General features: G+C 58.8%; 5 protein-coding genes across 6 annotated transcripts; 3 read left to right on the forward strand and 2 right to left on the reverse strand.

Annotated features, from left to right (window-relative positions):
- The first annotated feature begins 37,288 nt into the window (after positions 1-37,288).
- UTS2R (urotensin 2 receptor) lies at positions 37,289-38,661 on the forward strand. The gene has a single exon (XM_055303103.1). The coding sequence runs from the start codon at positions 37,289-37,291 to the stop codon at positions 38,441-38,443; it is 1,155 nt and encodes a 384-aa protein (XP_055159078.1). The 3' UTR covers positions 38,444-38,661.
- Positions 38,662-46,899: 8,238 nt separating this feature from the next.
- OGFOD3 (2-oxoglutarate and iron dependent oxygenase domain containing 3) lies at positions 46,900-66,345 on the reverse strand. The gene is made up of 9 exons (XM_055321400.1): positions 66,181-66,345; positions 64,388-64,605; positions 60,817-60,892; positions 59,461-59,503; positions 57,223-57,287; positions 56,705-56,761; positions 51,802-51,955; positions 48,409-48,532; positions 46,900-47,117 (listed from the first exon to the last, which is right to left on the reverse strand). Exons 1-9 carry the CDS (start codon positions 66,252-66,254, stop codon positions 46,981-46,983), a joined length of 948 nt encoding a protein of 315 aa, XP_055177375.1. The 5' UTR covers positions 66,255-66,345; the 3' UTR covers positions 46,900-46,980.
- Positions 66,346-66,425: 80 nt separating this feature from the next.
- HEXD (hexosaminidase D) lies at positions 66,426-84,915 on the forward strand. Its single transcript, XM_055321389.1, has 14 exons — positions 66,426-66,573; positions 66,813-66,857; positions 68,946-69,081; positions 73,256-73,365; positions 77,888-77,975; positions 79,627-79,791; positions 80,210-80,393; positions 81,180-81,251; positions 81,613-81,808; positions 82,397-82,479; positions 83,277-83,355; positions 83,432-83,533; positions 83,737-83,826; positions 84,364-84,915. The coding sequence occupies exons 3-14, from the start codon at positions 68,998-69,000 to the stop codon at positions 84,560-84,562; spliced, it is 1,452 nt and encodes a 483-aa protein (XP_055177364.1). The 5' UTR covers positions 66,426-66,573; positions 66,813-66,857; positions 68,946-68,997; the 3' UTR covers positions 84,563-84,915.
- Positions 84,870-89,853, reverse strand: LOC129507155 (cytochrome b-245 chaperone 1). 2 transcript variants are annotated; one of them, XM_055321420.1, is made up of 7 exons: positions 89,773-89,853; positions 89,135-89,256; positions 88,144-88,185; positions 87,503-87,576; positions 86,802-86,898; positions 86,201-86,345; positions 84,870-85,835 (listed from the first exon to the last, which is right to left on the reverse strand). In XM_055321420.1, the coding sequence occupies exons 2-7, from the start codon at positions 89,217-89,219 to the stop codon at positions 85,715-85,717; spliced, it is 564 nt and encodes a 187-aa protein (XP_055177395.1). In that variant the 5' UTR covers positions 89,220-89,256; positions 89,773-89,853; the 3' UTR covers positions 84,870-85,714. The 2 variants fall into 2 exon arrangements, with proteins under 2 accessions (XP_055177395.1, XP_055177387.1); XM_055321412.1 differs by lacking the exon at positions 89,773-89,853 and having other exon boundaries at positions 89,135-89,447.
- A 6,426-nt stretch (positions 89,854-96,279) lies between these two features.
- On the forward strand, positions 96,280-113,834 carry NARF (nuclear prelamin A recognition factor). The gene is made up of 11 exons (XM_055334527.1): positions 96,280-96,405; positions 97,777-97,857; positions 100,092-100,235; positions 102,387-102,519; positions 105,310-105,444; positions 107,491-107,609; positions 108,622-108,751; positions 109,841-109,904; positions 110,702-110,839; positions 111,084-111,241; positions 112,587-113,834. The coding sequence occupies exons 1-11, from the start codon at positions 96,379-96,381 to the stop codon at positions 112,826-112,828; spliced, it is 1,371 nt and encodes a 456-aa protein (XP_055190502.1). The 5' UTR covers positions 96,280-96,378; the 3' UTR covers positions 112,829-113,834.
- The last annotated feature ends 647 nt before the right edge of the window (positions 113,835-114,481 follow it).

Here is a 114,481-nt window from a genome sequence, read left to right on the forward strand (position 1 = left end):
CGAAGGGCCGAGCACCGCGTCCAGCTGTCGCCCCCTGCTTGGCTTCCGGCTGGTCCCCAAGTAGCAAGATGCCCTGTGTTCCAGCGCCTCCGAGCTCACGTGGCATCCTGTCCAGACTGGGTCCAGCCAGGCGGGCAGCAGTGAGCACTCGCCCCCGTCACTCCCGGGGTGGCCGTGGGGCGTGGGGGCCGCAAGGGGCAGGCACAGGTCCTCGGGGAGTCCGGCCCCGGGCGGCGCACCCCGAGGCAGCCTGCCCTCTGCCCACACGGGGGAAGCAGGGGGATGGGGCCCTGGCCTAGCTGTGCCCCCAGACCCAGGCGAGCCCTCCACCGCCCTGCCAGGGTGCAGGGGAGGCAGACTGGGGCCACCAGCCCCGCCCCTCAGGACCCCACCCTGCGGGCAGCGCCCCGCTGGCAGCATCGCATCCCGCGCTGTCCTCAATGTTCGCTGCCCTAACCGCTCTGTTCCCGCGATTCGCATCCTCCCTCAGATCCGTTGTTTGCGGCTGTCGAGGGCTGAGCAGGGGCGGCCCAGGGGCCCCCGCCTGAACACCAACCCCAGGAAATCCGGCGGGACCATCGCGAGGGATTTCCCGCACATCAGGGTCCAAGCCTTCGGGGTGGCGCTTTCCCTCCGAGGCCGGCTGGCCCGCCCCTGGGCCAGTCCGGGTGCTCCAGACGGGCCGGAGCTGGCAGGACGACCCCACACGCACCTCGTCCTCTCCCTGAGGCTGCCCCCCCTGAGTCCTAGAATTACTCCAGGATCAGGACACTTCCCTGGGGAGGCTCCAACCCCAACCTAACCAGAGGGCGGGCCAGGGCCGGTGTCCCTGGGGCCCCTGAGCCAGGAGGAGGGACCAGAGCTCTTTTGGAGCCACAGCCAGTCCCGGGGGGGGGGGGGGGCCCTCCATGAGCCCCGGGGGGAAGAGGGGAGGTGGCAGGAGGCTCTCTGGACGCGGTGCTGACAAAGGGGAGCTCTGTAGCTGGGGACCACACAGATGGACCTTCTCCAGGGGCTGCATGGAGGCGGGGGTCCCAGGGGGAGCCCCAGGGCACACCACTGGAAGGGACGGGGGCTGGAGACTTCTCCAGGGACCCGTGGGCTTGACCCATAGAGGCAGCTCTTGGACCATCCGAGGGTCTGGGGAGAAACAGGATCTCAACGTTGGTTACAAGAGCGCCGCACAAAGGCGTGTGGCATAGGACCTGGGGGCAGCATCAGAGCCGGGGTACCCACGGATGGTGCCTGGGGTTGGCGGCACCAGGCGGCCAGACTCCAGACTGTGCAGACAGCGTGGGCCCCATTTCATTTCATTTCATTTCATTTCATTTCATTTCATTTCATTTCATTTCATTTCATTCCCTTTCATTTAGTTATTTATTTATGAGGGGCAGAGGGAGGAGAGAGAGAATCTTAAGCAGACCCCCTCATTGAGCACGGAGCCTGACGGTGGGACTCGATCCCGGGATCCTGAGATCATGACATGAGTGGAAATCAAGAGTCAGACGCTCGACAGACGGCACCGCCCAGGTGCCCTGGCCCAATTTCATTTTAAAAACACACACACAGGGATCCCTGGGTGGCGCAGCGGTTTGGCGCCTGCCTTTGGCCCAGGGCGATCCTGGAGACCCGGGATCGAATCCCATGTTGGGCTCCCGATGCATGGAGCCTGCTTCTCCCTCTGCCTGTGTCTCTGCCTCTCTCTCTCTCTCACTGTGTGCCTATCATAAATAAATAAAACATTTAAAAAAAAAACACACACACACATAAAAATAAGTCAGTAAGTAAGTGAATAAATAAACAAAAATGAAAACACTCAAACATGTACTTCCAGAAAAGCTAGAAAGGGATGAAATGCTGTCAGACATTAAGTCTGAGTCAGGGAACTACAGGTTTTTGCAATTTTTTTTAAATCTTTTTTTTCTTTTTAAGATTTTACTTACTTATTCATCAGAGAGACAGAGAGAGAGGGAGAGGCAGGCTCCATGCAGGGAGCCAGACATGGGACTTGATCCCAAGCCCCCAGGATCACGCCCTGGGCTGAAGGCGGCGCTAAACCGCTGAGCCACCCGGGCTGCCTGGTTTTTGCAATCTTTTATAGCTTTTCTTCGTCCTCTAAAATTTCTATGATTGACATGTACTTAATCAGGGGGAACCATGTTCTTTAAGAATAAACTGTAGGGATGCCTGGGGGGCTCAGGGCGTGACCCCGGGGTCCTGGGATCAAGTCCCTCATTGGGCTCCCCACGGGGCACCCGCTTCTCCCTCTGCCTGTGTCTCTGCCTCCCCCTCTGTGTCTGTAATGAATAAATAGAAAAAAAATTTTTTTAAAAAAGAGAAGAAACTGTAATTTTTATTCCATCAGAGAGTGGTTTGTTGACCCCCTCCCTCCGTCCCCAGGCCCACTAGGCCTCCCCGGGACAGGCTGGGATGCCCTGGGCTTGTCCTTGAAGGTCGTCCTTACCTTCCTCAGGGGAGGGCCGTGGGCCTGGCTCACAGCACCGCCTCTCCTGGGGGACACGGGCCCTCAAGGCCACCCGGACGGGTAGGGGTGCCTCCCTGGGCTCACCCAGGCCAGGAGGCCCTCCCGCTGCTCGGTTAGGCTCCCCTTGGAGGCTCACTCGGCCTTACATGGGTGCCACGGGGTCCGGGGGGGCAATTTGACCACCTTGGCCTGATGGGGTGAACCCGCAGCTCCAGGACATGTCAGGAACCAGGGAGCACCTCCTGGCCTTTCCCTGCCTGTCCGCCCCACAGGTCGTTCGTTCTGTACCTGACCCCCGAGCTCCCCTCCTGGCCCAGGGCTGGGCCAAACAGCCCTGAGGCCACTGGGCTTGAGGCGCCCGGGCGGGTGTCCAGACCAGGGAGTGCCCCCAAGGCCAGAAGGTCAGGAGGGCCCCAGGGGAGGGCTCCGAGCAGAAGGCCGAGGCAGGTCGTGAGGGCGCCCTGAGCCACGTGGGCAGACCCCGGCCGGGCCGCGGGGGCGGGTTCGGGTTGCCCCGGGCTCACCCAGCGGTCGCAGGTCCCACGGGGCTGGAGGGCAGAGCTGAGGGAGCAGCGGCAGCATCATGGGCTGTGGTGGCCGGGAGGCGGGGAGGGGGGGGGGCAGGCAGCAGGGCAGCTGCAGAGCTGCAGGCCTGCACGTCCCTCCCCCAGGGCGCTTCCGTCCTGCCCACCTTGTCGCTCTTGCAGGTGGACAACGCCTGCCCTCCCCACACACTCGGAGCTCACACTCGGTGCTCCGCGGTGGGTTGTCAGCCCCTTGCCCTGTGGGCAGGGCAGGCTGATGGGCGGGCGACCTCCCACAGCCCATGCCCCCCCCCCCCCCCTCCAGGCGCCAGGCATGCGCCAGGCACGGGCTGCACCAACCCCAGGACCTGACAGGCGTGGTTTTCCTTTCTGACTGATGAGCTCCTGGATGGGCCAGCATGAGTCATGAGTTCCTGAGTCAGGAAACCACAGGAAATCAGGGCCCGCAAGATAACAAGCCCCAGGGGGGTATTCTCGATCCCCCATACAAGATCCATTTGGCTGGTCAGAAGCAGCCCCGCCCTCGTCCCCAGATCCACAGGGGTTTTTCTTCTTTTCTTCTTCTAAATCTTGGTCGCGGAACCACCCCCCCCCCCAGCTGGATGTGTTTCTGATCACCCGGGAGTCAGGGCTCCCCCACTTGCGTCCCGGAGGATCCCCCGCGCCCCAGTAAAGGCCCGTGATCTTCATCATTTTTGCTTCCATTTCTCTCTTAACAGAGGCAAGCACATTCTCTGGAGAATTCAGAGTCAGGTCTGCTCCATAAAACACGGGCCCTTCCCGGAATTTGGTGTGTTGTGTTTGTCGGGGACTCTCGGGACCGTCGGTCGGGGGTTGGGGTCCGTTGGTGCAGAGCCCAGGGCCCCCTTGGGCGCTCACCCTCGGGGCTACCACACGGCTCCCCCCGCTGCCGTGATACCCGTTGCTACGTTTTAAGTGAATCTGATATTTGTGACCATTATCTCTGTTTTCGTTTAAATGTGCTTCTTGGCGATGGTGCATAGCAGATTTTTATTTGTGCGATTTATTTTTTTTTTAATTTTTTTTTTAATTTTTATTCATTTATGATAGTCACAGAGAGAGAGAGAGAGAGGCGCAGAGACATAGGCAGAGGGAGAAGCAGGCTCCATGCACCGGGAGCCCGATGTGGGATTCGATCCTGGATCTCCAGGATCGCGCCCTGGGCCAAAGGCAGGCGCCAAACCGCTGCGCCACCCAGGGATCCCTGTGCGATTTATTTTTTTAGCCTGACTATAAGGACATCCCGTATAATTATAAGGAAATTTGGGGATCCCTGAGTGGCTCAGCGGTTTAGCGTCTCCCTTTGGCCCATGGTGTGATCCTGGAGTCCCGCGTCGGGCTCCCTGCGTAGAGCCTGCTTCTCCCTCTGCCTCTCTCTCTCTCTCTCTCATGAATGAATAAATAAAATCTTTTTTAAAAATTATAAGGAAATTCGTTTCATCACGTGGTCACCTTGATTTGTATGTTGCTGTTTCTAGACTTCTAGCAGATACTCTTTTAACAAAGGACAATCTATAGTATCTAGAAAATATTTGGATGTGTTGGCAACATGACCGCTTTGAGCCTGGCAGGTCGGAGTCTGGTCCGAGGCAACGAGGGGCCCGCGGTGACAGGTGCTTGGCAGCGCCCGCGACACCGAATGCCCCGTATTAGGACATTCGCCTTTCTGGGGCTGTGCAGGCTCAATCGGGGTTTCTATCTCTGCTTGCATCAAGGTGGGGTCCTAACGCGTGTCTCCCTCCAACCCCGTCCCCTGTGGGGTGCCTGCCACTTAGATCCAATTTTGCTGCTGGACTTTCTGAGCACCTGGCGTGCTGTGTGGGCGCTGCGCCCGATCACCGATGGAGGGTTTGACAGATTCAGAGTCCAGAGCGACACGAGAGAGAGGCCTGGCCAGGGTGGAGGAGTCACTGGGACGGAATCCTCTGCCCCTGCCCCCCTGGCTGGTATGCAGGGCGGGGAGCGGGGGTCCTAGGTGGGGAGGCCGAGCTGGCAATGGGTGGAGGGCCTTGGGCAGAGTGACCGGCCCCAGGGAGCCCAGCCTTCTGCCCCACACACCCCGAAACGCCTCTGGCAGGTGGGCGAGGCCGTCAGGGGTGGCGGGGCGGTGGGCACAGGGCGGTCTGCACTGCTCTCCTTTCCCGGGTCAGGCCTTTCCTTGCGGGTTCCGAGGGAGCGGCACCTCAGCAGTTGTGCCCAGAGGACAGTCAGCCTGGCCACCTGCCCTGTGCCATCTCCTCTGTCCCACTGGCCTGTCACACGTCCCCAATGACCCCACAGCTTTCTGGGAGCCCAAGGCTGCTGGTCCAACAGACGGCTGTGTGTTCATCAGGATGTCTGTGACCCTCACTCCTTAAGTCAGTAGGATTTGCATCCTCTGCAGGGGGATGCAGGCGCTGGGTGTGAGGTGGGGGCCATGACAGGGAGCAGGTGGTTGGGGGGGTCCCACCATCGGGGGGGAGCCCATTTTGCACATGGCCCTTGTTGGCAGAGCTGCATCCGCAGGCTCAGGGTGTCGGCCCCGGGGGCTGGCTTGCGCTGACCAGGCCCCCAGCACCAGGGGACAGAGCGCAGCGAGCCAGGCTGGGACAAGGTGTGCAGCTACAGGCTCACGGTGCAGGCCCCAGTGTGGGGAGACCTGCGGGGCCCGCGGGCCTCTGCCCAGAGGGCAGCTGTGTCACGGCCTCGGCAGGGACCTCGCTGCTCAGGGCCCGGGACCCAGGCCGGCCGAGACCCCTCCCTGTGGGACGGCGCCATCTGGGCCCCGAAGCCGCCCTGGGGAGCCTCCCCTGGGCGTCCTTCCGGTCACAGTGTGCAGGTGGGCGCGCGTGTCCCCTGCTGCCTGGGTCCAGACGCTTCGTGCTCCCCGCGGCATCGGCCGGACCCTGTCTGTGTCTCTGCGGACGGGCGGCCGCTTCCCCCCGAGGCCAGCGAGCCGGGCGGCCTCCCCTGGACGGGACGAGAGCCACTGAAGCTCCCGGGGGCCGCGGGCCGGGCCGCGCGGGGTGATCGCAGGGGTGCTGCGGGCAGGATGGACGGACGGCTGCCCATCCAGCAGGACGGGGAGGACGTTCTCACCAACGACGTGCTGCTCCTACTTTTAAGGGGAACAGGAGCATCCTGCCCCCGCCCCCCGCCCCCCGCAGCCACGCACTGACCACCGCCCACGGCCAGCACTTCTTCACCAGCAAATAACTGTCCCCAATTTCCTCCTCACACTTAATCAAGCAGACCTTCCCTTTCTCTTCAGACTTCCTGTAGTTCCTCCTCACGTGCACATCCCGAATTGCACTTTCTCTGATGTTCCTGAAAAAACTCATTTTGCTGGTAGATAACTGGCTGTTTTATTTTTAAGGTTGACAAAACCCCTTCAGGAAAGGACCTCTTTGCCTTCCCCCGGGACCACCGACCTCTCCCGGGCCCCTCCCAGCTGCACGCCAGGCCCAGACTCGCCTGTCCCTCCTGACTGTCCCTCTAGGACCGGGAAGGGGGGACACAGCCCACCTTAGGGGGCCTCTGGGGACCTTGCGGGCCCTGGGCCGTCCGACTAGGTTGCGTTAGGGGCCACAGGGGAGACTTTCATTGTTTTCAGAATGGGGCTTGGACCAGAGATCAGGTGGTGGGGGCAGGAACGCGGTCACGTTCGCCCGTTGTGTTCCTCTGGGCCCTTTCAGACCTTGATGCAAAGGAAATCAAAGAAAAATACGTGTTCTTGTCCACCTCCAGCCCCACGTTGATGAAGGCAGCCTGAATCCCGCGTGGGGAGCTGAGCGCCGTGGGCTCTCCCAGAGACCCGAGAGGCCCCGCGCAGCTGGGGTGCGCCCTCCCCCGTGGCCTGTCCCCCTTCCTCATCACGAGCCAGCTGGCACAGACACGCTGCTTCCAGTTCCTTGTTTCTGGAGTCACGAGGGCGACTTTGGGACAGAAGCCCAAGCGGGGCGGCCGACCGCCTCCTCCCAGGGGCGCAGCGGAGGTGACAGGCGTGTGCGCCCTCTGGACATTGGCTGCACCGGGTTGGCTCCTGGGGGCCGGAGAACAAGCCTACGGCCTCCCCCTTGGCCCGTTGCTGTCCCTTCCCTCCATCGTCGCCTCGTTCCCACCAGCTGCCAGCTGTCCGCACGCTTGCCGGGCACGCCCCTTGGGGCCCCCGAGCGCGGGGGTGCTTTCCCCCGGGGGTCCCCCCCTGTCACACAGGGCCCGCTTGCTGCACATCGGGTGGAACGGGGCGCCCCCAGGCCCCCAAGGTTTGAGCTGCGATGAACATGTAGTGGCCAGTTGGTCCAGCCTGAATATTGGTGTCCCTCACAAATGGGCCCCACCGGGCCCCAATTTAATACTCGAAGCCTCGGCCCACACCGTCCGGGGTGGCTTTTTCCCCCTGGTTGGCAGCAGCGCTTGGCCGTAGCCCCGCCCATAGCACGGTGCCCCAAGCCCCCGTCCCGTGTCCCTCTACGTGGTCACCCCCACGGGTGTGTGGGAACCGCCTTCTTTACCCCATGACCCCAATAAGTTTAACCCCATCAACCCTGAATATAATCCAGTGAGATTATTAATGGTCCAAGCTCATGCCTGAGTGGTGTTTACATGTTTGGTTCGATGTTCATTTTGTATTTTTAGGTAGGTGATTAGGGGAAATGATGAGGTAAGAAAATTGTTGGTTTGACTAGGTTTCTGAGGTGAAATGAGCATAAGGGTATGAAAATGCGGACCCAAGAGTTTTTGACGTGAAATAGCGGGATTGGCCCTGAAAAATAATGGACCCCCCTGGGCCCCCCAACGAAGCCCCACGGAGCCCCACGGTGCCCCCCCCAACGCCCGGGCGCCAGGCCCCCCCCCGACTGCGGGTGAGGCGGGGGGCCCCTTCCCCAGAAACGGGTGACCCCCAAGAAGCACAGGCCCTGATTGTGAGGAAGCCCCCGTAGACCCGGGCAAAGGGCTGGTGACGTCCCCCTCTGGGTGAGGCCCCCTGCCCTTCACCCATCCTGGCCGTGTGGCGTGCCAGGTGTGAGTGTGCAGAGGCGCGAGTGAGCGGGCCGGACCCGGGGGTGGGACACCCGTCCCCCGCGGAAGGGGCTCTGAATGCGACAGGAAAGGGTGGAAACTCCTGACCTGAGAAGACGGCAGGAAGCGTGGGCCGGGGGGGGGGGGGGGGGGGGCGGCTCCTCAGGCCCTCCGCCCCGGGGCGGCAGAGCCCCAGCCCCACGGGCCCAAGGGTAGGAATGGGGTGGCCGCCCCAGGGTACGTCACCCCCTCCACGACAGGCCTGGCCTGGGACACATCACAGCCTGCTCTTTTACCCTTTGAAGAAAACCCATTTTTCTCCGCTTTCCCGAGCTTAGTCGCTCCGACACCCAGTCTGCCGGCTGGAGGAGACGGAGCCTGGGGTCGGGGTCCGAGCGTTCCGGGTCCCCCGCCCCCCAGATGGAAATTCAGCGAGACTCTGAGTCATTCGCACGGTCGCCCCCGACCAACTGGCGCCGCGGTACCTCGCCTGTCTCTGTGGGTCCGCAGCCATCACCTGGGTGAGCCCTGCACGAGTGTCACCAATGCTGGAGTTTTGTGACAAAGACCAGGTCACGGGGGACTCGGAGCCCCAGGCAGTGTCACCTGTGCCCACGGGGGCTGCCGCCGAGTCCACGCGGCCAGCCACGTGCTGTTTACTGGAGAGCCTCCGTCGTCACAGGCGAAGTGAGCCCGGGGAGACCGGGCCCCGAAGTGACACGCGGGGGTGGCGCTCACGTTGCCCCGGGGACTGGCGCCTGCGCCCAGGGTTTCCGTCTGTGAGGGAAGGTGGCACCGGTCACCTCCACGGCTGGTTCCCGCCTCTCCGTGGCTCGGCCCCGCCTGCCCTGCGGGCCGCGCGGGAACCTGTGGCTCTTTGGTCGCCTTGTAGTTTAAGCTCATTTCAGAACCAGCAGAAGTATCAGTGTCCCGTGTCGTCCCCCGCAACGGTGACCTTTGCCAACACCCGGGTCTCAGCCCTGACGTTGCGGCGCTGTTTGCGGCCAGGCCGTCCCCACCCACGGTCCTGTGGTCCTCAGTTGGCTCTTCCTCCAGACGGGGCCTGGCAGGGACGCGGCCCGGAACCGAGAAAGCTGCTCCGGCCCGGGAGGATGTGCCCACCCCGCGCACACTCACAGGTGTGTGGGCGCAGGGCACACTCACAGCGCTCACGTGTGCTCCCACGCTCACCGGTGCACGCTCGCCGCAGGTCTGGGGCGGAGAGCGGCGCGGGCTGGGGGACGACGGAGCTGGCTGGGGGGGCTTGGGCAGGCCTCCTGTCGCCCCAGCCCAGCAGCCAGGGGCTCTGCCAGAGGGGACCCCGGACCCCGATCCAGGGTCAGGTGTCCTGACCTCACAGATCCGAATGGAGGCCGGAGCAGAGGGCAGCTGCTGGCCCGGGCTCCCCCGCAGGCGCGAGGCTGGGGACGCCACCCGCCGGACGACCGCCAGGGGGTGCCACCGGCGCGGCGGTCTGCAGGGTCCTTCGCCACCTCAGCGCTGCGCGTGTGTGGCTCGTTTTCCCCAGTTGCGGATCTTTAGACACAAGGCGCCGAGCGGGCAGGGACAGGGGCTCGTGAGGACGATGCGCAGGGCCGCGGGGGGCTGTCAGGCCCAGGCCCGGGCCCCCCTCCTCCGCGCGGCTTCGGCCGGGGGCAAGCGGTGGGCGCGGCGCCGCGCATCCCCTTGGTGGCCGGGCGGAGCGCAGCCTGCGACAGGACCTCAGGAGCCCCCCACAGGAGCTGGGTCCCGCCAGAGGGTGGCCCCGCTGCCTCTGCCTGCCTGGCGGTGTCCCCCCCCCCGCCGGCGCCCCCGCAGGCCCAGCTGCGGGTCCGCGGACCGCGAGGCCCCTGGGATGACCTGAGCGTCGCCGCGGGGCTGGGCGGTGCGGGCCTGGGTGCGGGCCGAGCGGCTGCGCCCTACAGTCCGCTCGCGCTCGCCGCACATCAGCAGGTTAAACCGAAGTAGAGCGACTTGAAGCACAAAGAATGTTCTTCAGTAAGCACAGGAGAGACGGGGAGGCCGTGGGCCACCGCCGGGGGAGGCGGCTGCAAAACCACTGCATTCACCCGCCGGCTTTTTCTTTCTTTCTTTCTTTCTTTCTTTCTTCTTTCTTTTTCTTTCTTTCTTTCTTTCTTTCTTTCTTTCTTTCTTTCTTTCTTTCTTTCTTCTTTCTTTCTTTCTTTCTTTCTTTCTTTCTTTCTTCTTTCTTTTTCTTTCTTTCTTTCTTTCTTTCTTTCTTTCTTTCTTTCTTTCTTTCTTCTTTCTTTCTTTCTTTCTTTCTTTCTTTCTTTCTTTCTTTCTTCTTTCTTCTTTTTTTTTTAAATATTTTATCTACTTATTCCTGAGGCCCACGGAGAGAGGCGGAGACCCAGGCGGAGGGAGGAGCAGGCTCCCTGCAGGGACCCCGATGCGGGACTGGATCCAGGACGGGGTCACACCCTGAGCCGGAAGCAGCCGCTCCACCGCTGAGCCCCCGGGGGCCCTCACCGTAAAAGAAAATTTCAAACAAAAAAATTCTAATTATCCACGGAAAAAAGAACACACTGCGCGCCAGCTAGGACCGCACCCCCTCCGAGGGTCGGGTTACCGACCCCTAATTTCTGAATCGTAGACACTGCACGTGCATCACTGTGACATGAGCAAACAAGGGGCAGTGGCTTCTGGAAGGGCCTCCAAGTGCCCTAGGGCCGGAGAACAGGGCTGGGCTCTGGCCTCACACAGCACCGCGCGGCTGCAGCTTCCCGCCCGCAGGGCGCCCACGGCCCGCAGCTCAGTAGCTGGTGCAAGAGGACGAGGCTGGGCGGAGGCTGGGCGGTATTTTCGCGAGGCCCCCCTCCTTCGGTCCCCCTCCGCTGCTCCCCCCAACACTCCGCATCTGCTACCACATCTTTACCGTCCCCTCCTTCCTGGAGTGGAAGCTGCACCCCTGCAGCCCGAGGGCGCGTGACCTCCGTTTCGGGCTCCGTTTTGTACGTTGACATATCCAGACGCCTGGACACCGCGTGGTGCACAGTAGGCGCTCAATAAATGTTTAGTGATTGATGGTTCCCAGCGCTAATCACAGAAGGGCCATCGCACGGTTACTGCCGCTCCGTATCGGGGCGCTGGGCGACGAGCACCTGTCACAGCGGGTCCTGGCGGGAGGGAATGGCAGTGGGTGTTTGCACCTTAGGTCCCGGGTCCCGTAAACCGTGCTGGGACTTCCACTGGATGTTTATTGGATTATTGGGGGGTCTCAAAAGTCGGAGGGGGGAGCGGGAAACACGTGGCCTGGTACTGCGTCCCGGTCCTTCCGGACACTTTCCCGAGCCCAATCCTGCAACCTTCCCAGCAGTACAATAGGAAGGGCCGACGGGTCACCCTCGTGCTTCCCATCGTCCCTAACTCAGAAGTTAGACTTCACCTGTGACTGGAGAAGCTGGTGTTGCCAGGAGGCACCTGTCCCCCGAAACGGAGAAGCTGAAAGATGACTCAGCCCAGGCCCGCGCACACTCTGCTGACCTTACCAGGTTCACAGCCAGCTCATGACCCAGCGCGTACTCGGGGCCACGCTGCAGACAACAGGCGCCACTTGAGAGACCCTGAGCTATCCTCACAAATCCTAAGAGAATCTGAGGGGTCCTGACCAAACCTGAGGGAAGCTGACAGAACCTAAGGGATCCTCACAGAACCTGAGGGAAGCTGCAGACCCTGAGGGATCCTCAAAGAACCTGAGAGAAGCTGACAGAAACTGAGGGATCCTCACAGAATCTGAGGGAAGCTGATAGGATCTGAGGGATCCTGATAGAATCCAGGGAAGCTGACGGATCTGAGGATCATCAAGAAATCTGAGGGAAGCTGACAGAACCTGAGGCATCCTAAAAGAACCTGAGAGAACCTGAGGGATCCTCACAGATCCTGAGAGAACCTGAGGGATCCTCACGGAACCTGAGGGAAACTGATGGCATCTGAGGGAATATGACGGGTCAGAGGGACCCTGAAAACCTGAGGGAAGCTGATTGGATCTGAGGGATCTTGACCAAACCTGAAGGAAGCTGACAGAACCTGACGTTCCTCACAGATCCTGAGAGAACCTGAGGGATCCTCAGAGATCCTGAGAGAACCTGAGGGATCTCATTGAACCCGAGGGAAAGTAACAAACCCTGAAGGATCCTCACAGAATCTCAAAGAAGCTGACAGAACCTGAGAATTCCTGACAGAAACTGAGGGAAGCTGGCTGAACCTGAAGGATCCTCACAGATCCTGAGAGAACCTGAGGGATCGTCACGGAACCAGAGAGAGGGTGACAGACCCTGAGGGATCTTCACAGAATCTCAAGGAAGCTGACAGAACCTGAGGATTCCTGACAGAACCTGAGTGGACTGACATAAACCTGAGGGATCCTCACCGATCCTGAGGGAAGCTGACAGGATCTGAGGGATCCTCACGGAACCTGAGAGGACCTGAGGGATCCTCACAGATCCTGAGAGAACCTGAGGGATCTCATGGAACCTGAGGGAAGGTGACTGACTCTGAGGGATCCTCACAGAATCTCAAGGAAGCTGGTAGAACCTGAGGATTCCTGACCAAACCTGAGGGAGGCTGACAGACCCTGAGGGACTCTCACAGATCCTGAGGGAAGACGACAGGAGCTGTCAGATCCTAACAGACCCCGAGGGTTCCGTAAAGATCCTGAGGGAAGCTGACAGGATCTGAGGGATGTTCAACAACCTGAGTGGAATCTGACAGAACCTGAAGGAAATGGATGGGATCTGAGGGAAGCTGACAGGATCTGAGTGATCCTCATGGAACCTGAGAGAGCTCACAGAACATGAGGGATCCTCACAGATCCTGAGAGAACCTGAGGGATCCTCATGGAACCTGAGGGAAGATGACAGAACCTGAGGATCCTTACAGACCTGAGGGAAACTGAAGGCATCTGAGGAAAGCTGATGGGATCTGAGGGATCCTGACAGAACCTGAGGTGACCTGAGGGACCCTCATGGAACCTGAGGGTAGCCGACATATTGGGGATCCTCACAGAACGTCAAGGAAGCTGACAGAACCTGAGGATTCCTGACACTCCATGAGGCAGCTGACAGACCCTGAGGGATCCTCACTGATCCTGAGAGAAGCTGATGGGATCTGAGAGATCCTGATGGAACCTGAGGGAAGCTGACAGAACCTGAGGCATCCTCGCAGAACCCGAGAGAACCTGAGGGATCTTTACCGATTCTGAGGGAAACTGACTGGATCTGACGGATCCTCACAGAATCTCAAGGAAGCTGACAGACACTGAGGATTCCTGACAGAACCTGAGGGATCCTTACCGATCCTGAGGGAAGCTGACGGGATCTGAGGAATCCTGACCAAACCTGAGGGAAGCTGACAGAACCTGAGGCATCCTCACAGAACCTGACAGACCCTGAGGGATCCTCACGGACCTGACAGACCCTGAGAGATCCTCACAGAACACGAGGGAAGCTGACAGAACCTGAGGGATCCTCACAGAACCTGAGAGAGCCTGAGGGATCCTCACAGATCCTGACAGACCCTGAGGGATCCTCACAGAACCCGAGGGAAGATGACAGAACCTGAGGGATCCTCACAGAACCTGAGGGAAGGTGACAGACCCTGAGGGATTCTCACAGATCCTGAGAGAACCTGAGAGATCCTCATGGAACCTGAGGGAAGATGACAGAACCTGAGGATCCTTAGACCTGAGGGAAACTGATGGCATCTGAGGGAAGCTGACGGGATCTGAAGGATCCTGACAGAAACTGAGGCATCTGCACAGAACCTGAGGCATCTGTACAGAACCTGAGGCGACCTGAGGGACCCTCACAGAAGCTGAGGGAAGCTGACAGATCCTTAGGGATCCTCACAGAACCTCAAGGAAGCTGACAGAACCTAAGGCATCCTCACAGAATCTGAGAGACCCTGAGGGATCCTCACAGAGCCCGAGAAAAGATGACAGAACCTAAGGGATCCTTACAGCCCTTAGGGAAATGGATGGTATCTGAGGGAAGCTGACGGGATCCGAGGGATCCTCACGGAACCTAGAGAAACTGAGGATCTCACAGACCTGACCCTGAGGGATCCTCATAGAACCCGCGGGAAGCTGACATAACCTGAGGGATCCTCACGGAATCTGAGGGATGATGACAGAACCTAAGGGATCCTTACAGTCCTGAGGGAAATGGATGGAATCTGAGGGAAGCTGACGGGATCTGAGGGATCCTCACGGAACCTGAGAGAACCTGACAGACCTTGAGGGATCCTCAGAGAACCCGAGGGAAGCTGACAGAACCTGAAGGATTCACAGAATCTGAGGGAAGCTGACGGATTTTGAGGGATCCTAACCAAACCTGAGGGAAGCTGACAGAACATGAGGCATCGTCACAGAACCTGAGAGACCCTGAGGGATCCTCACAGAACCTGAGAGAACCTGAGGTATCTCATGGAACCCGAGGGAAGGTGACAGACCCTGAGGGATTCTCACAGATCCTGAGGGAAACTGATGGCATCTGAGGGAAGCTGACGGGATCTGAAGGATCCTGACAGAACCTGAAGGAAACTGACAGAACCTGAGGAATCTGCACAGAACCTGAGGCGACCTGAGGGACCCTCATGGTTCCTCAGGGAAGCTGACAGGTCCTTAGGGATCCTCACGGAACCTGAGTGAGCTGACAGAACCTGAGGGATCCTCACCGATCCTGAGGGAAGCTGACAGGATCTGAGGGATCCTCACCGAACCTGAGAGAAGCTGATGGATCCACACAGAACCTGACAGAACCTGAGGGATCCTCACGGAATCTGAGGGATGACAGAATCTAAGGGATCCTTACTCTCCTGAGGGAAATGGATGGGATCTGAGGGAAGCTGACGGGATCTGAGGGATCCTCACGGAACCTGAGAGAAGCTGAGGGATCCTCACAGATCCTGACAGACCCTGAGAGATCCTCACAGAACACGAGGGAAGCTGACAGAACCTGAGGGATCCTCACAGAACCTGACAAAACCTGAGGGATCCTCATGATATCTGAGGGAAGATGACAAAACCTAAAGGATCCTTACAGTCCTGAGGGAAAAGGATGGGATCTGAGGGAAGCTGACAAGATCTGAGGGATCCTCACGGAACCTGAGAGTGATGACATCTGAGGATCTCACAGATCTGAGGGATCTGTCACAGAACCTGAGGGAAGCTGACGAACCTGAGGGATCCTCACAAAATCTGAGGGACGATGACAGAACCTAAGGGATCCTTGCAGTCCTGAGGGAATGGATGGATCTGAGGGAAGCTGATGGGATCTGAGAGATCCTCGTGGAACCTGAGAGAGGTGACAGAACCTGAGGGATCCTCACAGATCCTGAGGGAAACTGACGGGATCTGACAGAACCTGAGAGAGCTGACAGAACCTGAGGGATCCTCACGGAATCTGAGGGATGATGACAGAACCTAAGGGATCCTTACAGTCCTGAGGGAAATGGATGGATCTGAGGGAAGCTGACGGGATCTGAGGGATCCTGACAGAACCTGAGGAAACTGACAGAACCTGAGGAATCTGCACAGAACCTGAGGCGACCTGAGGATCGCTCACAGAACCTGAGGGAAGCTGACATCCTTAGGGATCCTCACAGAACCTAAGGAAGCTGACAGAACCTGAGGATTCCTGACAAAACTGAGGAGCTGACAGACCTGAGGATCCTCACGATCCTGAGAGAAGCTGACGGATCTGAGGATCCTCACAGAACCTGACAGAACCTGAGGGATCCTACCGATCTGAGGGAAACTGAGGATCTGAGGGATCCTCACAGAACCTCAAGGAAGCTGACAGAAACTGAGGATTCCTGACAGAACCTGAGGGACTGACAGAACCTGAGGATCCTCACTGATCCTGAGGGAAGCTGACGGATCTGAGGATCCTGACAGAACCTGAGGGAAGCTGACAGAACCTGAGGATTCTCACAGAACCTGAGAGAGCCTGAGGATCCTCACAGAACCTGAGGAGCCTGAGGGATCCTCAAGATCCTGACAGACCCTGAGGGATCCTCACGGAACTGAGTGAGCTGACAGAACCTGAGGATCCTCACCGATCCTGAGGGAAGCTGACAGGATCTGAGGGATCCTCACCGAACCTGAGAGGGATGATCACACGAACCTGACAGAACCTGAGGGATCCTCACGGAATCTGAGGGATGACAGAATCTAAGGGATCCTTACTCTCCTGAGGAAATGGATGGGATCTGAGGGAAGCTGACGGATCTGAGGATCCTCACGAACTGAGAAGCTGGATCTCACAGATCTGACAGCCTGAGAGATCCTCACAGAACACGAGGAGCTGACAGAACTGAGGGATCCTCACAGAACCTGACAAAACCTGAGGGATCCTCATGATATCTGAGGGAAGATGACAAAACCTAAAGGATCCTTACAGTCCTGAGGGAAAAGGATGGGATCTGAGGGAAGCTGACAAGATCTGAGGGATCCTCACGGAACCTGAGAGTGATGACACAATCTGAGGGATCTTCACAGATCCTGAGGGAAGCTGACGGGATCTGAGGGATCCTCACAAAATCTGAGGGACGATGACAGAACCTAAGGGATCCTTGCAGTCCTGAGGGAATGGATGGGATCTGAGGGAAGCTGATGGGATCTGAGAGATCCTCGTGGAACCTGAGAGAGGTGACAGAACCTGAGGGATCCTCACAGATCCTGAGGGAAACTGACGGGATCTGATCCTCACGGAACCTGAGAGAGCTGACAGAACCTGAGGGATCCTCACGGAATCTGAGGGATGATGACAGAATGTAAGGGATCCTTACAAGTCCTGAGGGAAATGGATGGGATCTGAGGGAAGCAGACAGGATCTGAGGGATCATCAAGGAATCTGAGGGAAGCTGACAGAACCTGAGGCATTCTTAAAGTACCTGAGAGAAACTGAGGGATTGTCACAGATCCTGAGAGAACCTGAGGGATCCTCACAGAACCTAAGGGAAAATGATGGCATCTGAGGGATCTTGACCGAACCTGAAGGAAGCTGACAGAACCTGAGGTTCCTCACAGATCCTGAGAGAACCTGAGGGATCCTCAGAGATCCTGAGAGAACCTGAGGGATCTCATGGAACCCAAGGGAAGGTAACAAACCCTGAGGGATCCTCACAGAATCTCAAGGAAGCTGACAGAACCTGAGAATTCCTGACAGAACCTGAGGGAAGCTGACTGACCCTGAAGGATCCTCACAGATCCTTAGAGAATCTGAGGGATCCTCACAGAACCCGAGGGAAGCTGACAGAAACTGAAGGATCCTCATGGAATCTCTGGGATCCTCATGAAATCTGAGGGACAATGACAGAACCTAAGGGATCCTTGCAGTCCTGAGGGAAATGGATGGGATCTGAGGGAAGCTGATGGGATCTGAGAGATCCTCAGGGAACCTGAGAGAGGTCACAGGACCTGAGGGATCCTCACAGATCCTGAGGGAAACTGACAGAACCTGAGAAATCTGCACAGAACTTGAGGCGACCTGAGGAACGCTCACGGAACCTGAGGGAAGCTGACACATCCTTAGGGACCCTCACAGAACCTCAAGGAAGCTGACAGAACCTGAGGATTCCTGACAGAACCTGAGTGGACTGAGAATACCTAAGGGATCCTCACCAATCCGGAGGGAAGCTGACGGGGTCTGAGGGGTCCTCACAGAACCTGAGAGAACCTGAGGGATCCTCACCAAACCTGAGGGAAGCTGACAGAGCCTGAGGGATCCTCACAGAATCTGAGAAAACCTGACAGAATCTAGGGAACCTAGGGAAACTCACGGAACCCCCGCTAGGTGACCTCTGTCCCAAGGCAACACTGGCCCCCCAGGCGCCTCAGCTCACCCCACCCCTCCCCGGCAGCCCGGGGCCCCCAGGCCCTCTGCTCAGCCCGAGGGGTGCTCACCCTGCCTGCGGCCTCCCTCCTGGGGGCGCCCCCCAGAAAGGAGGGGAAGCAGCCCACCTGGCACTACCACTACAAAGGGGCTTTCCCATGGAGCTCTGGGCTCATCTGCATGTGTCCCACGAGCCCGGCCCACCAGGCAGTGGAGCTGCTGAGTCACCCCCTCCCTCCCAGGAGAGCCCTGGGGCCTCTCATCGCCCCCAGCAGCACCCTCATGCCTCCGCTGAGTTCCTCCGCTGCCCACGAAGGGGTGCTGGCCGCCCTTTCCGCCTGCAGGCCTCTGCGACTGTGCAGGGCGCGCCTCTGGCGCGGTGCTTGTGCCTTGGTGGGTGACCTGCTCTCGAGTCCTGGCCTGGGCTTGAGGGGGGGGTCCCTTCTGACCCCAGGGTCCTGGGATCAAATCCCGCGTCGGGCTCCCCGCTGGGAACCTGGTTCTCCCTCTGCCTGTGTCTCTGCCTCTGTCTCTCATAAATAATTTTAATAATTAATAATAATGATAAAATATATACTTATATTAAGAATATAAATATTTATGCATACCTAATATATATAAATATAATAAAAATAATAAAAATTTAAAATCTAAAAAACCCTTGAGCCACCCGGGCATCCCCGAATTATTTAGATTTTTTTAAAAAATTTTTTTAATTTTTATTTATTTATGATAGTCACACAGAGAGAGAGAGAGGCAGAGACACAGGCAGAGGGAGAAGCAGGCTCCATGCACCGGGAGCCCGACGTGGGATTCGATCCCGGGTCTCCAGGATCGCGCCCCGGGCCAAAGGCAGGTGCCAAACCGCTGCGCCACCCGGGGATCCCCGAATTATTTAGATTTTAAACACATTCCTCCCTCTTTGGCTCTTCTTTTCACTTTCAAAAAAAAGACTATTTGAACACTTTTTTGAACGTAGACTTTTCTTTTAGGGCCTTTTGGGCGCCCAGCAGCGCCGAGCAGAACGCGCAGGGTTCCAGCGTGCACCTGCCCCCGCGTGTAGCGTCCCCACTGTCAACGTCTGCGCCCTGACACCTTCGTCCTGACGGTGAGGTGGGCTGACCGGGGCCTGGGAGAAGGCAAGGCTGGTGGGGACGGATGAGGGCCAGGTGGTTCCATCCGTGGTTCTTAAATTTTGCTGCACAGTAACATTCTCTTGGGAGCCCTGGAGAGTCCCGCGCGCGCCACAGCAAGGACAGACACGCCCGGGGCCACCTCCAGGGGCCATGCCCTCCCTGTGCTTGGAGGTGGAGCCTGCGACTTGCTTGGTAACGGCGGACGCTACTGCACAAAGTCACATTATGTGGACAAGGGGTGTCCCTCGTGCAGTGACGTTACCGTGAATACACGTGAGACCCCACGGCAGGTCTGGCTGTCCCCTCCCGGCCTCGGGGGTCCCAGCCATGCCCTGAACCACGGGAGCTGCGGCCAGCCCCGGGGCCTGAGGTGCTCCCAGCTGACAGCCAGTGCGGCGGCGGCCCTGGTGCTGAGCCCAGGGACAGGCGTGCTGTCAGCCCAGAGCTCGCTCCACCCACCACCAAGGGAGCAACTGCGCAGAGCCCGAGCGAGGGGCCCAGCGAGGGGCCCGGCCAAGGCATAGCCCAATCCCGAATCCACGGAAACCAGGAGAAAATAAACGTGTGTTGTTTTAAGCCTAAATTTGGTCATTTGTTATTAAATGACAGAAAACTAACGTTTGCCGTCCCAGTTGTGTCAGAATTCTCACGCGGGATCCAGGCGTCCCTCGGTGTCCTTCAAATCCTGCAGGTGGTTCCAATATGCTGTACATTCTAGAACCAGTGCCTGGACCCCTGGGTGAGCCTTAGATGTTCTCACAGATACTGAGCTATGAATCCTTCACCACCACCCACGCCACCCCCCCAGTCTCGGCCTACCTGATACTCGAGCCAGGCTCTGCAGGGACCCCAAATAGCCACGGTCCACGCAGCCACCCAGCCACAGCCCCTGGGACTTGCAAGTCCTCCTACAAAGTGGCAAGTATGTGAGCAGACCCGCGTCACGGCCCTTACGGGGCCGCAGCCATGACCTGGAGGCCACCGGGGACCAGAACCCGGCGCCCACACCTGCCCGCATTCCAAAGCCCCATCTCCGCCGGCCCAGGACGTACGAGCTCTCGCAGCGGAGAAGGGCGAAGGGGGAGAAGCCCAAGCAGGGACTGTGGCCAAGTCTTGTCAGAATTACGAGAGGACCCGGATGCCCGTGCTGGCCAAGGCCAGGGGCCCGCACTGCCCCAAGGGCTGTGACCCTCCAGGTGAAACAGGCCGACGTCCCTGGGGAGCCTTTGAGCTTGGTAGTGTTTATCTTTGTCTTGTCCGTGAGGCCTGTGGGGCTCCTGAGGTTTAGAGAACATTCCAGAGATGTTTGTGGTGTGGATGCATTCCCGCTTCTTGGCTGGCTTAGTGACCCCCGTCCTTGGGACGGCCACCAGAGCGTTCCCAGGCACAGCCTCTGCGTCCCCCGGACGAGTCGAGGGCCAAGCTGGGGCTGGCGCCTCTCCCGGGCACAGGCCCCGCCAGCGTGTCCTGGAATCTGACCCGAGCCCGGCCAGCTGTGCCCACAGGCGCCACCTGACCCACAAAGCCTCTGGGCCCAGCAGGCCTGAAGCTTTGGGCAGGTGACCCAGTTGGAGTCAAGTCCTAATAAGAGAGAAAAGTGCGTTTAAATAATCAGGTGATTCACCAAAGAAAATCTTTTTTGGTTTTAAGACGTTTATCTTTTTATTCCTGAGAGAGAGAGAGGCCGAGACCCAGGCAGAGGGAGCAGCAGGCCCCCTGCGGGGAACCCAACGGGGGCCGATCCCGGGACCCCGGGGTCACGCCCTGGGCCGAAGGCAGACGCTCAACTGCTGGGCCCCCGGGGCCCCCAAAGAGAACCTCCTTGAAGGCTGTGGTCGTCGCTGAGAGGATGGCTGCGCGTTGGGGGAGTCCGGGTGCTGGAGTTTAAAGGAACGTGCCCGCGGCTGCAGGGTTCCCACGGACTTGCCCTTCCTTCCCCTTCCTTCCCCTTCCTTCCCCTTCCTTCCCCTCACAGGGGATGCCCCAGGAGAAGAGCAGCCTGACGCGTCTTGCACACGTTCGCTACCGGGGCTCCAGAGGGAACGGCCGGCGGCGCGAGGGAGGGCCCACGCCGCAAGGACCCCGGGCCCGAGGAGGTCAGCCGAGCTTCACCGTTGCCTGCCTGTCGATTTCCCTTTTTTTTTACTGACTCACCCTATAGCTACAGTTGTGTTTGTCAAAAGAACAGAAAGGCACAGAGACAGGGACAAGTAATATTTCTGTCACCAAAGGAGCCTAATGAGCCATGAAAACGAGCAAGGGTCCTGAGTTCACCGTAGAATGACTTTCAGAGCCACCGTCCCCCGGGCCGACGACGGGTCACACCGAGTCTGCAGCACCACAGCCCTATCTCCCTGAGCGGCACGCACGGGGACACTGCACTTTGAGTGCTGGGGTCACTCAGGTGACATGTTCACGTCGTGTGCACACGCTGTGTACACGCAATCGTCTGTGTGTGGCGTCACCTCATCGTCCAGAGTTTATAGAACCAAATAGTTCGGGGCGCCTGGGGCTCAGCGGGGGAGCGTCTCCCTCGGCCCAGGGCGTGACCCCAGGGTCCCGGGATCGAGTCCCGCGTCGGGCTCCCTGCAGGGACCTGCCTCTCCCTCTGCCTGGGTCTCCGTCTCTCTCTCTCTCTCTCTGTGTCTCATGAATAAATAAAATCTTAAAAGAAAGAAAAAAAAGACCCAGTAGGTCGCTGCCTCTGTGCGCGGCCTGTCTGAAGGCCCTCCTCGCGGCCCGGTTCCCACCCAGGCCCTCCTGTCAGGCCGCAGCGCCCTCGCCTCCCGCCGCCCTCCCTAGAGGTCTGACCGCGCAGGACAGTCGTCCCAAAACGGCCGGTGTCCCCTCCGCGGTCCGGGCAGCGCGAGGCGGGGTGGCCACAGGGGCCCCCACCGTGCAGGTGGCTCCTCAGCGTGGGCGGCGCGGCCTCTGCCACCAGGGCACGGCCCGGGCCCTTTTGCGCAGTGACTTTGCTGAGTAGCGGCCGCGAGCACATGTGGCCGGCGCCCGGGGCAGGAAGGACGCGGCAGGCAGCGCCGGTGGCCAAGGCTCTGTGCGTCACCGGAACGAAGTGACACGCGGTTAAATGCTGCTGCCGGCCGCGTCTCCACGGGCCTCCTGCGTGGCCGCCCAGGCGGTCGGGGCCGCAGCCAGGTGGAGGACGGGGCCTGGCGTCCAGGGGCCGGAGACCCCCCCGCAGGCCCGGCCTGCCCGCTCGGCAGGTGTGCACCGACCGTCCCCCTGGGGCGCGGCTGCGGTTGGTTCACTCGCTTCCTCCCAAGAAGCCCTTAGAGACGCGGCTGCTTTGTGGGGAGAAGCTGCTGCTTCCCTGCGGGGTCAGCGCTTGGCTCCCCTGCTGTTGAAGGGAAATCTGGGGGGGGGGGGTGAAAAAGTGAGAACGGGGTGGGGGCGGCCCAGTCGGCCAAGCGTCTGCCTTCGGCTCAGGTCATGATCCCGGGGTCCTGGGATCGAGCCCCGCGTCGGGCTCCCCGCTCGGAGGGACTCGTGCTCTCTCGCTCTATCAAATACATAAATAAAATCTAAAAAAAGAAGAGAGAGAGAGAGAGAGCGGGAGAGGAAGGAAACACCTGAGCTTGCGTGACTCTCTTAGCCCCTCGAGGACGTGGCTCTAGGACGCGTCCCCCGGGAGCAGCCCTGACCGAGAGGCCCCGAGGCCCACTCCGGACTCAACAGGCTGTGGCCCGCGAGCCTGGCCCCTGCCCCGCGCGCTCTCCGGGGGCGGCCAAGCCTCCTCGCAGCCCCTACGTGGGAGCCTAACTTGCTGGCTTTCAGGGGAGCAAACGTGCTGTGGACACAGGGCTGCCATTCCGGGGACGGAAACCGTGTCCACGTCTGTCTCCCGAGACGCCCGTGGTCACCACCCACGTGTGACTCGACAGAGATGGCGCGTCAGCCCGAGATCGGGGCCGTGGCCGCCCTCCTTGCCCTTCGTGCCCTCCCGGCGCCCCATCCCCTGGTCAGGACGTCCCTCAGAGCCGCCGGCCACGCAGTCCACGGCCCAGTCTCCGTTTGCGACACGAGGGAAGGACAAGTGTGCATCGAGGATCTGAGGAGCCGGCTCCGGTGAATGCCCCCAGAGGGCCTCGTCCCCCGAGTAGCAGGTTGTCAGCAGGTGCGGGGGGGCCCTGGACCCCCACCTGGAGGGGACATGGCCTCGTCCAGAGCAAGGGCCCTGCCATCCGGCTGCTTCCCTTCCACACGCGTGACAGCGCCGCTGCCGGAGCGGATGGTCGCCCTTGCCCCCGCTGCCCCCGCTGCCGCCCTCGCCCCCACTGCCCCGCTGCCGCCCTCGCCCCCGCTGCCCCCGCTGCCGCCCTCGCCCCCGCTGCCCCGCTGCCGCCCTTGCCCCCGCTGCCGCCCTTGCCCCCGCTGCCCCCGCTGCCGCCCTTGCCCCCGCTGCCGCCCTTGCCCCCGCTGCCCCCGCTGCCCCCGCTGCCGCCCTTGCCCCCGCTGCCCCCGCTGCCCCCGCTGCCGCCCTTGCCCCCGCTGCCCCTGCTGCCCCCGCTGCCGCCCTCGCCCCCGCTGCCCCGCTGCCGCCCTCGCCCCCGCTGCCCCGCTGCCGCCCTCGCCCCCGCTGCCCCCGCTGCCGCCCTCGCCCCCGCTGCCCCGCTGCCACCCTTGCCCCCGCTGTCGCCCTTGCCCCCGCTGCCCCGCTGCCGCCCTTGCCCCCGCTGCCGCCCTTGCCCCCGCTGCCGCCCTTGCCCCCGCTGCCCCCGGGGCCCAGCTCCCACCCGCCAGCGCTGTGCTCACGCGCAGCCGCCCCGGGCAGGCCTCCGCCCCGAGGGTGCCCACACGTCCTCCAGCTCCGTCCTGTCGTTTCCTTCCTTTCTCTCCGATCTGCTGCCGAGGATCTTCGGAGTCACCCGGTGCGCCTTCCGCCGCGACCGCTCTTGGACTCTCAGGCCCCGAGCGCGGCGGCTCCAGACCAGCCGTTTCAGTTCTCGCAGGTTCTTCCTAATGCGCGTGCAGCTCTTGTCTTCGTCCCGCGTCGTGATCATCTGGAAGGTCCCCCAGCGACCCGAGGCCAGGAGGCCGCCTTGCTCGGAGAGGAAGGGTAGGAGAGAGTTTTTCACGAAGTGAAGTTTAACCCGTTTAAAATCCTTCTGTCAGGATGGACTTTCTACCTCCAGGGGGAGAAAACGTCCCTACGGAGGGACGCCTTGGTTGGAGAAGTAAGCTGTTGGCAACCCCCCCGTTCCCCCAATTTTATTTCTCTGTCCAGAAATTCAAAAAGCCTGGGAAGGTCAGACCCGGCGCTGGGCTCAGGCCCCAAGAGCAGGACGGTTTAGACCCCGCGGCCGCCCACCGAGCGCTCCGGGGCTTTCACTGGCTTCCGAGGGGGTGGCCGCAGCACGTGTCTATTCTAGAGAATTCAGCGAGTGTGGAAATCTATAAAGGAAGTTCAGTAACTGCTGGTGCTACCACCAGGGGCGGGCCCCGCCGCGGGTGCTCCTGTCCTCACCCATTCTGTGTAGGCTCGCAGACGCGTGACGCCCAACACGGGTGCGAAGGGCACGGACGGGCACAGACACGTGACACCTGCCGCGCACGCGGGACAGGAGCCCGGACGCAGGCATCGCACCCGACATTTGCATACGCGGCCACAGACTTTTTCTTCCACAAAATCAAAGCAATACTGTGCGCACGAACTCACAACCTGCTTTTCCTCTTGTCACGTAACCGAGGCTGAGGATGCTGCACCAGGTCTCCGGTGGGGACGTGTTTCCACGGCTGGGCGGCCGGCCGCGGCGTGGCCACACCTAATGAGATCCCCATCAGGCGCTGCTCCCCTTCCAGCTCCTTCTCGTCATTCCAGAACGCACAGCCTGTTTTGCAATTTCAAGCTTATCCTGCTGCTCGCCGGGGCCTGGGTGACCTCCCCAAGGCTCCGGTCGCCGCCGTCCTGTCCTGTAATGCGTCATGCCTCTGCTCTGGCGGACTCACACATCCACTTACCACTGTCTTCGCCCCTGGGCTACCACCGGCATTTGTGAAGGGGCTGAGGTCTAGGCTGCCCCGAGTTGTCATAAGTTCTAGATCTTTCCTCTCATGACTCACTTGAGCATCCTGACGGGTGCACGGAGGTTGGGAAGCCTGTGCCCATGTCCCGCCCGCCCCGGGAGGAGCCAGAAAGGGGGACATTGTGTCCCCGCAGGTCCTCAACACCCCCCCCCCGGGGAAGGTGGCCACCCCCCTTGCAGCCACTGACCGGAGGCTCCCAGCTGTAAGCACAGCACACAGCGTGGGTGTCCCCTCGTCCAGGGCAGAGGGAGAGTAAGGGTGAGTCGGCTGGGAGTGGGCGTGTGGGTGCAGACAGGGGCGCGCCCACATGCCTCATGGACACGTGCATGACATACGTCAGTGTGTCGTAGTGCACCGTAGTGCACGTATATAAATCATGAGGTAACTAAAATACGGACCATGAAAGCAACAACGTGCATCCGCACAAAAAATGTAATCAAGGGGTGACATCCACCGACTTCGCCACTTTGCTTGGTAAGAAACAAGTCACAGCTTCCGCCTTCAATCACAGGGAGTGCTCGACTGACTGGGAGTCACCTCGGGTGTCTGCCACATGGTGACACACACACCGGGACTTTTCGAATGCCCTAGAAAATTTGAATTGCAGAAAAATTTGAGAAACAATTTTTTGACCCAAAGAACTCCGCTGTGGGCTAATGACAGAAGCAGCTTGTGTCTCCTGCGGGCGCGGCCCAGTCCAGGCCCAGCTGCGGACTCGCTCATCGGGGGCCGCATCAGATGTCCTGGGGCAGACGTGCCAGGTGCAGTTGGTGCACGGGCTGCAGGTGTGGAAGGAAGGGCCGAATAATCCGATTGGTTTAGTAAATTATTTAAAAAGCCATCTATCTGTGCTCTTGTATCGTACATACGTATTTTTACAAAAGGAACCTATGTTTAAATCAAAAATGATGACGTACAAGAAACAAGCAAAACGGCGGAAGAATAAGGTAAAAATATAGAAGAAACACACATCACGGTCTCAGGGAGCTGAAATGCTCTGGCCGCAGGCCAAAAAGACCCCTTCTCAGGACCGACTGACGCATTAGACTCCACTTATGGAGTTTATTTTTTTTTTGATTTATTTATTTATGATAGTCACAGAGAGAGAGAGAGAGAGAGGCAGAGACCCAGGCAGAGGGAGAAGCAGGCTCCATGCACCGGGAGCCCGATGTGAGATTCGATCCCGGGTCTCCAGGATCGCGCCCTGGGCCAAAGGCAGGCGCCAAACCGCTGCGCCACCCAGGGATCCCCATCTATGGAGTTTAAACAAAGTGTGACGAGCCACCAAAGGCAGGAATGTTTAAATGCAAAGAAGTGAGACTTGATCGGCTTCTGGAATCCGTGAACCTTGAATCAAGAGGCCACGGAAGGGACCCCCTCAAGCCCGGGAGCACGTCACCCACCAAGGCACAAGCACCGCGCCAGAGGCGCGCCCTGCACAGTCGCAGAGGCCTGCAGGCGGAAAGGGCGGCCAGCACCCCTTCGTGGGCAGCGGAGGAACTCAGCGGAGGCATGAGGGTGCTGCTGGGGGCGATGAGAGGCCCCAGGGCTCTCCTGGGAGGGAGGGGGTGACTCAGCAGCTCCACTGCTGGTGGGCCGGGCTCATGGGACACATGCAGATGAGCCCAGAGCTCCATGGGAAAGCCCCTTTGTAGTGCCTGGTGGGCTGCTTCCCCTCCTTTCTGGGGGGCGCCCCCAGGAGGGAGGCCGCAGGCAGGGTGAGCACCCCTCAGGCTGAGCAGAGGGCCTGGGGGCTCCGGGCGCGGGTGGGGGTGAGCTGAGGCGCCTGGGGGGCCAGTGTTGCCTTGGGACAGAGGTCACCTAGCAGGGGGTTCTGTGAGTTTCCCTAGGTTCCCTAGATTCTGTCAGGTTTTCTCAGATTCTGTGAGGATCCCTCAGGCTCTGTCAGCTTCCCTCAGGTTTGGTGAGGATCCCTCAGGTCCCGTCAGCTTCCCTCAGATCCCATCCATTTCCCTCAGGACTGTAAGGATCCTTTAGGTTCTGTCATCATCCCTCAGATTCCGTGAGGATCCCTCAGATCCCGTCAGCTTCCCTCAGATCCCATCCATTTTCCCTCAGGACTGTAAGGATCCTTTAGGTTCTGGTCCATCTTCCCTCAGATTCCGTGAGGATCCCTCAGGTTCTGTCAGGTTCTGTGAGGATCCCTCAGTTCTGTCAGGTTCTGTGATGATCCCTCAGGTTCTGTCAGGTCTGTGAGGATCCCTCAGGCTCTCTCAGGTTCTGTGAGGATGCCTCAGGTTCTGTCAGCTTCCTTCAGGTTTGGTCAGGATTCCTCAGATCCCGTCAGCTTCCTTCAGGATCAGTGAGGATCTCTCAGGTTTTGTCAGTCCACTCATGTTCTGTCAGGAATCCTCAGTGTCTGTCAGCTTCCTTGAGATTCTGTGAGGATCCCTCAGATCCCATCAGTTTCCCTCAGAATCAGTAAGGATCCCTCAGGTTCTCTCAGGTTCTGTGAGGGTCCTGCAGGTTCTGTCAGCTTCCCTCAGGTTCAGTCAGGATCCTCAGATCCTGTCAGCTTCCCTCAGGATCGGTGAGGATCCCTCAGGGTCTGTCAGCCGCCTCATGTTCTGTCAGGAATCCTCAGGTTCTGTCAGCTTCCTTGAGGTTCTGTGAGGATCCCTGATGATCTGTCAGCTTCCCTCAGGTTCCGTGAGGGTCCCTCAGGTCACCTCAGGTTCTGTGCAGATTCCTCGGGTTCTGTCAGTTTCCCTCAGGTTCTGTCAGGATCCCTCAGATCCCGTCAGCTTCCCTCAGATACCATACATCTCCCTCAGGACCGTAAGGATCCCTTAGGTTCTGTCATCATCCCTCAGGTTCCATGAGGATCCCTCAGGTTCTTTCAGAATCTGAGGATTCCCTCAGGGTCTGTCAGCCTCCCTCAGGTTCGGTAAGGATCCCTCAGTTTCTATCATCTTCCTTGAGATTCTGTGAGGATCCCTCAGGGTCTGTCACCTTCCTTCGGGTTCCATGAAATCTCTCAGTTTCTCTCAGGATCTGTGAGGAACCTCAGGTTCTGTCAGCTTCCTTCAGGTTCTGTCAATGTCCCTCAGATCCCATCAGTTTCCCTAAGGTCTGTGAGGATCCCTCAGGGTCTGTCAGGAATCCTCAGGTTCTGTCAGCTTCCTTGAGGTTCTGTGAGGATCCCTCAGGTTCCCTCAGGATCTGTGAGGATCCGTCAGTTTCTCTTAGGTTCTGTCAGGAATCCTCAGGTTCTGTAGGCTTCCTTGAGGTATTGTGAGGATCCCTCAGATCCCATCAGCGTCCCTCAGGATCCGTGAGGATCCCTCAGGGTCTGTCAGCAGCCTCAGGAAGGGACCAGGTGCCGGGGACCGGAACCGGGGGGAAGGGCCCTCCCTCCACGCTGCGGAGCTGGGACCCACCGCCTCAGGCCCCAGCACGTGGTCTCGGGTGGGCGCGGGCTCCCGGAGCAGCGGGGGTGCTCCCCCAGCCGGCAGGTGTCTGGGGCTCCCCGGGGCCCTGCCAGCGGTGCTGGGGCCGCTCTGCTCGGAGAGACCTGGTCTCACGGTGCCTCTTGTATGCAGCGTGGCCCTGAGTACCCGCTGCGCTGTGAGCTGGCTGTGAACTAGGTAGGGTCAGCAGCAGTTGCGTGGGGCCTGTGCTGTCATCTCTCCCCTGGTCCTTGTGTGGCCTGGTCCCCTCGGGCAGTAGAGGCGCCACCTTGACAGGTTTACATCTCGTAGGAGCGGGAGACAGAGTGGGGGCAGCTCGGGGCAGGTGAGTCAGGGTTTTGGCTCGTGGGCTGAGCTGCTTCACGGTGTTCATCACGTTGCTTATACACAAACACACGCTCCAGGCGCCGTGTTGTGAACAATCACGAGTGACCCTCAAGCACAGATTTTAATGAGTCTAAATCTGTGTCCCCGTTAAAAACAGCTTTGCAGGCAGGCCACGAGTGAAGCCTGCTGACATTCAGGATCAGCGGCGGGGCCGGGACCCGGCCCGGTTGCGGGAGATACCCTGATCAGAGAAGATGCTCTCAGCAGGTTTTCCTTCTTGTAAATGAGTGATCTGGAGGTTTCTCTAGTCCTCCGTGGGGTCTCTGGCTGACACAGCCTTCCAGGGATCCAAGGATGGGCTGTTTCCATGTCAGGGACAGACACCGGGGAGGAGGGGGATGACTGTGCCTTAGGTTCCGTCCCATCGCCAGTCTTGAGGGCGGTCTTCACCCCATGTGTCTTGTAGAAGAAGTTCTGGTCTTAAATCCTGAAGACTTCTGCCGCTTCCTGAGAAAACACACTGATGCAGCAGCAGCTCGGAACACGGCCCTGCTCCGCCTCCTGATAATGGTCCCAGCATTTGGTGAGGGGGAGTCTGGCTCAGACTTCGCACCTGCAGGGGCGCCTGGGGGCTCAGCGGGTGAAGCTCTGCCTTTGGCCCAGGTCATGATCCCAGGGTCCTGGAATCTAGCCCTGGGTCGGGCTCCCTGCTCCCTCTTTCCCCCATTGGTGCTCTCCCACTCTCCCTCTCCCACTCTCTCGAATAAATAAATATATTTTTTTTTAAATAAAATGCACCTGACTTCTCTCCCGAGCAAACCCAGCCTGGTCTCACCTTCATCCCTTTCTTTCTCCATCCCTCCAGATTAAACAGTCCATTTATTCATTATTCCAGCAAACTCTTGTTTGGGGCAACCTTTTTTTCCTTAATGACCAGGCTTCTTTGCAGCCTGGGAGCCGAGGGACTGCAGGCCAGGAGCAGTCAGTCCTGCAGGAGGGCCCAGGTGGAAGCTCCAGCTCCATACAGGAAGACTGCAGATGGCTCCTCAGATCTTCTCTTGTGAAAATAGAGAAAACAGCAACTAATGAGATTACGGTGAAAATGAAAAAAAGATAAAATACATCCTCGAAAAGTCAACTATATAATTGCCATATGAGTCATGTACCCAAATGAGTTAAAAACCTGCAGGTACACGCCTGTAACAGCACTGTCCGCAATCCACGCGGTCAGATGAAGGGCTAAGTGACATGTGGCGCGTCCATACGGCGCAGAGTATTGCTCGCCATGCACGGGAGTGAAGCTCCCACACGTGCCACGCTGTGGATGAACTTTGAAACCAGCCGCTCCGTGAAGGAAGCCTCACTGTTGTAGGATTCCACTCGCGTGAAATGTCTGGAACAGGCAACTCCATAGAGACAGCGCTGGTAAGTGGTTGCCAGGGACTGAGGGAAAGGGGGAGTGGGAAGTACCTGCTTAATGAGTGTAGGGTCTCCTTGGAGGCAATGGTAATGTTCTGGAACTGCGTAGAGCTGACCACTGCACAATAGTGAATTTTACGTTATGTGAATTTCACCTTAAATTTTAAAAACCAAATGTGAAAGTTGCAGCACATTGGTCCAGCGTAGGAATAACCGTGTGTTTTCTTCCCGGAGGACGTGTGAACACCCCCACCCCCGGCACAGCTGCAATGTGAATTATCCCATTCTGCGTAAAACCACCGCAGTTCTGGCGCTTAATGGAAGTGAGCTGGGGTGTTCGCAGGGGGATGTCACGAGCCTTTCAGAGGCGTGGATGAGCTCTTATGGTTCAGATGCCACCTGCCCCTGAATTCCTGTTTCCTGCTTTCAGATTGAGAGAAAACAGAAAACTGCGAAAGGTTAGGTACAGTACAGTCCCACCTACGAAGATTTTACAGTGAATATTAATCGTACATGGAAAATACAAGCTCAAAAAAAAGCTTGGGAGTTGCCCCAAAGTCGGGGCAGGGACGCCTCTAGGCAGGGAAGAGAATGGGAATGAGGACTAGGGACGTTCTGCTTCTTAACAACACTCTGAAACATGTTAAAAATGCTGTCACTGGATCTAGATGGTGGTACCCAGGCGTGTTACACACTGAGAGTGTAAAACTGATGGTGGCCATGGTGCTGCTGGTGGAGGTGCTGGTGGTGCTCGTGGTCACAGCGCTCCCGGTGATGGTGAAGGTGATGGTGAAGGACGTCCCCAGGAGAGACCTGCGGGACAGGACTCCCACCCCCTGAGGTTTGGCTGCTGCAGAGCCCCCTTGGTTAGCTCTGAGGGCCCCCCCACCCGCCGCTCTTTGTGGATGGGGCTGAGGGCTTCAGGAGGGAGGTGGGGCTCCTGACCCCTGCGCTTCCCAGGGACAGAGGGAGCAGTCGGCTAGGACACTGTCAGGCGTTGCGCTCCCGGGACGCGGGACGCGGTGAGCACGGTGGCCTTGCGGGAGGGCCCGCTGGGGACGTCCGAGGGCGCAGGTCCACCCTCCCTGCGCACCGACTCCTCTGCAGACCGTGGAGCGGCCCTCGGGGCTCTGTCAGCAGCCCCTTCACTCAGAACGTGGGGTTTCGCAGCCCTGGAATCAGACCCTTTCCCTCGGGTCACCGAGCCCGAGCGGTCCCACTGGGACAGCCTCCCCCACGGCGCCGCCCCAGGAGGCGGCCCACCGGCCTTCCCCAGGGGCCCGCAGGGGCCTTTCCGAGAGAAGACAGTGTTTTGTGTTCTCGAAGTATCTCCCGCCTCGCTCACTTCAGCTTTCCGGGCTTGCACACTCCGCCAGGGGAGCGCGGATGCCAGAGGGGGGGGGGGGGGCAGCTGGAGGCCTGTGTATGTTTTAGTTGTTTGGAACCAGGACTGGGGAGACCGCAGCTTCTGACACGGAAAGCAAGGAATGACGTTAGCAGGAGCACCAGGGGAAGGGTCTCCCAGGAAAATGCAGGGGCCCTTGCCTCTGTAGACGGGTCCTGGGGAGGTGGCAGGGCGGCCAGGGAGGGGTGGCCCTGCTGGGACCTTCCTCCCAGGCACGTGCCGTGCCCTTAGCTGCGGGCAGTGCCCGGAGCCCATGGGCCTGACTGAGTTCTGGGGGGGCCTGCAGCCGTTTCTGCCCGAGGGGGGCTCCTCAGGCAGCCTTGGCCTGGACTCTGTCGGGGCTCGCTTCCTCCATCCCCTTGTCCTGCTCACCCCTTTATCTTTCTCATGCAGGATTGGGGGGGCCGTGATAGAATGTGCCTCTTTGACAGGTCTGTGGCCCAGCTGGATGGACACCTGTAAAGAGTCTCATGAAGCCAGATTTCTGTCCGTGGAACCTCGTTTTCCATGCAGTTTAGTCATGCAACTGGAAGTGAGTTCTTACAGGAAAACTGTTATTTCAAAACACGACGAACCCAAAAGCAAAACTTTGAAGTCACATTAGTGGAAAGTGGGGATTTTATAATTATAATTTATGATTTAATGGTCCACCAAGTGAATCACAGGCGGCAGAGTCACTCTGCACGGAACACAGTAGGTTCTAGGGGTGGAGTCCCCACAACCCCTGAGGACGGAAGCAGCCCCTGAATCCCCGTTTCCTGCAGGAGCCCTGGCCCCACGCGCCCTCCCCCGGCTCTGGACTGAGCAGTAAGCCCCCCTCTGTGCACGCCCAGGTGCTCTCAGGGTCACCATGTAGAAGAGGAAGGTTCTCGGTGTCCCCCACCTACAAGGGGCCGTCTCTGGCCACCAGCATCTCCAGGCCTCTCCCTACCTCCCTCTCCCCACGCTTGACCCCTGTTGCCCACACTCAGGACAGCCCAGCCCCTTCCCCACTGTCTGTAGGGTTCCCCAGCATGCACACTGGATGCCCACTTGCCCTTCCCTCATGGTGCGGATGGAGAGAGGGCCGTGGACTGTGCGGCCAATGGCTCTGCAGGACGTCCTGATGGGTCCAAGGGTGCTCAGAGGAGGGCAGGGAGCCGACCTGTGCTTGGTGATGACTGTCCTTGGTCATTTGTACATCCCAGTCTGTGGCCGTGGGGCCTCAGGGCGCAGGGCTCAGGCCTCAGGCCCACCAGCTGGCCAAGGGCTGTGTTCCTGGAGGCTTCCTTCTGTGACCCAGACATGCGTGGGGTTCCAGGGTTACGGGGATGTGTGGACCAAGGCAGCAGATAAGGCCAAACATGACGAGGCCCATCAGACTGAGTCACCTGCTCATGGAGGTGAGATAAGACGCGTCTGTGAGTCCCCTTGGCCAAGAGATGCGGTGGGGTGACACAGATGCTCCTGTACCATGACCCGCGGGTTAAGGGTCTCCATCTCTCAGTGAGAAGTGGGGAGTGCTGCTCAGAGGGGCCCGGCTCCCTGAAAATGATGGAGCCATCTGGAAAACACCTGACAAGGATGGTTAGGACTTCTCAGAGATAAAGGAAAGGATAGCACCCATAGAAGGAGCAGGAAATCATTAAACCAGACACAGTCCCATTCCAAGAGGTGGCACAGCCGGAGGGTCACAGATGGACGGAGCGTGGCACGTACACACGAGAGAATGTTATTCGGGGGTGAAAAGGGGGGCGATTCAGAGCGAACCACACGGCGGATGAACCTTGAGGCCGTTACACTGAAGGGAAAGAAGCCGGACGCTGAAGGACACGGTCTGTATGACAGCGGGGGCGCGAGGTCCCTGGGGCGCAACACCTCAGAGACAGGAGATGCGGGGTGGAGAGGATTTGAGGGACAGGATTTCAGTTTGGGAAGAGAAGAAACTTCCGGAGATGGTGACGTTGCACAGTGTGAGTCATTAGTGGCACCAGCTCCTCGCCCCTCAGTCGCCCCCACTGTCCCCCGCATCACGTGCACCCGGACTCGGAGGGCGACGCTCAGGGACGAGGCAGGAAACGGTGCCTCATCCTGCCCCGACAGAGCACCGGGGGCTCCCACTCTCCTGCGCCGACCTGCCCTGCCCCGACCCGCGCCCCGACGGGGCCCCGCGGCCCCAAGGCCTGGCGTCCAGCGCCGGCTTTCTGCCCCCGCTGACCCCCGCTCCCCGCCCCCTCCCTCCAGCACCGCCCCCACCTCCCAGCTGTCTAGCGCCTTCCCCTCCCTCCCCCCCGCCCCCCACGGCGCCCCCCACTCCCGCCCCTCCCTCCCCCCCCCCACTCTCGTCCCTCCCTCTCCCGCCCCTCCCTCCCCCGCCCCCACTTCCTACGTCTCCGTCCTCTGCCCCCCACACCTCCCCCCTCCAGCACCTCCCCCTCCCCCGCCCCCACCTCCCTCCCCCGCCCCCACTCCCGCCCCTCCCTCCCCCGCCCCCACCTCCCTCCCCTCCCTCCCCCGCCCCCACTTCCTACCTCTCCGTCCTCTGCCCCCCACACCTCCCCCCTCCAGCACCGCCCCCTCCCCCGCCCCACCTCCCTCCCCGCCCCCACTCCCGCCCCTCCCTCCCCCGCCCCCACTTCCTACGTCTCCGTCCTCTGCCCCTCACACCTCCCCCCTCCAGCACCGCCCCCTCCCCCGCCCCACCTCCCTCCCCGCCCCCACCTCCCTCCCCTCCCTCCCCCGCCCCCACTTCCTACCTCTCCGTCCTCTGCCCCCCACACCTCCCCCCTCCAGCACCGCCCCCTCCCCCGCCCCACCTCCCTCCCCGCCCCCACTCCCGCCCCTCCCTCCCCCGCCCCCACTTCCTACATCTCCGTCCTCTGCCCCTCACACCTCCCCCCTCCAGCACCGCCCCCTCCCCCGCCCCCACCTCCCTCCCCCGCCCCCACTCCCGCCCCTTCCTCCCCCCGTCCCCCACGCCGCCCCCCTCCAGCACCGCCCCCACTCCCGCCCCCACCTTCCCCGCCCCCACGCCGCCCCCTCCAGCGCCCCCTCTGCCCCGGGTTATTAATACCCGCCCCGCGCATTCTCAGCTGGCGGCGGGGCAGGTGGCGGCGGCGACGCGGAGCGGGGAGCGGGGAGCGCAGCCCTCCTGGCGGGACCGCGGGCGGGCGCCCCTCCGCCGACCAGGAGCCCCCACGCCCCGCCCAGCGCTCGGGGACCGCACGGCGACCCGGGGCTCAGGGTGGACCCCACGCCGCTGAGTCCGGTGAGCGCGGCGCCGTGGCGGGTGCGGCGGCCGGGGCTGGGGCGGGAGTGTCCTGGGGTGACAGGGCGTTGGCGCATCGGGGTGTCCAGGCATCGAGGGGTCAGGGCGCTGGGGTGTCGCGGCGCCGTCCCGCTCGCCCCTTGGAAGCCGCAGGTGGCAGGGGACTCCGCGGGGCTCCGCGTGTCCCTGGTGGTCACCCCCCCCCCCCCCGCCCGCAGCCGTCGGGAGCCCCAGGGGACCCCTGGCCGGGCACCTGACCGGAGGCTGGGCCGGGTCCCCTCTGCACGCGGGCTGGGTCCGCAGGGTGGGACCTGTTACTACAGACACTGGACGTGCAGAGCGAGAAAACCCGAAGCCGTCAGAGTCCCTGGACGCTGGGAGGTGGGGGGACACAGGCGCCTCTCCTCTGTGGTTCGGTACCCCACGTTTGGGGGCTTTTTTCCCTACTTGTGAGGATAATCTTCATCCAGGAAGCACAGACCCTAAGTACAGTGTCCGTGCCCGGGAACCTCAACCCAGGTCAGGACGTGCTTTGGTCCCCTCCCGAGGGCCCCCCAGCGCCCCAAGCCCTGCTCTGACACCAGGCGCCTGCTGCTGTTGTCCTGCTGGGCGGCAGCCCCGTCTCCAGGACCACCCGGCGGTGTCCTCGGGGTTCCTCGGTCTGCGTGATCATCCAAGTCAGGGACTGAAGCGACACTTCCCATTGTGACCTGTCTTTGTGGAGACCTCTGTTTATCCGTGCGGCTATTTACAGACATTTGGGTTGTCCCAGCTCCCAGATACCAGGACTAGGCTGCCTGTCAACCTTCAGGCTGCTGACTTCGGGGACAGTCGCACTCGATCTCTTGGGGGCCCAGCGGGAACGTGCGGGGAAGGGGGCTGTCCCACCGAGGCCGGCGCCACGCTGCTTTCCGAAGGGGCTGCTCGGTGTCACACTCCCACCCGCCGCTGCAGGGGCCTGGCACAGGCATCTGCCCTTCTGGCTCTGCCGCCGCCGCGGTGGTCTTCACCTAGTGACCCTGATGACTAACGATCCGAGCTGCTCTCGGTGCGCCGCTCAGACCTTCGGATCTCCTGTTTTGAGAAGTTCTGTCCAGGTCTCCCCGCCCACAAGTGGTTAGACTGAGTTAATGTACTGCTCTTTCCTATATTTTGGTTACCAGTTCTTTGTCCTCCAGTAATCTTTTCCCCGGGGCGTGATTTACATTTTTACTCTCCCTGCGAGGCCCCTAATTTTAACAAAGTCTGTTTGGCCTTTACCTTTTTGGCAAGCGTTTCCTGTTCTTTTGTGAGAAACCTTTGCCTGTTCGTGGTCTTGCAGGTATTCTGTGTTTCTTCCGGAAGCTTGACTGATGGATTGATTTAACCTTATTATATGCAGATCCACAGTCCACCTCAAATTGTTTTTGTGTATGGCACGGCCAAGGCTTGTGTCCCCATGTGAATAGAGAGAGATTACACTTTCCCTTTTTCACCACACTTTTTTTTCTATTTGAATTTTAAAAATCGGTGGATATTACTTCTGCAGTCTAAACAAAACATTTGTGCAGCCCGGGTGGCTCAGCGGTTTAGCGCTGCCTTCAGCCCAGGGTGTGATCCTGGAGGCCTGGGATTGAGTCCCGCGTCGGGCTCCCTGCATGGAGCCTGCTTCTCCCTCGGCCTGTGTCTCTGCCTCTGTCTCTTTCTCTCTCTCTGTCTCTCATGAATAAATAAATAAAATCTTAAAAAAAAAAACACGCACTTTTTTTTTTTAACATGCAGAAGAAATAATTGGGAGAAAGGACGCTGGGGTCAGTATGGCCCTCTGCAGGTCCCCCAGCCCAGTTGGGACTGTGCCCTCACACAGCCTCCTGGGAGTGGGAGGGGGTGTCTGAGCTGATCCTTATTTATTTTTTATTTTTTTAAAAAATATTTTAGGGTAGCCAGGGTGGCTCAGCAGTTTAGCGCTGCCTTCAGCCCAGGGCGTGATCCTGGGGACCCAGGATCGAGTCCCACTTCGGGCTCCAGCATGGAGCCTGCTTCTCCCTCTGCCTGTGTCTCTGCTTGTCTCTCTCTCCTCTCTGTATATTCTCATGAATAAATAAATAAAATCTTTTAAAATTTTTATTTATTTATTTATTCTTGAGAGACACAGACAGAGGCAGAGACACAGGCACAGGAAGAAGCAGGCTCCATGCGGGGAGCCCGATGTGGGACTCGATCCCGGACCCCGGGGTCACAGCCTGGGCTGGAGGCAGACGCCCCACCGCTGAGGCCCCCGGGCATCCCTGAGCTGATCTTTAAAGCGCATGTTCTTCTGTTGCCCGCAGATGCCACCGCCCCATCCAGAGGAGCAGCACGCCCAGCACCAAGCCCAGCGTGAGGCGGCACAGATGGCGCTGAGCCCCGAGCCAGCGAGCGGGTTCCCCGTGCTGGCTGCGACGGGCAGCACCGTCCCCGAGCTGTCGGGCGCCCCCGACGCCTCCCCCAACGGCTCATGGGCCAGCCCGACGGAGCCCAGCTCCCTGGAGGACCTGGTGGCCACCGGTGCCATCGGGGCAGTGCTCTCAGCCATGGGCGTGGTGGGCGTGGCAGGCAACGCGTACACGCTGGTGGTCATGTGCCGCTTCCTGCACGCCTCGGCCTCCATGTACGTGTACGTCATCAACCTGGCGCTGGCTGACCTCCTGTACCTGCTCAGCATCCCCTTCATCGTGGCCACCTACGTCACCAAGGAGTGGCACTTTGGCGACGTGGGCTGCCGCGTCCTCTTCAGCCTGGACTTCCTGACCATGCACGCCAGCATCTTCACGCTGACCGTCATGAGCAGTGAGCGCTACGCCGCGGTGCTGAGGCCGCTGGACACGGCGCAGCGCTCCAAGGGCTACCGCAAGGTCCTAGCGCTGGGCACGTGGCTGCTGGCGCTGCTGCTGGCGCTGCCCATGATGCTGGCCATCCGGCTGGTCCACAGGGGCCACAAGAGCCTCTGCCTGCCGGTCTGGGGCCAGCGTGCCCACCGCGCCTACCTGACGCTGCTCTTCGGGACCAGCATCGTGGGGCCCGGCGTGGTCATCGGGCTGCTGTACGTGCGCCTGGCGCGGGCCTACTGGCTGTCCCAGCGGGCCTCCTTCGCTCAGACGCGGCGGCTGCCCAACCCCAGGGTGCTCTACCTCATCCTGGGCATCGTGCTGCTCTTCTGGGCCTGCTTCCTGCCCTTCTGGCTGTGGCAGCTCCTCGCCCAGTACCGGGGGGCCCAGCCGCTCACGCCCCGCACGGCGCGCATCGTCAACTACCTGACCACCTGCCTCACCTACGGCAACAGCTGCGTCAACCCCTTCCTCTACACGCTGCTCACCAAGAACTACCGCGAGTACCGCCAGCGCTCGCTGCGCGCCAGGGCCGCCCGTGGGCCCGTGCGCGCCGGCCACTTCCCGCGGTGCCGTGTCCGCTTCCACCGGGGCTCCGGCCACTCGCTGTCCTCCAGTGGCCAGCAGGCCACGGAGACCGCCGCCGCGTCCCAGGCGGCCCCGACAGTGCTGTGCGCCTGAGGGGCCCGGGCCCCACGTGACACTGGGGTCCGAGGTCCGAGGTGGCTGGAGTCCCGCAGTGAAGGGCCCCAGAATGCAGGCTGCCCTTCGAGCCCCTCCTAGCCCATCAGCCCCGTTACTTAGTCTTCTTCCAGAAACTTTCCTGCTCTCCTTTCTGCATCAAAAGGAGCATCAGCCTCAGCAGCCCGGAAGCCCCACTGCCGGGCCCTTGAGGAGGGTCCGTGGGAGGCTCAGGCCCAGAACCAGCTCCTGAAGATCACGGCACACACAGTCTTCACCGCCCACAGCAGTAGCCGTGCGTGCCTGCTGCCACCCGTGGCGGCACGCTCCCCTCCTGGCTGTGGCACCCATAACCGCCCCTGCTCCTGACCTCCCCAGCTCCCCCCGTGGCTCTTCTGTTCTGGGCGGCATCAGCATTAGAACAATAAAGCCTGAGCTCTGCACCCCTGTCCTGCCTCAGCAGTGGGGATGGGATGTCGAGGGGTGGGGAGACGAGGAAGGGCACAAGGAGGCAAAAGGAGGAGCATTGGGTGGCTGGGAGGACGCGAATAACCTTGGAGGCTGGTCCAACTGTCCTGACCTGGTGGGCAGGTGCCATCCAGCCTGCACCAGGCCCTACGGTGTGGGGCCTCAAACCTTGTGGGCAAGGTAGGGGAAGACCAGCCCCACCTTGCTCGGGGAGGAGGGGGCAACTGGGCGATGGTGCAGTGGGGCAGGAACTGGGGGCGGTGGGATCACACCCCTTCATGGCACAGGACTTTGTCTCATGTCTCCTGGGCACACGGTGGCCACCAGACTCTGCCCTCAGCCCCGGAGAAGGGTTTTTAGGCCTCTCCCCGCCCCAGCAGCCTGCGCACTCTGTACTGGGGCCCGGCCCCCACCCCTAGGCCGGTCTTAGCCTCGGCTGCAAGTCAGACTGAGAACCATCCAGGCCCCACCAGGATCCTAATGCGTGGGCCCATAGAGAACTGCTGCCCCTGCCAGTGGCCCCTAAACGTGGGGTCTGGGGCTGTCGGTCCCGCTTAAGACCCCAAACGCTTTTGGAAGGGAATGGCCTGAAGTGTGTACCTTGACCCACACCTGGGGACTCTGCTTCCCACATCCTAATTTTAGGATGTGCTAAAAAGCCCCCAGCTTTGAAGACCAGAACCCCCCCCAAAGTGTCCCTGCAGCCCCTGTTCATCCGCACATGAGAATGTTTTTTGCACCGTATTTTGGAATGATACTAAGGAAGTTACATTTTAAAAATATTTTTAAATTGAAAAAGATTTTTTTAAAGATTTTATTTAGGGATCCCTGGGTGGCGCAGCAGTTTGGCGCCTGCCTTTGGCCCAGGGTGCGATCCTGGAGACCCAGGATTGAATCCCACGTCAGGCTCCCGGTGCATGGAGCCTGCTTCTCTCTCTGCCTGTGTCTCTGCATCTCTCTCTCTCTCTCTCTGTGACTATCATAAATAAAAATTAAAATTAAAAAAAATAAAGATTTTATTTATTTATTCATGAGAGACACAGAGAGAGGCTGAGGTAGAAGTAGGCTCCTTGTGGGGAGCCTGATGTGGAACTTTATCCTCAGACTCCGAGGTCACGCCCTCAGTGGAAGGCAGATGCTCAACCACTGAGCCACCCAGGCGTCCCTTTCTTTTCTTCTTCTTTTTTTTTTTTTAATATTTTACTTATTTATTCATGAGAGACAGAGAGAGAGGCAGAGGGAGAAGCAGGCTCCATGCAGGGAGTCCGATGTGGGACTTTGTCTCAGGTCCCCAGGATCACGCCCTGGGCCCAAGGCAGCACTAAACCACTGAGCCACCAGAGCTCCCCGTCCCTTTTTTTTTTTTAAAGATTTGAGAGGGAGAGCACAAGTAGGGGAGGGTCAGAAGAAGCAGACTTTCCACTGAGCAGGGAGCCTGAAGCCAGACTCGATCCCAGGACTGACCTGAGCTGGAGGCAGATGCTTCACCGGGGGAGCCACCCAGGCTCTCTGAAATTTAAAATTTTTTTTTCTAAGTAGCGTCCACACCCAGCACAGAGCCCAACACGGGCTTGAACCCACGACCCTGAAATCGAGACCTGAAGTGAGAGGGTGAGTCAGACGCCCAACCACCCGAGCCACCCAGAAGCTCCAGGGAGTTACTTTGCCAAGGTGAGGGCAGCAGCAGGGGCATCTGGGGTGGCCCGACTCCCCGCGGGCGGCAGGGCACAGGTAGGTGCAGGGCAGCAAGTTTCGGGGGCCACAGCCCCAGGGCGCCCCCACTGCCTTCCCGACTGGCCTTACCTGCAGCGTCATCGTCATCCTGCCCCAGTCCCAGGTGACCCGCCCTGGCCCACCCCTCCCCCGTCCCCCCTGTCCCCCCCACTGCACCCCAGCCCCGTCCTGGCCGACCCCCTCCCCTGTGCTTCAGAGCCGGAGCTGTTAGGCCCGGGGCACACACAGACGCCCTCCTCTCACACATCGTGGGGGCTCCTGTAGGGCGCAGTCAGCCCCACGCGGGTGCAGCCCCCCCTCCCTGGCCCCACTCACAGCCTCGCCCCAGGGCCCCTCCGTGGAGGCCGGGAGATCCATGGAGGCCTCGTCTGGCCCAAGACCCACAACCTGTGGGGCACAGTCGGGCTTCCGGGCCCCCCCAGGCCGCCCTGCCTGCTCCGAGGCCAGGCTGGTTCCTGCAAGGGGACCCCTGCCTGCAGCCCCCCACCCCCCCCAAGGTCCTGAGGCCCCTGAGGGTTCCAGGAGGCCTGAGCCGGGGCAGGAGCTGGAGGGGGCTCGAAGGGCCTGGACCAGAGTGGGCGGGCTGCAGGTGGGGGGTGTCCCAGGGCAAGGGGTCGCCCAGCCGGAGGGTGGGGGGGTCCCGGGTGTGAGGGGGGAGTCCCAGGGAGAGGGGTCGCCCAGCTGGAATGTGCAGGGGCCAGAACTGAGCTCCGAGCCCTCAGGGCCGTCCTTGCTCAGGGACACAGGCACCCACCTGTCAGTTCACAGGGCGGTGCAACCATCACCAACCCAGCCGCCAGCAGGGGTGCCCCAGGGAAGCCAAACCAATAGGCCACCGAGGACACGGGATTTCTTTTCAGGACTGACTGTGCAATCAGGGAGCCCAGGCTGGAGGCTGGGGTGTTCGCGCTGCAGCCTCGGGGGTGGAAGCCCTGCTTTCCTGGGAAACCGCCGTGTTTCGCTCTAAGGCTTTCAGCCAAGTGGACGAGGCCACCCCGTGAGGAGTCAGTGGGCCACAGAGGTCCACTCACCCACGTTGTACTGGGGTCAGCACCCTGTTCCTACTTAGAGCGGAGTCCTCATTGTGGGGCCACCCGACTGCGGGTGTGCCCATGGGTCACAGGCTGTGAGCCGCGGCCGCCTCTTCCCGAACCGGGCAGAGCTGCTCTGGACACTCGTGCACGTGTCCCCTGCAGAGCCAGAGGGCTCCCGACCCCGCAGCCTCCCCGCACGTGCTCCCCCTGGGCATGTGCCGTTTCATAATAAAAGAGCAGCTGCTCCGGTGCCCTGGCCACTCGTGACCTCGACTGCCTCTCAGAGGCAAGTGTCTGTGAGGCGGGGCAGGCCGTGTGCACACCAGCTGAGGTTGGCGTCAGGACGGGGCTGCTCAGGGAGGGCTGGGCGGCCGCGGCTGGAGCCTCCCCCCCCGGGCCATGGCGCCTTGGCTTCTGAGCACAGGGAGCCCAGGGGGGTGGGTGAGAAGGGGCCCCGCAGGGCCCTCGGGAGGCGGACGGCGCCGCCGTGGCCATCATCCCCATGGATCAACTGGACGGGCCAGTTCCCCTGTCCCCTGACCAGGACAGACTCTGGCCAGGCACGTCCATGGGCCTAGTGTGCCTCAGATCGGGCCAGGAGGCTGTTCAACAGTTCCCAGGGAGGGAGGGCCTTCTCTGTGACCCCTCATGGTATCTGGAGCCCAAGGTCACAGGGCTTTGGTTGGGGGCTCAGGGACCCAGGCCAGGCCTGCCTCTGCAGGCTCTAGGGCCCATCTGCTGGCTCCTCACCTGGGCTCTGGGGACACAGGGAACTGTGCCCTTTCAGGTGGGGGAAGGTTGGCAATTGTCAGTTGAAATGTGGCATGTTTCCCTTTTCTGGGGAAATTTGATCTAGAGACAAGGCTTCTGGTCACGGGAGCCTCAGGGGTGACCTCCTCCCTGGACAGAAAGGGAGAGCAGGGGGGAGGGGGAGGGATGGGAGCAGCAGGTGCTCTGAGGCCACAGCACTGGCTGCCGGGAACCCAGCGGACCCTCCGTGTGGGTCCAGCCCCAGCCTCCAGAGCAGCAGGGTCAGCAGTGGAGATGGGGGAGCTGGACACAGGCTGATGGGCACAGGGCGGCCAAGAGGCACCCAGGGTGACGACAGGCTCCCTAGCAGTTTAAATGCTGTCCACTCCACACCTGATCTGCACAGGAGGAAGAACACCAAGGCCAGGCCATCCATGCGGGTGCTCCGGGCTGCTCCTGGGTCTCTAGAAGCTTCCAGGACAGTTTGCAATGTTCATTTTCCTTCTGGACATGCTGAGCCACCCCACCTGCTCTCACCACCCCATCTGGAAAGGAGGGTCTCTGTTCATGGGGGGCTCAGGGTGCCTGTGCTCTGGGCCCTGGGGTTTGGGGACAATAGGAGGACTCTCCTCTGCACTTCACGTAGAGGAGTGATGACCACAGCCAGGGGGTTTCTTCCGAGGCATGAAACTGTCCCCCGAGGTCTTGACCGCTCACACAGGGTGGCGCAGGCTCAGAAATGGAACAGCCCAGAGTCCGGGGTCCCCCAGAAAGCGAGGTGTCCAGCACAGGAGGGAGGTTAAGTTCCAGCAGGGGGACCGTGGGCTGCGTCCAGGCAAAGTAAGATCCAGATGGATTCTATGGCAGCTGTGAGTCATAACGTCATTAAAACAAGAAAAACACAACGAATCTTTTTCTTTCTTTCTTTCTTTCTTTTTCTTTCTTTCTTAAGCAAGCTCCATGCCCAGCACAGAGCCCAACAGGGCTGGAAACTCAGGATGGTGAGACCAAGAGTGGGATGCTCAATGGATGGAAGCGTCCAGGTGCTCCTCCCTAGAATATGCTAGAATATATTTCCAGCATAAGGAATTGGAAGGCTTTTGTAAGTGTGACTTAGAACCCAGAACCCCCGTCCCCGCTCCCGATGGGGCCCTGCCCCCCAGAACTGCGCAGACCCTCCTCGCAGGGCCCCAGAAGCCGTGTCCTCGCCACTCGCCTTGACAGGTTTTGCTGCTCTCAGGACTTACCGGCGGGGTCTGGCCGCCGGCCGGTCGTCTGTGTGCTTTCCAGGTTTCCATGCTGTGGTCATCGCTACTTTGTTCCTGTCACTGGGGAGCTGGTGGCTGCACTGCCCCCCCCCCCGTTACCCACTGATGGCTTGTGGGCCCTGTGTCGGCCCATCGTCCACAAAGTGACTAGGAGCACTGGCGTGGGGGTCTCTGTGCTCATTTCCCTGCGTACACGCAGGCGTGGAACAGCAGGTGCGAGGGGTCCTGTGTCTGTGTCCCCCTGGAGTGGATGGCATTTGGGGCACATGTGGGCAACGGATTTCTTTTCCCAGAAGGTGACTGGAATCGCTGTGTGAAGCACGGGCTGCCTTCCATTGAACACACCATGAATTCAGACTTCGGTCTGTGGGGCTGGTGGGGCAGGGGGCCGGGGCGGGGGGCCAGGGCGGGGGAGGCCTTTGCAGGTGGGGCATGAGCCCCTCTGGAAGACCCTGGGCAGCAGAGCCACCGGGACAGGGAGCAGCTGGGACCGGGCGGTGCCAGGCCTCCAGGCACGTGGCCTACCGGGTGTCACACCCCTGGACGCCCAGCCCCCACCCCCTCACCCTACCTAGTCCCGGAGACAGGCTGTGGGGCCCAATAGGATAGTGGGGAATGAATGAGTGAATGAAGTGTGTTCTTGACGGGGACCCGCTGCCTGTCCTCATTTCCTTTGTCCTCTGTACTCCGGGAGGCGGTGGAGGGGCTGTGGGACGGTGGGGACGGTTCAAAGCCCAGCAGAGGTCTCACTCCCTGGCGGCGGGCTGGCGTGGGCCGGAAGCCGTGGGATGATGGGTTTACCAGGGATGCGGGCCTGTTCCTGCCCCAGGCTCCAGGCGGCTCCGGCTTGGAGGGACCGGCCCCCCATCACGGATCACCGCCCTGGTGGGGCTGTTTTAGGGGCCCCCACCCCCCAGAGGGTGGCCTGCAGGGGGCTCAGGCCCGGGGACTCCGTGGCACGCCGGGACAGCTGCACTCTGGAGGTCATTTATCAACGAGAAACCCACACTTGCGTTCCCCACACTCCTTGTCTTTGCAGGAACCCGTTCTTTGGGAAGGGAGCTGCACCTGAAGCAGTAGACACCACTGTTCACCTGCCGGGGAGGCTGTGCTCCCCACGCGCACCTCAGCGGGATGGGGAGTGTTGGCATTCGTGTGGGTGGCAGCACAGCGCCTGTGGGGCAATGCGTGGCCCTGTCCGGGAGGGCAGCCTGAACTCACCTCCTTCCACACCTGCACACACTCAGCTGGCCGGGCTTCCTGATCCTGATCCCCTGAAGGGCCAGCCTTGGGGGACAGGACTCTGGGGCTCCCTTATCCCCGGAAGAAAGCGCCCAGGGCTCGTCCCCAGCTGTGGGGCTACATTCCTCAACCACCAGCCAGGCATGAGAAAGGAGGGGACTTTCTTTCTCAGAAAGTCAGAGGTGGGCCAGCAGAGGTGGGCGCCCGCATCCCCGTGCAAGGGGGACGGGGGACCAGAGTCCAGCCTGGGCCCCCAAATACCCACTAACCACCAAACCAGGAATCCAAGAGCCCCAGCGCCAGGGCAGATTTTTCCATTGGAATTCCAGACAGATGACGCGCAGGCAGGGAGCGAGGCTGCCAGCAGCCAGCGCCCCAGACTTGCTCCTTCCAGGCTGGCCGAGGGCCCACCCCACGCGGGGAGAGGGGCCAGTTCTCCCGGGATCGGCCGTCCCGAGCTGCCCGGGGCAGGCCCGTAGGCTGGCAGCTCCGACCTGTCCACCCCCCACCCGCCCCTGCTGCGGAAACCCAGGGCTGGATACGGAGTGGGGTCGGTGGTCTGTGGCCTGGGGTCCAGCCCCTCCCTGCCCTCCTTCCACGCGTGTCCCCCTGGTCCCCGTGGCCTCCTCGGCCAGCGCACCACTGGGCCCTCTTTCATTACGTGCTTATTCCTGTTCCACAGCGGGGAAACCCGGACGCGGGGGTTCCAGGTGGGGGCTGAGCCAGGAGCCCCTGCCCCTCAGCTGCCCTTTGCCCCGGGGGGGCCCCAGACGCCCCGCAGCTGGGCCGAAAGCCCAGAGCCCGTGTCTCCCCCCAAACCCAGGTGTTAGCGTGCAACTCTGAGGCCGCCCCGAGCCTGGGGCCTGACTGCAGCAGGGACCTCCGGGTCTGCCCTCGGCCTCCTCAAGCCCAGGGCCATGGGGGAGCAGAGGTGGACAGTGTGCGTCCCCTACGTGCCAGGCTGGGCAGTCGGCGCCTGGCAGCCGGGAGGCGGCCCTGGGGGTGATTTTAGGGGAGTGAGCAGTGTGCTCACCAGTGTTGGGCTGCGAGGGAGGGGTGCCTGAGCTGCCAGGGAGGGAGGGGTACCAGCTGGGGTCTCAGGGGCCCCGATCCAGGCGTGGGGTCTGGCGTCCCCTCTGAGGGGTTATTTGCTCCAAGCCCCTGAACCTGTCTGAGGCGAGGCCAGCACGCCCTGGACGTGAGACCTCAGCAGGGCTCTGAGCGAGCGAGGGGGGCAGGAGGGTGGGGGGCAGAGGCGGGGCCCCGAAACAGGGACTCAGGGCTGGCTGTCTACACCTGCTTCTCCTGGACTCAAGATCAAGTAGGAAACTAGCATTTACAGCGTCAATCAGCCCAAAAGGGACAGGCCGTGCCATGGAGCACGCCCCCTCCTCCCCGAGCCTCCAGGCTAGGCCGCCGGGAGGCAACTGCCCGTGGCCTGGTGGTGCCCGCTGCTCGGCCTCCGTCTGCTACGCTGCGCGTCTGTCCCCCTTCGTCGTTTGCCCCCCGTGTTATAAATACAGCCCGCCCCCCCTTATATGTACAGTCCGTCCGCCCCGTTATACATACGGTCTGCCCGCCCCCCCTTATATGTACGGTCCCCCCCTCCCCACACAGACCTCGCAGGGCTCGTGCAGGGCCTGCGTGGGGTGTGACCCGTGTGGCGTCGGGGATGCCGGGTCAGGCGGGACCCCACGCTGCTGTCAGCGTCGTGGCCCACGGCCCCGCCCAGAGCTGCCCACGCACGGGACCTCCACGGGACCTCCACGCCGCGCGGCGTCCACATTCCAAAGTCGGCGCGGCCCGGGGCGACCGACTCTCCTCACAAACGGGGATTTCCGCTCCGGGGCAGGAGCGCACGTGGCCGCGGCCGGGGTGCTTCCCCGGGGCCTTGGGAGGCGGGGGGCCGGCCCCCTAATTCGCTTACGGACGAGAAATGACCGACGCGGCAGCAAACCAGTCGGGGGGATTCCTAAGGCACCTTGTTGGAGGAAACGGGCCGAAAGGGCGGGAGGGGCACTGTCCTGTGGCTGCTCCGCGGCTACGTGAACACCGGGTCTGCGATGCCGTGGTCGGGGTTGCAGGTGAAGGCGATGGTGACGGCGTAGCGGGTGCCCCACTGGACCTTCTCCACACGGTGCAGGTTCTCCGACCCCGAGGTGAAGAAGGACACCCGACCTGGGGCAGAGGAGAGAAGTGACCGCACAGCCAAAGGCACGGCGGGCCCACCGCCTCGGAGCGGCGGCAAGCAGGCCCCCTCTGGGGTGGGCAGGCCCGGACTTGGGGGGACAGAGGCCCTGCTACCACCCAGGGCACCATGTGACCGCCCCAGGCCTGCCCCCCGTGGCCTCGCAGGCCTGACGCCTAGGATATTTTTTTTTTTCAGATTTTATTTATTTATTCATGAGAAACACAGAGAGGAGAGAGAGAGAGAGAGAGGCAGAGACCCAGGCAGAGGGAGAAGCAGGCTCCATGCAGGGAGCCCGACGTGGGACTCGATCCTGGGACCCTGGCGCCTGCGGTCTGGGGGCCTTGGGACCACACGAAGGTCCCACCGTTCATGCTGCCAGAGCCTCGGGACAAAGAACATTGGGGCAGAAAAGGAGGACTTGAGTTAACGACCCAAACTTCTGTCGTGACCCGACGTGAGGAACACCGCTGGCTTTTAATCCAATGAGTGCAGCAAACTCCAAGTGGGAAAATACAAAGAAGTCCACACTGAGGCCCAAGACAAGTCAAATGGGTGAAATGAAAGATTTGGGAAAATCTTGGCAGCAGCAGAGACAACAGGCAGTGACCCGCTGACGGCAACTCTCTCAGCAAAAAGTGATTCCGAATAAAGCAATGATGTTTATGATGAGAAAGGAAAACTCTATCAACCCCGAGTTTCACAGCCCGTGAAAATATCTGTGAGGAAAGGTGAGGTCAAGGATCCCTGGGTGGCGCAGCGGTTTGGCGCCTGCCTTTGGCCCAGGGCGCGATCCTGGAGACCCGGGATCGAATCCCACATCGGGCTCCCGGTGCATGGAGCCTGCTTCTCCCTCTGCCTATGTCTCTGCCTCTCTCTCTCTCTGTATGACTATCGTAAATAAAAAAAATAAAAATTAAAAAAAAAAACATTAAAAAAAAAAAGAAAGGTGAGGTCAAGATGTTCTCAGAAGAAGCGCTGCCAGCGGAGCGTGGCCACCTGCTCGGCACGCGCTCACAGGGCGGCTCTGAGCACCCACGCTGTGCTGGCCCGGGGGCCCCAGGACCACCCCGTGCTCGGTGCCGTTCTCAACGTTCTCAGGTCAGGACGATTACGTCCCTGGAGCCGCCGCGTCCCTCTGGGGGAGAGCAGGGCCACGCCGCAGGGCAGGGAGGACAGGCTCTGGGGGCCGCTGCGCTGTGGGCAGGGGGCCTGGGGGCCGCGGACCCGCAAACGGATCCGGGCAAACATCGTCGCGAGGCCGCCGCCGGGGGCTCCTACCTGCTCTGGGCTCCACCGTCCTGTTGGCCCCCTCCTCCATGAACACAAATCTGCCCCCGCCGAAGTCGTCCAGGTAGTCAGACAGGTAGAGCAGCGAGGTGTAGTCGAAGGAGCCGTAGGTCACCTGCGGGCACAGCGTGAGGGGGCAAGTCACCGTCTGGAGGCCAGCGGGGCTCATGGGCCCAGGACGGTCAGCAGACGGCACATGTCCACCTCTCAACGGGGCTGCTCGCTGCCCCCCGCAGCGTCACAGACGGCCCCGAAGCCCATAGTCATGCATTTTTGCCTGGGACTTGCACACAGCTCAGGGAGGCCGTCTCCCGGCAGGATGCACGCAGACAAGCCCACGCCGCGGCGATTCCACTCGCTAACCAGCAGGTCCAGTCTCCCACATCCACACGGAACAAGTGTGGTGACAAGGGTTTTGCTCTTTCTTCCGTGTGGGGCTAGTCTAACCTTTGTTTTTATTTTATTTTATTTACTTATTAAAGATTTGATTTATTCATGAGAGAGACAGAGAGAGAGGCAGAGACACAGGCAGAGGGAGAAGCAGGCTCCCTGCGGGGAGCCCGACGTGGGACTCGATCCTGGGTCTCCAGGATCATACCCCAGGCTGAAGGCGGCGCTAAACCACTAAGCCACTGGAGCTGCCCCAACCTTTGTTTTTAACTGTAGTAAAACACACACGTGAATTTGCCATTTTGACCACCCTCGTGTCCTGCCCGGGAGCATGAAGCCTAGTCCTGGTGTCGGGACCATCTCCCCGTCTGTCTCTAGAAGTCCACCGGCATCTTCCCACGCTGAAGCTGTCCCAACCACACACTCACCCCACCCCCTGGCACCCACCCTTCTGTCTGTCTCTGACCCGGACGACCCCAGGGACCTCACACTGGCAGAGACCTGAAGCTTCTGCCCTTCGGTGTGTGTAGACGCTCTTCGGAAAGCCGGCTCGGGCAGCGCAAAGCAGGCTATGTGGGACGAGGTCTGGGCCGGCGGCTCATCTGAGCACGGACCCTCTGACCATCGGCCCCCACCCCAAGCCTGGACAAAGGGATGTAACAGGAGGCAGCTGTCATTTGTTTCCTCAGATGCCCCGAAGTCAGATACAAGGCCCTGTTCGCAGCCAGGCAGACAAGGGGTGCCACGTGGAGACGTTGTTTTCAGTGTGACATTTGCAGGGTTTGGTTAAAAACCTCAGGCTGCTGAGGAGGAGCTAACTGCCTGCGACACGCACGGGAGGTGTTGTTTCCAAGAACCCACTCACACGAGTCAGGATCTGGCTGATAAAGGGGATTACTGAGTCTGCATCTTTTTTTTGTGCAAAGATAATGATGCACACCAAATGACAGATGTTAATTCCTTAATGACATTTTCCAGGCTGATGAATCGTTCATTAGCAAGTTTGGGGTAAGAGAAAAATGGAAGAGTCCATGGACTACAGTCCAAACCATCACCCCGCCGGCCCTGGAGCACGTGACTCCTGCCTCTAAGCTGCCGGGCTGCCAGCCAGTCTTACATGTCTACACCTGCAGGCATCCTGGGCGTGGCCTGGAAGCCCCGGGCCAGGCTCATGTGACATACTTGATCAAGGCTCCAAAGCCTTCCCCCCTGCAACCACCGACACCCCATCACCATGACAACAGTCACCTCCTGATGGGCGGTGGGGCGACCAGCAAGGCTGCCATGGTGACCGACAACAGTGTCACCTTCTCATAAACTCGGGACTGCGCACTATGAGGCTGGACCTGTATGCACCTGGGCTCAGCTGCGCATCCCCCAGACGCCAGCCCAGGCTCCCCTTGTCCGGAATCCCGTCACTGAACAAGCGGCAGAGGGACGTAAGCCTGCGAGTCTCCCGGGGCAGCGCATCCAGCGAAGCTTCGGCAGCGAGCCTCACGTCCATCAAAACCACACACACGCCACGTGACAGCGGCCCAGGTGCGGTGGGAGGGGAGTCCCGGAGCCTGACCCGTCCCACCCACCCCCAGGACTCGCCAGGAAACCAGGGACCCGGGAGGGAGGCCGTGGGACCCGCGAGTTCTGCTGTGGTGTCTCCGTTCCTGAGACGGGAGCTGCGCGGGTGAGGGCAGACGCCGGGTTCTAGAGTTCTCCTATGTCTGAGGACTGCTTTTGCCACGTCCACACATGAGCGGCCCGTGGCTGCCCCGCAGGCCCCCAGGCGACCCTGGCTCGTGCAGACCCTGTGGCCTCCCGGCTCCAGGCATCGTGCTCGAGAGCCTGGGGCTGCCGACGCTCCTAACGTCTCTTCCAGCCTGAGGAGTATTATCTTCAGAGTTCGAGAACGCAGACGTGCCACGCGGAGTGTTGTTTCTCCTGAACCGATTCTTCCTTCGTGCAGGGCCTCCTCCCAGGCTCCGGCCCATCCCCGGGGCTCCCTTCTCGGAATGTGGGGTGTGCCCGCCTGTCCACGCACATCGTCTCCGCCCTCGGCACCGTAACGCCCACTCCTCCTGGGCCATGTCTGTGCTCATCTCACGGCCAAGGTGTCACCCACCTGCTAGCCAGGTGACGATCCGGTCGGGGAGTGGTGACCAACAGACGGAGAGCTGCTGAAGCCATGAGGGGCAAGGGGACGGGGCTGCCACCGTCCGGCCTCCACCTGGCCGAGCCCCCAGGGCAGCGGGGGCCCGCTGGGAGCCCCTGGCCGCAGATGCCACTTGCACTGAAGCTGGCTGGAACTGATTCCACACCGGGGTCCTCGGGTTAAACCATGGCCGTGTATCCGGCAGGATTCAGAGCCAAAGTGCCATTTGCAAGCATGTGTCCCCACCTGCCCTCACCACTCATCCCAAGCTTTCTGGGTATTTTTCACTTGCTTCTTTCGTTCTGGCATCAAGGGATGTGAGGGAGGGCCCTAGAGAGGGTCGTAGGTCACCTGGGCTGCCCTCCTGCCACCCTCAGGTATCCCCTGGCAGCACATGGAGAACCAGGGGGGACAGGCTCCAATTCAGTGGGTCAAGATCATTAATTAGCTGGGGCCGTGTCTACAGAACAACAGGAGATCCAGCATGGGAGATCCAGAAGATCCTGCGTGGTCGAGACCTTCCCGTGAAAAGGTGGGAAGTGGGCGGAAGGCAGGCTGGGGGAGGCCCCCTGCAGCCATGGGGGCCACAGCTCAAGGCCCCAGGGGAGGCGCCACGTGCCCATGTGTTCTTACCGCGCATTTTACCGCACGTGGGGGCAGGGTTTACCGCCTTGACTACACCCCCGGGGTCCCCGGGCTTTAGGGTGTTCCCCTAAAACACAAGGGCACAGTCCCCACATCAGAGAGGAAGATGTCTAAAACCCCAACAACGGAACGCCACGGGTGGACACTCAGAAACCCAGGCTGAGCCAGCTCGGGCGGCGCCAACCAGCCCCGGGGCCGCTCACCTTGTCCACGTGTGCGTGCCAATACTCGTCGTGAGCCGTCCGGGCTTCGGTGCTGTTGATGCGCGAGAAGAACGTGGGCTTGGTCAGGTACAGTGAAGACGCACTGATGCCGAAAGCCTGGGCGATCGTGAGCTGGACCTTCTGCCGCACGTCCCTGTGGGGAGGACACACGCATCACCCAGGAGCCGCACGGCCACAGAGAAATCTCAATGGGTCCCACAGAGCCATGCGGTGCCACTCGACCAGACACGGACTGCGGGGGGGGGGGGGGTGGCAAGACGGACACTCTCACAGCAGCCCCCCGTGCCAAGGGAGCCCTGTGCTAGGCCAGGCACCGAGGACCCGCTCCTTGCAGGAATGGCCACGCTGTCTGGGGGGACACACGGAAGCGGAAGCAGCAGTGGGGGCGAGCGGCTCTCTGCACAGGACACACGACTCCTAGTGGAGGGCCTGAGAGCCACACCGAGCATGGTCAGGGGCTGGGGCTGCCGCCCACCACGGACCGTATACACGCAGCTGTGTGGCGAGGGGCTTTGGGGCACAGTCCTGTCAGCATCCGTGGTGGGGGCACCACCCTGTCCTGGACCACTGCTGACCTCTGGGAGGCCAGGGCGCAGGGCAGCAATGTGAGACAGGCTGACCCACCCGTCAGGTGGACACATCACCTGCCTACCTACAGCCCTATATGCATGCGCACACGTGGAGCTGCCTACGTACGCCCCACGGACGTGCACACACTCCTCACATGCACAAAACGTGCTTGCGAGACACACCACACACGCCTACGCGTACGCTCACACGTGGGCCTACCCATGAACTATGCACACATGTATGGAACATACAGTGAACCATGTCTAGGACCACGAATGAGGCGGCTCCAGCACCACGGGACATAAATCATTCCAACATTAGGCAGCCCCCCCCGGGGGGGGAAGCACTGGGCCCTTCCCAGGACCCCCTGCACCCATTTCAGGGTGCTACTCCACCTACTACTACTCCACCACCCTGGTGTTCGCGGGGATGTTCTAGCCCTCCAGCGAGGTGGGGACACGGGGCGCTCAGGAGCTCTCATCAGCTGGTCAGAAAAACCACTTAGGAGAATGTCACTAATGTCACTTGTTTCATGGGCTCCGTTTCCTTCATCATCTCTGTTCACCTTCAGGGCGCAATGCTTTGCAAACACCGTTTAGCCAAATGTCCCAGTTCAACAACCTCAAAGAACGCAGAGGCTTGTGACCTTCTCCCACTTTGTCCTCCGACCACACAGCTTGTGGATGGCGCAGGCCGTGAGTGTCCTGACAGGTGCCGCTGCTTCTCCTGGAGCCCACGCTCTGCCCGGGGCATGCGGGCCTCCCGTCTGCCTCCGCCGCTGTGGGGCCCACGCTTCACCAAGACAGCTCTGCACATCCTGCTGCACATCCCCATGCCCCCCACGTCCACCTACAGAGGGCGGCCCAGGAAAGATGGGAAGCAAGCTGATGGTTTTACCTTCAGCACCGCCAGGAACGGCGGGCTCAGTGACTCGGGGTCCAGGGACAGCCCGTGCCGTGTGTGGCAGGAGCGCTGCTCCCCACGTGTGCTGACCGCCTTGGCGATGCCCCAGGTGTGGCCTGGTGAATGTGTCACCTGAACATCTGTCTTGAACATCAGCCATAAGCCAACCCCAGACAGTTTTCCCTGCAGCTCACAGGACACGTGAGTGGAGCATTTGGTACATCGTGTGAATCATCAGAATCCGTTCACGGGACGTGGGCAGCTCCTCTGACGGTGGCCAGGTCAAGGCCTTGGGAGTCCCCACACCTCGCTCTTGTTCCAGCGGATATGTTCTGTGACAACCCAGACCATAAACGAGACCACGGTGGGATCTCGTACTGGCAATACTCCTGTGTCTCGGGATGCTCAACTACTTTAACCACAGAACAGAGAAGGTTAGAGAAGAGTCCAACGGCATCCTTCCAAACACTGCTGTTTCCTTGACAACGTTGTGTGAGGATGTACTTTGAGATGTTTTAACCATTGATTATGACTATTATTCTTTAAAGATTTTAATCTTTAAGAGAGAGCCGGTGCAAGCAGGAGGAGGGGCAGAGGGAGAGAGAAGCCTGAGCAGACTCCCCACTGAGCACAGAGACCGAAGCAGGGCTCGATCCCATGACCCTGAGATCATGACCTGAGCCGAAACCAAGAGTCAGACGCTTTACCGACTGAGCCACCCGGGCGCTCCAGTTATTACTATTTTAGTGACTGTTTTATTCTGTGAAACTAAGTGTTCCCTTCCAGTTTTCACTGCTAACTACCAGTTAGTTAGTAGTTAGAGTCTAACTACTATTAAACCCTAACCCTGACGGAACACAACAGACGTGCTGATGCCACCGGCAGCCGGTGCCTCTGTGGCAGGCCTCTTCGCGGCGCCCGCGTGCTGGGGACAGTACTTGTGCTTCTCCGTGCAACAGCCAACTGGGTTTTCACTCCAGAAACACAAACTCCATTCGTCACGTGTGACTCTTCCCTGGTTCCGTGCATGACCAGACAGCAGTTTGACCGATGTCCCTTCCCCTCTGCGGGTTTGCACTCGAATGAGACACAAACCCATCGTCTTCCCTTCATTTGAGGTGATTGTTTCTATGTTTCATAAAACCTTGACCTCGTGAACGTTAAAATACCGACCCACGCTTTTTCCTTAACAGTAAAGGCGGTAAGGAAGGTAAACTAGCCACAGGGGACTGCAGAGCAGGCTCCTGCCCCACCAGGCGCCCGGCCGTTGTGCTGCAAGACCCCGCCTCGCTCCAGGCCCAGGCTTCAGGGCCGACCGAGGTCACTAGTACGTGGCCGGCGTCAAGGGCCCCGCTCACTGTCGCTACTATTTGTGTGTCGCTCTGGACCAGGAGCTGTCTTCCTAGAGACGTCACCAAGGGGAAGCCACGGCTGTTTCCAGGCCATGGGGCTAGAGTAGCAACCGGCCTCCATGGCTGCTGGTCGGGGGTGGGTTCTGGCACCGAGGGGACAGAAGGGCAACGCGGAGGACGCCCGCTGACGAGGCGCTTGGTACCACGACTGGCAGCCCCGACGTGACCGACACAGGTAACAGAATCACACACACTCACACAAATGAGGTAGAACCAGGCATTCTGAGCAGGAGGGCGGGCAGCCCTGGAGCCAACTCCTGGGAGCGATGCCCTGCTCTGCTCACACCGAGCTGTGACGGTCGGGGACACGGGGTGAAGGGCACAGGTGATCTCCCTGTGTTCTTAGAACAGTATAGGAGTCCGGGTTATCTAAGAATTAAACGTTTTAATTAAAAAAGCCACTCCAGGTTTTTTGGCAGTGGAGGAGCTGCCAGGGCAGGAGGGCTGCACCTGACACCCGGCACCGGCACGGGTGGCAGGCCCGTGAGTGGGCATGGCCCCTGCAGCACCCTGGGCTGCTCATCCAGCAGCTCTTGCAGCACCTGAGGCTGGCTCAGCCTCCTACAGGTGAGCTGTGTGAGGGGCAGACGGGGGGAACACATGGCCTCCGCTGGCCTGCTCCTTCCCTGGGCCGTGTGGGCTCGATGGCCTGGCTGGACCTGCAGCTACCAAGGCAGGTAGTGTACCCACAGCTGTTCTAGTACCTTCCGTGAATCCGCCCTGCCTGCACAGAGCACCAAGTAAGGAAAAAAAACCATCCATGGAGCCGAGACAGGCAGATCCAGGCAACCCCCTCCCCTCAGTATTTCTGCTTATGCGCTCCCTGCGCCCGCGGACAGAGAGGTACCAGCCCCGAGTCCACCTGCCCGGCTCTGATAGGGTGTGTAGGGTCTGCGTTTCAGCTGTCATGGGACCCTGTCTCATGTCCTGTTTGCCCGGGACAAACCAGGGCTGTGTCACAGCCTTGGCGGATGCGCAGCACCCTGCATGGGCCAGGGCAGGGCAAGCCATCAGCTGGGGTGGACATGCCTGGTGGGTGTGGTGGTAAGTGGGTGAAGCAGAAGGTGGTCTTTGAGTGCCATGGTTGGGTGGGCGTGGCCAGCCGGTGCGCTCGGGGGGCGTGGCTGGTGGGCGTGGTGAGGAGGGTGGGCTGGGCGGGGAGTGGGTGTGGTCAGGGGCGTGGCACGGCTGGTGGGTGGGGCGAGACTGGGTGGGCGGGGCTGGAGAGCGGGTGGGTGTGGCCTGGGGAGTGACAGGGCTGGTGGGTGGGGTGAGGCTGGGTGGGCGGGGCTGGAGTGAGTGGTCTGGGGCGTGGCATGGCTAGTGGGCGGGGCGAGTCCGGGTGGGCGGGGCTGGTGGGTTGGCCTGGGGGCGTGGCACGGTGGGTGGGCGGGGCTGGAGAGGGCGGGGGGGTGGTCTGGGGTGTAGCATGGCTAGTGGGCGGGGCTATGACAGGTGGGTGTGGCTGGAGAGGGCTGGTGTGGGTGGCCTGGGGGCGTGACACGGCCGGCGGGCGGGGCTGGAGAGGGTGGGCGGGGTGGCCTGGGGAGTGACAGGGCTGGTGGGTGGGGTGAGGCTGGGTGGGCGGGGCTGGGGTGAGTGGTCTGGGGCATGGCATGGCTAGTGGGCGGGGCTGGTGGGTTGGCCTGGGGGCGTGGCATGGTGGGTGGGTGGGGCTGGAGAGGGCGGGGGGTGGTGATCTGGGGTGTAGCATGGCTAGTGGGCGGGGCTATGGCAGGTGGGCGTGGCTGGAGAGGGCTGGTGTGGGTGGCCTGGGGGCGTGACACGGCCGGCGGGCGGGGCTGGAGAGGGTGGGCGGGGTGGCCTGGGGAGTGACAGGGCTGGTGGGTGGGCGGGGCTGGAGTGGGCGGGTGGGGGTGGCCTGGGGCGAGGCTGGGCGGGCGGGCACTCTTGGGTTCCACCCCTGGCTGACCCTCCCTCTCCCTCGCCCCGACACCTGCCTCCACGTCTGACCTCATCACTGCTTCCCTCCTCACCGATACAACCGGAAGTCCTCTTCTGAGAAGACGGTTTGTATCTTATCTCCAAAGTATCTGTGAAAAGAATAGGCTGTTAGCAACTGTAACATTTCATCGACGTCTGTTGTCAGCGCTTTGTCGTAACACGTGAGTGTTTCCTTATTTCCTTTAGATTCGGTGTTTCCTGCTGGGCGCCTCTGTGTTTCTACAGTGACCACCACGTGATGAAAGGGAGAGCCGGGAGAGCGATGCGCATCCAGGTGGGGAGAACCTGCGTCTCTGGCCTCCCGGGAGCCAGGCCTGCCCCCCACCCCAACCCCCTCGTCCTCTAGCTGTCCCTCGGCCTCAGGCGGGTCCTGCTTTCCTGAGAAAGCCCTGAGAAGCCCCTGATATAGCAGGAGACCATTCCCTGTGGCTGGCGAACAAGGATCCTGCCCCGGGGATGGGCCACACCTCCCAGGTCCCCCCTAAGAAATGCACAAGGGCACGAGGTCACGCGGCACAGTGAGGGCTGCAGCCCCCCTCTGGGCTCTCACCTGTACAGGTTCACAAAGTGCTTCCCCACAGATAGGGCTCCTGAGTGCAAGTCCAGGATGGACGCCTGGAAAAGATGTGCACAGAGCACAGGGTAGCAGGGGCCTGGAGATCCGTCCTACGCTCACCCTGGGTCAGGGGAGCGATGCTGGGTTTCAAGGCAGGTGGACCCAGGGTAGATACAGGACAGATCTGGTTCTCTCCTCCCCAGCCTGATTGTCTGAAAACAGCCCACACACCTGTGAACTCCTGCAGCCGAATCACACCCTGCCCACCCTCCCTCCTGCGGCCCTGTTGAGGTGTAACGCACACATGAGCTGCACAATTTGATAATCTTTGATGTCACACACCCATGAACCATCAAGATAGCAACTACATCCCCAAATGTCCTTGCACCCCTTTGCCATCCTGCCTCCTGCCTCTCTCCACCCACCCCTCCCTGCCCAGGCAACCAGTGATGTGCTTCCCGCCGTCATAGACCGATGCACATTTTCTAAAAATTAGACGTGAATGTAATCATGCAAGATGCACTCTTTGGGTTTGGCTTCTTCTACTCAGCATAACCACTCTGTGACATCCACCCCATCTTGTTAGTGAGGAGCACTCCGTGGTTTGGGGAGCCACAACCACGTGAGTTGTTTCCAGCTGGGGGCTATCACAAATAACGCTGCCCTGACACTGGCAGACAAGTTTGTGTGGACAGATGCTTTTATTCTCTTGAGTAAACCCCTAGGACTGGGATTGCCAGGTCATGCTTTTCTAAAGGACTATCAAAGTGTTCTGCACCCCTGCCCACCCCATGTCTGGGAGAAGTGGTCACCAGCACGGGTCATTTTTATGCTATCTGGGAAGCTCCTATATTTCTCTTCCTTGACGCAGTGACCAGCCCAGGGGTTTGAACATAATTTGACTTTAATGAATGTTAACTGAACTTAAAGGCATCTAATCCAGTAAATTTGCTACAAGACAACTTCCTAGGGGAATGCCCAACAAAGAGTAAGAGATGAGTCCATGCACAAGTGGGTTCTTAATAAATGTTCCCCCTGAATCACACCAAACTGAAATAAGAAGAGCTTCATTATCAGAACTCCAGGGAAAAATTTTGCAGAATAAAATAAAGTCATGCAGGTAATCACAGAAATACTTCAGAAATACTTAGAAATTCTAGCAAAGTCCATAAACTAATCCTCCCAGGGCTTTCAAACATGTGGACTGATTCGGGTCTGCATAATGGGGATAATTCAGCAATCACCAAACAACGCAGAGAAGACTGCATCCTCCACAGCTTCACACGCTGGGTGAGGAGACCCACGTTCAGGACACCACATGGGAAGGCAAGCTCCTGCGTGGGGCTCGTAGGAACAGGACTCCCAGAGGCTGCCCAGGAGGCAGAGCGACTCCCGGGAGGCTGCCCTGCCCTCGGTTCCCAGCAGCTGCTGTGACTGACTGCCACAAACTGGGGACTTTAACCAGAATTTATCTTCTCATAGCTACTGAAGCCAGAGATCCCAGGGTGTGGTCAGGGCCACGCTCCCTCTGAAGGTCTAGAGGAGAATTCCTCCCACGTCTTCCAGCTTCTGGTGGTTCTGGGAGTCCCTGGCTTATGGCTGCATCTCTCCCCCTCTGCCTCTGGCTTCCTGTGGCTTCTCCTCTTCTACCTCAAATCTCTTTCTTTGTCTCTCGCAGGAGGACACTTGCCATTGGACTTAGGGCTCACCCCAATCCAGAAATGATCTCATCTTCAGGCCCTGAACTTATGGCATCTGCAAAGACCCCTTTTCCAAATAAGGTCCTGTCTCCAGGCCCTGGGTGGAGGCATGGTTCATGCGATCCCCCAGGGAAGCCTCCCCACCCCGGGCCCCCTGCACACCGCGCCTGTGAGGTCTCCAGTCTGGAGGCTGGGGAGCACGTTTGTCACTATGTCCCAGGAGCCCCTCCCGCTTCCGGGCTCACCACCTTCCTCACTGAGTTCCTAACTCACCTACTGTCAGCTCCCTGTCCACGACCAGATCCGCCTGCCCCCAGCAGGTTGTCTGAAACACGGTGAGATCTGGAGCAGGCTGCTGTGCCTCACGGTGAGGAGGGGAGACGCTTTCGTGCCCACCGAATATGGCCTGTCCACACTAGCAATGTGGGGGGAGGCCAGGGGACACCCAAAGGCCCCACGTACCTGGTGCCTCCTCGCCCTTGGATGGAGAGCATGCTAAAGGGGTAGAAAGAAAACTGAAGCAGGAACTCACCCCTCCGTCGGATCCTCCCAGGGAGAGCCCCTTCTCGGCTATGCTGTGGGGAGGTCATTATAAGTCAGGACTTAGTTAGTAGAACTGTCTGTGATACGTCCAGGCAAATAACAACCAGCGTGATTCAAGCAATCTTAACGGACTGTTTAATATTTATGATGTAAACACATGTTTAGACCAAAGGACTCATTTTCAAAGCTAAATGAGTAAATGGCAATATTTGCTCACTGTCTTGTTAAACATGACATAGTTTAGAAACAACTGGGCTTGGGGATCCCCGGGTGGCTCCATGGTTTGGCACCTGCCTTTGGCCCGGGGCGTGATCCTGGAGTCCCGGGATCGAGTCCCGCATTGGGCTCCCTGCATGGAGCCTGCTTCTCCCTCTGCCTGTGTCTCTCTGCCTCTCTCTCTCTCTCTCTGTGTGTCTCTCATGAATAAATAAATAAAATCTTAAAAAAAAAAAAGAAGAAGAAGAAGAAAGAAACAATTGGGATTAATTTCCTTCTTGAGCACTGAGAGCTGGTGCCCACCCACATGGGCTGAGCTACTGCCCCAGGTCCCTGTCCTGGTCATCACGGGCTGGGGGGATGCCTCTGCGATCACCAGTTTGGGATGCAGAGGCACCGTGGAGGCCTGTGCCAGGCGTGACAGGATGGTCCACCTCTGAAGACGCAGGAGCTTCTAGCACATTTAATAGACAAATGGCAACCGAGGAACTGACCTGGGGACGATCAACCCCGATTCCATTGACTGATGCCCGGCAAGCCCCACACTGTTATCTAGAAACAGGGGGAGCGTGTCCCTGCTGGGACTCTCAGAGGGCACACAGGCAGCGTGAGGGCCAGCGGCTGCTCCGCTTCGCACTCGGCACGTGTCTAAACAGCTCTTGTGTCTGAACAATTTGTTGCAGAATCAAAGCTTTAAGATCTTGTTTTTAAAACCCCAACAAAGTCCAGTGTGGACTGCATCTGAGTAAGACTTCTCACCGTGTCTTGAGTCACAGCTAGTGGAAAAGCCTACTTTTGCCCCTGAAGCACACAGGGAAATTCTTACGGAATTCTAAATGAATTTTTTGTTAAGATTTTATTTATTTATTCATGAGAGACACACAGAGAGGCAGAGACACAAGCAGAGGGAGAAGCAGGCTCCCTGCAGGGAGCCCGATGTGGGACTCGATCCCAGGACTCCAGGGTCATGCCCTGAGCCGAAGGCAGATGCTCAACTGCTGAGCCACCCAGGAGCCCCTAAATGAATGTCTTTAAATCACCTTTTCAGAAATAACTGTCTGATTCCTGTCCCCAGCCCCACTTTCTCGCCTGTTCAGGACAGAATAAGAGGCTGCGGGACAGAAGGTACCTGCGAATCCGCTGGGCTTCGTCCCTGGTGATGACCGTGTCGGTGATCCCCCGGCCACACTTCCTAGGGGAGCAGCCTGGAGAGAGACGAGCCAGAATGAGACGCTGACCCCAAGCTGAACCCCAACCACACTGCCACTTGCATTTGTTGAGGATTCCCCTGTCGGTGGGTCCCCACCCCCGGGAAATTTTGTGGGGTGGGGCTGTGCCTTCCACAGGATTAGGGGGCCAGATTTGGCAAATAAAATACAGGACACCCACATAGGTGCGAACTTCAGAGAAGCAACAATGATTTTTTGGTGCAAGTGCAGGACATACCGACACCCCCTGCTGGACACGCCACATTCCTGGTGGCCCCACACGGGGCGGGATGCTCAGGGGGACCTGGCACTGTGCTTACCCTTGGGAAGAGAGCCCAGCGCCGCCCCAGGTGCCGCATCCACAATAAGCCATGACCAGAGGCCCAGCCTTCCTCAGCCCCTGGGACAAAGCCCTCCTGGGACAACACAAACTGTGCTCGTAACTCTAGTCCCAGGGACCCGGCAAATGCTGCACCAAAGGTGCTCACCGCGTGTCCCTCCCGCACTCCCTCTGCCCCTCTGAATCCGGACGTGCAGCTGCTTAGGGGCAGGAGGGCAGAGAAGCTCAGATGGGGACGAGGCCAGAGTCAGGTCGACGGAGCAGAGCATCAGAGCGGGGCAGGCTCCCTTGCCGTCCCGGCCACGACACGGAGCTGTGGGACAGTCTCGGGACAGGCTGGGCTGGTGACCTGTGGTTTTTCACCCTCTTCTCCCTTCCTGCCTGGGACGGGAGCCTGGTGCCTGGAGGTAGAGTGAGTGAGCCACATACCGAGTGTCAAGTGCTGCGGGGCCTTTTTCTGCACTGCGCGTGGGAAAAAGAAACTTCTACTTGGGGGCCATCGGGGGAGGGGTGCCTCAGTACCAGAGGCCAAATGCGATCCTACTCACACAGGGGTTTCCATCAGAAACAAAAGCAACACGTTTTTTAAAAGCCACGTGTATGCTTTTTATAAGGGTCACTCCCTGAACATAAGGACACGGTAGGGAAAAAACAAAAGCCGACACGACGATAACCCAAAGAAAGCCTGGAGAACGGTACCTGCGTGACCGCTGTGCTTCAGGACAAAAGAATCATCAAAGGGAAGAAAAAAGAAAGAATCATCACAGGGAAAGAGGAGGGTCACATTTAGGGGTGACGGAACAGTTCCCGGGAAGACGGAAGGACGGCAAACACAGGTGGCATCGTGTCAGGTACGGAACAGCCCACACGAAAGGCCGCACAGGAGAAGCTGCCAGAGCCACCGCCGCCTGGCGACGCCCGCACGCCTCTCCTAGGAACTGATGGACACAGGACACGGAATCCACGAGGATGGGGAGGGCTTGCACACGTGACGAGGGGGCGAGGAGGATCACGGAGAACTCCGCACGCGACTGTTAGGAAACGGTTTGCCAAGTAACGTGCAGCGTTAACAAAAATGTATCAGGTCAGAAAGAAAGTGTGGGAGCCCGTGGGGGCTCCGTGGGTGAAGCGCCTGCCTTGGGCTCAGCTCATGATCCCGGGTCCTGGGCTCGAGCCCCATGTTGGGCTCCCTGCTCAGCGGGAACCGTGCTTCTCCCTCTGCCCCCGCCCCCACCCCCCACTCGTGCTCTCTTTCTCTCCTCAAATAAATAAAATCTTAAAAAAAAAAGTCTGAGGGGCGCCTGGGCGGTGCAGTTGGTTAAGTGCCTGACTCTTGATTTCAGATCAGGTCACGATCTCAGGGCGGTGACATCGGGCCACAACTGGCTCTGCGCTCAGCTTGGAGTCTGCTCGAGAGTCTCTCTCTCCCTCTGCCTCTCCCTCCGCGTGCCAGGGCTGGCTCTCTCTCAGATAAATTAGTAAGTCTTAAAAAAAAGAAAGAAAGTCCGAGCCAATATCAAAGGATGTGTATCGCACAGATGACATTAGCTAGCTACACTGCGATTAGGTTAGAAATCCATCTTTAGGGCAGCCCGGGTGGCTCAGCGGTTTAGCACCCCCTTCTGTCCAGGGCGTGACCCTGGGGAACCGGGATCGAGTCCCCCGTGGCTCCCGACATGGAGCCTGCTTCTCCCTCTGCCTGTGTCTCTGCCTCTCTTTCTGTGTCTCTCATGAATAAATAAATAAAATCTTAAAAAAAAAAAAAGAAATCCATCTTTTAAAAGAGAGAACAAGGATCCCTGGGTGGCACAGCAGTTTGGCGCCTGCCTTTGGCCCAGGGCGCGATCCTGGAGATCCGGGATCAAATCCCACGTCGGGCTCCCGGTGCATGGAGCCTGCTTCTCCCTCTGCCTATGTCTCTGCCTCTCTCTCTCTGTGTATGACTATCATAAATAAATAATTTAAAAAATTAATAAAATAAAATAAAATAAAAAGAGAGAACCAGAACCCCCTGAGTTCTGAAACGCTGAAGCCCAGCAGCGACACAGTGTATCCAATGAGCGTAAGGGTCAAGAGAGTAATTTGGATGAAAAAGTGAATTTTGGTTGACTGATCAGTGCACGTGCGTGAGCACCCCCCCCCAACGGAGCAGTGCCCCGTCCAGACACCCCCACCAGGGGCAGGGCCTCCTCACCTCATCAGGAGCCCCCCCCAACCTGGAAGCCCCTCCAGCCTGAAGAGCTCAGGGGAAGTCCAGAAGCTTTAAATATGCCTCAATTCTTCTGATTGTGGCAAATGTACATAATGTGAAATTTACCATTTCCCATCCACGTTGTGCCAACATCATCCCCGTTCATCTCCAGAATTTTTTCTGCTTCCCGAACTAGAACCCTGCACTAGTAAATAATAACTCCCCATTGCCCCCCCCCCCTTCGTGTGAAGGTTTAATTTGCTAGATTATTATGGGTGAGACGAAGAACTTCAGCTGTCGCTGCGGGAAACACAGGGACCGGGGCCCCCACAGCGGGCCTCACTGTGGCGGTGGAAGCACCTGGCAGCCTTCTCCCAGTTCAGGTCCAGAGCATCGCTCTGGGTAAAACAATTAATGGGATTCTGTCTTTAAGACCCAGGCTGTCTTAAGACCCAGCAGGCTAGGTTTTTAAAAACTGAGAAAGTGAGCAGTAGGAGGAACGTGGGGGGTGGGGAAAGAAAGCCAGCAGGTGCAGGGTGGCTCTGCCTCTGGGCGCCATGCCCTCTCCTGCCCTCCCCCCGCCACGATGGGACACTCTGACCTGGGGAAGGGCTTCTGGCAGTGACATTTTCTGCAGCCACAACACTGTGACACTCTCCACGCAATGCCTCTTCTGATCTCAACACTCTCGTCCCTACCTTTCCAATTCTGTTAGGTCCCTCCGTCAGAGTGCAGGCACCTCCATGAAAGGCTAGCCTCAGGGACCAGCACCCCTGCCCTTCCCAGTTGGGGGTGGGTTAACCCACCTGAGAGAGGGAACGTTTGGCTGTACCCCCCGATCCCCACACCACTTTCAATCTGATTCCCACCACTTCACTGCAGCAAAAGACTGATGCATCACAAACGCAGTGCGTTCCTTGCAACATGCTGGTCTTTCCCAGCCCACAGCAGCGTCACCTACCTTCAAACCTTCGGTGACTGTCATAGTCCTCTGAGCAGGGCACCTCGATGAACCGTCCGGGCAGGATCTCTCCACGGTGAGCCAGGACCTCGGTGACACCATCATCACCCCCCATACTGCTCCAGAGCAGCAGCCCGGCAAGCACGGCGCAGGCCCCCAGGACGGAGGTTCTCAGCCACTTCCTCTGCACCTCCCTGGGTGCCCGGACACTCTTTGTGCTAAGGACAAAACACAACCGCAGTCACCCAAAGGCACCCACGTGTGCTGGAAAGGTGGATGACCAGGGTCCCCACCCACTTAGTTACAGCAAGCCTTAAACTGCTCTGCGCTAAAGGAGGTCAGAGCTATTCTCGACCAATCCAGAGGTGCTCACCAGCCTGAGAGGATGTGGTGGGGAATGTGGCCCCCAGCCCCATCTGACCCGTGCTGTCAACACAATGAGCTGCCAGCCAGTGTCCCTCCTAGCCCAGCCATGCCCACAGAGAACCTGCATCTCTGTTGCCAATCACATTGCCTGCCGCTGAAACAGACTGCCCCAACCACTGCACATGCCCACGCGCACGACACAGCAGCTTAAGTGTGAGTCAAGCCCACTTAAGTAAGCCACGAGCCAGCTAAGAAGAGAATACAATCACCAAAATTTTTCATTTGATCTGCAATTAAGACACTTTTTGCACAACCTGAAGTTATAAGCATGTGTGTGTGCACATCTGTATCTACATGCATGCCTATGGTCTGTGTATCTGTGTACGTGCGCATATGTGTGCACGTGTGTAACCGAGAAGCTGTGTGCTCTGTTGTCTAGGTGACTCGGTGGCTGTAGGGCTCCAAGAACTTGCACAAAATAAGGCAAAAGATCAAGGCACCCTTTTGAGGAAGTGTGCCCTGTCTCTTCAAGTATGTACTTAATTCCTGAAATGCAGGAAGCCTGACTTATACTTGTCTGTGTCCCTCCACCCTTTTCAGCGCTGATTAACACAACACATTCCGATAAATAAATCCCAAGGAGGGCACAGCACGGTCAGCCCATGGTGAGTGGATACGTGACCATTTCAAACAGCGATCACAGACCACCGAGGTGGGGGGTCTGCCCAGCTCAGAAAGACTCCCCACCCCGAGACCACCCAGCCTTCTCTACTTAGACCAGGGTGGACACCAGCGGGCCATCATTATCTTCCCCCAAACTGCAGATAGGGAAGGAGACTCAGCAGCCTAATGACTGGAACCCCAACCTGCAAGGCAGAGCTGCTGCGTGGCTGCAGAACCTGAAAGGGACAGAGGCGGGGGCCGGGGCAACTGCATCTTGGATTTGGACGCAACACCCTCTGGGGTCTGCTCTAGGTGAGCACCCGCGCGTGGGGTGAGCTGGCTCGTGCTGCACGGAGGAGGCTCCCTCGAGCCTCGAGCCTCGGAGCAAGGTCCAGGCCGCAGGGCAAGCACTGGCGCTCGGGGGTTTGCCCCGGGCCGGGGGGTGTGGGCTACAGCACTCCCCAGCTCCGAAGGCTGCAGAAGCCCCTGGGAGGCTCCGCGAGGAGACGATCACTCGTTCAGCCGCCCGCCCGCCTGTGCACAGCCCCAAGGCCGCACACGCGCGAGACCACGGGGCCTCGGGACTCGTGGGGCCCTCTGCACGCGGGGCGGGGTCCCGCTCCCACGGCAGGCCACGCCCCCAAGACCACGCCCCCTTAAGACCACGCCCACCGAGGCCACGCCCACCACACAGTCACGCTCGTGAGGCCACGCCCCGCCCGCCGCCGCCGCCGCAGCTCGCGGGTCCCCGCGCTGCCCGGTACCTGCTCGGGCGCCGGCGCTCGGCCGCCCCGCTGCCCTCGGGCGCCTTGGGCGCGCCCCTCCGCTGCGGCGCCATCGGACCGGGCCGCGGCGGCGGAGCCGGGCCGACCGCGGGAGCCGCTCCGAGCCCCGCGCGAGCGCCGCGAGAGGGTGCGCGAGGCCGGCGCGGCCGGGGACGCAGAGCGACGCGCTCGGCCGTCGACCCCGGGGCTGGCGGCCAGGCCCGAGCAATCGGAGGCCGAGCGCCGCGCTGGGCGGGGCGGAGCGCGCGTGGACCTGGGCGCGCACCTCGCGGCGCTCCCCGGCGGCGGCCTCCGCTGCGTCCCCGGGGCCGCGCCCCCCCGGGTGCTGGGACCCGCGGGCGCTCGGGACTCGCCTGTGCGTCCGCCCGCTGGGTGAGAAGCGGAACCGCTGGGCCGCGGGGCTCGGAACCGGGGCGGGGCGGGGGGGTCGCCGGCGGGCCCGGGGGGAGGGGGAGGGGCCCGGGGCTGCAGCACCTGCGCACGCGGTTCCGGGCAGCCGGGGCGAGCCCGCCAGGTCTGCGGGAGACCGCCCGTCGGTAGGCATCCAGGTAAAGACACCCGCACGCCCTTACGGACGCGAAACACCCACTTGTCTGCTTCTTTTCCTTTAGGTTTTGCAGAGACTTAAGACTGTTGAGCCGGCGCGTCTGCGGCAGGTAAGGCCCCGACGGCCCTAGCCCGGCGATGCGGGCGCAGGCGCAGGCGCAGGGTTTCCCTCCCGATGAGGGGATGCGCACGCCGCCCGCGCACACCTCCCGGCTCAGAAGTGTTCCAAGTCCAGTCCCTGGGAAATTGGTTTGGTTTGTGAATTTATTTTATTTTTTTTTTAAGAATTCAGCTTTAAAAGCAGCGTTCAGGGGATGCCTTTGGCTCAGAGCATGATCCTGGAGACCCTGGATCGAGTCCCACGTCGGGCTCCCCGCAGGGAGCCTGCTTCTCCCTCTGCCTGTGTCTCTGCCTCTCTCTCTGTGTCTCTCATGAAGAAATAAATAAAATCTTTTAAAAATAAATAAAATAAAAGCAGCGTTCAGAATGTGTTTTCACAAAACTCGTCCATCCAACAGCTGGTGATTTCAGGAATTGCCTTGAGAATTTTGTGATGGAGACTGTTTTGAATATGATTTTTTTTTAATCACGCTAGTTTTTGTGTGTCTATCTTATTATTATTTTTTAGAGATTTTATTTATTCTTTTTTTTTGAGATTTTATTTATTCATTCATAGAGATACAGAGAGAGAGAGGCAGAGACACAGGCAGAGGGAGAAGCAGGCTCCATGCAGGGAGCCCGACGTGGGACTCGATCCAGGGTCTCCAGGATCAAGCCCTGGGCTGCAGGCGGCGCTAAACTGCTGCGCCACTGGGGCTGCCCTTATTTATTCGTTTATGATAGACACAGAGAGAGAGAGAGGCACAGACAGAGGGAGAAGCAGGCTCCATGCTGGGAGCCCTATGCGCGGTACTCAATCCTGGGACTCCAGGATCACGCCCCGGGCCAAAGGCAGGCGCCAAACCGCCGAGCCACCCAGGGATCCCCTATTTTATTATTATTTTTTATTTTTTTTTTATTTTTTAAGATTTTATTTATTCATGAGAGACACAGAGAGAGGCAGAGACACAGGCAGAAGGAGAAGCAGGCTCCATGCAGGGAGCTCGATGTGGGACTCCATCCGGGGACCCCGGGGTCACGCCCTGGGCTGAAGGCGGTGCTAAACCGCTGAGCCACCCGGGCTGCCCCGTGTGTCTATTTTATGTTCCTTGTTTCATAATAGACTTCTTAGGTTCAGGGATTTATGAGTCCTCACACTGAATGAGTAGTTTGAATTGTTGAGCTGTAAACATGACCCATACGCAAAGATTTTCTTTCTCTTTTCTCTTCTAACCCTTTGTATTTTTAAAATAGCTAGAGGGAAAAAAGAAATCACGCTCCTTACCAGTTACTTTGTTGTCATCCAGCTACTTCCTTTACTTTATAAAAGCGAGTCAGCCCCATGTACTCATGGCTCATTTGTTCTTCAGATTATCAGTGGCCTATTTTAAATCCTAGGCAGTGTTCTCTGACCTAAACTAAACTTTTAGTTTCTTCTTCCATACAATGAAACTGACTTGAGTTCTAGAAATGTCAGGGGTTTTCTTTAATGCTCTTCAAGATAAAATAAAATTAGGGATACATTTTCTACAGAAAAATCATATTGCAGGGCCTGAAAAATGTTTAGACATATCTGCGTGTTTACACTAGCAAGTGTATACCACTGGAGACGGTCTTTAATTTAAAACAAAACTATATTGTAATCATTTGTGTTATTATAGGTCACAGCCATTTTTTTTTAATTTTTTAATTTTTATTTTTATTTTATTTATTTATGATAGGCACACAGTGAGACAGAGAGAGAGAGAGGCAGAGACATAGGCAGAGGGAGAAGCAGGCTCCATGCACCGGGAGCCCGACGTGGGATTCGATCCTGGGTCTCCAGGATCGCGCCCTGGGCCAAAGGCAGGCGCCAAACTGCTGCGCCACCCAGGGATCCCCTAAGTCACAGCCATCTTATGAGGAAACCGGTGCCATTCTATTTTAGGGGCTAATCATAACTAAATGGCAAAGGTCCCTTTACCTGAATATGAGGGAGCCTTCTTGGTTCATTTTCATGTTGGTGAAATGAGTTTCCTCCCAGGGAATGGAAGCACAGAGTGAAGGGCAGGGGCTAAAAGGAGCCTGTGCCTATTTATGACTTTGGATTTCTCCACTAGGAAGAAGCACCCAGACAAGGGATTGTTCTATGACTTCCTGAGAAATAGTGAAATGTCAGGTTCTTCACCATTTAAGATGCGATTAGTTCATTTGGACCTTAAAGGAGCTCCACCAAAGGTCTCCTACCTCTCTGAGGTAAGAGCCCCTTCCCCCTAAGATGGTCTTTCCTTGCCTGGGTTTGGTCTTCAAAGTTGTGAACAGTATTCTGTAGGATGGTGTGCTTAGAGCACAACCATGGGCTTCCAAGTCGGGGCAGTGTTGGCAGCAGCATAGATTTTGAGTTTCCCCCAAATGCCTTCATAAAACAGAGCAATTAGGATAGCAAAAGGGGTGGGGAGAGGGGTGAACACAACAAAAGAAACCCACAGCCGGTTTGCTGTGGGCTGAATGGCATCTCCCAAAGAGGTAACGTTCAAATCCTAACCACCTGTGAATGTAACCTCAGTCTTTGCCGTTATAATCAACATGGGATGAGGCCATATTGGAGTAGGGTACCTCTAATACAATGAGTGACATCCTTGTAAGAAGAGGGAAATTTAGACACAGGGGTTACAGGGGGGCACCATGTGAAGACAGAGGCAGAGATTAGAGGGATGTATCTACAAGCCAAGGAATGCCGGGACTGCCAGTGACACCAGACACTTCCCTGGAGCCTTCAAAGAAAGCACTGCCCAGCCCATACCTTGATTTTTTATTTCTGGAAGAGAATAAATTCTCATTGTATTAAGCCGCCCAGTTTGTGATAATTTGTTACAACAGCCCTAGAAAACTAATACACTCTTGAGCAAAAGTAGATATGGGGTATCCCCATGTGTCTCAAATGCAAGTGGTACAGCTTACCGCCCATGTGAGATTAATAACCAGGCAGGGGGTGATAGAGGAAAGAGAATGGAATTCTAACAGGGCCGAGACCAGAAGTACCAGAAAACAGCTCACAAGTACTTGTCCTCCATCAAGAAAGGAACAGGGGAGGGCTTTCACTGGCTGCAATTTGAGACTGCAAAAAGACTCAGAGGAAAATGCTGGAGAGGCCTACGGCTCTCAGAAATACTGTCCAGAAACTTCTAGAACGACAGAGCCCCACATTAAAAACACAGTATTGAGCGAATCCATGGGGAGCTGCGCAGGAACAGTGAAAGTGAAGCAGGGGGGCACCTGGTGGCTCAGTCCGCGAAGCATCTGCCTTGGACTTGGGTCATGATCCCAGGGTCCTGGGATCGAGCCCCACATCGGGTTTCCTGCTCAGCTGGGAGTCTGCTTCTCCCTCCCTCTCTGCTGCTCCCTCTGTGCTCTTTCTCTCTTAGTCTCTAATAAATAAATAAAATCTTAAAAAAAAAAAAGTGAAGCAGAGAACAGGTTTTGAGAGGGGAGCAGGGATGCAGAGGAGACAGAGGCGGTGTCTGGCTGAAATAGATCAAGGCAGAAGAACAGAAGTGAGCAGACACTGTGGAAAGCATACTATTGGGAAATAAATAAGGAAAAAGAGGCTGTCAAACGTGAAAAGATAAAAAGCATCTGACAAATTGAAAGATACAGAAGATAAGCAAAGAAGGTCCAACTCACCTGCAGCTGGAGCCCTTGCCTCAGTCTTCTGCTGCTGGATGCCCAACTTCAAGGCTTAAGACAGAAAGTCATCATTTCCTCTTTCCATGGCTGGTGGGTGGTTCTGCTGGTTCGCCCTGGGCTCCCTCCTGTGTTGGCTGTCCCCAGACAAGTAGGAACAGTTGATGGTCCAAGAGGGCCTTACACATCCACCAGTTAGTGCTGGCTCTCCACTGGGCACCATGGTTCTGGTCCTCCACATGGGTGCCTGTTCTCTCGGAGGCCAAGCCAGCCTCTGTTAGCATGGTGGTCGCAGGGCAGTGCTTTGAGGGCGTGGGAGCCAAAGCTGAAAGCCTTCCTGGGCCTAGTGTTAACTCTTGGAAAGCAAGTCCAGAGTCAGCCCAGATTCAAGGCTGGGAATAGATATTGCCTCCTGATGAGGAAGGCACAGATTGTAGCCATGTTTTCAGTTTGCAACAGTCCCAAAGAAGAACCAAGGCAGTGCTGTAGGACAAATGCCCAGAAACTACAAAAACACTTTGTGTTTTTTATTCCAAAATTTAAGAATACATGGGTCTATTGAAAGGGCGTACCTGGAGCACCAGGGGTGGCTCGGGTGGTTGAGCACCTGACTCTTGGTTTCAGCTCAGATCATGATCTCATGGGTTGTGGAATCAAGCCTGGAGTTGGTCTCTGAGCTCTGGGTGTGAGATTGCCTGAGACACTCTCTCTCTGCCCCTCCCCTGACTCACACACTCTCTCAAATAAACAAATCTTTTTTTTTTTTTTTTTAAGGGCATATCGTATATTTGGGATGATAGACACTAAGGCGTCATCCGGTAGTTGTATCAGATTTTTTAAAAAATGAAAACTCTTGGGCACACAGGAAAGAGATACAAGTTCCATATGAGGGAAGGATAATTAGATCAGCATCAGATATTTTGACAGCATTTTGTGACAGGAAAACAAAGGAGTAACATTTAAGATATTCAAGGATTTTGTATCCAACAAAATTGACCTTTGCATATGAAGGTCCCAGCATCATCAGGGCTGGAGTGACCAAGTAATCACTGAGGAAATTCTTCCGTGAGGGAGAGTTCCAGCCATCACACCCGAGGAGTGATGAACCTGGAAAGTCACCACCTTGCAGTTCCTGGTCAGTGCGCTGGGCAGTCATTTCAGCAGTGGCTGAAACCATGAGGCAGAGGCTCTAGGGGTGGGTCAGCTGATGCCCCAGAGCATCACCGATCAGCCTGACATCACTCCAGTGGGGCAGCCAGACTTATGACTTCTAGAACTGCCTGTGAAGTATTCTTGCCAAAAGAATAACACCTGGATGTAATCAGGCCTTCACGTCTAACCATCGGCACCCATGAGAATAGGAAATAGGCAAACATGCTACAGGACATCTTGGGAATACCATCCGTCAAATCCAAAGTTTGTAACATCATACAAAATAAGTGACTTGGTCTCTTCAACAAACTCAAAAAAGTAGAAGGAACTGTTAAAAATCAGAGAACCTTAAGAGATCCATTCAAACAAGGCAGTGTATGGACCTTGTCTGGACTAGTTTCAAACAAGCCATATGTGACAAGATTTTAACACAGGAAAATTAGAGCATGGATGACATTAACGAATTATTTGGTTAGAGGAGATAATGGTGGTGTGGGGTGTGCTTTTGTAAAAAGATCATCAGGGATGTATATTGAAGTATTTACAGATGAACAGTTGTGTAGTGTGGGATTTGCTTAGAAATACTCCAGTCATAAAAGTGGAAGTTAGGTGAAATGATGTTGAGCCTCAACGACAGATGCAGGGGGCTCAGTGCATCACCCCCCGTGTGTGTGCACGTGCACGCTCCTGCAGATTTACAGCGAGGACCTTATTCCCAGCCCCACAGCTCCCCACCACCCATGACATGACGGATCGCCACCAACCCCAACGGCCAGAGTGCCATACAGGCCGTGGTGGTCAGAGGGCCACGGGAGGCTGCGATGGACACCAGAAGCAGAAATACTGAAGAAATGGGGAAATGCCAAGACCTTGATGTCACGTTATCGGCGTGCTTGACCTGCAGAAGCTCCTCCTTTCCAGCTTGTCTGCCTCTTTTTGTAATTTGCAGTCGACTGCTCATGATGAATTGTCTGCAGCTGAGCATTAGCCCCAGGCTTTTTTCTTCTTTCCATCCAGCTTCTTCAGAACGTCCCCATGCTCGCAGGAGAGGAAACTTCGACAGACACATCAACAGGAGTGTTAAAGTCTTGTTGGACCTGCAGTGCCCCTTGTCCAGGGCAGGGTGGACAGATACCTGCAGGAGGCCCCTCCGATGGCTCCCAGAATGTGCTCTTTTCCACCCCAGCCTTGGTGTCAGACTAGAAGAAAATCTCAATTCTTTGTATGGTAAATGTGAACTCGTCTTGGACGTGCTTGATAGGAATTCATATCCTCTGAAATAGAGATAGAGGAGGAAGTGGACAGCCCGTCCCCGCACACCCGCAGCCTCTCCCTGCCTCCCGGCTGAACCCCAAGGCTGAGCCACAGCTCTGCTGCGCAGGTGCAGGCCTCTCCTGTGCCAAGCGAACAGGTTGCAGCGGCAGAGGGTTTGATTTGGTGTAGCACACGGTGCGCATTCCAGGGTAAACATTTGCAGGAGAAATGTGAGCATCAACCACGACCCATGTCCACAGGCAGGAAGACAGTCCACATGTGGCACCTCTGTCACCTTCCTTCAGATAGTCGCTTCCTCATAGCATCCCTGTTCCCCCAGGTCTTTCCTCTGTTCCATGCCCTTGGCGCCAACGGGCTCCTCCTTGAGTACGAAGACATGTTTCCCTACGAGGGCCACCTCAGGCTGCTGAGAGCCAAGCACGCGTACAGGTATTCCCAGCCACGGAGAAAGCGGATGTGTGGGGCCACCTGGAGGCGTGGGCAGGGCGGGCAAGGGTTTGGCAGTGCTGGGCAGCCCTCTTCTGGCTTTTAAACTCCTGTCTTAGTTACAGAAATAAAATACGCTTACTGGAGAGAATTTGGAAGCATTAAGGGGGAGGGAGAAGGATGGGGGCGGGGGTGAGGGGAAGCGGATGCTGCTCTTTAAGGCCACAGTTGGGACCCTTATCAGGAAAGCAGAGGTTAAAAGAGGGGGTGTCAGAATTAATAAAAGCAGATACAGCGGCCATGGGTGCGCCCTGCTTGGCTTTAGGGTTGTGGCGTCCATGTAAGTCAGTAACAGCCTCAAAGGAGAATGAGCAAAAGACATTGGGCTGATCCCCTCCCCCAGAACAAGAATGGCCGATAAGCGTATGATAGCAATAAAGTGAATTAAGACAAGTGAAATGCTGTTTTGGCTATCAAATTGGTGAAGATTTTTTTTTTTTCTTTAATTCATAGAGACACAGAGAGAGAGGCAGAGACACAGGCAGAGGGAGAAGCAGGCTCCATGCAGGGAGCCTGACGCGGGACTCGATCCCAGGTCTCCAGGATCACATCCCGGGCTGCAGGCAGCACTAAACCACTGCGCTACCGGGGCTGCCCAAATTGGTGAAGATTTTTAAAAGGGTCTAATGCTCTGGGTTCACAAGGCTGAGAAAAGATAAGTCCGGCTGGTGGGCCGCTCTGGAGGGAGGTTCGGTCTATGTCAGAACTCCGCGGGGCGTACGTGCTCCGTGTGTTTGTCCAGAGTGTTAACGCTGCAGTGAGGTTGCTGGAAGTTTGCGTTCTTTTCATGCTGCTCTATTTTTCTTCTTATGATGAACACTTTTTGGTTATTTGTTTTTTAAGTGGAAACAAGTGCTAGGGTACCTGTGAAGCTTGAAAAAGGTCTATTTGAAGTCCATATGTTCATAGAACTGGTTATGAGATGGTTCAAACACAGAAACTGGAACTCGCTTTCTTGCAATAAATCCATGTATGACAGCAGGTGCTGGAGTGGGCAGCCAGCCTTTCCCAGGTGCCGTCCGTGCCCCCCCGGAGCATTCCCGCCTTCAGATGCACTCATGGAGCTCACTAACCCCCACGGGGATGAGCCCCCTTACTGCAACCTCGAAGATCTTTTAAATTTTCTCTGTGAAAGGGGTCATGAGCTTCTCTTTAAAAGGGCAGGCAGGGACGTCTGGGTGGCTCAGCAGTTGAGCATCTGCCTTTGGCCCAGGGCATGATCCTGGGGTCCCTGGATCGAGTCCCACATCAGGCTCTCTGCATGGAGCCTGCTTCTCCCTCTGTCTGTGTCTCTGCCTCTTTCTCTCTCTCTCTGTGTCTCTCATGAATAAATAAATAAAATCTTTTAAAAAAAATAAAGGGTCAGGCAGTAGTTTCAGTTCTGCAGCCACCTGGTCTCTGTTACTGAAATCTGTGGGGCATGAGCAGCCAGCCATGAATGGAAATGTCAGTGAGTGGCCACAGCTGAGTGCCAGTGAAACTCTACTTGTGGGCATGGAAATATGAATTTCATGTAATTTTCACATCATGAAGTATTTTTCTTTTTATTTTTCTCAACCATATTAAACTTGAAAATCAATTCTTAGGTCATGGGCTGTATGCAAACAAGCAGATGAATTTGTCCTTGAGCCATCTGCCAACCCCCTTTCTACAATATGATTCCTTGTATGGCCCAGTTTCTTGTAAAATGGCTTCAGCTTCTTACAGAGTTTGGTAAGAATAGCTGGTAAAAAGCAAACCATTACTTGAGGACGTAACAGAGCATCATTTCCCCAAATTCTAGGGTGGGAGCCCTCTCTGAAACCTTGAGTATCTTTCGAGCTTTAGGAAATACCGACCATACTAGTTTCCCCAGGAGAGCCCACCTGGAACCTGACAAGGGAGGGGGAACATGAACAGAAGTGGGAGTATGAACAGGGTCACAGGAGCTGGAGTATGAATAGGAGCTGCTGTGAACCAGAGCCGGAGTGTCAACAGGAGTTGCTGTGAACCAGAGCTGGAGGGTGAACAGGAGGTGGTGTGAACAAGAGCTGGAGGGTCAAGAGGTGCTGGTGTGAATAAGAGCTGAGAGTCAAGAGGAGCTGGTGTGAAGAAGAGCTGGAGTGTCAACAGGTGCTGGTGTGAATAAGAGCAGGAGGGTCAGGAGGAGCTGGTATGAACAAGAGCTGGAGGGTAAATAGGAGCTGGTGTGAATAAGAGCTGAGGGTCAAGAGTTGCTGGTGTGAACAAGAACTGGAGGGTCAAGAGGAACTGGTGTGAACAAGAGGTAGAGGGTCAAGAGGAGCTGGTATGAATGAGCTGGAGGGTCAAGAGGAGCTGGTGTGCACAAGAGCTGGAGGGTCAAGAGGAACTGGTGTGAACAAGAGCTGGAGGGTCAAGAGGAACTGGTGTGAACAAGAGCTGGAGGGTCAAGAGGAGCTGGTGTGAACAAGAGCTGAGGGTCAAGAGGAGCTGGTGTGAACAAGAGCTGAGGGTCAAGAGGAGCTGGTATGAATGAGCTGGAGGGTCAAGAGGAGCTGGTATGAATGAGCTGGAGGGTCAAGAGGAGCTAGTGTGAACGAGCTGGAGGGTCAAGAGGAGCTGGAGGGTCAAGAGGAGCTGGTGTGAACAAGAGCTGGAGGGTCAGGAGGAGCTGGTGTGAACAAGAGCTGGAGGGTCAAGAGGAGCTGGTGTGAACAAGAGCTGGAGGGTCAAGAGGAGCTGGTGTGAACAAGAGCTGAGGGTCAAGAGGAGCTGGTGTGAACAAGAGCTGAGGGTCAAGAGGAGCTGGTATGAATGAGCTGGAGGGTCAAGAGGAGCTGGTATGAATGAGCTGGAGGGTCAAGAGGAGCTAGTGTGAACGAGCTGGAGGGTCAAGAGGAGCTGGAGGGTCAAGAGGAGCTGGTGTGAACAAGAGCTGGAGGGTCAGGAGGAGCTGGTGTGAACAAGAGCTGGAGGGTCAAGAGGAGCTGGTGTGAACAAGAGCTGGAGGGTCAAGAGGAGCTGGTGTGAACAAGAGCTGGAGGGTCAAGAGGAGCTGGTGTGAACAAGAGCTGAGGGTCAAGAGGAGCTGGTATGAATGAGCTGAGGGTCAAGAGGAGCTGGTATGAATGAGCTGGAGGGTCAAGAGGAGCTAGTGTGAACGAGCTGGAGGGTCAAGAGGAGCTGGAGGGTCAAGAGGAGCTGGTGTGAACAAGAGCTGGAGGGTCAGGAGGAGCTGGTGTGAACAAGAGCTGGAGGGTCAAGAGGAGCTGGTGTGAACAAGAGCTGGAGGGTCAAGAGGAGCTGGTGTGAACAAGAGCTGGAGGGTCAAGAGGAGCTGGTGTGAACAAGAGCTGAGGGTCAAGAGGAGCTGGTGTGAACAAGAGCTGAGGGTCAAGAGGAGCTGGTGTGAACAAGAGCTGGAGGGTCAAGAGGAACTGGTGTGAACAAGAGCTGGAGGGTCAAGAGGAGCTGGTGTGAACAAGAGCTGGAGGGTCAAGAGGAGCTGGTGTGAACAAGAGCTGAGGGTCAAGAGGAGCTGGTGTGAACAAGAGCTGAGGGTCAAGAGGAGCTGGTATGAATGAGCTGGAGGGTCAAGAGGAGCTGGTATGAATGAGCTGGAGGGTCAAGAGGAGCTAGTGTGAACGAGCTGGAGGGTCAAGAGGAGCTGGAGGGTCAAGAGGAGCTGGTGTGAACAAGAGCTGGAGGGTCAGGAGGAGCTGGTGTGAACAAGAGCTGGAGGGTCAAGAGGAGCTGGTGTGAACAAGAGCTGGAGGGTCAAGAGGAGCTGGTGTGAACAAGAGCTGAGGGTCAAGAGGAGCTGGTGTGAACAAGAGCTGAGGGTCAAGAGGAGCTGGTATGAATGAGCTGGAGGGTCAAGAGGAGCTGGTATGAATGAGCTGGAGGGTCAAGAGGAGCTAGTGTGAACGAGCTGGAGGGTCAAGAGGAGCTGGAGGGTCAAGAGGAGCTGGTGTGAACAAGAGCTGGAGGGTCAGGAGGAGCTGGTGTGAACAAGAGCTGGAGGGTCAAGAGGAGCTGGTGTGAACAAGAGCTGGAGGGTCAAGAGGAGCTGGTGTGAACAAGAGCTGGAGGGTCAAGAGGAGCTGGTGTGAACAAGAGCTGAGGGTCAAGAGGAGCTGGTATGAATGAGCTGAGGGTCAAGAGGAGCTGGTATGAATGAGCTGGAGGGTCAAGAGGAGCTGGTATGAATGAGCTGGAGGGTCAAGAGGAGCTAGTGTGAACGAGCTGGAGGGTCAAGAGGAGCTGGAGGGTCAAGAGGAGCTGGTGTGAACAAGAGCTGGAGGGTCAGGAGGAGCTGGTGTGAACAAGAGCTGGAGGGTCAAGAGGAGCTGGTGTGAACAAGTGCTGGAGGGTCAAGAGGAGATGGTGTGAATAAGGACTGGAAGGTGAACAGGTGCTAGTGTGAACAAGAGCTGGAGTTTCTACAGGGGCTGGCGTGCCAACAGGAGCTGGTGTGAACCTCTGGGTGGTCTTTGTCTCCTAGCCCCCCTGAAATTAAAGAGATCCTACATCTGGCTACACTGAATGAGCTCGAGGTCATTCCGTTGGTGCAGACATTTGGACACATGGAGGTAAGTGGGAGGAACCCCAGTTCCATGGTGCCCAGGTGTGGGCTCGGGGGCACACAGACAGTGGCCGGCCACAGACAAGGAGCAGTTCTTTCCTAGAAGCCCTTGCCCTGCAAACTCTAGGGCCGAGCAACCTCTGTCCACAGAATGCAGGAGACGGGCCAGTGGGGATGCACGATTCCCATGGAGCCCCGAGAGTCCATATGTTCTCCTGTTCTCCTTTTTAACTTGTATTCATCGCTTAGTACTGAAAATATCTCCCCAAGTTCCTGTGTGATCTTCAGAAATATGTTCACATCTGCATCAAAAGATGGGAAACAGGTTTGACACATTGATTTAATGGCTATAGGTTCCGTGTTTTTCTTCTCTAGCAGGGACGCCTGCTGGGCCTGTGCCCCCCCCCCCCCCGGCCAGCATCAGAGGGGCTGCGTTCTCCTCCAGTCACACGCAAGTCCCCCCTGCTACGTGCCCACGTCTCCCACGCTCAGGCCTCGGCCTTTCCTGGCCCACGTTGCCTGCTGTGCTCTTTGGGCTCCTCACTTCTGCTGCCACGGCCCACAGTCCACAGAGCATCCCCCAGAGCCCCTCTGTCCCCCGAGTCACTAAACATAGCGACAGGTTCTGGTCGGGCGTCCTTGACTACAGGCTGTTCGCAGCCGCAGCCGCTCCCTCCCGAAGCCGCCCCTGCAGGCCCAGGTCTGGCTGTGCTGCTCTGCTAGCAGGTGCATCCCGCTACACGAGGCGGCGTCCCCGTGGCTCCTCCCGGGGCCCCTCGCCTCACGCTCCCTCTCCACACGACACACGTCCACTCCTGCTTCCCTCCCCGTCCTCAGGACCCCCAACCCTGGCCCCGCTGCCGACTCTGGCACGCCCCCGCACCTCTGCACTTGGGCCATTGTGAGGTCCTGCCGCTTCTGCTGCTGTGTCTCTCGAGTTGGCGCCTGCCATCCCTCTGGCTCCAGCCTCGTGTGAACCACCGCCTGACCTGGGGGAGGTCCCCCAATGGTGCCGCTCTGCCCCTTGCCCCGCTGTCCTGCAGCGCCCCCCCCCCACTCCTGCTCCTTGAGGGGCCTGACTGCTCTCAGGGTGGTGTGTTTCCTGGGGCCGCAGCAGCAAAGGATGTCAGCCAGTGACTTGGAACTACAGACACGTGCTCTCGTGGTTCTGGGGTCTCAGTCCGCGTCCCCGGCCCTGTGTAGCTGTGATGGCCTCTGTCTTGGCCTGGCTTCCTCAGGCCACCCCTCTGTCTTCGCAGCTGGTGGTCAGCCAGGGTCTGGGCCACAGGCTGGGGGCACTGGGAGGTCAGCCGTGCCCCATCCACCCTGGCTGGGCATGTGTGTGGCCCCCAGTCAGCTGGGCTGTGAAGAGAGTGTGTGTCACCTCTGGGGCTCTCGTTTTTACGGTCACCCATCACATTTCCAGCTGGTGGCAGCTCCATCCGAATGTGAGTGATCCTGGCTTTTCCTTTTTCACCCGGCCCAGGTAGACCTGACCGGAAGGAAAGGGCCGAGAGCCAGCAACAGGCTCAGCCCGGCCAGCAGCCCTCTGGGTGACCTGGAGCAGCGCCCTCTGGGGTGACCCCGTGGGAGCCAGAACCAGCCCCTGTGGCGAACCTGTCTCCCGGCGCCCCTCATGTCCCCTTCTGTCTCTGCAGTTTGTGCTGAAGCACGAGGCTCTCGCTCACCTCCGAGAAGTGGCACTTTTCCCTAACACCCTGAACCCGCATGAGGCTGAGTCCCTGGCGCTGGTGGGAGCCATGATCAGCCAGGTCATGGAGCTGCACCCGGGTGCCCGGTGGCTCCATGTCGGCTGCGACGAGGTGGGTCCTGCGATGCTTCTTCACCCCTGAGCCTGGCCTGCCGGGTGTTGCTCCCCTGCTGCAGCGGCCCCTCCCTCACTCGAGGGCCCCTCGCCCCACCGAGGAGCCACCCCCAGTGTGGGCGCCCGCGCCGGCTGCCCTGTGACCTGGTGCGGGTGCAGCCTGAAGCACAGGGGTGGAGGGCTGGCGCCCCAAGGGCCGTCCGCACCCCAGCAGTGCAGGCCGGGCCGTGCATGTACCTGCTTGTTGGCTGGGGCACCTCGGCCTTCTGCCCTCGGGCTGCTGTGAACCTCCGGAGGACCCCGGGAGTAGAGTCGGGACTCGGTGCAGAAGGAGGGCCCCTTCAGCGGCCCCTCCCCATGGGCAGCTGGCACTGGTGTCCCTGCGCAGGGACAAACCCGCCCTGGGCTCCCCTCAGGTCTACTACCTCGGGGAGGGCGAGGCCTCGAGACGGTGGCTGCAGCAGGAGCACAACACCAAAGCCAGACTGTGCCTGTCCCACATGAAGGCGGTGGCCTGCCACGTGCTGGCCCGGCACCCGGCCACCAGGCCCCTGGTGTGGGACGACATGCTGCGGGCCATCCCCGAGGACCAGCTCGCAGGTGGGCAGGCACGTCCCCGCCTCTGGTGGCAGGAGTGAGGAGCCAGCAGGCCCCCTCCCCGAAGCTCACTCCGGGCAGCCTCCTTAGAGCCCCTCTAAACATTCTTCTACAAAATGCCGCTCCCCCAGAAGCCCTGCGGGGGTCTCACCGGAGTGCAGGGTGGTAGGTCTGACCGGACAGTAGCCATGGGGCCCTCATGGGCCCCGCAGGAGGGGGACGGGGGCAGTGTCCAGTGCTGCTGCCGCCTCAGCCCCACAGGACCCTGAGGCAGCCCTGCTGGGCCGTGGCGAAAGCTCATGCTGGCTGCCGGGCCAGGAATGCAGCAGCCCCTCGGGGCCTCCCCCCGGGCCGCCCCCTGCCCGGGGCTCTGGGGTGGGACAGAGACATACCCGTGGTCCACGCTCCGCCCGGCCCAGGGTCTGCAAGGCCGGGTGTCCTCGAGGCAGCCCCGGCCCACGTGTGGCCCGTTGGGTTCTCACAAGGTTGGTTAGACTTAAACCCAGGCCGTGGTGTGTTCCCGCTGTACCTGCCCCGGCACCCCCGCCGCGGCACGCAGACCAGCATGTCCCCCTTGCAGGAAGCTCTAGGACCCTGGCCCGGGGGCTCACCTGTCACAGAACCCAGTCTGGTCATTTCCGGAGCTGGCCGATTGCAGGGCCGCAGCATTTACCGTCAAACCGAGCTGCGTCCAGCCTGTGCCTAAGGGCCAGGCGCCCCAGACAAGGCCGCAGGACAGGGCGCAGGGGTGTGTCCGACGGCCTCGCTCACAGCGCTCTCCGCCCCCAGCATCGGGGGTCCCACAGCTGGTGGAGCCCGTGCTCTGGGACTATGGGGCCGACCTGGACGTCCACGGCAAAGGTCAGTACCCTGGCCATGGCCCCCAACACCCTGCAGCCCTGACTGACCCTTGGTGCATCAGGATCCTGCCACCTGCCTTGCTTCCCCGTGCAAGCCCGGGCAGCCCAGGAGCACCCCTGGCACGTGTCCTATCCCAGGTCACTCACCAGATGGCCTGTTCTGTCCAGATTTCCTAACAAGCAGCTGGACTAGGGGCCACCTGCACAAAGCAGGGGTCCCTTCTCTCACTGAGATTTAGTCTGTCGGGGACTACACACGACGGCTGGGGGGTCTCCCGGGTTCTGGGCAAGCGCAGCGTCCACGCTTGACGGCCACAGCTCCTGGGGCCCCAGGCGGTCACACCACTCATGTTCTCGCCTAGCTCTTCTCATGGAAAAGTACCGGAAGTGTGGTTTTCTCCGGCTATGGGCTGCCAGCGCCTTCAAGGGGGCCACGGGGGCGAGCCAGGCCCTGACCCCCATCGAGCACCACCTCAGGAACAACGTGCAGTGGCTGCGGGTGGCGGCCAGGGGGCCAGCGGACATGCTGCAGGGCATCGTCCTGACCGGCTGGCAAAGGTAAGGCCACACGGGCCCCAGGGAGGCGCTCGGGCCGACCGCCCAGGTTGCAGCCGCTCTGATTGTCCCGTCCGGTCTGGGCCTCACGCTTCCTGGGAGGGGACCGGTGCTCCTAGGAGGGAGGGGCCTGGGTACCCCCAGACTCTGCAGAGGGGGCGTGCACGGCCGCGAAGCACACTGGCCCTCCTGGCCCCAGGCACCTCTGCACGTCGGCGGCCCGGCCTCCAGAGCCATGCGTAGGGCGGCCTTGAGGACAGAGTTTAGCTCTTCAGGGATATCACACCGTTTGAAAAGCGGAGCTGCCAGTGAAGCCACACTCCTGGCCAGGTCGGGGCAGAGGGGGGCAGCCGGAGGCCCCGGGCCCTGCCCGTCCTCAGGTCCCCCGAGGCGAGATCCAGGAGGAATGGGGGAAGGGTTTCAGGGGGCCGAGTGCACAGACTGAGCCCTGGCAGGACCTCTGGGTGGGGGACATTTCCGGAGGCAGCGGCCAGCCGTGCAGGGCCCCTAGAGGCCGCGGGCAGCAGAGGCCGTGGAGCACCCACCGGGCAGGCGTGGGCGCCAAGCTGAGCGGCCCCTCCGTGGCCTCAGGTACGACCACTTCTCGGTGCTGTGCGAGCTGCTGCCCGTGGGGATCCCGTCCCTGGCTGTCTGCCTGCAGTCGCTCCTACACGGTAAGGTCCCCACTTCACGGCGGCAGGAGTGCGGGACGTGCAGAGCCGAGCCCCGACGCCCGGCTGTGTCTTCCTCACTCAGCCACCCGCCTGCCCGGTGCCCCCAGGCTGTGAGCCCCCGAGGTGGCCGTGCCTGTGCCATGTAACTGATGGGTGCCTAGTGCCACCAAGCCCCCCACGTGCGCGTGGACCGTGGGCGCCCACAGCGGGACTGCCTGCTGCGTGTGGGGTGAGAGGCACCGAGGGAAGCGGGGCATGGGCTCCATAGCACGTTGAGGCCCCACGTGGACGGTGGGCCTGAGCCTCCCCTCTGGTGCTTCTGAAGTGTCAGCTGTGACGCGTTTAGAAGAGGGTGCGGGGACACGCTGGGGGCTGGCCTCCACTGCCTGTCCCCTGAGGTGGGCGCCGCTGCCATGGAGCCCTCCTCCTGCTGTGGAGACGGGCTGGTAGGGCCTCTTGACCTCCATCCACACTGGTACCTGCAGGCCTCGCTGGTTCATTTCAGTTGTTCTGGAACATTCCACCGGTGAGGAACCACATGTGCCAGGTGCTGCATATGGGCTGGTGGTCTCCCTGGTGGTGGTTCTGCTCTATCTTCCTATGTCTCACATGGTGAGCTGCTTCCTGTGTTCAGTGAGGAGCCCCACACCCAGCTGTCCCCGAGGTCTCCTTGGGGCTGGCCCGTGCACGCTGGCCTCTGGTCACCTTGCCGGCCACCCAGGCCCACGCGTGGCGCAGGCTCCCTGCCTCTCTCCTCCAGGGGCCCCTCTGACCACCTCCGTCTGTGCTCGTTGCAGGAGGTTTTGCCGAAGACGTTAAAGCAAGAGTGGAGAACTTCCTCGGGATTTCAAACCTAGAAACGACTGACTTTACAGGGTAAGCGCCCGCCCCCTGGCCCTGCCTCTCCCCCCACGCTCGGACCCCCACCTCAGCACGGCGGCTCTCCATGCAGCGAGGGCGCTGGCTCCTTCCCCGGCAGCGACATCCTGGCCCTCGTCACGCATGTCAGCCTCCACCTGCGCAGCTCCGTGGACGCGCTGCTGGAGAGGGACAGGTGAGGGGCAGGGGTGCAGGGCTGGGGTGGGGGTGGGGGTGGGGGTAGGGGTGGTCCGCCCTACACAAACACTCACTGGTTTTTAAAATTTCTATCAGATTTTTCAGTCTTTTCAAAGGTATTACTTTAACGACCCCCCCCCCCAAGGCAGGCTGGGCTGGGCTGCTGGCTGCAGCCACCCACCCGTGTGGCTCTGCCCCCAGGTACGTGACCGGCTGGTTTGGCCCCTACCACCGCCGGCGGAAGCTCATCCACCCCGTCATGGTCCAGCACATCCAGCCCCCGGCGCTCAGGTTAGCCGCCCCCCTGCTCGTAGCCTCCCCCGGGCCCGGGCCCCCCCAGGGCTGCACGTCCTTTGGCTACTGCTTTAAACCAAGACAGGCTCTCTAGGATTGCAGCCATGAATGCTTAGATGAGCCAGCTTCCTGCCTCAGCTGTGCCGTGGGCGTCAGAGAAGCTAGGGCATCCCTAGCCCAAAAGGGTGAGGGTCAGTGAGTGCCTGGACGGGGTCCAGGGCTCATCGGGGCCAGCTGGCCCTGCCTCGTGCTGTCCCGGCCCACCGCGCTGAGCTGAGGCCAACATGGTGTCCCCACGGGGCGGAGGACACTGTCAGACGTTGACAGGTTCACGCGGAAAGAAAAACCCTGCAGGTCAGCTGCGAAGAGCATTCGTTTCAGATGTTGAACCAGGACACTTGCTCGGACCCGCCCTGTGCGCTGGGCGCCAATAGCCCCGTTCCGTGTGTGGGGTCGTTCAGGGCGTGTAGTGCACAGGCTGTAGCTGCTGCCCCGGGGTGCCAGCCGGCGGCTCACTGCTCCTGTGCTGCTCAGCCTCCTGGCCAGGTGGAGCACCGTGGTGCAGGAGCTGGAGGCCGCCCTGCGGCGCGTCTTCTACCCGGATGCCGTGGAGGAGTGGCTGGAGGAGAACGTGCGGCCCAGCCTGCAGCGGCTGCAGGCCTTGCTGCAGGACCTGAGGGAGGCAGCCAGCGCCAGCCCCAGCGCCAGCCCGCAGGCGGGTCAGGACCCCTGAGGGCCAGGCCCTGCGTCCGGCTGATGCCCGCCCCCGCCGCACCCACGGGGCAGACGGTTAGCGTCTGGAAGGCAAGTGGAAAACGTGCAAGGAAGACACGCAGAGGCCTGCTTCCTGACTGTGTAGAGCTTGTTGGGTTAAAATAAAGAGCAGGACCCGGAACTCGTGCTGGTGGGAGTCAGACCTGGTGATGACCTGGGGTCCGGCCAGCGGCTCAGGCCCACAGTGGGGCCTTCCTCACCCGGGGTCCCAACAGTCCCTCCTCGCCCTGGGGCAGCTTCGTCAGGATGATCACGCCAGAAACCAGTTACAGCATTTCATACTTTATTTTAGAAAAAAGCTTTTGAATTTTACCACTTTAAAACCTAACTTTGGTATGTGTAAGTGACTGCGCCCCCAAACTAGGGCTGTCGGGGACCTCCGCTGAGAAGGGGGCAGGTCTACTCCTCAGGCCGTGCTCCCTGCTCTGCAGCGCCTGCTCAGAGGGTCCTCGTGGCACCAGGTCCCGCCTGGGTTCCTACAGGAGCCACCCTGGCCCGGGTCGTGCACAGGCTTCTCGCACCTGCAAAAGCCCAGCTGCCATCCCAGTGGACAAGGGCTCCCTGTGGGCTGCAGAGGCCCTGGGAGTGGCTGCCACGCAGCCAGGTGGGGCCCACAGCCCCTGGGCCAGCACCTCAGTAACCAGAGAAGGGCTGCAGCAGGTGGGGTGGGGCACACGCCTGCGTGGGCAGCCCCCTGGCATCCCTGGGCCTGACCCAGCTGCTGGCCCTGCTCTCACTGGGACCGAACTGCTGGGGGTGCTGGGGGTGCCGGGGCTGGCCAACCCCCCTCCCCACCCCGGGGAGCCTGGGCACTGCTTCCTTTTCAGAGACCTGATCCCCACACCGCTGGCAGGCATTGGGGTGCATGTGCCCTCACAACCCACCCACGCTGGCCAGGCTGGGGCTGGCCATCCAACGCTCTCCCTGCACAGCTCAGAGCCTGCAGACAAAGTCCAAAGTCCAGCCTGTGGTTTTGCTCAGGAGGCAGAAGCAAGCAGCAGGAACGGCAGAGGGTCCCACCCTGGGACTGCCAGGGCTGGAGGAAGACCTGCTGGTGGCCCATCGGGCCCACTAGGGCGCCACCAGAACCCCAGGCAGGGCCTCAGGGGCGTTAGCTCTGGGTCCCCAGGCCATCAGCCTCACTGTCGCTGCTCTGAGACAGCTCCGCAGGACTCTCCAGACGGTGCAGTTCCAGGAAGGTGACAATGAGCTTGGCGATGGCTTCCACGTCACTGGGCCGGCCGACACCGGGAGGAAGGGCAGGTTACCGGGGCACAGGTGCCCGCTACCCCAGGGGAGGCAGAAAGTCCACCCCAGTCTCCTGCTGGACCACCCGCCTCCAGCACCCCCAGGCTCCCCTCCCACATGGTGCCTTCTGCTCTGGTCCCCATCCCCAGCTGACCCCAGCCCAGCCTGTCCTCATGGAGACCTCTCCTGTCCCCATAGGGACTCCCAACATTCCCCCAGCGGCAGGGGCAGGTCTCATCCCTCCACACACCCTCCCTGTGCCCAGCTCTGCAGTGCCCTGTGGGGGCCACCTGACGGCGGGGGGTACGGGTGGCCAGCTGTGGCCAGCAGTCACCTGCCCAGAGCTTACCTGCGGTGGCCCATTACAGCACTCTGGGTGAGAGGGTGGGAGAAGCCTGTCGCGAACCGCAGCACCACCATGTAGCCCTTCCCGAAATACCGGACTTTCTCCTCCTCCACGTTCACATCTCGGATGTCATTCAGCAGGACCACCACTGCGGGGGTGGGGTGGGGTGGGGGGGTCAATGGTTCCCTGCCCTTCCCGCCTGTGCCCTGGCGCACCTGCCCTTCCCACCTGTGCCCTGACGCGGCCACCCTGCAGGGGATGGCAGCACAGGTCAGTGACCGCAGCACAGGCTTGCGGTGAGCGCCCGCGGGGTGAGGAGGAGCATGGCACCCGTTGTCCCCTTGGAAAGCCGGCCCTGCTCTGCCCGTGTTTCTGCTTCATCCTCCCCAATCGCTGAGAAAGGCCTTCCTGGTGCCTAAGGGCTGGGCACTGAGCTAGAGTAGAGGCTGCCTGCCAGTGTCGGCACCCGGGATCACCAAGCGGCCAGCTCAGACCCTCCCCACCTCTAGGCCTCCGGCCTGGTCTCTGCAGTCGCACTCCCCACCCTCCATCTAGCCTGGTCTAAGCAGCTCCTGCCCTGGGTCCCGTCCTCCACACGCCTCACCTTGGTCGTGGCCAGCTCTGAAAAGAGTCAGCAGCTTCCGGTACAGGCTGAAGGTCTTCAGTACAACCTTCCCCGTGCTCTTGTTGAAGATGGCTTCCTGGGAAAGCAGCCAGAAGGGGATCACCCGGCTGCCCGCCTCTCTGTGTGCAAGCCAGCCACATGTGAAACTTCCAGAAGGGGCCCCGGACTCACCGGGAGCAGACACTCCGGAAGTCACCCAACTGACCCCCAACCCTGATGGCCTAGCACTGCTCCGCCAGAGCCAGACACCTACAGCCACACCCTCTTGGGCTCCCACGTGTCGGGAGCACGGGGCCAGGGGGGCGTGGAGACAAAGAGGGGCATCAGAGCAGGTGCTCTCCCCAAGCTGAGGTCACTAAACGGGAGTGGGGGCCAGAGAGCAACCGTGGGTCCTGTGGTTCCTCAGGAAGGGCCCACCAAGGAGACGGCCCCTCACCCAGGGCACCCTCGATCTGCTTCGTGCTATGGCAACACCACGGAGCAAGGAATTCGGTGAGAGCATTCGCAAAGAGCGTCTAGGAGAAATACAGCTTCGAGGGATCCCTCGGCCCAGGGGCTGAGTCCCACTAACCAGAAACCTCGAAGCTGAAGTTTGAGGACAGGGGGTGTGTGAGGCCTCCGAGCCTCTCCCCCTGCGGTGATTCCCACGGCGCCCCCACCCTCGCCTGCGCTGGCCTTACCTCCCAGTCCTCCAGGTTCTGCACGGCCACGAACAGGCAGCCCGTGACGTAGAAGAGCTTCCAGCCCAGACTATCTGCAGAGCAAACAACAGGCAGCGGGTGAGGGGCAGCAGCAGCGGGCGGAGGCCTGCGTGCCATGGGCCCACTCGCCAGCTGATACCGAGCAGGGGTGGCACCTGGGGCCAGCAGACCTGGCCCAGGGTGGCCGCCCGGCACTGCTGGCCCTGCCTGTCACTTGGAACCATATGTGAAATGTCCGGCCAGCTCTGTGCCCTCCACTCTCCCTGCAGCATCTGCTGGAGACACAGTGTGATGGTGGAGGGAGGCACCTGCAGGGGCAGCTACAAGCGTGGCTTAGCCTGCAACAGCCTCAGGCAAATACAAGAGCACCTTTTAAGAAAGTTTCATCACCCGGGAAAGTGCTCCAGATACGAGAAGGGAAGAGCACAGGTGGCACGGGACAGGCTATTAGGAAGGACGCACCAGCGCTCAGGCTGGGGCAGCACCTGCACAGGCGCCTGTGGCCCCAAAGGCAGGGGCTCAGTGGGCACCACTAATGGCGAGTTCTCTCTCTTTTCTCTATTTCTCAAAAGACTAAGTTACGGGGTGGGCGGGGAGGGAGGCAGGGGGATGCACCTCACCTCCACTGTAGTATGCAGCAGCCAGGCCAATGGACAAGATTCCTGTGAAGAGAAAAGAAAGCAGGTGCTTCTATTGGGCCACCAGCGGCCTAGGGACCCCTCACCTGGAGCCACAGGCCCAGAGGTGCAGGGAGAGCAGGCCTTCCTGGTGCCAGGGGGTGCCAGGGATGCCTGGAGGTGGGAAGCAGGAGAACCAGAGACCATGGTTCAGGAAGGAGGGCAAGAGGCAGGAGGCGCAAATGCCATTCTGCGTTCCGGGAATCTGTTCCTCTACCCGGGGCTCCAGGGCTGACCAGCGAACCAGACGGAGGAGCCGGACAGCAGGGGTCTGTTTACTCCACCAGTGCAGCATGTGCGCAAGGACCGCGTGTGGCACACGAAGCACTACAGGCAGGTGGCCACGAGCAGGGTGTCGGGAACGACGGACCAGAGGCAGGCTGCTGAAGGCACGGCCACACCACTCCTCACACCAGGCCCACCAACGGCCTGCAGCTGCCCCCGCGTGCTGGACGCCCGGAGGGACAGTGAGGGAGCGAACTGGGGCCCATCGCCCAGCCTGACACCCGCACCCTGGCGATGGGAGGCAAGGAAAAGGAGAACACGGGACCTCAGGAGAACAGGCACAACCTTAAGGTGAAGGTGCAAAAAGGACAATCGCACGGAGGATAGAAGCTAGAAAGATACGAGATAACTGCTGTACTTGGGGGCAACAAGACAGGTTTGTTTCCATTGTTTTTATTTTTTTATTTTTTATTTTTTTTAAAGATTTATTTATTTATCACAGAGAGAGAGAGAGAGAGAGGCAGAGACACAGGCAGAGGGAGAAGCAGGCTCCATGCGCCGGGAGCCCGACGCGGGACTCGGTCCCGGGTTTCCAGGATCGCGCCCTGGGCCAAAGGCAGGCGCCAAACCGCCGAGCCACCCCGGGATCCCCGTTTCCGTTGTTTTTAAAGTCAGGTTTTTAGCTTGGGGGAAATACGGAAATCCTTACCAACAAGCAAAGACCAGGACCTGATGCCCGGAGCCCTCTTCAGATGGAGGCAGGAGCTGCTGCGGGACTCCACCTGCATGTACATCCCGGGCCTGGGCGGGCAGCGCTCCGACGCAGACGGGCTGGGGAAGGGCGAGGGCAGACCGCGGCTGGGGTCCAACCGCCCGCCCGGGGGGAGCCGGCCCGGGGGCTCCGGGAACCGCGGCCCCAGCAGCACGCGAGCCTCGCCCCGGCGCAGCCTCCCGGAGCGCGCGGCCCCCGCCCAGAAAGGGAACTGCGAGCGGCCTCGGGCGGCGGAGGCGCGGGGGGGCGGGGAGGGAGGCGGCGGGGGGAGCGGCGGGGGGAGGGGGAGGACGGAGGGGGCGGGGGGGAGCGGCAGCCGCCGGCCGGCGGACCGAGGCGCGCGGACGCGGCTGGCACCCAGCAGGCGGGGCTCCGGGCTCTCCGCGCACGCACCGACGGTGGGTTCCGAGGCGCGGCGCCGGGTGCCCGAACGGCGGCGGGCGCGGGCGTCAGCGGCTCCCACAGCCAGGGCCCCCGCGCCCGGCGCTCCCGCCACCACGCGCCGCCCGCAGCCCGCCCGCAGCCCGCCCGCAGCCCGCCCGCAGCCCCGACGGCGCCCCGACCCCCGCGCCTACCGAGCACACGACCCCGCGGGCGCTGAGCCGGGACCTCGCGGCGCGCGGCGGGCCGCCCACTTCCGGGTTGGGGGCGGGGCGGCCGACTTCCGGGCGAGGCGGGCCCGACTTCCGGGGCGGGGCCTCTTGCCGCAGCGCCCGCGGCCGGGGAGCCGGCGCCTCGGGCCGCTGGAGCGGAGGCCGCGGGGGTGACGCCCCAGGAAGCCTGGAAAGGTAAACTGGGCCTCAAAAGTCTCCCTTAGAACGTTGATCAGGGGATCCCCGGGTGGCGCAGCGGTTTGGCGCCTGCCTTTGGCCCAGGGCGCGATCCTGGAGACCCGGGATCGAGTCCCGCGTCGGGCTCCCGGTGCATGGAGCCTGCCTTCTCCGTCTCTGCCTCTCTCTCTCTCTCTCTCTCTCTCTGTGACTATCATTCATAAGTAAGTAAGTAAATAAATAAATAAATGAATAAATAAATAATCTATCTTAAAAAAAATAAAATAAAATAAAACGTTGATCAAAGCCCCTGGTGGCCCAGTCGGTGGAGCGTGTGCTCAGGTCCCGACCCCGGGGTCCGCACCTCCCCACCCAGCCCCTCTTGCTCTCAAATGAAATCTTTAAAAAAAAAAAACAAAAACCGATAAAACCAGAAAGCGAAGATAAGCTAACAGTACACGTGTACCAGCTCTGGCAAAAATGCTGAAGCTCCAGTAACGTCGAAGGAGCGTGAATTGTTCCCGCCCTGACAAGTCGTCATAGAAGTTGAGCCCCGCTGCGGTGGCTGCCGCGGCTCCGAGGCTCCCGGAACCGGCCCGGCTCTCGCGGGCTGGCCTGTCCCCAAAGGATCGCCCTGGGAAAGGCAGTTTCCTCCGGGAAAACCTTGCGACGGCCACGCAGGGGGCCCACCTGCTCCCTCCGCCAGACGCCACCTTCTCTTACTGCCGCAGGTGAGGACCCGAGCAGGACCCCACCACCTGGCCGCGGTCACGACCCTGCCTGAGCCAGGAGGAGCCCCCACCCAGCGCCTCAGCGGGATGTTGGAAGAACAGGGGAGCCTCTCTTCTCCTTTGTCCCTTTCCGATTCTCAACATGTTTTACAGCCTTCGTGAGATTAGTGCAACGCGTAGTCCCTTAGGAGAAACCAGTGTGCTCGGGTCCGCGGAACCCCAGGAGGTTTACCAACACAGGCACGCGACCTGACCCATCTGCTTCAGTTTCTCTCTGCCCGTGGCTCCCTAACCTGGGCAGGCACCTGAATCACCCGGCAGGTTTGTGGAAGCACAGATTGCTGGCACCTGTTCCCAGGGGTGGGGGTGGGGGGCTGCAAAGTCAGCTGTTGCTAATCCGCTGGTCCAGGACCCACACCTTGAGACCATCTACTCCAGCTGCAGCAGAGCTGGGCTGTGCCTGAGCACAGCGGGCTCCCTGACCCCTCAGCTCACGCTCCGTCTCCTCCAGAAAGACTCCCCTTCCCTATCCTGAAGGCGCATTTGAATTGTTAGTACCTCCTGTAGGTCCTTCCTGCTTGCTGTAGCTGGAAGTGATTTTATTCCTCAGGATTTAGGTAGAACTGAGAGGAGACCCAGGAAATTCTACTTTGTTACACTTACTTGCATTCTTTTTTTTAAGATTTTATTTATTCATAGACACACACACACACACACACACACACACAGAGAGGCAGAGACACAGGCAGAGGGAGAAGCAGGCTCCATGCAGGGAGCCCAACATGGGACTCGATCCTGGGTCTCCAGGATCACACCCCGGGCTGCCAGCGGCGCTAAACCGCTGAGCCACCCAGGGTTGCCCAATTTTATCTTTTCTACTAGATTATAAGCTATTTAAAAATGAAGCCTGTACTGGACTCTTAACAAATGTTAAACGTGTGAACAAGTGACAATTTGGTTAAAATCGTGAATATTGGCAATAGCAAGACTGGAAATACAATATCCATAAATAGGGGACTGAATGAATAAAATTGTAAATCGTGCCAATTATCAACACATTATATCTCAGCTCTAAATTCACAGCTCTGTGCCTGATCCATGAAAATGGATTTGAGTCTTCTATTTTTTTGTGTGGTCTCTGGCATGATGCTAACCATTGTCTGTTAGCTGTGAAAAAAACCTTTCCCCAGCACCCTGTAGGGAGGATTTCCAGCATGTCCCACCAGTGCAGCGTTGGACAAGTTCTCTGTCCCCCAGCGAGCCAAAAGTGGGTCTAGATCCAACAGTCTAGATCTCAACTCTGTGGACAGAGTGGGCTCCTCGCTGTCATAGCCCTGGATGAGATGACTGTGGCTACTCTTTGTTTCTTACTATTCTTGCAATCTTTATAATCTCACTTCTTTTGTAAAGATGTTATTTATTTCAGAGAGAGCAAGAGAGAGCACGAGCAGTGTGGAGGTACAGGGGGAAGGAGAAGCAGGCTCCCCACTGAGCAGGGAGCCTGATAATGGGACTTGATCCCATGACCTTGGGATTATGACCTGAGCCAAAGGCAGACCCAGGTGACCCTATAGACTCATTTCTCCTTACTGCCCAATCCCTTACTCCATTCCCTAGTTATTGCTAATAATTCTTTATATTAAACTCTGTTCAAATTATAGTGTGCTTTTTCTCTCTTGATTGGACCCTGTCAAATACATACATCCACACAGAGGGTGTTATGCAACTATGAAAAAGGAAGGAGGAATATCTCTGTATGTTGCTATAGCACATTCTCCAGCACATACTGTTGAAAGATAAAAGCAAGATGAAGAAACTTCCGTAAGACACTATCATTTAAGAAGGGGAGCATACAAGGGTGCCTGGGTGGCTCAGTTGGTGAAGCGTCTGCCTGCAGCTCAGGTCATGATCCGAGGGTCCTGGGATTGAGTCCTGCATCAGGCTCCCTGCTCAGTGGGGAGTCTGCTTCTGCCTCTGTTGCTCCCCCTGCTTGTGCCCTCGTCAAATGAATAAATAAAATGTTAAAAAAAAAAGTTTAGAGGATGCAAATATATATTGAAACATAATATGTAAAATGTGGTATTTTTATTCCGGATAGTAGACTTAGTTAACATTGTTAGTCTGAGACTTTTTATGTGGGTGATATAAGACCATGCAAATGAGTACGTTAAGTAGGTGGTACTGGGAACCAGGAATTTCGAACAGGAAGTAATGGATGTGAGGTCAATGAGGCCAATTAATTAGAGCCCTGTATTCCTGGATTTGACTTAGAAGGACCAGTGTGAGTTCACAGTAATTTCACTTTAAAAAATACACCTTTCTTTATGCTGTCCACTGAAAAGTCCGAGAAACAACAATCAATGCAGTAGCAAGGAGCAATTTTATATCCATTCTCTGGTTTTTAAATACCAATTCCTACTAAAGAAACCAAGCTTTTTGGAGAAAAGATTGATTTCAAGTCTAAAGCAGGAAATGTAGAAGCAAATTTATCAAAAAGCAAAGTGACTGTTAGCATCTAGCATCTTCTCAAAAAAATTTGGAGCCTAGCTGAAGAGATTTTCTATGCAAAAAAAAAAAAATGTGAGCATCAATAATTCAAATGAACTGAAAATCTCCAAGCGTTTAAATCCATATATATTTTTTTAAGTAGGCTTCATGCCCAGTGTGGAGCCCAACACAGGGCTTGAACTCACAACCCTGGATCAAGACCTGAGCTGAGATACTCAACTGACTGAGCCACCCAGGTGCCCCCAAAGTCCGTAATGCATAATGATATGTTTTTAAGTTTTTTTTCTTTTAGATTTTATTTATTTACTGAGATGCAGAGAGAGGCAGAGCCACAAGCAGAGGGAGAACCAGGCTCCCTGAAGGGAGCCTGATGTGGGACTCTGATCCCTGGATCTGGGATCATGCTCCAAGCGGAAAGCAGATGCTCAACTGCTGAGCCACTCAGCCGTCCCTATTTTTAAGTTCTTTGTTCACTTCCTGAGGATGCTGAGAAAGGAACTTGGATTTTTTTGGCCAGTTTATGCATTCATCTTGCCTTTCTTTATAAAATGTACAGCAGAGTAATCAAATAGCGAATGAGAGAAATTTCTCATTATGTAAGTATTCCTGCTAGTAAATTTTTTAAAATGGTAGGATTAAAGCATTGCTATCATGAATGAATGGACATATGCAGTTTTATCAATGGGCGCTAATTAGTATCACAGAAAGGAGTTAGTGCAACCTCCTGATAGAATTACACATCTATGGAACAGTCTTGCCAAAAAATTTACTATTCAAACAAGGCATGAGAACATTTTTTTAAAGATTTTATTTATTTATTTATTTATTTATTTATTTATTTATTTATTTATTTATTTATTTATGAGAGATAGAGGCAGAGACACAGGCTGAGGGAGAAGCAGGCTCCCTGCAGGGAACCTGATGTGGGACTCGATCCCAGGACCCCGGGTTCACGCCCTGAGCTGAAGGCAGACGCTCCACCTCTGAGCCACCCAGGCATCGTTCTACGCTACTGGAAATTCAGAGGGCAAGGGTTTACTAAGGACTCCACAAGGATGCATCAGCAATTCTTGGAAGCCCTACAGCCAAACCACTTGATTGCTTGATGTGCAACAACAGAGAGTGATGCGGATGCCTTCAGACTAGGAACTCTGTGGTGTCTTTGCAACTCCTAAGTGAGCCTCAAATTACTTTAGAACAAAAAACGATCTTTTAAAAGAAACATAAGAGGGATCCCTGGGTGGTGCAGCGGTTTGGTGCCTGCCTTTGGCCCGGGGCACGATCCTAGGTCGGATCGAATCCCACGTAGGGCTCCCTGCATGGAGCCTGCTTCTCCCTCTGCCTGTGTCTCTGCCTCTCTCTCTCTCTCTCTCTGTGACTATCATGAATAAATAAATAAAATCTTTAAAAAAAAATAAAAAACATAAACACAACAAAGCGATAAACATATTGGACCTTATACAGGTCCTGATTTAATTTTTTTAAAGAGGTTAAAAAAAAATAACGAGGTTCAATTTAGGGAAACCTGGGCACTACGTATTTGATGAAATTAAATAATTAAAGTCATTGTAATTTGTTTTCACACATGATCATGGTGCTGTGGTTACGTTTCTAAAACAATGGCAAGAAATACATACAAACGACAACCTAAATTTATCTTCTTATCTGCTGAAAATGGAAGGAATGTGTTTTCTGAGAGGTGCCACGTAGATTTGAGTTAAGCAGGGGTTAGTCTGGCAACAATGAAGACCTCCTGCGTTTCACTCATGCAATTGTAAACAGCTGTACCGAGTACTGTAAACTATGAAACGGGGTCAAGGAAACTTTCTTTAGGACGCGGAGGGGGCAGGCAGGGGGAGCTCTCGCCCACCCGCTCGCAGTTGCACACCCAGCAGGAACCTGCGGACACAGCCCAGCTAAGCACAAGGTCACCCCAGCAGGAGGCCCCTGGGTCTCCTCCAGCCAGCGAGAGGCAGCCCCAGCTCAGCCTCGAGGAGCTTCTGCTCTCCTGCACCCACTTTCCTCTCTGTGCCCCAGACTCGCCTATGGCTTGGGTGCAGATGGCTTGTGGTCTGGACTGCAATCCTCTACTTCCCCGGGAACCCGTTTTGCTACCAAAAGGCGAGGCAACTTTATTTTCAAGGTCACCAGTTGCTTTCCTTACGCTCCATGGAGCTTTCCTTTTTTTTTTTTTTTAATTTTTATTTATTTATTTATGATAGTCACAGAGAGAGAGAGGCAGAGACACAGGCAGAGGGAGAAGCAGGCTCCATGCACCGGGAGCCCGATGTGGGACTCGATCCCGGGTCTCCAGGATCGCGCCCTGGGCCAAAGGCAGGCGCCAAACCGCTGCGCCCCCCAGGGATCCCTCCATGGAGCTTTCCGATGCGTTCTTCACATTCCCAATCACCCTGCAAAGCGCAGACACTGACTTGATAAAATGTTCCTTTAAATTATTACAAATCAAACATTTTCGCTTTAGCCCTGCAAGCGGTGCCATTTTACCAAGAAAATAATAACTACTGGCGATTTGCGAAGCCAGCGCCCGACCCCCCGCACACCCGCCGAGCTCCCCGGCGGGGCGCGCCCGGACTTCACACCCACCTCGCAGCATCCTCGAGGCGCCACGTGGTGCCCATGCGCGCATGCGCACGGCCACCTGCCTGGCCTACGTGACGCGCCTCCAGGCGGCAATGGCGGTGGCCTGGCGGAGCCTGGGACAGGCGTGAGGTGCAGCCGCGCTGCCGGGCCAGACGCCCCAGGGCCACGCCGGGTCGCCTCCTAGAGAGAGTCCGTCCGGGGGCGCCGTGCCGCCCCCGACCCACGAGCCGCCAAAAGTGCGCGGGGACCCGCCGGGCCTCCAGGTGTCCGCCGCACTCCGCCCCCGCGCGCTCCGATTGGCTCCGGGGCCCGGCCCGCCCCTTCCTGCGGCTGTCATTGGTCCAGGCGGAGACATGTGGGCGGGAGCCGCACCGGCCCCTTCTGCGCTCCTATTGGTTTCGGGTTGTGACCCGCCCCTTCCCGACGCTCTCATTGGTGGAGCGCAGCCGCCGGGGGTGGGGCCGCGCCGGGGGTGACTACAACAAAGGGCGGCGGGCGCCGGGCGTCCGTGACCGAGTCTCCCGGAGCTGCTCAGAGGCCGAGCCGTGGCCCCGCGCCTGCCCCGCTCCAGATGAAGTGTGAGCACTGCACGCGGAAGGTGCGCCCCGCGCGCTCGCGGCGGCGGGCGGGGCTGCTGGGGGCCGGGGGTCGGCCGGGTCCGGGTCCCGGTTCCGGTCCCGGTCCCGGTCGGGTCAGGGGCTTGGCCCGGGCGGGGCGGGGGCGGGGCTGGTCGGAGTCGGGAGGTCGCGGTCGGGGGCGGCGCTGCCTGCGGTCACCGGCCTCCCGGAACCCTGGAGCCCCGAGCGGGCGGTGCCGGCCGCGGCGCGGTCCCCCGGGTCACCCCGTCCCCCGGTCCCCGGCTCTGGGATCGGCCGCTCCCGGCCCCTGTGCGTCCGGGCCACCTCGTCACCTCGCGGGCTCAGTCCTGGTTCCAGTGGGTAGAGCGCGACCGCGGGTGGCCTGTAAGCCGCGGACACTTGCACCTGCCAGATGCCCCGGTGCTCCTGCACCTGCGGGTGCATTTCCAGGTGCCCCGGGGTCACGTTACATTTGGGCCCACGCTTGCTCTTTCCGGTTCTCGGTGCACTTGTCTGTCCTTTCAAAATATTTTTGAAGCCAAAAGAAACACCAGCGAACCGGTAAAGCGAACCAACCTGAGTAACCACTCAGGGCAGCCGCAGCGAGCACTGTTCTGGATGTGGATGATTAAAATAATCGTCAAAACATGTTTTTTGAGGAGTGTTTATGCGACTTACATCATCATAGTGACAGAACAGGAAGGTAGGGAGGACGGGAGCTGGTCCTTGGCTCCACCTGGGTAACCATGGTAACCGCGGTCGCCTTCCACCCTTGCTCCTAGGCTCTGATAACATAAAGAGCCATTCGGCGAGGAACGGGGATTATTATTATGATTATTTTAAAGATCTTATTTATTCATGGCAGACACAGAGAGAGAGAGAGGCAGAGGGAGAAGCAGGCTCCATGCAGGGAGCCCAGTGTGGGACTCGATCTCGGGTCTCCAGGATCACACCCCAGGCCGAAGGCAGTGTTAAACCACTGGGCCACAAGGGCTGCCCCTATTTTATTTTTCGAAAAGTTGGATTACATAAATATTCCATCATTCTCCCCCCCCCCGCTTTTTTTTTTTTTTTTTACTTAACATTATAGGGAAATACATTTTCAGAGCATCACACACAATTCGTTCATTCATTGTAGTCTAACAGGTGTCCCGGTTGTCGGTGTTAATTTACCTGTTGGTGGAAGGCCCCGTTACTTCTAGTTTTCAGTTACTGCAAGGACACGGATAGAGGAGGATGTGCGTGTGTGTCCACAAGTCCAGGCGCTTTTGTTTCTGTAGAAAAGATGTCTGTGCAGGAGGTGAATGGTTCAGAGCCTACGTATACACCTTTCTAAGTTGAGAGAGTCAGGTTAAAAGTCGTACTTTTATATGTTCCTTTGCTTTATCAAGGAATGTAATAAGAAAACAAAGACCGAGGACCAAGAGAATGCGTCAGTCGGCGTACCGAGCCTGGCCCAGGACCATGCAGAGGCAAGTGATTTCTCAGTTTTGCATTAGCCTGGGGTAAACGCTGTGGCTGTTTTTTGTCCTCTTGGTGGGGTCATGTCCCCTGCACATCGTTGCCCTAAGAAAGAAGATGCTGTAGTGATGTCACATCGTTGCCCTAAGAAAGAAGATGCTGTAGTGATGTCCCTGCCAGGGGCCGCGGGTATGCAGGATGGTCATTCGTAAGCACATGACCTTTGAGACAGAAGGGCCCGAGAGCAAGTCTTCGCAGAATACACCACGCCAAAACAAACTACGTGAAGAACAAAGAAAAAGGGGGCGCCTGGGGGGCCTTCGGTGCAGCGTCTGCCTTCAACTCAGGTCATGATCTCGGGCCCTGAAATTGAGCCCCACATCGGGTTCCCTACTCAGCAGGGAGTCTGCTTCTCCCTTTGACTCTCCCCCTGCTTGTGCTCTTGCACGCTCTTTCTTTCAAATGATTAAATAAAAATAAGTCTTAAAAAAAAAAGAAAAATATTATCTTTAGTCATTTATTAAAAATAATGTTACAATAGTTAATCTCCATTTTTTAAATTTAATTTTTTGAGAACTTTATTTATTCATGAGAGACACACACACAGAGAGAGAGAGAGAGGCAGAGACACAGGCAGAGGGAGAAGCAGGCTCCATGCAGAGAGCCCGACACAGGACTCGATCCCGGGACCCCGGGGTCACGCCCTGAGCCAAAGGCAGATGCTCAACTGCTGAGGTGCCCTAAATCTCCTTTTTTTTTTTTTTTTAATGAAAAATTCCGTTCTGTAAAACGGGAGTTTAGGAAGATAATCTATAAAATAATTCAGATCTCGTGGTCCGTAAGTTTATTTTTCTAGTGGTTTCTTCCCTAGCTGAGTTCTTGAGAGTTTAAGTTGTCCTTAGCTAGTAGGGATGGTTTACGTTTGCTGGGTAGCAGAGGTCACTGTTCCCTTGGAAAGGACTGGTCCTGACCACTAGTGGAGTGCAGGCACCGTGGGACAAACAGCCGCAGGTTTCTCTTTAGTCTGGTCATCCTGACAGGAACCGATCTCTCCCCTCTTGTGTCCTGTGCCCTGGCAGCGGTAGGGCCGGGAAAGCCGCAGATGTGACCGGCACCAGGGCGCAAAGGCAGAAAAGGCAGGGAGTGCCTGGCACCTCCCCCACCTGCCCTCTGGCCACATCCCCTAGGACAGACATCTAAACCCTGGGGCCCCCGTTTCCTTATCAGTGACCTGGGGAGTTGGGTTACTTCCCTCCCAGGGCTGTGGTGGTGCAGATAAGATGTGCGCACAGCCTCAGCAGCGCCCTGCCAGCACAGTGGGCGGCACCCCAGTAGGGTGAGTAGCTCAGGGGCGGGGTGCACGCACCAGGCATGGGGGAGGTGTGGACAGAGCCTATGTCGGGGGAGGCTCGAGCAGGGGAGAGTGAAGGACAGGACCAGGGAGACAGGGCAAGGGGGGCCTGGGCAGACACACCAGTGCTGAAGGCAGGAGGGCGCGTACAGTGCGGGACGCTGGGGGCAGTTGGCGGTCCAGATAGAGCTTCCCGGAGCCTGGGAAGGGAACGAGCTCCGCTGGAGGTGAGGTTGGAGAGCTGTTGGCAGTGGGGGCGCTGGCACATGTGTAGGAGGCGGGAGGAGCAGGCCAGGTGGGAGGGGGTCTGGCCCAGGAGAGCCTGAGGAAGTCGTGCTGGGAACCATGCAGACTGGGCTCACGGACGCCCCTGCGGGGACCCAGGGCCAGGATTCTCAGCGCAGCCCAGCAGCAGGTACTAGGCCCCAGGCGTGTGCCAGGCCACGTGCTCCAGACCCTCTGAGTGACAGCTCTGGCCACCCCGGGGTGTGTGCAGACCTCCTGAGATGGGCTGCAGCTTCCCTGGGGAGCCACGGGCCTAGGTGGGCTCCCCAGGGGGGTACAGAGAGGGCTGAGAGTGGGAGTCCCCGGGCGACAGAGGGGACAGCGAGCAGGGGAGCCGGGCCAGCTCCCCGGACTCAGGCATGTGGATTTCTTCCCACCACGTGACAGCGCTGTCCTGCTCCCACCCTGGCGTGTCACCTGTGTCCCTCCTTGGTGTCACTGTGGTCTGTTCTGTGCAACTGCGGTATCCGGAGCTCCAGGCCTGGCTCTGTGTTGCCCAGGGTGACCCTCGTCCGCATTCTGTGTTGCTCTTGTGCTAACATTCTCCCTAGAGGAGCACGCGTTAGAGTTTCTACTGAAGAATTAGATGAAAACCTCTTTCTTTTGTAGAAGGGAGAATTCCATAAGTTGGCTGATGCCAAGATATTTCTGAGCGACTGCCTGGCGTGTGACAGCTGTGTGACCGCGGAGGAGGGACTCCAGGTTTCTCAGCAGAACGTCAAGGACTTCTTTCGAGTTCTGAACCTCAATAAGGTAGGGCTTCCGGGCGCTTGGTGGCCCTGGGGGTGGCGTGAGGCGCGGAGGCCTCTGCTGGGGCCCAGGGCACACGGCTTGGCCCTCGCTGGGGTGAACCCTGTCCAGAGCCCCCACCCGGGCGCCGGTTTCCTCACCGACGTGGCGGGAGGCAGGATGCCTCATCTGTTCCCAGAGGCGGGGCTCTGGTGCGAGGGGCTTGTCAGGCTGTGCTCCCTCGGCTGTGCTCCCTCGGCTGTCCTCTAGACCCGTGCCGCTCAGCCGTGGCCAGTGGCTTTACTGACAGAAGCACAGGTGAAAGGGCAAGTGAGGCAGAGGGGCCGAAAAGCATTTCCCCTCGCGCTCACGGCCACTTCCTGGGAAGCCCTCCGCACCCCACCCGGCGCACAGCCGTGCAGGCGCCACGGGCGCTCCCCCGCCTCTCGTAACACTCGGGGTGCCGGAGCGAGGCAGATCCGTGAGGAGCGTGGGTTTACGTGGTGGGCCGCCACCCCTGGGGTCTGTTCCTGGACGCGTCCTCCAGCACTTAGAGGTCCCGGCGTCAGAGAGCAATGCACGACCTTCCGCTGTCGCTGGTGTGTCTGTTGCCTCCTGGTGGTCGGGTTCCCCAGGGGTCCCCACCTGCTCCTCGTCCTTCTCTGAGCAAAGTGGCTCTCCCTGTCTTACTGCAGGGAACGAACTCGGCTCGTTTGTCAGGCAGCTCAGCGCCCCCCCCCCACGCTGACGCCTGAGTCAACGTCAGTGGAAATGCTTATAAAGTTTAACTATTGAGTAGATGTTTGCAGACCCTTCTGGCAGGTGCACACCAATCCACATTTCGGCTGCAGAAGGTGGGTTCCCAACTCAGACCGGTATAAACAATGAGGAAATGGTTATTTCATGAGCCTAGAAGCAGGGGACGCTCCGGCGGGGTGAGGCAGCCACCAGGTTCCCGTTCTCTGCCTGCGCCGCGGCCCTGGGCTCAGGCCAACGCCCTGCCGCTCCCAGAGCGGCTCCCTCAGAGGAGGGCACGTTGAGAGAGCAGAGTGAGGCCTGGAGACCCCGGGGACGCAGGCAGAGGGAGCCCGGCGTCAGGTGCCCGGAGCTGCCTCCTCTGTCAGCGGCTGGGACTCCCACCCGGATCCCTGCTTCCACGTTTCTGTGGGGTGATTCGGAGGCGGGAGTCCCACCCCTTCCCCACATCCAGTTGGGCCTGCGCGTCCCGGGCCAAGGGTGGGGGCTCCCTCGCTGAGCAGCCCAGTCCTCAGCCCCCCAAACACCACTGTCGGGGCCTCCCCTTTACCGACCGGGCGGCGTCTGACCGCGCAGCTCCATCGCGGGAACCTGGTGTCTGCCCTAAGCTCCAGCTCGGAGGTCGCGTGGGAGGCTCTCTAACCGGCGACCTGGCCCAAGCTGCTCCTGCCTTCCGTCCCTTGTGTTGGTGATGAGTTGTTCAGACTTTCCTAGGGATTTCTTGAGCTGCCAGTATTACTTTGGGTTACAGGGTGCTGACAGCCTTGTTCCGTGTTCGTACGGGATCCTTTAGAACCGTTTATAGGAGGTGAGAATGATCCGCTCCTTAAAAATACCCCACAGTTTAGGGCGCCCGGGTGGCTCAGTCGGTTAAGCGTCTGACTCTTGGTTTCGGCTCGGGTCATGATCTCAGGGTCGTGGGGTCACAGCCCTGTGTCAGGCTCCGTGCTGAACAGGAGCCCGCTTCAGGGTCTCTCTCCTTTCTCTTTAAAAGAAACGTGCATCCTATGGTTTGCCCTACTGAGCTGGAATTGCAGCCTCTTTGGGGACAGATTCTAGATGCTGTTTCAGTGTCTGTATTCTGTTTTAATTGACGTATATTGGCGTATGAGTGGTTTTAATCATTGTAGGGTCATTTCAGTTATTTATGGGCCAATATTGTAATATTTATTTTCCTCTTAAAGTTACCCACTTTCATCCAGGCATTGGCACTTATTGATAGAATATTGTCTTTAAAAAATTGACAGAATCTTTTGGGATGTCACACCTTTTCATCCTAATTTTTTCCCATTTCTTTCTCGTCACTTGCTAGTGCAGGTATGTGCTACCTACCAGTCTTTCAGAGGACACGTGCTACACCCGTGTGGCCGACTTCCATCACTGCTCAGCCGCATCTGACCCTCTTCTCTGTTCCCCCAGAAATGTGACCCTTCACAGCACAAGGTGCTGGCAGTGTCGGTGTGCCCTCAGTCTCTGCCTTACTTTGCTGCCAAATTCCGCCTCAGTGTGACTGATGCTTCCAGAAGACTCTGCGGCTTCCTCAAAAGTCTTGGTGAGGCGCCTTGATATTGTTGTGAGTTGACAAGGCCAGCTTATGGCTGCCCTTCGTATCTGCAGAGTTCAGCTCCCCAGGGCACAGCAGGGACAGGGACTTCAGACCCTGCCGCTGACCCGCAGGCGTCGGGCCTCCCTTCCCCCCTTGCTGTGCGGACGAGTGTCTTGTGCTGTCTGTGGCTGGCCGTCCAGGGGCAGCACGTGATGGGGTGGCTGGGGACGTGGAGGTGGCTCCTGCGCTCGCTGAGGAGTACGGTGTTGCCCGGGCTCCCAGGGCCCACAGATGGCATCTGGCAGATGCTAGAGCATCACGTCTGCAAGACGATTGGCATCTGGTTTCCCAGGATGATCTCCGAAGAGCAGAGAGAGGACGGGCAGTGTCCTGTGCACAAAGGAAGGTCCTCCCTCTCAAACATGAGAACTGGAGATACTTGCTCACATGAGTTTCTGGTTTTTTTGCAGTGGGTTCTTTCGTTAGGATGTATATATTTTAGGCAAAAAGAGCGTGTGTGTGATCACGTGAGCCGAGGGAGGGGCAGAGGGAGAGAGACGATCTCAGGATCCCAAGATCACGACCTGACCTGAAACCAAGAGTCACATGCTTACCTGACAGCCATCCAGCCGCCCCTACAGTGGCTTTTGAAGACCTAACCACATGGGGGCTTACTAATAAGGGGACCCTTAGAATAAACATAGCCTCTGCTCCTTGGAGCGCTGGGTGGAGTGGCTTCTCCACTCGCTGCCTGCTTCCAGACGGCCACGGCTACGAGCGTGGGGCAGTCATTCCTCGTGCTCGTGATCTGAAGAAGCTTCAGGGCAGCTGGGCTTTACCAAAGACCAAAAAGTTCCTAGATACTCTCACTTCTCGTACTGAAAGGCCCTATTTTGGGGATGAATTTTTTAAGTAAAGAGTTGGCCCTTATGTGTTAAGATGATACTTACATTTTATAACGTTTCTTTTTAAGAAAAATTAATTTTAATTTAATTTAACTTAATCTTAAATTTTAAGATTTGCACTGGGTACAGGTATTAAAGCTCTTAAATTTACTTTGTTGTAATTATTAAAAGTATATTGTTTTGGTTCAGGCTTATGTGCCAGTGTTAAGAAAACTTATTTTTTTAAATGTATTTTTTAAAAATGTCATTTATGTGAGATAAATCACGAGAATACAAGCAGAAGGAGGGACAGAGGCACAGGGAGAAGCAGACTCTGCCCTGACCAGGGAGCCCAATGTGGGGCTTGAGCCCAGGACCCTGAGATCATAACCCAAGCTGAAGGCAGATGCTTAACCCACTGAGCCACCCAAGTGCCCCAGAAAAATTTATTTTTAAAAGTTAGATAAAAAGAGGTCTCTCGGGGATCCCTGAGTGGCTCAGCAGTTTGGTGCCTGCCTTTGGCCCAGGGCGCGATCCTGGAGTCCCGGGATCAAGTCCCGCATCGGGCTCCCGGCATGGAGCCTGCTTCTCCCTCCTCCTGTGTCGCTGCCTCTCTCTCTCTCTATCATAAATAAATTAATTAACTTAAAAATTAAAAAAAAAAAAAGAAGTCCCTGAGTTTTGCAGTTGGTTAAGCTTCTAACTCTTGATTTCAGCTCAGGTCATGATCTCGGGGTCATGGGGTCTAGTCCCACATCAGGCTCCTCCCTCTGCACCCAGTCCCCCACCCCCCGGCTCTCGCTCTCTGTCTCACAAATAAATAAAATCTCTTTTAAAAAATGCTAGAGGAGGGCACCCTGGATGGCTCAGTGGTTTAGCTCTGCCTTCAGCCCATGGTCTGATCCTGGAGACCCAGGATCGAGTCTCACGTTGGGCTCCCTGCATGGAGCCTGCTTGTCCCTCTGCCTGTGTCTCTGCATCTCTCTCTCTCTGCCTCTCTCTCTCTCTATCATAAATAAAATCTTTAAAAAAAAATGCTAGAAAGTAGCTTAATAGGGCACCTGGGTGATTAAGCCTCTGCCTTCACTCTGGTCATGATCCCAGGGTCCTGGGATTGAGCCCTGAGTCGGGCTCCCTGCTCAGGGGAGTGGGAGGGGAGTTGGCTTCTCCCTCTCTCTCTCTGTTGCTCCCCCTGTTCATGTTCTCTCTCTGTCTCAAGTAAAAAAATTTTTTAAAAAAACTTTAAAAAAAAACTTTTAAAATAGTATTTTTTAAAGATTCATTCATTCATTCATTCATTCATTCATTCATGAGAGACACAGGCAGAGGGAGAGGCAGGCCCCATGCAGGGAGCCCGATGCGGAACTCCATCCTGGGTTTCCAGGATCACTCCCTGGGCTGACGGCGGTGCCAAACCACTGAGCCACCCGGGCTGCCCTATGATATTATTTTTTAAAAGATGGCTTAAAAAAGAAAAACTAGTTACAAATCATAAAAATTAGGCCATCAGAAAAGTATGGTCTGCCAATTTACTGACTTCTTTTATTTCAAAGATTCAAGGATCCTCACAGACTGGAATTTAACCGCTGACAGAAGAGCGTGTGTGGTACCTTGTAACCTTCCATTAATTTTATGGCCACTGTGAGGTGTTTATGTACGTGTAGACGTAGAGAGAGCACGAGGGAAAACATACGTATTTTCTTGTTGAGAAACGACCCATGTTTATTGTTTGAAGGAGGAGGTAAGACACAGTCCTGGGCTTCTGCGGTTCGTGGTGGAAAGGAGGCGAGATTGAGCAGCTAGGCCGGGGTGCCCTGGACCCGCCCGTGAAGTCTGGTCCGGAGCCCGCAGACTTTGGCAGGGGGTCCCACGTGAGGTGACGGGAAGCTGAACGCAGCCCTCTTTCCTGCAGGGGTGCACTATGTGTTCGATACAACAATAGCCGCGGATTTCAGCATCCTGGAGAGTCAGAAGGAGTTCGTGCGTCGATACCAGCAGCACAGCGAGGAAGAGCCCGCGCTGCCCATGCTCACCTCCGCCTGTCCAGGTGAGCACTTGGGGCCGTCGCGCGCCTCCGTTCGCTGAAGGCACCGTGTTTCACGGGTCCGTGTTGGGGGCAGGAGCGGAGGTGGGTGAGGCCAGAGGTCACAGCCCAAGCCACTGGGCGTCCTAGATCAGGAGGGAGCGGGGCGCTGGGAGGGACCCCAGCAGGCCCACCCTGGAGCCCCCCACTCAGCCCCTGCCCGGTGCAGACTGGCCACCCCCCCACTTGATGATCCTTGCCCCATCCAGGGTATGAGCTGTCCAAGTCTGTTTACGCGTAGCTTTCGAGCTTCTAGAATGTTCTTCCTAGGTGATGCACTTTGCTTCAGGAGGTCTTTATACCCAAGCATGTCAGATTCAGGGACATGAGGTGAGACTTGGTTCAAAACTAAACCTTGTCAAAATCCACATTGTTCTACAACAATGCAAGGAAATGAGAGCAACCTCAGGGTCAGAGGATGCGACGTGGCAGACGGGGCCATGGGTGATCCCATGCTGGCCCTCTGGGCATGGCCTTGTCACGCGGGCTCCTGGTGTTGGGGAGCTCTTGCTGTGCACACAGGGATGGAATGTCTCCTGTGGGGGTTATCTCTGCCCGGTGCCCCGCAGAATACCTGCAGAGCTCCTGGGTGCCTGGTGCCAGGCCACCTCTCTGGGTACATCCCCCTATCCCGTCCCATCAGGATGGCCAGCGGGCGGGGGCGGGGGGTCAGCTGTTTACAAGGAAGGACGCGGATGCTGTTGTCACATCCGTGCTGCTGTGAACCCGCGGCCGCGTCTCCGTGAGGACTGGCGTGGGCTGTGTCGAGCTCTAGGTCAGAGGTCCTCGGGGAAGTGCTACCCTGTGTGGTTAGAGATGTGGGGCGCCCTGGGCCCTGGTTCCTCCTCCACGTCCCTGCTGGTCCCCCAGCCGGCACACAGCGGCCTGCCCTCAGCACCCGCAGCACAGATGCCATCTGCCCGAGAGCCGTGTCTACAGGTGCAGGCTGGGGCCTTACTGGGCCGCACCCGTGGTGGGAGGGGCCTCGGGCCCCCAAAGGCTCCACCGTTTTTGGTAATTCTTCATTTTTAATGTTGAGAGGCATGGGATAAGGAGAGTCCCTCTGGTGACCTCGGGCCTAGGGGCTCCTGTGGGTCACCGCAGACGTTAGCCGCGCACTCAGGCCTGCGTGCAGGTGATGGCTCCCATTTGAGTTTGTTCAGACGGGACTGTCACGTCATCTGACTGGCGCCTGCTGCTCCTCCCGGCGAGGAGTGGTCCCGGGGAGGTGGCTGGCTGTCCCTGGCTGAGGAGCAGCTTGTCACTCGGTGGCTGTCCGCCCCACGACATCAGTCAGCAGGCGTCCCCATGTGCTCTGCCTCTCACCCGGCTGTGCCCAGGAGAAGGGTGCGAGCTCTGGCCCCCGCAGTCTTCTGGCCCGTGTTCCCTGTGGGAACCACAGCAGCAGGGCTGACCCCGGAGGGCACAGTGGCCCCCAGCAGCTCAGGAAGTGCTCGCTGCCTGCTGGCCCCTCCGGCGGCGTAGAGCGAGTGTGCTGGCGCTCTGCTCGCCGTCGCTGGGGGCGGACGTCTGCTTAGGTCACTGCCTTGAAAAGTGGGCAGTGGTTGCCTGTTAACTTCCAGTAGGTGAGTGAAGCTGGGCGGGCTTTGTGGCTGTTGCTGCATCGGAGCGTGGCTGCTGGCAGCAGAAGAGCTTCGCAGCCCACGGGGGAGTGGGGCCGCGGCCCTGGGAAGATGCCTCAGGGCTGCTCCTCCAAGCTTGTCCTCCTCTCTGGGGGGACCCGCTACATGGTTTACACGTCCTTCCCCTCCATCCTCTGGTCGGGCCGGCAGGGGCATCTTCCCATCTAGGGTGTGTGCACCTAGGGTCCCCATGGCCTGGGGTGCTGAGGAAAAGCGGCTTGGCCAGGGAGCTGCCGTGAATTCCCTGGAGGTCGAAGGAAGAGGTGTGAGGCCCAGGTGACGGGGTCTGGGCGCTCAATTCTCCTGTGTGTGATGGGAAGGAGGAGGAAGCCACTGTGAGGAGCTGACGGGCCCGCTCTCTCCCCAGGCTGGGTCCGATACGCCGAACGGGTGCTGGGCCACCCCGTTACCCCCCACCTGTGCACCGCCAAGTCTCCTCAACAGATCATGGGCTCTCTAGTGAAGGATTATTTCGCCAGGCGGCAGGTGAGCTGACCTCCTCCCCGAGGGCAGTGCATGTCCAGGAGATGGTGGACATTCCCACCGGGCACGTCCAGGGTGCTCTGGCCCCCAGACCAAGTGGAAATGTTGTCCATCCTGCTAAGGGGGGCCCTGGCCTTGCCCCCAGAGCACAGCGAGCGGATCTGTGACTCCCTTAGCCACTTGCACCTTCATGTGATGGTTAAACTTCCAGCCAGGCTCCCCAAGGTCTTCCACGTCCCTCAGCTGCCCAGCCCTCCCCTATGGGTGGCACGTCGTCTTCAGTGGGTCCCTGTGCTGTCCTTCCCCACTCCAGGTGTCTACTCAGACCCCCTGCGGCCATGGGGCCGCCCCGGGAGCCCCAGCAGAGGCCAGGCCTGGGTCCTCCCAGAGGTCCCTGATGCTTGGATGCCACCCACAGCTTGGACCCTCCTGTGGTCTGTGCCCAGCTGCCCGGGTGCCCACAGTCCTCCTCATGCAGATTATACATTTCTCCAGGGAACCAGTGAGGTGTGGCCCTGCAGAAACTGGGAACAGAGCGAAACTAGGGTCCCACAGGCCCAGGGCCAGCTTCAAGAGGCCACATGCCTTTGACATCCTTGTTCACGGTGGGGGGGGGCGGGCAGAAAAATGAGCTGTGGGGCTTCATCCTGTGCTTACCCCCTTACTGAGGGGGTCCAGGAGTTTGCCAGCCCTAGAGGGTAAGCGGTCCTGTGGACCTGCGGATGGGCGGACGAGCAGATGGGCACCGTCCTCAGGCTCTGCCCTCCACACAGGAGCCCCTGGTGTGGCTGCCGATCCGGCTCAGGGTCTGCGGGAAGCTCCCTGCAGCCCCGCCCTGGCGTCCCCAGGCCATGGACCTTCCAGGCTCTGGGGGAAGCGAGGCGGCACCACGCGTAGACCTGATGCTGCCCTCCTGCTGGGCGCAGAGCCCGCGTGGCCTCGCCCTTGAGGAGGCACCAGCCTGCAGCTGCCCGTTTGCCCACAGCCGCAAACCGGGTTTGCTCTTTCTCCCCAGAACCTGTCCCCAGACAAGATTTTCCATGTTATTGTGGCTCCTTGCTACGATAAGAAACTGGAGGCCCTTCGAGAAGACTTCCCCACCGCTCCACATGGCTTCCGGGGTGCTGACTGCGTATTAACCTCAGGTGAGGGGGCCTGGGTGCTCCTGGGGCCTCTGGCGGTCGTCCTCTGGGGTCACGACAGGATCCCGAGGGCTTGACTGCAGGGAAGTGGAGAGGGACAGCGCTCGCACAGCTTGGGGTCCGGGTGAGCGGGGGCTCTGCCGACGAACCAGACGTGCGCCTGGCAACACAGTGAGCCCCTTTCACTTGGAGTCAGGGGACCCGTGGTGCTGCAATGACCTTGCCGGCAGCCCCTGCACTGTGCCCTGCGCTTGCACATAGGCCGAGAGCCCACAACAGGGCCTCTGTGTGCACGAGTGCAGGTGGCTCCCTTGCGCCCCCAGGAGCGCAGCGGGACGCTGCAGTCACGAGGCGGCATGGGTGGGCTACACCCGTGCGAGGTGTACTTCACACGGGCTCTGAAGACGGGCCCCCGCACCCTGTAGGAGCCATGACTCCGGGTGCAGATCCCCTGACCTGAGCCTCCAGCACGGGGACCCCCTGGAAGGGCCCCCAGCGCACAGGCGCCGTGGAAGGGACACAGGAGGGCATGCGCACACCTGCCAAAGGGTGGGTTTTCGTGAGGACCATATGCAGGCCTCCCTCTTGGATGCAGAGTCCATTTTACTACATTTCTCACATGTTGAGTTTTCTCGTGCGAGTACGATGCCACGGCGGTTGGTAGAAACGTTCGTTGTTTCCAGCAAGGGTTTCTGGGGGCCCTCATGTAAAGGGAAGTAGGAAAGTGGTTCTGACTCTCAGCCCACCGCTGCACATCCCGTTCCCCACGTAATAAATGCAGCCACTGTGTCTTGGTCATCTGGCCACGGGAGGCTGTAGGCACAAGATTTCTGCTTCAGAAACAAAGACGTGGAGAGAGAATTTGCAAAATCCCTGGTTTCAAGAGCGGAGGGAGGAATTGGACTCTTCTCTTACGTTTTATCAGTTTTCACACATTAGCGTCATCCTGCACTAGAGATGGGTTCCTGCCCTCCGCAGAGTGACCGTGGCCAAGGTCACCTTACAGAATCTCCAGTGGGGACGTGATTTTGGAAGCAGCTCCCGAGGAAGCGATGTCCTATTGGCATGTCCTTACGCCTCATTTGTCTGTAGGTGAAATCGCTCAAATAATGGAGCAAAGTGACCTCACGGTGAAGGATGCTGCCGTCGACACTGTGTGAGTGACTTCTGCAGGGAGGGGCCCCTTGTGGGCGGCAGAGAGACGGGGTGGCGGGGGGCCCCGACCTGGGGTTGCCACTTCCCGTGTCGCGGCTCAGCCCCCACCATGACCCTCAGCCGTGTCCCCAGTGGAACGTGAGCGGGGCCCCGGTGAGCGGAGCTGGCGCTGGGAGTGTGGGTGCCGGGGCTGCCGCGGGGATGTGTATGTGTCCGCACCCCCACTCCTGAACTTCGCGTGTTCCTGGCCTTGGCGTCCGGGCCAGCCTGAGGCCGGGTCCCCTCTGGGGAAGAGCAGCTCCCTCGAGGCCCTTCGTGCCAAGAACAGCGGGCCAGGGTTCTGCCGTCTTGGTGATCCGACCGATGACCGCTGCCGCCACCCCATGTATGCCTCGGGCTCCGCGCACGGCAGACGTGGGCCGCTTAGCAGTCATGGCCCTTGTGTGGAAGCTTCACGGAGGTGTCTGGAATTTCCTTGGCTTCAGAGCCTGTGGCCAGAGCCTGTGCTTGTCCTTGTCCCCAGTGGGGCACGTGCATGTGCCCCCGGGTGGCCCTCAGAGTCCCGGCTCTGTCCCCCAGCGTCGAGGTTGTTCTGGGGACACGCGGATGCCGGCGCAGCAGAGGAGGGAGTAACCAGGCCGCACGCCGAGCGGGCCTCGCGATCTGAGGCCCCAGGTGATGGCTCGTGTTGATGGGGGAAAACTCAAAGTCTAAATACCTGTAAAGGAGTTCCTCTGCGTGGGGATCATAAACCTGGAACCTGACTTCATGCTTGCTGTTGCTCTTCCACCTGGCCAGGTTTGGAGGCCTGAAGGAGGAGGAGGTGAGGCGCCACGACGGAGCCAGCTCCGACGGGTACCTGGCGCACGTCTTCAGACACGCAGCCAAGCAGCTGTTTGACGAGGACGTGGGGGAGGTCACCTACCGCACCCTGAGGTCTGCGAGTGCGGTCGGCGCTCTGTCCAGGGCACAGGGCGGGCGTGTGTGGGCGCGCGTGGCCGTGCAAGGGGGTGGGGGTCGGGGGCTGTCCTATTTATAGGCTTTAGAAGAGCCAAGACCTAAAAGCCTTGTTCTTATTCACAGACTTCAGTTTGCTAACTTTCAAACTTAGCTTGGAAGACGATTGTCAGCCACAGGGGAAGGACTCTGTAGATCAAAGTCCATTTTGTTCGTCTTCCAGGAACAAAGACTTCCAGGAGGTGACCCTTGAAAAGAACGGGGAGGTTCTGTTACGCTTCGCTGCTGCGTACGGCTTCCGAAACATCCAGAACGTGGTTCTGAAACTGAAGAAAGGCAGGTTCCCGTACCACTTCGTGGAGGTGCTCGCCTGCGCGGGGGGTAAGACGTGGGGTCTGGGCGGGAGTGTGCCCCCCACAGCCCTCTAGGAGACGGGCCCTAGGGGCCCCCAAGCCTCACTCAGCTGACAGCTGGGTGGGACCGCGGGTGCTGCCCTGGTGGTTGTGACACAGTGGCTCTGCGTCCCTCACCGCGTGGCAGGAAAACCAGGGGTCCCCTTAGGAAACCTTGGGATCACAATCCCAGTGAAGAGCCGCTGCTGGGGGCACCAGGTGAGAGCCTGCTCCTGGTTAGATGGCCCCACCTGCTGCCAGGTTCTGCCCCGGGTGGCAGGGGGACCCACATGAGACACGGAGGCCAGCGGGAGGCACCAGGGCAGGGGTCCCAAACGGAGGCCAGAGACGTGTGGGTACAGTAGGTGCGGGTGTCGGGAGAGGGTCCTGGGCTCTGCAGACGGGGAGCCCCACACGACTGAAGCTGGCCTGGGGAGTGGAGGCAGGGCCAGGGTGAAAACCTGCTGGCGTTTGGGGAGGGCGTGCGGGGTGCGGAGCAGCAGACCAGGTGAGGATGAGGTTCATTGGGTGAGCTGGGCCCACAGTGCAGGGGGAGGGTTCCAGCCCCCGAGCCATGGGTGGCAGCTGGGTAGACTCACCGGTGCCTACATCTGGGGGAGCCCGGGGCTGAAGGTCTGGAGAGGGGGGCGGACCTTGGGAGAACCAGCAGGGTCGGACGTGTAGCTGGTGGGCGCTGCCCAGGATGCGTGGAGAGGGGCTCGGCCAGGGTGGAGACTAGCCGCCGGTTCTGGGTCATGACCTCAGTCTACACACCTGGGAGCCTAAGAGTGAGCCGCAGACCTGGGAGGAGTACCGCTCCCAGGGGCGGAGCTTGGGGGGCCACCCCTCCCTGGGAGGTGCCAGAGGCTCTGTGAGACCCCAGGGGTGTGGCTGCCCGGTGGCCCGCCCCTGCTCTCTGGGTCGAGAGGTTGAGAGGTTGGCAGCTCACCCCACTTTAGGTAAAAACCATTGCCCGTCTGCCACACGTAGGTAAGCACTGGAGGCCCCAGAGCTCTGGCCTGGGCAGCACGCTGCCGCCTGCTGCCGTCGTTCCTGCCCCAAAACCATCCCTTTAAAGCAAAAGGAGGGGGATCCCTGGGTGGCGCAGCGGTTTGGCGCCTGCCTTTGGCCCAGGGCGCGATCCTGGAGACCCGGGATCGAATCCCACGTCGGGCTCCCGGTGCATGGGGCCTGCTTCTCCCTCTGCCTGTGTCTCTGCCTCTCTCTCTCTCTCTCTATCATAAATAAATAAAAATTAAAAAAAAAGATTTAAAAAATCAAAAAAAAAATAAAGCAAAAGGAGGAAAAGAATAAGCTCCCTGCTTGTTTTTCAGGATGTTTAAATGGCAGAGGCCAAGCCCAGACTGAGGACGGGTGCGCGGACAAGGCGCTGCTGCGGCAGATGGAGGGCATCTATGCGGACATCCCCGTGCGGCCCCCCGAGAACAGCGCCCACGTGCAGGAGCTGTACCAGGAGTGGCTGGACGGGGCCGACTCGCCCCGAGCCCAGGAGGCCCTGCACACCAAGTACCAGGGGCCCGGGCTCCCCGCGCTCAGCCGAGATATCAAGTGGTAAAGGTCGACCGCCCGGAGGGAGGCGCCGCGGAGCCTGGGAGCAGAGACACTGGGGGCAAACGCTCGGCTCCACAGCTTTCAGGAGTCTCTGCCCCTGGTTGCTGGTGGCCCCATCACTCGGTTTGATGTGGTGCTAACGTCGTGACGTGTGTATGGCTGGAATATCTTGACACGAGAAGGATTGCCCCAGTTTAAGTATCCTTTTATCTTAAGACTGAAAAATATCCCAAAGAACAAGAATGAAGACAAACTACTATCTTTTAGGCTTAAAAAAAAAAAAATCCAAAAAGTGTCCGGAAGGTCCGGTTCACGGGCCTCTCAGAGCAGTGGACGAGGAAACGGCTGAGACGGCAGGAGGCACGTGGCCGCAGGGCGTGTGGGGCACTGGCCACTTACTCCTGAAAGGCTTTTGCCAGAACCTGCGTCCACTGCATCGTTTTGGACTCGGGCTGATACGCAGACCTGGTGACGGTGGCCTCGCTCCTCGCTGCTGGGCTGCCAGCGACCAGGCCTCAGGCCCGCGGTGTCCTGGCCCCAGATGCGCACTTTCCATTCAGCTGTTTGGGGCCGACGAGGCCTGGCAGGGGTGCCGCCCCAGGAGGAGGGGCCGGGGGGGGGGTCACTGCAGTCCCTCCCTTCCTGCCCGGCCCTGCCCCCTGTGAGCACGCCTTGAGGGGCACGCGAGGCTGTTCACCCACAGACGGGGCCGAAGCCGCTGGAGAGGCACAGGCCGCTCACGTCGGGGCTTGTCCTTGAAGTGACAGACCTCCACGCACGGCCTGGAGTTGGTCTCGAAGCACCTGGACCGTGGTAGCGGTGGTGGCGCTGCTGCCCCAGAGCCCTCCGTGCAGCCCCTGCAGGCTCTGTGTCTGTTGTGTTCCGTGTCGTGTTGTCCCTGCCCGGGCCATAGCTGGGTGTTGTGTGCGATTCTCTTTCTTTCAATATATCCGTAGTCAGGGCTTCTCCTCCACAGTGACCGATGAGGGAATAAACAGCTGGAGAACGTGTCCGAGCGTGTGCAGTGGTCTCCCCGCCAGGGCCGGTGTGCTGTCCCCTGGGCTGACCCCTCCCCGGTGACACCAGCCTGGAGCAGGAGCGCTGGCCTCTGTCCCCAAGGCGCCTAGGAGGCCACCACCCAGCTGTGCGGTCGCTGCTCCTCCGTCAAGAGTAGCCCGTCCAGCCACAGCCAGGGCCTGCGGTGCCAGAACCCGGCTGACAGACCAGCTGCTGCCCCCGGCGAGCGGGGCTCGTCCTGACTCCGGCCTCCAGCCGTCCGCGCAGAGAGCAGGGCGGCCCCGTGTGGGCTGGGTGACACACACAGCGTGTCTGTCCTAGCGAGGCGGAGGGTGGGGTGGGTCCTGACTCGCATCACGCCCAGTGGAGTCGCGGTCCCACTCGTGCTCCATGGACCGTGAACGAGCCCAGCAGGTCTGTGTGCGTGTTGGCCATGGTGGTGAGTGGCTCTGCGCCCCCCTGCCCTGCTCCGGACCAGACCAGAGCCTGGGTTTTTTATTCCATTTCCACCTGGCCTTAGAGCTTGAGCTGGTTCCTGCCAGTGTAGACACTGGCCCTTCCTCAGCTTTGCACGAGGGGGATTGGGATTCCTGTTGCCTACACCTCCAGGTTGAAGCCGGCCGAGGGTGTGGGGCGAGTC

The sequence above is a fragment of the Nyctereutes procyonoides genome, unplaced genomic scaffold (genome assembly GCF_905146905.1).
Source record: "Nyctereutes procyonoides isolate TBG_1078 unplaced genomic scaffold, NYPRO_anot_genome, whole genome shotgun sequence".
NCBI lineage: Eukaryota > Metazoa > Chordata > Mammalia > Carnivora > Canidae > Nyctereutes > Nyctereutes procyonoides.

What these genes read in the sequence shown, in the direction of transcription:
- UTS2R (XM_055303103.1), top strand. Translation starts at nt 37,289, where the DNA reads ATGGCGCTGAGCCCCGAGCCAGCGAGCGGGTTCCCCGTGCTGGCTGCG.
- OGFOD3 (XM_055321400.1), bottom strand. Translation starts at nt 66,254, where the DNA reads ATGGCGCCGCAGCGGAGGGGCGCGCCCAAGGCGCCCGAGGGCAGCGGG. An exon ending in GAAGCCCAGCGGATTCGCAG is followed by an intron (nt 59,504 to 60,816) that starts GTACCTTCTGTC and finishes ACCTCCCCACAG; the next exon opens with CATAGCCGAGAAGGGGCTCT. An exon ending in TGGGAGGATCCGACGGAGGG is followed by an intron (nt 57,288 to 59,460) that starts GTGAGTTCCTGC and finishes CATCTTTTCCAG; the next exon opens with GCGTCCATCCTGGACTTGCA.
- HEXD (XM_055321389.1), top strand. Translation starts at nt 68,998, where the DNA reads ATGTCAGGTTCTTCACCATTTAAGATGCGATTAGTTCATTTGGACCTT. An exon ending in AGGTCTCCTACCTCTCTGAG is followed by an intron (nt 69,082 to 73,255) that starts GTAAGAGCCCCT and finishes CTGTTCCCCCAG; the next exon opens with GTCTTTCCTCTGTTCCATGC. An exon ending in CCTGCAGTCGCTCCTACACG is followed by an intron (nt 82,480 to 83,276) that starts GTAAGGTCCCCA and finishes TGCTCGTTGCAG; the next exon opens with GAGGTTTTGCCGAAGACGTT.
- LOC129507155 (XM_055321420.1), bottom strand. Translation starts at nt 89,219, where the DNA reads ATGTACATGCAGGTGGAGTCCCGCAGCAGCTCCTGCCTCCATCTGAAG. An exon ending in AGAACCTGGAGGACTGGGAG is followed by an intron (nt 86,899 to 87,502) that starts GTAAGGCCAGCG and finishes CTGCTTTCCCAG; the next exon opens with GAAGCCATCTTCAACAAGAG. An exon ending in CAGAGCTGGCCACGACCAAG is followed by an intron (nt 86,346 to 86,801) that starts GTGAGGCGTGTG and finishes CCACCCCCGCAG; the next exon opens with TGGTGGTCCTGCTGAATGAC.
- NARF (XM_055334527.1), top strand. Translation starts at nt 96,379, where the DNA reads ATGAAGTGTGAGCACTGCACGCGGAAG. An exon ending in GTGAGCACTGCACGCGGAAG is followed by an intron (nt 96,406 to 97,776) that starts GTGCGCCCCGCG and finishes TGCTTTATCAAG; the next exon opens with GAATGTAATAAGAAAACAAA. An exon ending in GATGCTGCCGTCGACACTGT is followed by an intron (nt 109,905 to 110,701) that starts GTGAGTGACTTC and finishes CCACCTGGCCAG; the next exon opens with GTTTGGAGGCCTGAAGGAGG.